General features: G+C 41.6%; 1 protein-coding gene across 1 annotated transcript; it reads left to right on the top strand.

The window, feature by feature from the left end:
• Positions 1-85,883: 85,883 nt before the first annotated feature.
• On the top strand, positions 85,884-87,636 carry Nkx2-2 (NK2 homeobox 2). The gene is made up of 2 exons (XM_026393058.2): positions 85,884-86,142; positions 87,074-87,636. The coding sequence occupies exons 1-2, from the start codon at positions 85,884-85,886 to the stop codon at positions 87,634-87,636; spliced, it is 822 nt and encodes a 273-aa protein (XP_026248843.1).
• Positions 87,637-144,179: the final 56,543 nt, after the last annotated feature.

Genomic DNA, 144,179 nt, shown 5'->3' on the forward strand with positions numbered 1-144,179 from the left:
CATACTAGTCAATAAGATGAGGTGAAGCCGGATGTTCCCATGTGAAAAGTTCCTCAAGGCATCAAGAGAAAGGAAAATAAAAGGGTAAGGAAAGGAAATGGCAGAATCATACAATCAAACCAAGAATCAAAGAAATCCTAAAGCAAGATATTTCTATATGCTTATTTGTGCATGTAAATGCATAAAAATCATACAGACACCAAATTTCTAAAATACACGCTGAAATGCAATAGCATCCCTCTGGAAAGGGCAGGAGGATTTCAAGCAGGGAGAGAAAGAGGATCCAGTGGGATTTTTGCTTTTTTTGTCTGCATACTTCTTTTATTGTCTGATTTCTTCTACAATTATGGTACATTCTTGAATTCCTTAGGAGTTAAACAAATAGCTTATATTTGTGCATAAATACACACAAATAGCTATTTATGTATCTGAGCAAAGTGACTACCTTAAAGTCACAAAATCTTTCAAAGAAATACAATTTGGATAACTTTTTGGTTTTGGTTTTGTCTTCATGGTGCTAAGGATCAAACCCAGGACCTCACCTACACTCCATTCCCTTGATTTGCATAAAAAATAAATGCTGTTGCATTACCTGCCAGAACATAAAAGTCATCCAGTGAAGTTATTAGCCATTTTCCTAAGTGGAGGTCCTGCAGGGAAGGATGAGGCAATAGGGAAATGTGGACCAGAACAGGCCTGGCTTTCAATCACTCTTCTGGCCTCCACGTCTTCCCTGCACAATAGGCAATAGTAAAGACACCACTGCCCGGGAGGGTATGTGACATCCAGTCCTTAGACTCTGGAGAAGGCAGCAGGAGGTGTTTCCTGGAGCATGCTGAGTTGTTTCTGGGCATCTCACCTCAGCTGTGTGATGGATCAATCAAGCTCTCTGCTCTCCTGGATGGATACTCTGCACACTACCTAAGGTACTTTGAGAAATCCATATATCAGAGCTTTTCAACCTCAGTATTGTAGATATTTTGAGCTGGAAAAATTCTTTGCTGTAGGGAACTTTTCCATGGACATAGGATGTTTAACAGAATCCCTGGCCTATACCTACTAGATGCTAATTTCACCCTTCCTAGTTGTGATGACCAAAAATATTTCAAACATTCCTAAGTGTATCTTGGGGAATAAAATCTTGACCCTGGTTGAGAACCACTGCCCTAAATTATGACACTAGTAAAGCTGATATGGGTCCATCTCTGTGAAACCTCCTCATAGAAGATACCAATTCTGTGTAATCCCACAAATAAATATAAAAATGCTCTGGAAATAGTTAAACATATGTGATGAGATTTCATATAGCTACCAACGTTCAGTTCCAGGAAACATAAATGATTACATCTTATAATCAGGAAAGTGCCTATAGTTCAGTTGTGACTGGCTTTTGACATCAAGATTCTGGTGCTGTCCACAAGAATATTATCTTAACACAGCTGACTAGAGTGCTGGCTTCCTGGGACTCTAGAGAGGTGGTCCTTCATTTTCTCAGTTCTACACTTGAATAAAACAAGTTGCTTATTTAGCAAGAGAATGCATGATTCAGCCAGTCATGGAGCTTTGGGAAGAATCTTGAGAGTATAGATCTTTAACCCAACACCTACCAGTGCATGCATCCAATTAACCTGCTCTCACTTGGACATTTCCAAGGTATTTGGTGCAAATGTGTGCACACCTGTTTCCTTCTTTAAATATATAAGTAGTTCCCTGACTCAAAAGTGTCATCAGCAAACTTTGGCTCAGTTTAGATAACTGAAATAATGGCTCTGAGAAACTGCATGGCCATGTTTATAGGGCTGCTGGCCACCTTGTCTACAAAACTTTAATATGTAACACTACAAAGCAAACCTCCAAAATTTCTACCCCCAATCTTCTAATAAGAACTTTACCCCTATAATAATCATAAAGCAAGAGTTAGTTCACATATGTGAAAATCTAGAAAAGGCAAAACAATAGCCACAAGAAGCAGATCAACAGTTACCAGGGCTGAAGATGCAGAGGGTAAGAGATGATTGATTATAAAGCAGCACAGAAAACTTTGGGGGCAATGGACATGTCCCATATCTTGAATATGCCATGACTATGTGCACTGCCCAACTAATCAAATCATACACCAAAAGTCTACAAATTTTGCTGCATGGAAATTGTATGTACAATACATATAGCTAGTTAAAAATACATTTTATAATTTATGAGAAACTGTTCAGTAATGGTCCTAATGTTGATGTAGTAATGTATGTTACTCACAAACTCAATTATTTAGTTAAATTTAATTGTTTAGACTACCGCTGCCTCTGTACATATTGTAAGCTTGGCTTAAAGAATTTTCCATATGTAGTAAATGATAATCTAACCTGACATGATTATAAGTAGATGATAACTGATTATAGCCTACTCTTGCAACAAGTAATGCAGTCTCAGTCAACCACAAGCAGTCAACTGTTCAAACCATGTTCAAAAAGATAGGTTTAAGCTGTAATAAATCAAGGAGAGGGAAAGATCCTTTCAACAATTCTTTTTCTCTGGCTTGAAATATCACCTTCCTGTGTGGTAGGATGGGGTATTCTGAACCCTTTTTGTCCACAATGTTGCCCTATTCTAGTATCACACCCACAATAAAGACTAACATCTACAAAACTAGATATGCTATAGTTTTGTTGTTTGACATCTGTAATTAATCAACTTACTATAAATTAAAAATTAGCCAAGTCTCTTTTTTGTTAAGCATATTCCTTTTTCTCTAGAAATTCTAAAAGCTAACCAACCGAAAGTCTCCAGTCTCTGAAAAAATAAAAGAAGAAGGGAATAAAGATTGCTGGTTTTGGAAGTAAAGAGTTATGGGTTCACATATTGCCTCTGTTCATTTTCCAGCCATCTAACTTTGGAAATTTAATCTTTGGCCCTCTACAACGGCCACACCTAGCTGCAAGGGAGTCTGGGAAGTGTGTCACGTGTATTCTTTGCAAGCATCTATCTGGCTCTAAATTTGGATTCTGCTCTTAATGGAAAACAAGCAAACAAATTTTAGCTAGTGGGGAGTGCATCTAGCCATCTCTACCATAGGTATACTTCCTTTGAAAAGTACCCCTTTGGCCTTTGAGAATAACCCCACAGAGAGAAAAGTTCTGTTTCTTTCTTTTTTTTTAAAAAAATACCATTTCACACACACAAAGCCCCATTGAGTCATGAGCATTGGAAAATAGTCGCCCTGGGTTCATACCAGGAACCTGGGTGATAGCAGCTTTCTCCCAAGCCGCCAGACTGGGAGCTGCATACCGTGTTAGCAGGAACAGTGCTGCAGACCCAGAGGCCACCATTTTGGACAGTCTTCCCCTTTGTCTTATTTTGTTTCTCTCCTCATCAAGACATAACAAAGCCCTCCTGTGCTGGGCTCATAGACAACCATGGTCTACCTTTAGCCTAAACTAAGTCCTTTAGAAATACAGCAAACACCTGCACCACAGCTATTTGTGAAAGCAGAAAATGAGACAAAGGAGAGGGGAAGATCCTTTCAACATGAAACAATGGCAGATGACATTTCTAAATTATCTCTCCACCTAATAGCTTTAATATCAGAATAGCATTTAGGGTGATCCCAGCTCCTTGCCATCTTGTGGGGTTCCCTTGGAAAGATGGAACCAAGGACAGAGAGGGCTAACACAAGAGGCAAATCGTTAAATATGAGGTGCTAGCAATAGCCAAGTTTGCTCACGGCTAGCCAGTCAGGGAAGGAAGATGATTTATTATAAGCTGTTGCAGAATATATTATGCATGGTAGAGGCATGGAAAGGTCTTTGATATGTATCTGAAAGAGCTTCAAACCCATAAAAGAGATAAATTTTGTATGAAGAGTGTCACTGAGAGGCCGGGAAGAATCTCCAACACATCTTCATATCACAGGGAATAATGAAGGGCTGCTCTAGGCACAAAATCCGGGCATTAATTTCACTTAAAGAGGCCGTCATTAGCATATCGATGCACAACTTCCCATTGTAAGCTCTCTGTGCTGTTGGGAAATGCAGCTAGACTCCCCGGTCAAGGCCTTACTCCACAGCCAAGGCTCAGAGTTATGTGTTTTCTTGAGTGTTCAGCTTTGGAATGCTGATCTGATCTCTAATTCCTTCCCTTTAATCATCCAAAACCAAAATTGAGTGCAGTGAATGCAGTTGGCCCTTCCTTAAATTCCTGGTTTCTCTGTAATTCCCAGATTCTACTCAAGCCTCCTGAAATACAAGCTGTCCTGGCCCATGGCTTTGAACTCAGCTCCCTGTGTGTTCAGAGGGGCCCACCAGCATGGCGCTGGATCCCCAAGGTCTGTCTCCTTCAATTCAGTCTTCTTTCTCTGGCCAGGCTTTAGGTAGAGCAGGAAAGAGCCCTCCTGGAGCAACACACAGCTCTCTGGCACACGACCAGTTACTGGGCAGACAACATAATATTTGTCGAGAATGCCTCTTGTTCTTGAATTATGGTTTCCGGCTCCAGGCGGCTGCTATCGTTTGAATTGGACTGCACCTAATTATGGTTTTATTTGCTTTAATAAAGAGATATCCAAGTGTGCAGAGAGTTGCACACAAAACAATAATAACAATGATAATAGTAAAGTGTCTCTCTACACATCTGCAATTAAAGCATCCCTTGCTAATTGCATTAATTAACCTCCCCCATGAGGCAGCTGGTGAGGTTTCCACAACAAGAAGAGAAAGAATTCCCAGAAGTGCCTCCGTTAGCAGCCTGCTGGAGAGCCTATCCCCGGGTTACTGGCTCCCTGCGCTTTCAAATACAGGCATATTTCTGCTGAGTTGCTGGCTACCCAGAGACCAGGGACCAAACCATCTTGCAGGACAAGTGCAGTCTCATAGTCAAAGCTCCTATAAGCCACAGAAGCCTAGTGGAATGACTGGCACTTATTGAGAGCCAGTCCTATGAAGATGCTAATCATAATAACAATAATAAGAGCAACACTGATTCAGCTCAGGGTCCAAGTCTCCAGAACAGGCTGCATCCAACAGAGTGGCCCCTTCTCACTGTGCTTCATGGGGTGATGTCTTGATCTCTGCAAGACAGAACAGGAGACTTTTGTCTGATCCTAAACAAAATTGCCTCTTCCCAGTGGGTCAACACGATTTTAACATTCTTGCAGAAATACATAAATATTATTGCATCATCACAAGTTCTCCAGAGGCATATGATTATCCTACTCAAGAAATGAGGAAAACATCATGACAGGGAAGCATTTTCCCCTTTCTAAAAGCACAGAGGTATGCAGAGTTGGTTCCAGGCTCCAGGGCTCCTGCTCTTGCTTTCTAAGCTGCTAAGTACATGGCCACTACATTAAAAAAAAAAAAAAGATGTGGGAGGCCTGAGTGATTCTTTGTTTACCGCTCCAGGAATTAGATACCCTATCTCTATTTTAAATACCTTTAATTTGAACCAGCAGTTATTATACTAACTCTTCAATTTGGGAAACTTGGCTAGCATTAATGCATTCCATAATCTTTTAAAAAAAGATTAATGAAATCTCATGTATTCAGTCCCAAAATATTTGTTGTGTATCTAATATTTGTCAGACTCTGTACTAGGTTCTGGAAATGAAAGAAAGCCCTCCCCCCACCCCCCCAAAAAGCAGAACATAGTCAAAAGAATGTTAATCAAAGAAGCTCCCTAAGAAGTGTTAAAGTGTGGCACAGTACGGCTGCATGGCTGTGCTAAGTACTGCAGTCCCTTTTATCTATGGTTTCACTTTCTACAATTTCAAATACCCGAGGTAAACCACAGTCTGAAAATATTAATTGGAAAATTCCAGAAATAAAAGAATTGTTGAGTTTTAAACCACATGCTGTGCTGGATAGCATGATAAAACCTTGATCTATCCTGCTTCCTCCCACCTGGGACATGAATCTATCCTTTCTCCAGTGTATCCACACTGTATATACTACCTGCCTATTAATCACTAAGTAGCCATCTTGGTTATCAGATCAGCTTTCCCGGTACTTCAATGCCCCAAAAGCACTTCAAAATTCTTATATACCAGCCTCATGCTATGTCACATGGCCTACATCATTCACTCACTTCATCTCCTCATGTAGGCATCTCACATCATCACAAGAAGAGTGATACAACACAATAAGATATTTTGAGAGATGGGGCTAGGGTTGTGGCTCAGCGGTAGAGAACTGGCCTAGCATGCATGAGGCACTGGGTTCAATCCCTGGCACTGCATAAAAAATAAACAAATAAAATAAAGGTGTTGTGTCCATCTACAACTAAAAAAATTTAAAAAAAAAAAGATATTTTGAGAGAGAGAAGGAGAGAGAAGACAGACAGCATTCACATAATTTTTATTACAATGTATTACCATATGTGTCCTATTTTATTCTTCGTTTTTGCTAATTTCTTACTATATCTGATTTATAAATTAAACTTAATCTTATGTACGTATACATAGGAAAAATATGTTTGGGGTATTATCCTTGGTTTTAGATATTCACTGGGGGTGTTGGAACACATTCCTCGAGCATTAGGAGGACTATTGTAGTGAAGAGAGGTATATGGAGTCATGAGGCACATGGTCATCTAGAAGGGAAGGGTCTAGGCAGGAAGAGAGGGACAGAGTTTATAGCAGAGAGAAGAGCAAAGTCAGTTCTGGGAAGGACCAAGGTGAACCTGCCAGCGAAGTGGGAGAGCAGGGAGTGATAGAGAGAGGGCAAGAGCCAGGATAGAGTGGGAGACAGGGCCCGACCCTGCAGGCCCCTGCTAGGAATCCATGGGTAGCCATTGAGGGATGGAAGTGGAGAGGGGCACCAAGGATAAACACTAACCTTGCCTTTTCTGCTGTGCTGTGGTTAGTTGGACATGACAGGGCATCCAGAGAGGGTGGGAGTTGAGGTAGGTATGAATCCTGCCCTTGGAAGTAAAGAGAACATAGGACAGCGTTAAGCCATGAGGTGGGAGACAAAATCAACAAGATTTGGCAGAAAATGAGATCTCAGAAGGAGAGGCCAGTGCTGGCCCCTGGGAAAATGCGCTCCTTATGTTGGGGGTCCCAGAGGAGGACCAGGATACCCAGGAAAGACTGAGTTTGGCTTTGGTCATGACACCTACAGGTACTTCTGAGTCATCCAGAGGAAATAGTGGGCTGGATAGATAGTCCCAGAGCTCAAGGAGAGATGCCCACCAGGACCTGGATTTTGAAAGTCACATGTGTGGGTAGAAATTGAAACCATAAATGTGGATAAGAGCCAGGCACAGTGGCGCATGCCTGTAATCCCAGCACCCTAGGGAGACTGAGGCAGGAGAATCACAAGTTCAAAGCCAATCTCAGCAATTTAGTAAGGCGCTAAGCAACTCAGTGAGACCCTGTCTCTAAATAAAATACAAAAGGGCTTGGGGTATGCCTCAGTGGTTAAATGCCCCTGGGTTCAATCCACAGTACCAAAAATAATAATAATAATAATAATAATAATAATAATGTGGATGAGATCATGTCAGGAGCAAGTATGCTGTGAGAGGAAAGGAAGGCTCAGGGCTGAGCGTTAAACAACTCCTACAATTAATTCTAGTGAAGATGGTGGAGGAGACTTCAAATGAGAGAAAGAACAGGTGTCTCAAGCTAGGAGGAAAAGCTGAGGGGCATGACCCTCACAAGTCAGCAAGTGAAGGTGTCCAGAAAGAAGTAGACTGAGAGACCATGGAGGGTTTAAGGAAAATGATGGCTGGAAAATGTTGTTCGTATCTGATTTCATTGGCAACCTCACAAGTTTGAGGCAGAGGCTGAGGCTGTAGTTCAGTAATGAAGCTCTTGCCTAGCATGTGGCAGGTCCTCAGTTCCATTCCCAGCACCACCGGGAAAAAAAAAAAAAAGGAGGGGGGGGATTGAGGGGGAGGAGCCAGGAAGGTACAGGAAGAGTAAGGAGGGAAGAAATGGGGACAGAGCTCACTAAAAACCTAGTTGGGAATGAGAAGAAACTGAGCAATAGCTGAAGGGGAGATCATGAGATGGAGGGGCAGGTTTGGTTTGGTTTTTTTAATGGATTTGAAGATGGATAAAAACGAATGTAGAAAACTTATTCAATGTATGCAAGCTGTAAACATTGTGCATTTTGCTATAAGTAAATTTTTTTCTTAACAAAAAAATATTGAAATCTGGATAATGATATGCATGCCTAAGTGAAGGCAGGAAGTGTATAATATCTGCAACTCACTTTCAGACACATTTTTATTTTTATTTATCTATGTATTTGAGGGGGGACACTAGCTAGGAATTGAATACATGGGTGTTCTACCACTGACCTACGTCCCCCATCCTTTTTCAAAATGCTTTCTTTTGAGACAGCGTCTTTTTAAGTTGCTGAGAGTCTCACTAAGTTGGTGAGGCTGATGCTCCTGCCTCAGCCTCCCGAATCGCTGGGATTATAGGCAAGCATCACCACACCTGGTTCTGAAATACATTAAAAAAAATGGATGGATGGGTAGAAGCATGGACAGAAGAACAAATAGGAGATCAATCAAATGCAGGAAGGTCTTTTGCAGCATCCAGGTGATGAGCATAAGAATATTCTCTGTATAATTTTTTCCATTTCTGCAACACTGGATTAAAAACTAATAGGATGAGTCTAGTTGTCAGAAAAGGGTTCTTCAAAAGTAAAGGGAAAATGGATGCATAGATAGATGTAGAGCTTTATAGAAACAAGAGCAAAAGAGAAATGAGAGCAATCACCCTACTCCAGCACTACTAACCGAGTAGTGCATCTGTAATGTCATCGCCCAGCTTCAGTGATGAACAGCTTTTTTCTTACACTGATAATGAATTTGCAACCATTCCCATGATTAAGGCAAATCTACAAGGTGATTAGAGTATGTTTTGAAACAGGTGAAAGCCCTTTGGTTTTGAGAGGGTAGTCTTGGTGGTTTGCTTGATTGTTTTGCAGTTCTGGGGATTAAACACCAGAGCCTCATACATGCCCAGCAAGAGTTCTACCACTGAGCTACCCACCCTCCCAACTCAAAGTGCTAAAGCCCTTTCAGTTTCCCATCCAAGGTTCCATCATCCTGTCTCTTCCTACTGCCAAGACATAAGAACAGGTCAACAGAATGAGTTTATGTCATGTCCAAGCCACTCTGTCCCCACTGTCAGCTCAATCGTCTCTTGAGCCTCAAGGAACATAACCTTTAGGATCAAAAGACTTGGGCTCAAGACCCAGCTGAGCCCTTCACTAGGTCAAAGACCTCAGTCTCCTCCCCTGTAAAATGGAGGCAAAAAATGGCTCCCAACCCCCACCCCCAAATCAATGAAAGCGTTAAATTCAGACCCACACCTGGTCCATGGTAAGTGCAAAACACAGTTTGTTATTTTCCAAAACTGCAAGGTTTAACAAGTATACACTGTTGTCGTTCGGAAGACACTTCATAATGTTTGAGAGAGCCATGGTGCTGATCTTTTGAAATCTCTTTTGCTCTCTACTCACATCTCAAGCTGCATAAAAAGTGTCCTTTCTGGTGTCCCTGATGCCTTAGGTCATGTTGCTTATCCACATAAAAGCCCATTTGAGAATCATTATAAACCCAAGCAGCTTTCAGACCTCGGCTCGTCCCTTCTGAAGGGTCCCAAGGCGGTCACAGAGAAGTGCCCTGAAGCCTTATTTTCTTCCTTGGGTCAAAGATCCACCTGCGGTAATTAACAAGATCCATCCTAGACCCGACTGAGTTGGTGTAGCCACAAGACTAAAGGACGCCCTTCGACATGCCACATGAAAAAAAAAAAAAAAAGTCTCTCTGATTTTTTCACTCCCTGGTCTGAAAAGTCAACTTCTGTGAGCTTCTGTGGAAAACTCCAATTCATTAACGGGTTTCAACAGAAAAAGATGCTCTCAAAAGGCTTGTTGACAACCACTGTCGCTGTGGACTAACCATATCCTCATCCTTCATTACCCGGCTTTTATTAGGAAAAGAAAAAAAAATGGCATTTGTTCTCATGGACGTAACCTCACAGAAAGCTTTCATACCCCAGATGCACAACACACAGTACAATCTATAGCGTTCTTTTTGGAAGAACACTGGATACACTTGAAAGCACTGGTCAAATCCCCACTCTGTGTGTTGAAGTCATATTGTCCTCATTATTGGCATAAACCGGTCTTTACTAGCTGTGGGCTTGATTTATGGAGTCCCAGGTATAAAAATGCTGTTAACTCAATGTATATAATGCCGCTGATGGGGGTAGAGGTTTTTAACCAGGTTTTCAACCCTGCCTCGAGACAGACAAGATTCACCCCCAATATCAGGCCTTTTCTAAAGTGGAAATATGTGGCAGATGATGTTAATGGATACCAACCACAACAAACTGAGTGGGCAGGTAACAGGCAGGTAATTTACCTGAGCCTGCCACCAGCCTCTCACCTGTATCCAAGGTGACAGTGGCACCTAGGAACATAACAGACTTGTTTCCAGATCGCTCCTGTTTTATCCAGCTCACACAATGTTTAGGGTCTTTCATTTTAACTGCCTATATCTTAAAATCCTTGCGTTGTGGTTTAAAAATCTGGATTTTTAGCTTTTTCATCAAAAATCAGGAACTCTGATAAAATAGAGCCCAAGGATGACATCAGGAGCCCTGGAGCTCTTAATCACCATTGACAACCCAAACTTGCTCCCAAATAAACCTAAGATCTCAGTCTGTAGCCCCATCTTCCCTGGCCACAGCAACACCCATGCCCCACTGGGGCCCCTTCTCTAGTAAAAATGATGGGGTCCTACGCCCACAAGGTTGGCCATCCTGGAACAAGAATCAGCCAGAGAGGAAGAGCTGCAGCCTCCTACCAGAGCCACCACCAGACCCTTCCATGGACTGTCTGGTCCCAGGGGACAGTCACTTTTAAGACCTAAGAACCCAGGGAATGGACCACCTGGAAAAGGACAATGTTTTAAAAAGGTTTTAACTTAAAATAGTCAATCTTCATTATCTGCAGATGCCATAACTGGGAATGCAGCTGCTCACTAAAATGGATTTGTAACCCCCAACCCATACACTCAGACTTTCCTGGCGTTCAAATATGAGGACCCATGCAGAGCAGGGAGGAAGTTTTCAGTGGCCTGATGACCTGTTCCCAGCTTAGGATGAACAAAGCCATCTCTGCCTTCTTGCTCCACATCTCAAGCTGCAAATGAGCAATGTTTTCATGGCTTAAATCGTGCCAATTTTTTTTTTCATTTTCTGGGGAGTGGTCATTAAAATGGTCCCCAAGCGTAGCTCTGAAGTGCCACCTCATGCCCCTGAACACAAGAAGGCTAAAATGTGTTTTCCAGAGGAAATCAGTGCATTGGATGCACTTCTTTCAGGCATGAGTTATACCGCTGTGGAGCATGAGTTCAATGTGAATGAATTTTCGATGGAGGTTACATAAGGCATCTTTCAACAGTAAACGCAAATACCATGTCCAACGATGTATTGATTGGTAGATAAAATTATGTCCAGAAGCTGGCAGGAACCTAACTGTACTTCCCCTAGGGGCACCGGTTCAGCATTTGCTAACTCGGTGTTTGCCGGACTCCAGAGAACATAGCATGGGCACTACCTGAATGCTGAGCCTCAGAGCCAGTGCCACCCCAGTGAGTGGCCAGGAGAAAGTTCACAATGGGTATGATTTTTCCTTGGTTTTGAAGGGTTCCCAATAGCAGGGCTGGTTCAAGGAAAGGATCAGCATGGGATGAACTGTCTGCCCTTTCCTTCCCTGGGTGCAGAAAAGAGCAGAGACATCCCCTGGTTCTAGCCTCAGGGTCAATCTTGAGCCTGCCCTGCCCTTCCCATGGGGCCCTCTTTCCCTCATCTGTCTATGCCAGGTTCCATTTTATTTTGTCTGGAGCCCCAAACAAGCATCTTCCCCTCTACCTTGTGTTGCCTTCTTCTCGCTGAGAGGGTCTGAAGGACCAGGTCTTTACCATCACCCACAGAAAGGCCAAGACTTGAACTGTCTGGGAAGGACACAGAGTAGCAAGAAGTGGGAGGTGCAGTGGTGAACAGATTGTTTTTTAATTCTTCAAGCTTTTTCGGCTTTCTCTTTTTAAAGGATAGCAACCTGTTAATAAAGTGCAGTATCTTCCGATATCTTGTACCAAATATTTTTTCCTTGAATGAATCAACGAATTCAGGACTCAAGTATACAGTTGCCCAGGCTGGGCACTGCATGTTCCAGGTAGGGGAGATGCCATTCTCTCAGAGTCCGTGTGCAACCCAGAGCCCCATCAGAGTGGATCTCACTGAGAACCTACGACTTCCTACTGCATAGTGTACTTCATTGGTAACCTGGAGCTGAGCATCCTCTTTCTTCACAGATAATGAGAAGGAAGTGGTTTTTTTTTCCCTTTTCCTCCAGAAAGACTTATCATTGCCAAGTCACTGCTTACTCCAGGGCTTCAGAAACATGCTACTGCTTTTGTTGGTTTCCAAGCAGCAGCTGGAGACATCCCTGGACATCTCAATAGCTGGATGCAAACCTAACCCCGGCAGCTCTCCCTCATGCACACTGCATCTGCCTAAACTAGGGACTTGCAGAATCCTGTTGGTCTCCCTGTACCAATCTATCCATCCACATTTCTGAGCACCAGAGAAGGAAGGAAGGAAGGACGGGCAAGTAGGGAGGGAGAGAGGAGCAAGGCAGGCAGGCAACACTACAAGAAAATTTACAATAGGATTTCATTAGATGGATACTCCTTGAAGTCTTCCTAGAATTCAAAGCTCAAATAATTCAAGGCAAAGTGGTTTGTGTTTCTGATTTTAGTCAAAGCGTAACCACCTAAAACCTGGGCATGACAGCGTCTACTTCACAATTTATTTATGCAATTTACATTTCACCCAAACATACATTTTATTGTAAGTTGGAGCCCCAATAAATAGAGCTGCATAAGAAACTACCCCAAACATAGAGACAGAAGGCAATCATCCTATCAAAGTGGATTCTAAGGATCCAGACTTCAGAGCGGGTAGAAAAGGGATGGCTTAGATCTGACCCATGATGGCTGGAGCCTCATCTAGGGAGATGCGATGGGCTGGGGTCCCAGAACAGCTGGGCACTTGGTCCTGGGTGGTCTCCTCCACTCCACATCTGGAATAGGGGTGGAACACTTCCAGAGCCAGGGCTCAGGGGTGCTGCTTTCCAGAGCACTGACACTGGTCTCTCCAGAGGTCTTGGGCTTCTGCAGCATAGAAGTTGGACCTGAGAGAAAGCCTCCTTGTAAAGGGATGAGAATGAAGGGGTCCAAGAAATTCAGGAGAAATCTATACTCTACACTGTCCTCCAAAGACAGAACAGAACAATCTGCTATGGATGTATAGAAAGGTAAGAGGGAACTTACTTAGGGAAATTGGCTCATGTGATTATGGAAGCTGAGAAGTCTCACCACAGGCCATCTGCAAGCTGGATAACTTGGGATGATACCAGCATGAGTCAGTCCAAGTCCAAGTTGTAAGAACCCAAAAGTTCCTAGTTCAAGTCCTGGAATCCAAAACCAGAGAGCCTGGAGTTCTGGTAACCAAGAAGAAAAGTATCTATCCCAGCTCCAAGAAAGAGACCAGACCCTTTACCTCTGTTTTTGTGGTTTCTAGGCCCCCAGTCTCCCGGATGGCATGTGTCTCACACTGTAGGCAGATCTTTCCCCCTCAACCCACTCAGACTCACATGCCAACCTCCTCTGGAAAAACCCTCAAAAATATCCCCAAAATAATGCTTTGGCAGGTCTCTAGACATTTCTTAATCCACCATCAAAAAGAGTCAGGGCTTCTTTTAGGCTAACACCAGAAGTCATGGAGTATCACTTCTACTTTCCACTGGTGACAAACCAGTCACTATAACTAGCCCAGATGTGTTCATCAGCTTTTCATCACTGTGACAAAATACCTGAGAAAAATAAACCCAAAGGAGGAATGGTGTCAGAGGTTTCACTTTGTGTTGGCTTGGCCCTATGGCTTTGGGCCTGCAGTGAAGCAGAACGTTATGGTGGAGAGTATGGGGTAGAGGAAGACTGCTCACCTCATGGAGGACAGGAAGCAGAGAGAAAGATAGGAAGGGGCTGAAGTCCCATTTCCCCTCAGGGCACAGCCCCAATGACCTAAGTGCCTCCCACTAGGCCCCACCTCCTAAAGGTCCACCACCTCCCAGTAGTGCCACAGGCTGGTACCGAAGCCTTCAGTATATTGGCCTCTATGGGACATTTCAGATCTAAACCATAACACCACATTCAAGGGGAGGAAAATTAGAAACTACCTCTTTTTTAATACTTTTTTAGTTGTTGATGGACTTTTATTTTATTCATTTGTTTGTATGTGGTGCTGAGAATCAAACCCAGTGCCTCACACATGCAAGGCAGGTGCTTTACCACTGAGCCACAACCCCAGCCTAGATACCACCTCTTGATGGGGAGTGGCAAGCTCACATTGAAAAAGAGCAAGCAACATGGGAGACACCAAAGCAGCCATCACTGAAAAATGCAATCCTCCCTAAAGTCCTTCTTGGCAATGCAATGCAAATATGTGACAAAAACTGCCAGAAATGCAGGTGCTATGTGACAGAGAATTAGTGCCCCCCTCCATTGGCAAAGCATATGGTGCCAGGTCAGAATGGGATTCCCAAACCCCACAGCCCAAGGTTAAATTCCAGGCCTCCCAGGGACTTTCATTTTCTCATCATTAAAAGAGTGATCATGCCCACTTCAGAGACAGATTGTGTTCATTAAATGCCATTTTCCAAACTTTATCAAGGGGTCACTAAGGAAAGTTTTCAATCTGTAACAATTGTGCTTTCAACAACCTCACAAGCTAAGAAATTTAGCTTTATCAATTAGATATTTGTCTAGGTGCAAAGAGAAATCCTGAATATATGCCATCCCAGTAACAGAAAGCCTGAGAAAACTAACCATCCTCTGCTCATTCCACCTCTCCTTCTAAGGAAAAAGTTCTGAGACACCTGAATTTTTGACCATCAACCACAGGCTGAAATCAAATAGGTCTTCACTTTTGTTTTTTTCTTAATTTTCCTTCAAATTTTGATAGGTCTTTGACACCAAGATCAATAGAGGAAGTTGGAGTTGGGAGATGATGGTAGTATAGGTTGAATATCTCTTATCCAATGGTGGGGACCCAAAATGTTTCAGATTTCAGATTTTTTTTTCAGATTTTGGAATACATGCAGAGACACAATGAAATATCTTATGGATGGGATCCAAGTCTAAACATCAAGTTCATTTAGGTTTCCTACACATCTACACATTGTTTGAAGGCAATTTTAGACCATATTTTTAGTGCACCTTTATTTTGACAGTGGCCTATCACTGAGGTCAGGTGTGACCTCATCTGAGATCACATGCCTAGCTACTTGTGGCTTCATTCCAGCACACAAAAACTGTTCCAATTTTGGAACATTTTGGATTGTAGATATTCAGATGAGCCATGTTCTACCTCTACAAGGTCAAGATTTGGGGGGAAATAATGTTTGATATGGGAATATAACAGGACTCTGGTTCCTGGATGATCTTCTCCACCATTTAAGATGTGCTGAGACTTAATGATACAATTTTCAGAGAAATGAGAGACTGGGAAATGTTTCCTGGTGTGGCCAATGGTTATAAAGACATGTATATATTGGACATGAGATGCTATGCTGGGTCCTGACATTACGATAACTCAGACAGAGATTCTACCCTCTCCACAGTTATGGGAGGTGAAGAGAGGAAAAAGCCAGGTTACACAGTAGAAGGTGATTGGTGCCACGTGAGAGGTACAGAGCATGTGCAAGGTAAATCCACAGGACTGAGAACTAACGTGCCGTAGCAGGCAGACACTCATGCATGGCTAGACCTGGGGAGGACATTCCAAGAGGGAGACAGCACAGACAAGGATGTGAAGCCAGGCAAGTGAGGGGCACGTATACAGCAGGCAGATCACGTTGGCCGTTTGAGAGTTGCTAATAACAGTGGATGAATAGGCCATGCCCACGGGACACAAGAGGATCGTGGGGCCATAACACTGGAAGACAGAGCATCAGAGCCCATGAAAGGAGTAGCACATCACCCAGGTACCCTACAACGTTTATTCCAACCCAGTGAATCCCTCATGTGATTGGCCTGTGATCAGGAGTAGGAAGACATTACAGAGGACTGAGGCAAGAGAGAAGAGGGAGAAATAGAAGATGATGGCCCCTGGAGGCCACACCCAGAATGAGGAAAGCAGGCTGAGCAGCTGAAAGACAAAAGATCTAAAAAGATCCTTTTTTAAAATCCATGTAACAGGCTAAGGCACACTGCATTAAGTTCAGCAAAGAAGTCACAGATGCTAAGAGCAGCTTACAGGGTTCCTCTGAAGACAGATAAGAACTCCAGGGCCTTGGTCAGTGTTGGAAAAGACGTCTCACCAGACATGTCACTCTTAATAGAGCATGACACCTGGTAACACACTGAGACAGCGTTTTGTACTTACTCATCCGGCATATCCATAACACTCAGTGACTCCAGGCTGGGTGAAGTTGAAACACATCACAAACAAACTGCCAAGGCATCCACAGAGGGCACCTTGCAATTCTTTTTTAAAGATGCATCTTTTCTTTGAACGAGTGATTCCACTACTAGGGAATGTATCTTCTGTGCATCTTCAATCATGTGCATAGTGACAATTGTACAAGGCTGTTCACTGTAGTAATGTATGGAATAACTAGACTGGAACCAATCAAAGTGCCCATCAAGAGAGGATTGATTAAATATGACACATTCACATAATGAATAACCAAAAACGGGGGGGGGCAAAGAAATCTGTTTCACTGTAATGGCATAATCTCCCATTATTTGAAGAAAAATACATATAGACTATCTGTATGATATACAATCATTGATGGGTTTTGTATTTTTTGAAGGAAAGCCATATAACAATTGTGCTTTCAACAACCTCACAAGCTAAGAAACTTAGCTTTATCAATTAGATATTCGTCTCTATATGGAGAGAAAGAGAGAGAGAGAGAGAGAGAGAGAGAGAGAGAGAGAGAGAGAGAGACTCCACTCTTTTTTCTTTTCTTTTTTTTTTTTTTTTTTTTTTGCTTATGCATTAACAATCTCTGGAAGTATCCAGAAAAGACTAATGACTAATGACCTTGGTTAGCTTTGTGAAGAACAAGAGTTATGTGCCTGGAAAATAGAAGGTAGAAGGAAAAAAGACTGTCACATACACAATTTTGTTGTTTTTAATTTTGAACCAGACAGAAGTATTATCTATTTTTCAAATTAAAAACATAAAAATTCTAGAGCAAGAATAAAACTAAAGGTAAAAAAAAAATAAACAAAACCACCAGTTTCTACCCCTCACTCATATCTAGCCTTTTCCTCCCATTCCAAGTTTATAAAATTTCTTGATTTCCAACACTTCTTATTTTTATTAGCTTTGACATTTCAGATTCAAGTTTCTGGCTTGAATGACAAGTTGGAAAAATTCTGCAGAAGTATTTGCAAAACTACTCTATAGAAAAACTCACATATGGGCACAAACATGTACAAAGTGTTCTGGTGATGAGGGATAAACAAAAACAATCAAAATGTCCAGCAGTAGTAAGTAAATCAAATAAGTTAGGTTACATGCACACGGGACAACATTATCAGCATTATCAGATTCCTTTTATATTTTGAAGACATACCTATTTTAAGACTTTATATACTATATAGAAATATATTACCAATATAAATATGTAAACTTTATATGAGTATATCATATACCTTGTTTAATTAAATTTATGTTTTTAATTAAATTTGTATTTTATAATTATATAATTAAATTTATTTTATAAATTAAATGTATATAACATAGGTTTACACAAACTTTTAAAATATTTCTACCTTTGATAAATATAAATATATATACAAAGGTCAAAATATCCACTTTATGGATACATATAAGACATTTTTGACATGTACACATGAACAATATGTCACTACATGTCAACATTTCTAATGTGCACCTATAGAAATGAATACATATAAAATATGTGTGTATAAATAGAAAATCTGTAAATAGAAAAAGCGCGGGAGCATCCTCTGTAGTGCAATAATATTTGCACGAGAAAAGGAAATGCAAGATAGCTTGAGATTTTTACTGTATAAATCTTTTTACAAACAGAACTTTTACTTGCGTGGGTTTTAAACAATAAAAATTTAGACTCTTGGTGCCTGACATGATAAGCAATCACCACTAGAGGGCACTATAGATTGCTGAATATTTCTCAGATTTCTCCTTCTGGAAGGGGGCGCGAACGCAATAGTGCGAAGGAAGCTTTTTCACCTCTCCTTTTAAGGGGCTCTTTAAGTGCCCCATGACTGGGAACCGAACTTACTGGTGTTGGGCGTGGGGAAAACCTACTGTCCTTCTCGCCCCACCACCTCGAACCCGCCTCTGGGGCTACAATGGGCGTGAGAGTCCCTTATCAAGCCTCCAACACCCTTTCGCCCACCAGAGGTGGTCTGCAGGATGCTGCTCAGGGTGGAACACGTTGGCTTAGGAGTAAATTTCCAAGAGTCGGTTCCAAAGGAGCACCCTGAGAAATTTGTGGGGGACACTTGCAGTTACTCGGTGACACTAGTGAGAAATCCTGGCGTCTGAGGGAAGCAGAAGGAAGAAGGACATTTCTGAAATGTCCTCAAATTCAGCCTGAAATGCATGGTGATGAACACTCTGTGATACTTCCCTAACCTAAATCCTGTCGCTGTCTACCATGTAACCAGAGAGCTACGGCCTGGTTTAGTATGAGCTAAATTGTGCAGGAATGCAGGGTAAGTTAAGGTCTTTTGTCGCATCTAGAAATTTACCAACTGTTTTTCCCCAGTGTTGAAAACCAGGGCACTGTGGTGGTCTGGATCATGGTCTGGATTTGGGGACTCTGGTCACATTCCCACAGAACAAACACCTGGGTACTTTCTTGAATATTCTAGAAAATCTACTCAAACATTTACCCATGACGATTGTGTGTGTGTGTGTGTGTGTGAATTTAAAGAAAGTCACTTTTTTAACTTCCCTTTTATTTGTCCTTTAAATTACGGATGGAACTTTTATGACATCTATAAGCAATTTATACTATTCATGAATTTCATTTCAAGATAGGAAAGGAACTATTGTAAAATACTGCCATTTAAGAAATGATTGAGAGCTGATGCCATGGCACCAGCCTATGGGTTCCCACTGCTTTGAAGGCTGAGGCAGGAGGATAGCTCCAGACCCTGGCAGCCTGGGAAATAAAATCCCATCTCAAAAAAATAAATAAAAAGAAGAAGAGACTCCGGTGACCCACTTCAGCTGCAGTTAACCCAAATGCTTTCCTTCTAGAGCAATGGTTCCTTACCTGGGCTACAGTGAACCACCCGGGACCCAGGGCAGGAGATTCTGCTGGAATGTATCTGAGCTGCAGATACTAAACTGGGATATTTTTAGAGCTCCCCAGTTGATTCTAATGCAGCCAAATCTGAGATCCATTCTCTACAAAAAAAAAAAAAAAAAAAAAACTAAAAATTAACACCCCCCCCCCCCTCAGTGCTACTCAAAATATTGTTGTACAGAGCAATCACATCGGCATCACCTGGAAGCTCGCTAGAATTTCAGAATATTAATTTCAGAATCCACCTGAGTCTGAATCTCTGAGGCCCCGGTATCTCTGTTCCATCTCAGTGTTTGATGTTTAATTTAGTTTAAAATAAACTTTTGAAATGGAATCGATCAGAAAGCAAAGGTGTACAAGAAGTGACTTTTTCAATACTTCTCCTGTAAACTTAAGCTTTAGATTCCTTTTCGAGAATAACACAGGCTCTTCACTGTTTACAAGGCTATTTGAGTTGCAAAAATTCTCTCTCTACCCATGTGGCTTTGTAATTCCTATATGCCACCCCCACGCCCCATTCAACGCTGGTGGCCACAGTAGGACAGACAGAAATCTTGAGGACACCTTTTTCATGCATCTGGAGCAGAAATCTTGGCAGCCGACAATAAATGATCCAGATCCATCAAACAGATGCAGATATTTATATTTTTATTGGTGCATAAGAATAGTACATATTTATGAGATACAATGTGATATTTTGATTCATGTATATACTGCGTAAGAATCAAATCAAGGTAATTAACATGTTCAACACCTTAAATTTTTATCATTTCTTTGTGGTGAATGCATTCAAAATCCTCTCTTCTATTTTGAGATATGCTATGCATCATTGTTATCTATATTCACCCTCCTGTGCCTCAGAAAAACAGAGCTTATTTTTAAGGGGCCTCCAAGTAAGACTTTTGCAGGTTGCAGATTTTTTGCACAGCCTAATCCTTACATGAACACGAATTCATCTAAATTGCAGCCTGAATTTTTATTTTAACTTACCAGAGAAGTCTTGCCAATTGAAGAGATTTGTTCTTCAGTCACTGTTTTTCATTCTCATACCAAATAAGTGCATTTTTAAGAACCAGACCTAAAAACTTGCAAGACTCTTGCAACTCTTCACTGGAGAAGCTCATCTCCAAATAAATCCCCAATCAGCAGCACTTCATGCTGCTTTTATATCATTAAAGTTCTGTAAAAGAAAGCTCCTGGGTCTCTCGCCATCAGCTAAATCTTTCTGAACAAGAGCACCAGTCTTGAACTTGGCCAGGACTCTCACAAGATGAAGAAGTTCACCCCTCCTCCAGCCAGTTCTCCTTGTCCATCCTCCCGGGGAGGCTTGGCCCTTTGGCACAAAAGCAGTGGTGGCCATTCATCCTCCAGTGAAGCCAACTTCCTCTGCATTGATTCCACCCATTGGCATCTGACATCCCCACAATGCCATACACTGCAGGGGAGAAGAGATGACTGGAAAAGGAGGCAGGATGCCAGCTCTTCTCCAGGCGTATCCAAGGATGGCCATCTCCCGCTGTCCTGAGGTTTAGATCAACACCAGAGTCCCTGACTAGCAGGTAACTTGTGAATGGATACTTCCACCCTGCCACAAAAAAGATTCCTGTTGATCGATCAAAGCTAATTTTAGAAAAAAATGGTTTTCTAAAACTTCTCTTGCAAAGTCAAACTTGAGATTCCTCTTTTAGATTTTGCAAACAGGACTAACAACTGATTTCACCCACAGAAACATAAATTGCACATAGTAGACACTCAGTTATTTGTGAAATATTGAATTAATGCCTATATGCTGAACATACTCCATGTATGTATACATGCCTTTATATCTCTCTATCCAGAGCTATAGTCCACCCTCTATGTTCATAGATCTTTACATCTGACTACCTATAGATGGACAGACTGGCCCACCCAAGTCAACAACTAGTTAAATAAATAAGTCTATATTCTGTGCTGCCTGCTGTATATCACCACATTCCTAACCTGTCTCTTACACCAAAGCCAAGAGGAAAGTATCATCCCTGAATCCTCACTAAACCATCTAAGAAATAGAACAGAGATACCAGGGCCTCAGAGATTCAGATTCAGTTGGATTCTGAAATTCTAGAATCAAAGCCATACATGACAGGAAATGAGGCATTGGTGCAAAATTTTCTAGGAGGACCAAAGGAGTCACAGGCCATCTGAGAATTATTTGTTGCATAAACTCAGATGCATGAGAGACAGAGATAACCTGGTGTAGGGGAAGATTAGATCTCAGGCCATCTAGATTCAATTTCTGGTTTGTCAACCTTCTGTGCTCCTGTTAACTAGTAACCTTCCAGCAGCTGCAAAGAAGCTGGTGGAGTTTGAAGGAAACTGTAGAAGACGGGGGTAATGGAAAGCCCTTTGTATGACACTTTTGACCCTTGTCAAGAAATGCAACCAGAGCTGGGCACAGTGGTGCACACCTGTCACCCAGCAACATGGGAGGCAGAGGCAGGAGGATCACAAGTTTGAGGGCAACCTGGGCAGTTTAATAAGACCCTGCCTCAGAATAAAAAATAAAAAAGGTCTGGAGATGTAGCTCTGCAACAGAGCACTTACCTAACATGCACAATCCTCAGTGAAAGGAGGGAAGGGAAGGAGAAAGGGAGGGAGGGAAGGAGGGAAGAAAGAAAAGAAAACAGTTAACCTAGTTAGGAAAATCAAGCCATTTTCATTCATTCATTTCCTAAAGAAAATGGCCCTTTTATGTGACTATTGATTTCCAAAGAGCTCAATATTAGGCTCTGATTGCCCCACAGCAGAAATAGTTACTTTTATTTACTCCTGAAAATGGAGTTTTTTTTTTTTAAAAAAGTTGCAAAGGTGACACCATAAACATCAGCTTCAATTTCATTTTGATGGGTGTAGGTCATCAATCATAGGAACAGCCTCTGAATCCTTGCTCCAGGTGCAATAAAGGCCACATTTGATTTTGCTTCTTGTTGTACTCCTAATACCCAACATATTGCCTGGTACACAAATAAGTGCTCAATAAATACTGGAAGCTAGGACACGATGGCACACACAAGTCATCCTAGCAGCTCAGAGGGCTGGGGCCTCTGAGGAGGATCACAAGTTCAAAGCCAGCCTCAGCAATTTAGTAAGGCCCCAAGCAACTTAGTGAGACCCTATATAAAAATTAAAATGACTGGGGATGTGGCTCAGTGGTTAAGTGAGGAAGGAAAGAAGGAAGGAAGGAAGGAAGGAAGGAAGGAAGGAAGGAAGGGAGGGAGGGAGGGAGGGAGGGAGGGAGGGAGGGAGGAAGGAAGGAAGGAAGGAAGACAGACTAGAATGATTAATTGAACTGTTAACATATGATCCTAAATATTATTACCATGTATGGAACACCTATTGCATACTCAGCTCAAGGCTAATTAGTTTCATTATAGTTGTGCATTTATTTTTCATAGCATCTCCAGGAGGTAGAGAGGTCAATAAACAAACTCACATGACTAATAAGGACGTGGAGAATTTAGAGAAGTGAAGAGATTGGCAAAGGATTGCATAGCTCATTAGCAGAGTAATAATTCATAGTGGAGAAAGTCTTACTTCAAAGTCTGTCTTCATTGTGTCATGTAACTGCCATTCATTATGTAACTTTTGTAAAATCATAATCTATGTAATTTTTACCTATTTGCAATTGTAAATATTATAATCATTGTAATGTAATTTAACATTGTTATAATTTTGTAAAATTGAAAATTTATGTAATTATGAAAATTTTAGTGTATTTGGGGAATGGACTTTTTAATGCTATGAGATTGTACATGTGCAAACCTCACAAAATGAATGAAAAAATAATGTCAATATTTTAGGATCTCTTTCAGAAAAATGGAAAAGGGTATATTCTTCCACTCACCTTATAAGACTACATAGATTTGATATCAAAACTCATACTAAAAATAAGGGAAATTAGAGAAAAATATCATGCATGCAAAATACATATCATAAATTCACAGATGAATATCACAAAGTAGATGCAAAAATTCTAAGCAAAAAATAATACTAAGCTATCTAAATCCAGTGACATAAAATTGAAGGGTACCTCCTTATTAAGTTTGGTTCATCTCAAGAATTCAGAGTTGGTTTAGCATTAGAAAAATCAATTAACGTAATTCATCACCTTAAGAGTATAAAGCTCATGGACAAGTAGAATTAATATTGTCAAAATGGCCATACAACAAAAACTAATATACAGATTCAAAGCAACCCCCATCAAAATGCCAATGACATTCTTCAAAGAATTAGAAAAAAAAATTCTTAAATTCATTTATGACTTAAGAATAGGAGATCAAAAATAGTCAAAGCAATACTAAGCAAGAAAATTAAAGCAGGAGGCAACCAATTCCTGATCTGAAATTATACTACAGAGCTATAGTAACAAAAACAGCATGCTATTGGCATCAAAATAGACATGAAGACCTATGGAACTGGATAGAAGACACAGGTAAATCCACATACCTACAGCCATCTGATATTTGACAAAGGTGCCGAAATGTATTTTGGACAAAAGACAACCTTTTTAACAAATGATGCTGGAAAAACTGGATTGCTATATGTAAAAACATGAAACTAGATCCCTCTCTCTCACCCTGCACAAAACTCTAATCAAAATGGATCAAAGATTTAGGAATTAGTCCAGAAATTTTACAACTGCTTGGTGAAAACATAGGGTCAACACTTCATCATATAGGCACTGACTTCCTTAACAAGACCCCCAAAGCACAAGTAATAACACAAAGAATCAATAAGTGAGATGGTATCAAACTAAAAAGCTTTTGCACAGCAAAGGAAACAATTAAAAGTGTGAAGACAGAGCCTATATAACCGGGAAAAACCTGGCCAGCCCCTCCTCCAACAGAAACTACAAAGAACTTTAAAAAAATCAATAATTGGACAAAAGAACCAAACAAAAACTTCTCAAATGAAGAAATACAAATGGGGGCTGGGGATGTGGCTCAAGTGGTAGCGCGCTTGCCTGGCATGCACCGGGCACTGGGTTCGATCCTCAGCACCACATGTGATCCTGCAATATGTACACGTGGAAAAATAAGATTACGTACCCCATTTGAATCAAATGTATGATATGTCAAGATCATTGTAATGTTTTGAGCAACTAATAAAAATTAAAATTAAATAAATAAAATAAAGATGTTGTGTCCACCGAAAACTAAAAAATAAATATTAAAAAATTCTCTCTCTCTCTCTCTCTCTCTCCCCCCCTCTTAAAAAAAAAAGAAATACAAATGGTCAACAAACATGGAAAAATGCTCAACATCTCTAGTAATCAGGCAATGTAAATCAAAACTACACTAAAATTTCATCTCATTGCTGTCAGAATGGCAATGATCAAGAATACCAACAATAATAAATGCTGGTGAGGTTGCAGGGGAAAATGTACACTTGTACATTATTGGTGGGTCTACAGATCAGTATAACCATTCTAGAAAACAGGATGGAGACTCCTCAAGAAACTAGGATGGAACCAGCATATGATCCACCCATCCACTCCTTGGTATTTTTCCAAAAGATCTAAAATTGGCATACTACAGTGACACAGCCATCTCAATGTTGATAGCAGCACAATTCACAATAGCTAAATTATGAAATTAACCCAGATACCCATCAATAGAACGAATGGATTAAGAAATTGTGATAAACATGTATATATACAGATATAGATATATATAAACACAGGCACATTAGAGTTCTATTCAACCATTCGAAAAAAGAATGGAATTATGGCATTTGCTGATAAATGGATGGAAATGGAGAATATCATGCTAAGTGAAATAAGCAAAACCCAGAGGTGGAATGTCTTCTCTCATAAACAGAAGACAGACACATAAAGGAAAAGGGGGTAGGAAGGATAGGAGTAACACAAAGGGAAGATCAATAATATAGACAAAGGAGATTGAGAGGCAGACAGGAGGTATAGGTAAGGAAAGGCAATGCAAAATGAATTCTTACAAAAACCATGTTATGTGCATGTATAATTAAGACAGGGAACTTCAACTTTATGTGTAGGTAGAAAGAACCAATCAAATACAAATTAATATACAAGCAAAAACAAGTGTAGTAGAGGAAAAGAATGGGAAAGAGGAGGGAGGAAGAGGTGTAAAGGGAGAGGAATCATGAACTTAAATCAAACTCCATACATGGATGAGTTTGTTGGGATGAACCCAACTAGTACGTATAACTATAAGGCTCTAATTTAAAAAAAAAATAATATAAAGTGCACAAGTAGTTTATTTATGTGCCAAGCATAAGGCTATGATTTTGATCCCTAGAACCAAAGTAAAAGAAAGAGAGAAGCAAAAATAAAAGTGATTATTTTATAAATGCAAAAAAAAGTAATTGCTAAAATGTAACATGCATTCATGGTTCAAAATAAACACAATCAACAAATTAGAAAAAGAAAGGGACTTATTAATATGATAAAGGTACCTACAATAAACCTTCAGCAAACATCAAAGTTAATAGTGAAATATTAAATGTTTTCCTTTAGAAATCAAGATGGGGACAAAGATGCCCATAATAATCTCTTCCCTTTATAGAGGTTTTAACAAATATATAAGGCAAGAAAAATGAACAGTCGTGTGACCTATAGGGAAATATGTCCTGAGAAAGGACTTATTAGGTAATGTGTGAGCATCACAAAGTGAATTTACACAAACTAAGATGACTATGATGTCATTAGCTAATATAATCTTATGAGCCCACTGTCATAAATGCAGTCTCTTGTTGGCTTGTCAGCCATGTGCTAACATCATTATGTGACACAACGGTATTTAAAACCATAAGAACTTAAAAAGGAAGCAGCAAAACTATTGTTACTTAGCAGATAATGTAATAGTCCACATAGAAAACTAAAAGAATTTATAAAATAGAAGTTATAAGAGTTTCACAAGGTTATTCATTGCAAAATCAATATGCAAAAAATAAATTGCATCTCTATTTTATTAGCAATCATCTCAAACATAAAATTAAAAGAAAAAGATACCTGTTGTATTTGCATCAAGAAGAATACCAAAAGTGATATACAGATTCAATGAGATTCCCATCAAAATACCAATGATATTCTTCACAGAAGTAGAAAAAAAGAGTCTGAAGTTCTTATGGAACAATAAAGGACCCAGATAGTCAAAGCAATACTGAGCAATAAAAGTGAGTCTGGAGACATTACACACCTCACCTCAAATTATACTACAGAGCTAAAGTTGCAAACAGCATGGTATTGGCATTAAAAAGAGACATAAAGACCAATGATACAGAAGACACAAAGACAAGCCCACATATCTACAGTCATCCAATCATTGACAATGGTACCAAAAATATGCATTGGAGGAAAGGCAAACTTTTTAATAAATGGGGCTAGGAAAACCAGATATTCATACATAGAAAAATGAAACTAGATCCCTATCTCTCACTCTACACAAAAATAAACCCAAAGCAGATCATGTGCATGTATGAACTCATCACGATGAATTACAAATTTTATGTATAACTATAATGTACCAATTTTTTAAAAGGAAGAGGAAAAGAATACCAAGTACCTAACAATAAATATAACAAGACTTTTATGCAAGAAAAGTTAATTTTAAAAGAAAAATAAATAAGGAGCAACCTGATATTCATGGATTTAAATGTTCAATGTCATAAAAGTACCAATTCTGCACTAAATTGTTGTGTAGACTAATTAAATTTCCAATTAAGATCTAACAAGTAGGGGCTGGGGCTATGGCTCAGTGGTAGTGCACTTGCCTTGCATGTGTGAGGCACTGGGTTCCATTCTCAGTACCACGTATAAATAAATAAAGATCTATCAACAGCTTATATATATATATATATATATATATATATATATATATATATATATATATATATATATTTTAAACAGATCTAACAAGCAGATGCTAAAATTTTTGTAGAAATGGAAAGGATCAAAACTAGTAAATATACTCCCAAAGAAGGAAGAAGAGAGTGGATTTGCTCTACCCACTGACAAGACTTAAAATAATACTACTTTAATTAAAGTGATTTGTATTGATTTGAGGACAGATAACTAGATTAATAGAAGAGGATACAGTGTTTTTGAAGAGGCTCTGACACATATGGACACTTGGTTTATGACAAAGATAAAACTGAAAGACAAAGGGGAAAGAATCATCTTTACAATATATATGGCTGGAACATATATATGTGAATAGTATCCACATGAAAAATGTGAAATGGGACCCCAACCTCACACCATATGTACAATTGACTCCAGATGGGTTATATGCAAAAATCAAACCAAAAGATGAAAAATAATTTTTTTAGAAGGTATCTTAAAAGACTATGTTCTTAATGCTGAAAAACATAAAAATGTCTTAAATAAGATGTATTTTAAATGCTAAGCATAAAGGAAAAAACTGATAAATTTGACTATTCTTAAAAATAAGCCAGATGTGGTGACACATACCTATAATCCCAGCTACTCAGGAGGCTTAGGCAGGAGGATCACCTGTTTGAGGCCAGCCTGGATAACTTAGAGTGATTCTGTCTCTAAATAAAAAAGGGACTGGAGACGTACAGATCAGTGTTAGAACAGATGCTTAGCAGGTACCAGGCCCTGGGTTCAGTTCCCAGCAGGAGGAAAAGGAGAGTGAGAAGAGGGAGGAGAAAGAAGAGAAAAGAAAGGGAAGGAGGAGAAGGAAGAAAGGTATTATTTTGTTCATCAAAAGACATTAAGAAAAGGCAAGTGATTTAATGGGAGAAAATATGTGGAGCACATAAAACCGACAGACAGCTCTAACTACATAAAGAATGCCTGTAAATCACTAAGTACGGCCAAAACTCTCATAGAAAAATGGGCCCTCCAAAACCGTGAATATGCACTTCACAAAAGGGAATCCAAATAGTCAACAGACATGTGAAAGATTCCCAGCCTATTAGTAATCAAGGAAATACAACTTAATATAATGTTCATGAGCCCAAAACAAGAACAATGCCCATGTCCATGAATGTAGAGTGGATAAATAAATTCAGGTGAAGTCACACAAGGCAATACTACACAAACAGTAAAAATAAGTGGACTATAGCCATAACACAATAATTTGAACGAATTTCAAAATCATCATGTTGAGTGAAAAAAAGAAAAAGAAAGAAAAGAAGAAGAAACTGATGCAAAATAGTATTTACTATCTGGTTTTGAACTTATAGAAAGTTCGAAAACAGGCAAGAGAAAATTATATGATTCATAGTTAGTTAATAAACCCTCAAAATCAAAAATCAAAGCAAAAAAAGATTACAATGAATTGAGACCATCGTCAGCTAGTTGTTGGGGAGTTGGGAGAGATATAGGATCAGTAGATAGAATGAAGGTGTCTTCTAGGGCTGGTGATGATCAATATTTACCTGTGATAATTACACAGTAGTCACACTTTTTTGTAAATGTGTTATAATTTATACTTAAAAACTGTTTTCAATTATAGAATGATGCAGCTATCATTATTTTTTGTGCGTCTCTGCTTACACAATGTGCAAGAATATATTTAGGGCACATCCTGGGAATGGATTTACTGGGCCATAGGATATGCAGTTCATTTTTCCAAGATAGCATGCAATTATTTTCCAAAGTGGTTGCACCAATATGTACTTGCAACAGCAAAATTCAATTACTCTCAGCAAATTACATATTCACCAACACTTTATATCATAATCTTTTATTTTTGTCACTCCAGTGACTGTAAACAGGTGTCTCTTTGTCAACTAAATTGCATTTCACCAATTACAAATGACACAGAGATTTTTTTTAAAAAATCTACTCTATTGAATTTTTTCTCATATGGCTAGCACCATTTTTGTGCTGTGTAACAAAACTTCCCTACCTGAGGTTATACATCCTACCATTTTCGGAAAAAGTATTCACATTTTACTGTGTTCATTTTTTCTAATTTTTCTACAATTAAATTCAAGTAGATTTTGAGATAGAGATCTAACTTTATTTATTTATTTTTTCTGCCTGGATAAACAATCAATTCATCACTGCTTACTGAGTAATCTATACTTTTCCTAGGGATCTGTCCTATGCCAAGTTTTCAAATGTTGGTGGTCTCTTTGTGGACTCTGTTCTGTTCCATTGGTCAATATGCCTGTCTTTGTGCTATCATACTACCGACTATAATTCGGGGACAACTCCCACAGTAGTACTCTTAGGAGTATCTTAACTATTTTCATGTTGTTGTTGTTAATATAAGAATTTTTGTGATTTGTGGGCAGCCCTTGTCAACATATATGTAGATTCTTATAGAAGTGGCTCTGTGTCTTCCAGAAAAATGACTGGCAGCTCACTTCAAGCCTCTGCTCTGTGCTTTGCTTGATTATTCCATTTAATGCTCACGACAGCCCAGTGATTGAGTGATATACCAAGGAGAGGGCCCACTTCTATTAGCAATACCAATACTGATGAAAAGTCATCTGCTTCTTATTATCATCATGTCCAACAATTCTAAAAAAGATCAGATATAAGATACTCTTCACTGGAAAAAAATCTTTCATTTATCAAAGTCCAAAATTACTAAAATTAAAATGTTTTAGTAATTTTATTTTATTTTATTATTTTTTGGTATTGGGGGTTGAACCCAGGGGTATTTTACCACTAAGCCACATCTCCAACACTTGTTTTATTTTGAGACAGGATCTCACTAAGTTGCTGAAGGCTTCACTACTTTGCAGAGGCTGACCTTGAATTTGTGATCTTCCTGCCTCAGCCTCCTGAGTCACTGGGATTACAGGTGTGCATCACTTTGCCAGGCTATCAAGCTAGCATATTTTATTAGATTATCTTTAGTAAACCTTGTATTCTATGTAGCAGTTAATTAATAGAATCCTCAGTTATACTGTCAGTTCTTGACCATGTGGATCCAGGATGTTATGAAAGTGAGTCTCAGTTAGGAATAAAAACATGTGGCATTTCTCTCTCTCTCTCTCTGCCTGTCTTATTTCACTTTACATATTGTCCTCCAGGCCCATGCAAATGATAGGATTTCATCCTTTTATAGCCAAACAGTGTTCCATTATGGATGTGCACCATGTTTTCTCCATCCATTCATCTGTTGATGGCATTTAGGTTGATTCTAGATATTGATTCTTGGCCACTGGGAACAATGAAATCTAAAGAGTTTATCTCAGAGAAAATGCAAGTGGAAGAGTGATTATCTGGAACTGGGAAAGGAAGAGCAAGGGATATAGGGAGAGGTTGGTCAAGGGTCACCCAGGTAATCAGATAGGAAGAATAAGTTCCAGTGATCTATTATGCTGCAGTAATACAGTGAACAACAATGCATCATAAACTTAAAAATTGCTAAAAATGAGGATTTTAAATGTTCTTACCAAAAAGAAATGATAACCATTTAAGATAATAATCAAATTACTTTGATTTGAGCATTACACAATGTATACAGAAATCAAAACCTCACATTGTACCCTATACATGTACAATTATTACATCCATAAAGATAAAAATTAAAGCATGACCAAATTATATTTGTGCACATACAAATATGGCATAATAAATCCCACTATTATATATAATTATAGTGCACCAATAAAAATAATTTTTAAAAAATTAATTAAATTCAACCCCAAAATGAGTTTCTGCAGCTGTTCTGTTTTACTTTACTTCAGGCAAAACCACAAAGTCTCCAACCCCTGGGCCACCACATATTTACACATCAATGGTAGATTTCAAATAAGCAATGATGCCACAGTGCTTATAGAGGCAGAGAAGCAAAACTTGAGTTATTTCAGTTCTTTCATTCTATGTGACCACTTGGGGTTTTTGTTTGTGTTTAAAATTCAAAGCCATGAAATAGAAGGCAAACTGTGAGGTGAATTCTTTTAGTTCAGGAAGTGCAAAATTGAGTGTGAATCTGAAATATTGTACCAAATCTGAATAATGTCTTTAAATCAAAATGTAGTCTTAAGTTTTAACTGTTTGTTTTAGAACTAGAGAAAAAAAGTTAAAATCTGACTACTTATGATGGTCACCTGGTGATCGCCTGTAATTGTGTCCTATGGATTTCACACGATAGAGCAGATCCATTTGAAGGCAGATGGTCCACCAGGGTAAATCCCCTCCCATTTCACCAATGAGGACTGCAGTAGAGAGAGTTTAAGACTTCACGCAGTACAAGCCAGACACATGTCCTTACCCAGGGACCACTCTGCCCCCTTACCCACTCTTAGCACTTCAGGTTCTACAGAAGCCTCTGCACAGGGCAGAGAGCCCCCTACATGGCACTCCTGAATGTCAGTGTCTCCTGCAGGTGCCATCCTAGACCCCATGGGGCAAGGTCTGTGTTTGCTTAAGGGTAGTGTTTTGCTCTGATGAACTCAAGGGGAAGTAACTTATATAAACACTGACCTCGGCTAAAATGCCTCAGTGTGAGAACAGGAGGTCAGAGTCCAACAGATCACATGGTGAAGTGCAGTTGGCTGGAAACCTCGGACAGAGCCTGGAGCTCTGTCTATTTCTGATTCTCAGCCCCTGGAAATATTTCATTAGACCAAAGGCCTTGGAAGATGAAAACCCCATCTTTCTGACACTTGGTCCTGCTCATACATCCTCTGTCCTGAGTCATGAGAGCTGCAGGGTGGGCCAGAAGGGCCAGTGAGCTAAAACCCAAGAAAGTCTTCAACCCACGATGATGGGATTTGGCCATTAAACAATCCAGCTTCCTGCCCCTAGGAAGGAATAACACCAACTTCCACTGACCCCCAGATCTTTCGAGAGAAGATGATTTCTGGTTACTCCAGCGGTGGCCTGTTCCAAAACAGCCTCTGTGACTGTCCCCTTTCCTGTTCAACTCCCCACTCCCTTGCTCATGCTGCCTAGCAGCACCTGCTAACTAAACCACTTGGACTTGAATCCTCATCTCACAACCTTCTTCCGTGTATCCCCAAATAAGGCAGGGGTTTACACATCTTTGTACACTCAGAAACTAGTACCCATACACAGTAATTACTCAATAAATTATTGTGATAAACCCCTCCTTATGGCTATCACCTATCTGTTTGGGATTTAAAGGTGAAAAGTTGGAGCCCTTTCTCATCATACAAATAAGGAAACAGGCTTAGCTTCCATGGCTTCTCCAAGGTAACACAGAACTGGGTTTTCAATCCTGAGTGTCCTGGATCCAAATCCCGTGTTCTTGCCACTACACGAGGGGTACTCAGTGGCACACACAATCATTTTAGCTGGTTTCTAAAAACAGATCTATACTTGCTTTAATATGTATTAGAAAAGCTATAAAGCCACGATCACTTTGACTCAAGTTATCACCCACCAACTCACTTCTTTAACAAATGGCCAGCAGAAACAGTGTCCACACCCTTGTCTGTGTGACTTGACAAGTTTGAAGTCACAGAGGACAAGTTTTAGCTCACTGGCTATTTTAATCCAGAATGCCATCCATTGGAGACAGTTGGGGATACATATTAACATTGACAATGGCCCCTCATCTCCTCCTTTAACCTGATGAAATCAGTTGGGAACGGGGTCCAGGTGGCTTACCAGCTCCCCAGGTAATAAAATTGACCAAGTTTTGTTATGTTCATGTATGAATATGTCACAATGATTTCTGCTATTATGTATAATTATAATATACCAATAAAAATTAGGTGACTCTAATTGAAGTCAAGGTTGCATTCCACTGGTTTACATCAGTAGGGACCCTTTGCAGTAATAAATAGTTTGCAGTGTGGTATTTACTTCACAGTGTGTCTGAATCACCTGCACAGCTGGGCTCTGAATATGCATTTCTAACAAGCTGCTTTGTGATGCTGATGGTGTCAAGATCCTCCTGGAGAACACCCGGAGGTTACCACAGATGTGGATGAACCTGAGGGGACCTCTATGGGTTTTTTCCTTCCCACCATCCATTCATTTCTCCTCAGGTAACATCTCCTAATGCCTTTGGGGAAGCCATCACCTCAACTCTTAGGCCATTAGGTATAAGTAAATCTCACCCAACCAGGAACAGAAAAAAGACCCAAGTCTTCCCCATTAACAGGATCTAAACCCCAGCTCCTCCCGCGATTGGTTTAACAAATGCATATACCACTTGATATAGTCCAGAGAGAGTTAGGGCTGGGACTTTCACTGGAGCCCTTGGGAAGAGGTGAAAATCTAGCAAGATATAAGCCTGGAACTGAGTACCTTACCTTTGCATGGGAAGAACCTGCTAGAAGAGGAAGCAGGCAAAGGAAACAGGAAGCCAGAGTCCAAGTGTAAGGACACCCTTCTATTCCTAGATCCAGCCATGCCTAAATCGAAACCTAAATTTTTCAGTTTCATGAGCCAATAAATTCTCTTTTTAACTTAAACCAGTTTGAGGAGGGCTTTGTTGTGTGCAGCTCAGAGAGCACTGACCAAAAGGAATGTGAGAGAGCCTCCCCACCCAGAGAGAGAGAGAGAGAGAAGAACCCAGCTTTCCTCCCACATGTGGCTTCCATCAGGCCCCCCCCCATCTTCAAAAAGACACCAGAATTGTGCAGCAGAATTTTCATTTAGTCCTGTCCCTTCTGGTTTATATGGGGGAGATGAGGAGGTGGGAGTAACCCAAAGTGGGCAAAGACTTTCCCTGAGTCGTGCACACAGCCAAGCCAACTGGGAGCTCAGCAAATAAATACAGGAATACCAGAGGGTAATGACAGACATCCAGTGGGCTGACCAAGTCTCTGTATCTGCTGCAGGGAGATGGGCTTGCTTCTGCTTGAAAAGGGCATTTTTACCTTTTTCTCAGTTTTTCTAAATGAAATAAAAAGAAAAATTACACCCACTTTTCAAAAAGTCATATCAAAGCCATGATTTCTAGGATACTATTATTCAGGACAGTAGTTATCAAAATGTGACCCTCTCCCTCACCCACCACCACCACCACCACCCCGCCCAATAGCAGCATTGACATGACCTAAGAAATTGAGAGAGATGCAACTAACTTCTCAGCCCCTCTTCAAACCTACTGACCTCAGGGATGGGACCCACCAATCTCTCTTCTAGAAAGACCTCCAGGTGATTCTGATACCCACACAAATTTAAGGACAACTGGTTGAGATTAAATAAATAAAAATTGGGCTTAAAATCAATTTAGTAAAAATGCCAAGTAAATATGAGTGATTTGTAAAGTCGGCAGAAATTTAGAGAGTGGTACAAGAATGAATGAATTCGAAGAAGTGCCATCCTGTAGCACCACACCCTCTAGGAGTTCTGTCCAACCCCAGAGAAATTAGTCCCACCCCCAAACAATTCCAGAGTCCCCCAGTGACTGGGGATACTGACGGGGGATAAATGATAAAACTGTGGGGTGTTTGTTTGTTTGTTTTGCTTAGCGACGGAGTTTGCATGCCTACTCTGACCACTTAGCCCTCATTATTTGGAAATGAAAGGGTCCTCTCTTCCAGGATGGTTCACCCAGATGACTTTGGGACTTTCTCCTTAGAAATAGCTTTTGGCCCCAAGGATTTGAACATTTCTCAGTGAAGGACAGTCATTGCCGCTACACAAACCCAGCTCACTTTGAGCACTGAGACCCTGTGGCTTCCTGGCTGTCACATGACAAGGGTGGGCCTGAAAGGGCCTTCACAATCACAGAGCATCCATAATGACCTTGAACACAGATTCTTAAGAAGGACCAGGGACACACGTGGCTTCCTTAATAATGAGACAGTGGATTTCAGGCGGGGCCCCTCAGAGTGCTTGAACCCCACTCCGCCATGGGCCACAGGCCCTGGTGAATCTGATGCATCTGCTCACAATGACCTTGGCCTACATTGAAAATCATTGTCGCCACCACTGGACCCACCTTCCTATTGAATAGGTGAATGGAGTGCTTTGTTGAGACTCCTTCCTTAGGGGTTCAAATATTTTTCTAACTATGTCTAGGTGGGATTCTCGGATATTCACAAGACAGCAGACTTGCATTTAATAAACAATTACATTTCTCCTGCATATCCCTGGTTCCAAATGCAAAATGTTTCATGGGCATAAAATCTATAAAGTAACTTTAGACACTGGGAAGACAGAATAAAATTCAAAGTGCTGTCTCCAGCCAGGGTTCACATGCCCACAGTAGGGATGGCATACTGATGCTCTTGCATCAAAAAACATTTCCTTTGTGGCATAAAGGAAGTGAAAGCAATGGATATGCAGTGTTCTGTGGCTTTGGGGTCTGTTTCTCTTTGTTGTTGATGTTATTTTGGACTTTTCATAAATGTAGTAAATTTCACTTGGAGCTTAGCCACGCTGCCGTGTTCAGTTAATGGCACTGAGTACACGAACATGGTGCAGCCACTTCCACCACTCAACTCCAGAACTCCTGAACATAGCTGAAATTTTGCATCCATTAAACAACTCCCCATTTCCCTCTCCCCAGCCCCTGACAATCACCACCCTAATTTTTGTGTCCATGGATTCCACCACAGTCTGTTTCCGAGTGTGGATGACATGACTGGATGATTCCAACAACAGTAAAAATGTCTCCTCCAGATCTCTCTGGGATACTCAGGATGACAATAAAGCAGAATTTACACAATGGGGTCACAATGGGGACCTTTTTGTTCCATGCTGTGTTCCATATTTGTTTATTTGAGTGTCTCTGGTGGAGTGGCAAGCATATTAGATATGGATTCGGAAGATTTAGGATTGAAAATCCAGTAATATTGTCCTGGAGAAATCATATAATCTCTCTAAATATCTTAAACTGGTTCCTATTTCAAAAAATCAGAAAATTCCATGTAAAAATTTAAAATTCTGGAGTCTCTTGAAAAATCCAAAATTCAACCCTATAAAGTCCTTGGTTAGCATCTGGGCTGCCATCTTAAGTGACAGCCAGCATTTTCCCACACAAGGATCTTTCTGGAAAAGGCTCACTATTCCCTCATACCAACCCAACACTTTACTGCTTGAATTCTTTCCTGCCCGAGGGCTTATTAGCACTCCCTTATTACCAACCCCACCCTTAACCCTTAAACCCACCCAGGTTAGGACCCACCGGGCTATAATCCCTGAGCTACCCCCATAAAAGTCTCCAACCCCAGGTCTGTATTGCCTCTCTCCATCTATGGAGAGATGTGTCTTTATTATTTATATGTCAGCTCTGACAAATAAACTCTTGTGTGTATCTCTGCCTGGTCTCCGTCTTTCATTTCTCGCTCACCCATCTCCCAGTTCCTCGCTTTCCTTTCAAATACAAACACCAATTTGTAAAAATAGGAAACAGCTTTTAAAAGGCACTTTACTAAAGTACATTACTATGGCTCGGATTAGTGTTCCCCAAAAATTTCATGTGTTGAAGTCTTAGTTGCCAGTTTGTGGTATCATTGGGAGGTGGTAGAACCTTTAAGAGGTGGAGCTTAGTGTAAGGAAGTTAGATCACTGGGGGATGTGCCCTTGAAAGGTATTTGGAGACTTTAGCACCTTCTCTGTTTCACTTCCTGGCCACCATGAGGTGAGCATCTCCCTCCACCACATGGGCCCACATTGATGTTACTACAAGGCCAAAAGCAATGGGCAACTTGACCATAGAATAGTGATGATGATGATGATGATGATGATAAACAATAAAGCTAATAAGTCCTAACAAAGATGCTCCACATCACTAGTGAGAGAAATGCAAATTAAAACCATGACCAGATACCAGTTGGCTACCTTTTGGAATAACTACATCAAAGTTAAAAATGGTGAGTGCTGGCAAGCACACAGATGAATTAGTACTCTCAGACATATGCAACATGGCAGTTCTCTACAAAACTAAACATGAACTTGCTGTAGGTTCTCCTTTCCTTGCTTTGTTCCTTAGAGAAACAAATATTATGCTCACACAAAAACAGACCACACAAACATTTATGGCAGCTTTATTCATAATCACCTGGAAATAACGCAAATATTCTTTAACACATCAATGGAGAAGCCCACTGATCCATGTATACCATGAAAAACTACTATATCCAGGGTTCTTCAGCAAGATAGAACCAACAGGACATACAGACATAAGAGAAAAAAATTCATTAGGGGAATTGGCTCAAGTAATTATGGAGGCTGAGAAGTCTCATAATAACCATCGACAAGACAGAGATGATGGCACATTCACAGCATGGGTCAGGGCAACTGTGAAGGCCTGTGAACCCAGAGAAACTGATAGTGTAACTCTGTCTAAAGCCAAATGCCTTAGGACACCAAAGGACCCTGGTGTAAGCCCTGGAGTCCAAAGGCTGGGGAGTCTGGATTTCATTATTCCAGCTCAGGAGTGTATCTCAGCTCAGCAGATGGTCACACCAGCCTATTCCTCTATTTGATCTCTCTGGCCCTGGGCTGATATGTTGCCTGTCCTCACTGAGGATGGCTCTTCTCCACCTCGTCCACTCAGACCCACAGGCTAATCCTTCTTGGGAACACCCGCACACACAGAAATAATGGACACTCAAAAATAATGCTTTACTAGTTTTCAAGGTTTTTCTTAATCCAGTCAAGCTGACAACTAAAATTAACTGTCCCAATTACTGAGCAGTAAAAAAGACCACTGTCCAGAACAACATGGGTGAACCTCAGATTCCTCAAAACCAAGAAAACAAAGTGTCTGTGACATACTGGAAAAGTCTAAACTGCAGATCAATGCTCACCAAGAGGTTGGGGAGGGAAGGGGTTTACTTGAAATGAAGGTGAGGCAATTTGAGAGTCAGGGGCAGTGACAGAATTGCTCTCTGTATTTTGATTTTGGCGGTGGTTACCTAACCACTGTGTTTGCCAAAAACTCATAGAACTGCACACTAAAAAAAAATGAATTATATTCTACACAAATATGCCTCAATAAATTTGACCTTCTTCTCCCCCGTCCCAGCCCCCACCAAAAAATAACACTGGTCCCCCTGGGAACACTTTTCTACACAGCCACTAATTTAGCTGAGCGGAATAGATCTGAGCCTAGAAGCAAAAGGAGGTCGATAACCTTCCTTAACTTGGGTTCCCCCAAAGCAGCTCCTGAAATCAGGACTTGAAGGCAGGCAGTTTACCTGTTGGCATCCCAAGAAGCCTGAGCAAGAGGATGAGGAGAACGAGTAAGGGGTCTGTTAATAATTCAGTTTATCCAGACCTGGGACTCAGTCCTCAGGCAGGCCCTGAGGAACTCTGTGGAACCAATTTCCCCATTGTCCCTCATAGAACAAGCTGCTTCCCTTACCTGCTCAGGTGACTCTGGTTGAGAGTAGCTCTCCACACCTGGAAGAGCTCCATAGCTACAACCTGCTTCCAAAAGAAAGGCACCGCCACAGTCCAGCAAGGACTGAGTGGAGCAGGACAAGTGTGACTGAAATCAGAAGTGGTCCCTGGGGAACGACACCAGCCAGCACAAAAGCATGCACTCAGCCATTGTCCCATGAGGAGCCCTATTCCTCAGCCCCACTTGTGTCCTCTGGCCAACCCTGGCAGGCATAGAAGTTTTTCACTCCCACTGAATATGATGTGCCAATCATTCAAAAGATTATTTATCAACAACAATCCAAAGGCAGAGGGGAAAGCAAGACTATAAGTTAGGAAACCTGCTTTCTTCTACTTTGGGTTCTTCCAACCACCAGTTCTGAGACCACGAGCAAATCATGACACCAAAATGGGCCTCTGTTTTCTCCTTGGTAAAATGAAGAGAGGGAGAAGTAGGCAAGCTCTCAGCTCCTCCCACCTGCTAGGAAGGCAGCCATTCCATCAACTTTTTCAAGAGTGTCTCTCTGTAAATAGTCACTTTAGTGGCTTAGGACACATGTTTTTGAGAATCTCCGGTGGTGAGGAGCTCCTGAATTTGGAGAATGGATTTGATTCGGGGTTTGGGTATATGGGATTTTGATGTTTGCAATTGTTCTGGAAATAGCTGGGTCTCAAACCAGGTTTAAGTGTTGTTTCCTAAACAAGGGCTGAGGACTCCCTGCATCAGCATCATCTGGGCACTGACACAAAGCAAATGTGCAGACTGACCCAAATTGAGGGCCATTCTACCAACAATTGCCCAGTACTCATCAAAACTGTCAAGGTTGTGAAAGACAAGAAAAGGCTGAGGGACTGACTCAGATGGGAGGGAATACAGAAACAGGACCTCAGTGGAAGGCAGGATCCTGGATTCTATGCCCGAAGAGAAAAATGACTTTAGCAGAAAAGTTGTGAAATCCAAATAAAGCCTGGAGTTTGACAAATAGCACTGCATCCACATGGAGTCTCTGGTTTTGATCATTATACTGTGATTATATAAAATGTTAACATTGGGTAAACTGGATCCAGCATAATCAGAATATCGTGCACTATTCTTGTGACCCCTCTATAAATCTAAAATGACTTCAAGATAAAAGGTTTTTATTTAAAAAATGCTGTAATTTCTGCTAAAATTACTACTAAAAGCTAATGTTCACTGACACCTTACAATCTATCATGGAAAAGAGGAGATGTGAGAGGTCCCACACCCCAATCCTGTTGAATGAAACTGCCCAGACATTTGCTTAGGAACTTCCTTTTTACAATGATCCACATGATTCTAACACAGACTAAAATTTGGGAGTCAAAGCAGTAAAAATTAATAAGAATGGGGTGTGTGTGTGTGTGTGTGTGTGTGTGTGTGTGTGTGTCAGAGAGAGAAAGAAAGAAAGAAAGAAAGAAAGAAAGAAAGAAAGAAAGAAAGAAAGAAAGAAAGAAAGATGGAATTAGAGAAGATAATGCTAAGTTAGCCAATCCCAAAAAACCAAATTTTTTTTTTTTTTTATATAAGAAGGTGATTCATAGTGGGATAGGAGCTGGAGCAGGGAGGAATAGACAAACTCTAGATAGGGCAGAGGGGTTGGAGGGGAAGGGAGGGCCATGGGGTTATTAATGATGGTGGAATGTGATGATGATTATTATCCAAAGTACAGGTATGAAGACACGAATTGATGTGAATATACTATGTATACAACATGAGATATGAAAAACTGTGCTCTATATGTGTAATAAGAATTGTAATACATTCTGCTGTCGTATATAAATAAAAAGAAAGAAAAATAAATAATTAGAGGGAAAATTTTAAAAAGAAAGAGAGATAAATTCCTGAACTTGCTCTGAAAACAATTCATAAAATGCAATTTCCAAAATATTTTTGAGCTGCACAGCCTCCTCTGATGGCTACACGAATAAGCAGAAGTCATGAGATATATATATATATATACTGACACAGCAGGTCTTTTTGCATGGTTGACATCTCCTCTCTCTCTTCCCTACCTCTTACAACTATTCTTTTCTGAACATCTGATCCAATCTGTGACGACTGTCTCAGCATTTTAGTGCCAGCAGAGGAAGGAAGATTTTCCTGGCTTTTGAGTTAAAGTTTGGCCCTCCAGGTCTGGCAATGACAACAGATTGTGGAATGACCCACAAGGATGTGCTATACTACAGACCCTCTGAACAGAGAAATGAGAAGCAGCAGAGACTGAGAAGAGTTTAGACTCCCAGGTGGCCCCCATAAAGGTGCCCTGAGCCCTACCCTGTGAGATGGGAACAACACAACCTCAGAAAGCTTTGGGGATACTGTCACAGAAGAAGGATATGCCCTACTCCCCGGGAGTCCCCAGGAAGCAGTGATACCTCATTGATAAGTAAAGCCAATGAATGCTCTTGAAACAGCCCCAGCAGAGTGTTCCCCACGTCTGTGAGCCATGAGCAGCTGGAAGCAGAGTGAGGTCTGGGATGGCTGCACACAGTAGCTATGACCATGTGCTGAAAGAAGTTGGAAGAATGAGCCTAGCTGTCCTCATAGAGCCTAGAGGGACAGTGGTGAAGCCTTACTCTCTTGGATCAGTGACCCTGCAGGGATTCCAGGCAGGCAGGAGGCAATGCTAACACCAGCATAATACCCCACACCAGCTTCAGTATCCTAGGAGCTTTGATCTTAGGAGTAAATCTTGGAAAAATCTTAGGAGTAAATCTTGGAAAAGCAGGAATTCCTCAAGGCTATAAAATGAAGCTACAGCCAGTGAAATAAGAGACCCAAATACAAACAAATTATTAAAAAAATCTATTTTTACACACTTAGTTTGCAGACTGGGTTCATACCTGCTGTAAGTCTTGTGCACTTGAAAAAACAGTTGACTGTGGATTCCCATTGCATTCCTTCAGTGAGACAATCTGGTGCTTACCAAGAGTGCATCATCCAGAGGCATGATGTAATGCTATCACTCTAGAGTAAAATGGTGACTCAGCTCAACACCTTCAAATGACATGCCCATGATCTTCAGGTCTAAGAGGCACTGGGCACAGATATGAAGATGACATCAAAATGTTTGTGGTATCCTAAGTTCCTAAGAAGAACTTAATACATTGTTGGTTGGCATGTAATTAGTACATCCATTGGGGAAAACAGTACAAATCTCACAAAACTAAAGATAGAACTACCATAGGATCCAGCTTCCCCACTACTGAGTATTTAACAAAAGGAAAGGAAATTAGCATGTTGAAGAGACATCTGCTCTTCCATGTTTATTGCAGTACTATTCACAACAGCCAAGATATGGAATGAACCTAAGGTCCGTCCATAGATGAATGGTTAAAGAAAATGTGGTGAATAAACACACTGAAAACGACTCACCTTTACAAAGAAGGAGATTCTGTCATTTGTAACAAAGATGAGCCTGGAGCATAGTATGTTAAGTTAAAAATGGTAGGCACAGAAAGACAATGCCACCTGTTCTCATTCACATTTGGAAGTTAAAAAAATTGATCTCATAGATGTCAATAGTAGAACAGCACATAGTCTGGGTAGGGTAGGAAGAGGGGGTTCAGAGGGTTGAATATCAAGTACAAAAATAGAAGAAATAAACTAATGTCTTAAAACACTGTAAGGTGTCTATAGTTTCAGTTATTTCAAAACAGCTGGAAGAGAGGATTTTGGATGTTCTCACCAGAAAGAAATGATAAATGATTGATGGACATACTAATTACCCTGATTCACTCACTATTCATTGGGTACATGTTATGTTTTGACAATGGAATGTCCCCCAAGAAAAAACTCATGTGTTAGGCACTGAAGCAACATTCAGAGGTAAACATATTGGTTTATGAGAGCTGTTAACCTAATTGGTGTAGTAATGCATTTGAGGATCAATAATTTGAATTGCAACACTGGTTGGTAACTGGAAGCAAGTGGGCTTGGCTGGAGGAAGTAGGTAGGTTACAGAGGGGTGTGGCCCTGAGGAATTGGTCTTGTCCCAGGTTCCTCCCTCTCTCTCTGCCTCCTGGCTGCCATGACAGGTACGTAGCTTTCCTCCACTACGCTGTTCCATGATAACGCCCCACATCATATCATGGCCCAGAGCAATGGAATAGGCCAACCGTGGACTCAGGTCTCTGAAACAAACAGCCCACAAACTTGTCAGAAAAGTTTATTGGGCTGATTGTTTCAGAGGGGCCTGGGTTAAAGTTGTTAGATATTCTGTTCACAATGACAAAAGCTGACTAATACAACATGTATCCCATTATCATACTGTGTCCTATAAAGATGGACGATCACTATGGATCAATTAAAATTTTTAAAAATAGACCGAGAAGGGGAATAGCTGGGTCAAATGGTGGTTTCAGACACTAGAAAGGCAATATGTCAATCAATGGAAGGGTAACTGATGTGATACAGCAATTTGTATACGGGGTAAAAGCGGGAGTTCATAATCCACTTGAATCAAACCGTGTAATATGATGTATTAAGAACTATGTAATGTTATGAACGACCAATAAAAAAATAAATAAAAAAAAATAGTTGAAATCAAAAAAAAAAAAATTTTTTTAAATAATTTTAAATGATAATAACAACTTTAAAAATGTTGGGGCCATCCTAGAGGGAACATGGAAAGACAAAGGCAGTGCCCAAAAGAGAGAGAGAGAAGGTGGGGGGCAGGGCAGGGGAGGGGGGACCGAAGGAAGACAGGCAGAAAATCCTCATATCTGACTGGGAAAAGGAAGACATGACATTCTGTGGGGCATAAGAAGAGGTGCTGGGAAGGAGGTGGTGACCGACAGGGACTCAGAAGGGTGTAGATGTCACTCAGGTTAAGGCAGCAGGTACCAGGACAAGCCAAGTTCTACAAGAAAGGAAGAACTGGGATGGATTCAACTGGAGGACCTGGGAGGATGGTGAAGGAGAAAACTGAGAAGGGAAACAAGGGCCAGGCCCCTGGGGTCTTGTTGGAATGAGAGACTTACTGTGTTCTGCTTCTCACTGACATTGGGAGAGCCGGGAAGGGCTCTGTGAGGGGAGGAAGAGAAACAAGTAGGGCTTTAGAGAAGCATTTTCCATTTTTTTTTCTGAGTACCTCCTCATGGCCCTGCTTTGACTTCTGTCTTTCCATCATCTCCTACCCCAAATCCAATCTGGTTTTCAAGCCTCTGGGCTTCAATCCTGACTTGCTATATTAGTAAGCTTTCCACCACTGTCACAAAATACTTGAGACAACTAACTTAGAAAGAGAAAAGGTGTATTAAGCTCACAGTTTCAGAGGTTCAAAATCCAAAACAGGCAGGCCTGTTTCTTTTGCCTCTGATGAGCACAGTGGATGGTAGTGTCAGGGAGTACATGTCAGAGTGAGTGGTTCACATCTCAAGCCAGGAAGCAGAGGGAGAAAGTAGGAGTTGCCTAGGGCCCTCTCACAAGGTCCCCCCTCCTGAAGGTCCACAGCCCCTCATAATAATGATACTATGGAGACCAAGCCCTTAACATGTGGAGATTTTGTTATTTGTAACATAGATGAGCCAGGAGCATAGTATGTTAAGTTAAAAATGGTAAGCACAGATGGGGCTGGGGATGTGGCTCAAGCGGTAGCACGCTCACCTGGCATGCGTGCGGCCGGAGTTCAACCTCAGCACCACATACAAACAAAGATGTTGTGTCCACCGAAAAAAAACTAAAAAATAAATATTTTTTTAAAAATGATAAGCACAGAAAGACAATGCTACCTGTTCTCATTCACATTTGGAGGTTAAAAAAAATTGATCTCATAGATGTCGATAGTAAAATAGTGCATAGTCTGGGGAGGGTAGGGGAGACACTACCATATTCCCCTTCCAATCCCCTTACTCCTTTCCTGCACACCCAGGTGTCTGCAATAGTTTCAGAACTGCATCAGCCTCCAGAACTTTCCAGCCTTCAGCGCATCTTGCACACTAAGTGGGAGGCCTGAGAAAAGCGGTGGGGGTCATCTTCACAGGAGGAAAGGAAAGAAGATTAAGGACAATTGGGCATGTTGCCATATTTCACGAATCAAGAGTCAGAAGAATAAGTAAGAAAAGGAAAGGAATATAGCTAAGAAAACAAGGACCGAGAAGTCCAAAAAAACTTCATATTGAACCAAGAAAAAACAGCTTCCTTTTTTGGGTTGAAAACACTATGTTTTTTGGACATCTGTGTATGGGATGAGGTTCTGACTCTTCGAAGCAGATGAATGACCTTTGTGTGGCTTTATGTCCTATGCCTATTGCCAAAAGCCATCTTGATTTGTGCAAACTTTGGGCTCCAAGGGCCAGGGGTGAGTGATCCAGAGACACATATCTACAATCTATAGGATTCTGAATTGTCAGTCATCTCCCAAGAGGGCAAGATAGGAACATGGCCAAGGCTCACAAAAACTCAACTGTTGTCTCCTCTTATTCTATGTCTCCTAAGCCCACTCCTGTAATCCTGGAGAGAGCCAAACATTCCACATTGCCATCCTTTCAGCAAGTTCATTTGCTCCAAAAAAATGTTAGCTCAAGGTCGAAATCACTTCAGAGTCTTGAAGGCCTCATTCCCAAAAGGTTCTTCTTGAAAGAGCAAGAGACCTGGAGGAGACAGAAAAGACCACCCAGCCTCCCCTTGGAGTGCACAATCTGCCTCCTGGACCACCTTCCTCGGTGGCCCAGCATGTCCCCAGGCTCAGGAGAGAGCCTGGACACATGCCTGCCAGAGCTGGACCAACGCCGGAACCGCAGAACAAGTCCTCCTTTGAAAAAAAAAAAAAAAAAAAGGATGCCTAACAGTACATTGAGCACACACACACACCGCTAGGATTCCTGCATCCGCTTCCTGTGCAAATTATTAGGATATTTGCATCAAAATCACAACAGCATTTGACCTGAGAGCCAAGGCAGCAGGAAAAACAAGTGCCATGGGTTCTGGTTTTATTTTACTCTGCATTTCTTGCATTTCAGAAACAGAGTAAGTGGCAAGAGAAAGAGGCAGCTCTTCTACATTCAGCTTAAACTTTCAAGATCATATTATTCAAGAAACAGCCTTATTGGGGCGGAGAAGGAGGGGGGGGAGGAAATCAGGGTAAAACCATGCCAGATGAACTTAATGCGAATGAGACGCTTTTAGAGAATCACCGACATTCTCATTGTTCAGCTTGAATGGCCCATATTTTTGTATTCATCGCAGACAATGAGTTCTTGTGACACCCTGGCATACATTATACTGGGGGAAAAAAAATCCAACCTGCTTTATTTGTTCCGTTTTCTGCTTTTAGACATAATGGAAATGTTAACAAGCTTAACATCCACGGCCTCTCATAGAGCCTCGCTTCACTTTTCGTAGTTATCGTGAGGGGAGACTGTGCATCCAGACAAGAGGCTAGGCGAGCTCCCAGTTGGCCTGTTACCTATCCTTCACCACGCCAACTCCCTCTCTCGTTCTTTTCAAGACTTTCATGGCATATAGTCTCCATTATGATTACAATTATCTCAACTGTCCTTCAGAAAAGAATGTAAGGCTTTTACTATGTGAACCAGTTCAAGGAAAAGCTCCCAGGGGTCCCGGACATGAATGTCACCTTGTTAACCCCTTTTATATGAATTCAATTACACCTGGTTTTAGAGCCTGCTCACTCCCCTTGCTGGATGGGTTTCCTGTACATTAACTGATAACACGATAAGTGTTTAATTTAGAGTTCTCACCTAAGGTGAGAGCCATATAAATAAACTATCTCAGCCTCCCAGGAGAAGGAGGAGGAGGCAAAAATACTTTTATTTCTTTAAACACTGGGCAGGACCAGAATTTGCAACAGAATGGACATTCCATTTGTTACCTACTGTTCCAAACATGCATACGTGATTTTTTTTTTTTAAGGACTCAAACTATTTTTTTTTCCTTTTTCTGTGCTGGGGATGGAACCCAGACTCACATATGTTCTACAACTGAGCTACAACACCAGCTACATATTTTTTCCAAATGGAAACTTTTCACCTGATAATAGATATTTTCCTGTTTGATTACGCTTTTCACCTGTTTTTGCTCTGTCTACATCATTAAAAACCTATCACCCCCCCTCAAAAAAGGGAACACCCATTTTATATAAAAGCCCCGTTATGCAGATACAGGTTTGTCTTCTAATAAAGTTCCAAGGAAGCACGAAAACATTTCTCAGCCTACTGAGCCCTTCAAAGGTCTTCCTGTCTCCCTTGGGGTCACGGGAGGCACAGATGTACAGGACAGGATGACCCACAGAGCCCCATGCTGCTGTAGAAATTGGGCAGCTCAATTCCTTGAATTAGGTTGGTTTCCAAGACAATTTAGGCACCCTGATGAACTTAGAAACCTCATAAAGACCCAAAGGAGACTTTAAAAATGAACGGGAAGCTGGGTACAGTGGCCAGTAAGCCTCTCTGGAGGACAATATGATAACATGCATTAAAAAGCCTATAATCCCACCAACTGGGGAGGTTGAGGCAGAAGGATCACAAGTTCAAGGCTAGGTTCAAATAGAGAGAGAGAGAGAGAGAGAGAGAGAGAGAGAGAGAGAAAGAGAGAGAGAGATACATAGATAGATACATAGGTAGAGAGATGGATAGATAGATAAATGTAGGAACGTAGCTCAGTGGTAAGACATCCCTGGGTTCAATTCTAGGAACGAAGGAAGAAAGGAAGGGAGGGAGGGAGAAAGTAAGAAAAAAAGAAAGAAAGAAAGAAAGAAAGAAAGAAAGAAAGAAAGAAAGAAAGAAAGAAAGAAAGGGAGGGAAGGAGAGATAAAGGAAGGGAGGGAGCAAACCAAAACTTTGGTAGACAATATGATAACGTGCCTTAAAAAGCCTTAAAAATCTTGCTAGTTGCCATCATTCATGCCTGTAATATCAGCTACTCAGGTTGAGGCAGGAAGATGGCAAGTTCAAGGCCAGCCTCAGCAATTTGACAGGATCTGTCTCAAAATTATAAATAAGAAGGACTGGGAGTTTGGCTCCACAGTACAGCATGCCTGGCAGGAAAAAAAAAATCTATAAACACTTTAACCCAATAACTTTATAGGAATTTCTTTTGGGGCAGGGGCAGGGGGTCCTGTGGATTGAACTCAGGGGCACTCAACCACTGAGCCCCATCCCCAGCCCTATTTTGAATTTTATTTAGAGATATGGTCTCACTGAGTTGCCTAGTGCCTTGCTTTTGCTGAGGCTGGCTTTGAATTTATGATCTTCCTCTCAGCCTCCTAAGCCTCTGGAATTACAGGCATGCACCACCATGCCCAGCTACTTTAAGAAATTTATAGTGAGAAAAATGATCAACTTTTTTTTTTTTATCTCTACTACCAGGCACATAGCATCTGGTACATAGTAGATGCTCAATAAATGTTTGCACAATGAATATTATTTACACATAGTATTGTGTGTAAAATCTGAGACTTTCAACAACTAAGTTAGAAGTTTAAAATAGTTGGCAAAGGAGCCACATCTACTATATTACTATTGTAGCAGATATTTTTGATCCAAAGGAAAGCAGATGCATAATTCATTACATCTCCTCCTGTGCCCCTCACAGCAACAAGGTGGATATTACCAGCCCATTTTACATATGGAAAAAGTAAGTCCTCAGAAAGATTAACCTGTGGAAGACATTTTAAATGGCGTGTTCATTCAGACCAAGCTCTGTGTGTTACTCAGCTTTCTAATGCTGTAACAAAATACCTAAAATAATCAATTTATAAAGAGAAAAGGTCTATTTGGGCTCACGATTGCAGAGTTTTCAGCCCATAATCAGTTGGCCCCATTGCTTTGGGGGCTGTGGCAAGGGAGCATATTATGGCAGAAGTGTGTGGTAGAAGGAACCCAGTAACCTCATGACTGGGTGCAAAAGAGAAAGGACCAAGCCAGTGGCCTACAGTCCCCTTCAAGGACACACCCCCAGTGATCTAAGACCTCCCACTAGGTCCCACCTCTTAAAGGTCCCACCTCCTAATAGCGCCATGCTGGAGACCAAGTCTTCACCACATGGATTTTTGAGGGACAGCCAAGATCCAAACTATGCCAGCCCCCCTACTTCCCAACAGGCTGGGCCATGGGATTCCACACCCCTCCCTAAGTCAGTGCCAATAGCAGACACCCGCGTTCCAACATGGTTTCTTCTGACATGCACCTGCTCTTAGTGGAAGTGAGGTAGGGGTTGGGCTCCCTTGAGCACTGTAGCAGTAATGTGCTTCTGTTCCTCCGAATTCCCTTCCTCTCTGCATCACGAATTGCTTGGCCTTACTATCCTCTGTACTTAATTTGAGAATATTTGTTCAATTTGAGTATGTTTTTGACCTGCCAGGTATCTGTGAAACAAAATAACTCCTACTGATAGCTTCTTATCAAGAGTAATTTAAAACATCCATCATCTACTGCAGAATGTCAAAATAAAGGTTGAGAGAAATTCCTGTTTCCCTAAATATGTTTTCTTTTTCACTCTTGTCAGCAACGTTGTCAATCCTGAAATTATAGTGTGCCATGGAAGACCTCAGAAATTGAGGCTTCAGAAATTGTTACAATGAGAACATACAAATCAGCCTGTGGTTCCCAGACGCAAGAAAAAAAAATCACCCCAGCAAAGCAGACTGGGTTCCGCCCATGCTGTGCAGCCCAAGGATTCAAGGGGCTCATTAGGATCCAAGAGCAAAATGAGCATCCTGGAGAGGCAATCGTCCTTCCTTACAATTCTGGTTAGAAGTTTAGCACTAAATTAATCACTCCAGAGCTAGGTGGACATGCCATCGACCCTCCCATCCCCCTGCCAATGAATAAGCAAAATGAGGGAGGAAAGGACAAATGCATGTTAATAACACCTGCTATTTAAACCACTCTGTGATTTTCATCATGGGGAAGTTGAAGGTTGTGGATTTTCTGGTTTTGGAGGTGGGGAGGGTTAGTTCTTTTTGTCACCAAGTCAACTTCCAAGTGTCTCTGGGTGCACCTGCCAAAAGACAGCCAGCAAGAAGTGGAGGCTAAAAGGAGATACACGAGCATAAAATATTCAGCCCAAAAGAGAATTTGTGTGAATGGGATGGCATGTGTTTTCGATATGGAAGAAAAGTCAAGCATTCTTACGCTCCAGCCCCAGAACAGTCTGGAATTATCTTAAGACAAAAGAAAAGTCTGTATTTGTCCACTTTCTCCTCCTATAACAAAATAACAAGGGCTGGGTAACTTTTAAAGAAAGGAGGTTTATTTAACTCACAGTTTTGGAGGTTGAAAGTTTAAGTACCATTGTGCTGATTCTGGTGACGACCGCCTTGGCTGTGTCACATCATGGCAGATGGCATCACAAGAGTGGGAATACATGCAGATGGAGACATCACATGTGTTTTAGTCACCTTTTTTGCTGCTTTGACCAAAATACCTGATAAGAACAATTTTAGAGAAGGAAAAGTTTATCTGGGGCTCATGGTTTCTGAAGTCTCTCCATTGCTCTGGGTCCAAGGTGAGGAAGAATATCATGGTGGAAAAGTGTCGAGGGAGAAAGCAGCCCAGGACATGGTCACCAGCCAGCAGAGAGAGCTCCACTCACAAAGAACAAAATATATACCCCAGCCAGGCACAGTGGCACATGCCTATAATCCCAGGAGCTCGGGAGGTTGAGGCAGAAGGAACACAAGTTCAAAGCCAGCTTCAGCAACTTAGTTGCCATCTGCTATCTCAAAATTAAAAATTAAAGAGAAAGGCCAGGGATGCAGCTCTCTGGTTAAGTGCCCTTGAGTTCACTCCCCGATATATATATATATATATATATATATATATATATATATATATATATATATCTATCTTACCTGCAGTTATCACCCACTTAATCCCTGTTCAGGGATTAATGCAAATAATTTCACCTCTAAACCTTCTTGCATTGCCTGTCACTTGAGTTTTGGGGGGACACCTCATATCTAAACCTCATATCTAAACCATAACAACAGGAAGTCAGAGGGCAAGGAAAGTCCCGTCTTCTTCTTTTATAGCAACTGTCACAAGAGCTTACCAGAGTCCCACAAGAATTCTCAGTTCCATGAGAGGGCAGTACTCCCAATGACATAATCACCTGCGATAGGCTCCACCCACTAAAGGTTCCTCCACCTCCAAACTGCCACAATGGGGACCAAGCTTCCAATACATGAAACTATGAGGAACACTTTCAACCAATCCCACCATAGCAAAATCCAAAGTATTTCTGGAAAATCAACTAATATATAATTAAGCACAAATGAATTGCAAGGTACACTGGGCCTGCAGTTAAACAAAGATATGCAAAATGTCCTACCTTTAAGTGTCTTTTTATCGTAAAGGGAATTGATGGAAGCAGGAAGTGGGTGGGAGGACATAGAATGGCAATTGAGAGCAGCGCCCACAAGTGTTCCTGGCCATGAGGGTGGAAATGGAGCCCTACCCTACCCACTGTCACAGGGAGACAGTGGTGTGTGGAAGGTGAGCTGTGCATTCCTTCCTGTAAGCAGCAGATTTGTTACCTGGCTAAGCCAGTCCATTCTTATTATCCTGCTCTCCTCACAGTCACTTTGCAGCTAGCAGTGGTTGTATGCCAAGGGTCTGCTTTTGACCACTGAGATATCTGCTCAACGGATATCTGCTCAAATAGGAAAGGGCAGGGTGGTTATTGGTTGAAGGAGGTGAGGAAGTGCAACTCCTCGAAAGAACTATAGCTGGTGGTCTGCGGGAGAGTCCACGATATCACCCAGTTCCTCAATGAGCATCCTGGTGGAGAAGAGATTCTGCTAGAACAAGCTGGTACAGATTCATCTGAAAGCTTTGAATATGGAGACAATTTCTCTGATGCCAGAGAAAAGCTAAAGCAATGCTACATCAGTGACATCCATCCGAGTGACCTCAAACCTGAGGAGGTAACAAGGATCCTTCGAAAAATGATACATGCAAAAGGTGCTGGGCATATTGGATTTTCCCCATCATAGGTGCTATTCTCCTAGATTTCCTGTGTGGTTACTACATGGTGGAAAGCAAATCCTCCTGAAGAGACCATGTTGAAGCCTAGGAAACACATCCACTTGGGAGTGATTGGAGACTTGCTTTGAGGGCTACATTGGTGCCTTCTCCTTGAATCCTGCCAGTTGTATTCTGCCCGCTTGGAGCCAAGACATTTGACCAGACATCCAACTCCAATCTGGAACCATGTCCTTCATCTCTGAGAGCCTTACTCCCAAACTACCTCTCACTTTCCAGTGTCTTTGCCAGTGTTTCTTCTCTTCACTCATTTCCACAGGATCCCTACATTTCAAACATTTGTGTTAATGATTGTAATTCATATGTTATAGTGACATTACTTTTGGGAAAAAAAATATTTGCTTTCCAATAATTTGAATGCACATTAGACATTCCTACCAGGGAAGCACTCTACTTTTAAGGTTTTCTTTTTCCATTTTTCTTTCAAGTAAATATTTTTTTTAATTCTGATTTAATTCTATTATCACAAGCAGTTTATTCATGAAGTAAAGGTGCACGTCTATTACAACACACACAAAAAAAATTTATTTCCTGATAAATACACAGATTCATATGGTATATTTCTTTATCATTTGTTCTGTCTCCACTTTTTCCCTATCTGGAAAACAAATGTGGGGCCTGGGAGGCAGCAGCCATTTAGCAACCATGAAGCAATAGAGATGAGCTCATATTCCAAAGCCCTAGGCATGGTGGAATTGAAGCATAGACATACTCTATATACAAAGACATGAAAAATTGTGCCCTATATGTGTAATAAAAAATGTAATGTTTTCCACTGCTGTTGTGTAGTTAAATAAATAAATAAATAAATAAATAAATAGGACAAAATGAAAAATAAATAATAAAAAATTTTAAAAAAGGATGATTTTGCAATTTCACCTCTTTTTAGCTTGCGCTATATTCTCTGTAGCAAAAAATTGTAGACAACAAAAGTGTTCTGTAGATTCTCTCTGATTGCACCAAAGAATGAATAAATGGCTTAACTATTCAATCAAAAAAAGAAAGAAAGAAAGAAAGATCTCAATCCAACTTCCACTACTTACAAGAGACTTCTTGTCATATGAAAGAAAAAAAAAATCCCCATGAGTATCTTCCCCAGTAACCACGTTCTGTTATTTGCAGCTGAATTCATTCCTAAATAGATAGACTAGCGCCCTTAAGTTATGTAAACAATAAACATAAAAGAAGGAAGCCATTGAAAGATAATTCCATTGTCTTAATTTTGAGGTGAACTTGAAAAGGATATTACCTGTCTCTCCAGCTACAGAAACTTCTGACAAAAAGAAGAGGGTTTGCAACTTCCTGGGGGTGGAGAAACAGATGACGTGACCAGCAATGGTGAGATTCTGACTTCATGAATAGCAGGCGGCATTTAGGACCCTGAGCTCAGTTGGTGTCCATAATCACAAGGTGGTTGAAACAAACAGTGTAGAGCAAGTCCTCTGGCCAACATGGAGTGGCTCAGTAATTGAATTGCTCTAACCAGTGTAGACAGGCTGTATTTGGGCTTTCCTAAGATGATCAAATACCTTCTCAAGATATACAAAATTACATAGAAGAGATTGTGAGGGGAAAGGGGGAAAAAAACAAGGGAGAGAATTGAATAACAGCAGATGGGGTAGAGAGGGAAGATGGGAGGGGAGGGGAGGGGGGATAGTAGGGGATAGGAAAGGCAGCAGAATACAACAGTCACTAATATGGCATTATGTAAAAACGTGGATGTGTAACCGATGTGATTCTGCAATTTATATTTGGGGTAAAAATGGGAGTTCATAACCCACTGGTCAAATGTATGAAAGATGATATGTCATGAGCTTTGTAATGTTTTGAACAACCAATAAAAAAATAAAAAATAAATTAAAAAAAAGATATTGTTCTCTCCTCTTTCAAAGGGTCTCTGGATTCCATTCTTAATAAGGAGCAAGTTTCTTCAGGTTAAAGGCACAGAAGTAACCCAGGGATGTGAACTGTACTCTGCAACAAGCACTCTGAATAAGAACACTAAATTTCTTAAGATCTTTTGTTTATTTAATTGTGGCTAAAAAAATCCACAACATAAAATTTACAATCTTACCCATTTTCAGTGTACAATTCACAGCGTTAAGTAGAACTACATTGTTTTGAAATAGATCTCCAAATTGCATTTTAAAGAGCTGTGTACTCATTGAAAAACAACTCCCCAATGAGGCCTAGTGGTACATGCCTGGAATCTCAGTGACTCAGGAGGCTGAGGCAGGAGGATCACAAGTTTGAGGCTAGCCTCAGCAACTTAGAGAGGCCCTGTCTCAAAAAATTGAAAGGACTGGGGATGTAGCTCACTGGGTAAAGCACCCCTGGGTTCAATCCCCAGTACAAAAAAAAAAAAAAAAGAAGAAGAAAGAAGGAAGAAGGAAGGAAGGAAAGAAAGAAAAGAAGAAAGGAAGGGAGCAAAGGAGAGAGGGAGGGAGAAAACAATTCCCCATTTCCTCCTCCCCTCACTGCAACTACCATGCTACCTTGTGGTTTTATGAACTTGACTCCCCTAAGAACCTCATTTAAGTGGGATCACATATATTTTCTCATGACTGGCTTATTTCACTTAGTATAATTTCCTTAAGGTTCATCCATGTTGTAGCATGTGGGAGAATAATAATCCATTGTACATAGACACCCATTTCTTTATCCATAGTCCAGTAATGAACATTTGGGTTGCTTCTTTAACCACGTTTTTATTTCTCTTATATTTCAACCCTCAACCCCTCCTGAAAATATCATTTAGTGTTCCTTCACTTGGATAAAAACTACTGGCTTCTACCTATTATTTCCACTTGAGCATAAGCAATCAAAAGTAAAACACTTGGACATTTGAGTGTGTTGAGTATCATATCTTAGCCATCGCGGGTCAAAAACATGGTATATGCAGCAGCAAGAATACCATGATGGGCAGCTGTGAGCACTCGAAATAAATCATCCCCAGACCACAAGGAAATTAATCCAACATTTCAAGATATTGTTTGAGATTATTAATCCCTAAATGCATGTTTGCTAAAAATGACAGGTTCAAGAACATGCCTGTAATATACACAGCCTGGGGCTCAAGAGGACATATAACTTCCACCCCCGCCCATTGTTGGAACTACTATGAAAGGAATTGCAAGGAACCTCCCAGAGGGTGAGGACCACATGGAGGAGGACACCCCAGCCAAGAGGAAACACCAAATGCAGCCATATGGATGAGGCCACCTGGACCTTCCAGTCAGGCCAAGCAAACCACAACAGGAATCGCCCAGCCAATTCACCGTCATGAGAACTGACAAGTTATTATGGTTTTAAGTCACTGGGTTTTGAGGGTGATTGGTTACACAGGAAGAGTTGTAGGCCCTAAGATATCTCAGTGCCCGTAGTACATTTTAAAGTAAAGTTTATTTTGTTCAGTACAATAATACTTATTATACCAAGAATGAGGAACCAACGTGAACAGTTTGTCATTAATATTTCTTTCTTCTCTACATGATTTATTTTTAGTTTGGTGGAGATATGTAAGCCACACAGGAAAATTGTTTTTCAGAAACTAACATGAATATTTGGTCATTAATATTCCTTTATTCTGTATGTAATCTATTTTTACTTTGGTTGAGATATACAAACCACACAAGAAAATTATTTGTTTTTCGGAAACTATCACGTTTGCTTGGTTCAATTTGTTCAATCAACCAGCATTTATTGGGCATCCGCTAGTTTCAAGAGTGAAGTGTGAAGACTTAGTGTACAGCTCTTGCTTAGCTTGCATGATACCCTGGGGTTGATTCCCAGTCGCACAAAAAATAAAATCAAGTGTGCCGCTTACCAGCTTTGGAAACAGACATGTCTGGATCCATCCATCCATTGCACTTACTAGAGCGTGAGCAACTTGACCTTGAAAGTCTCAGTTTCCTCACTCTGTAAAAAGGGAACGTTATTACGTGATTTTCAGAATAATTAAAATGATAAATCTGATAGTATAGGAAAAGCATGAAACTGGGTACCTGGAACAGAATAAGTACTGAATAACGAGCACCTTCCACAACATGGAGAATCCTTCAGGGGAAAGATCCTAAGCAATTTCTCAAGAGAATCTCAACCAAATGACCTACCAGCCCTGACCTGAATTCCTCCAGCAACCAGGGACTTTCCATCTGCAAGAAGTCTCTGGACAGCTATTTCTGTTCAGTTTTTTTTTTTCCTAATACAAAGCTAAAATCTATCCTACTCAAATTTTCCACCCTTTCTCTTCATTGTTTCAACCCTCTAATCTAAATGAAGCAAAGACATAGTGGAATGTCTTCCACATGGGAGTCTTTCCAGAACATTCCACCAGACCTTCCTGTGCTGATAGAAACATTCCTGTAGCACCTGATATAACAGCCACAAGGCGCATGTGTTCAATATGTGCTATCGAAATGAAGGAGTTGAATACATCATTTTCTTTCATTTTAATTTAAATAGCCCCATGTAGCTAGTGGACTTCATATTGGTCAACAGAGTTTTGACATTATGTAGCAATAACAAGTGTCTCCACTCTTTTCTTCACTGGGTCCAACATCCTCTGTTCTTTTAAATATCATCCATTTGTGATCATCTGAGTCCTTCACACCCCAGTTCTATCCTCTGGGATTCCCTATAATTTTCCAAATTTCCATGAAAGCATAGCAATGGGAACTGAGCTCCTCTGCAGTTACCAAAGCAGAAATACCACATTCTGAGTAATAGAGAAATTGCAGCCTCCCTAGGGCTGGCAGTATGTCATCATTTTCTATTCCTGCTGTCCAACCCAGGAGATGTTCCATTAATAACTGATGAGTGAATGAATACATTTTCTCAGCATGGCAGAATACAGTGGGAATCTCACTTCCTCTGTTCTACATATGAATTTCCATGAACAGAATTTAAGAACATATTCTCTTTTATGCGGGTGTGGGGGCTTCTTAACTTCTATTGACCTTCCTGTCAACTAAAGCCCCTCTTTTCTGCATACGATCTCTATCATCAAAGGATGTGCTGTTGAGTTGTGACTGTCCAGATGCAAGGCTTTACATTGAAACCTGAATAACTGCTTTGGTGTCCCAATTATGAAAACCTTTGGGGATTCCAATTCATACCAGTACTATGTGTCTCCAGGGCCTCTCCACCAATTGGAGTTGGATCCTTCTCTTTGTGGGGTGAGGGGGGCAGGAGGAGATGGCCAGAGTCTCAATGGGGCATCCTTCTGCCCAGAGGAATCCAAGCCACCCTAAATAGCCACCCTAAATCTTAATATCTCAAATAATTAACAAATAATAAAACACAAACACTCAGAAATGTATTTACAAAAGCAAAGCCCCTGAAAGATCTAGACCACATGGGTGCTTGAACTAGACAAAGACAAAATGGCTCCCATGGTTTATTTAAGGAGATCCATCAAAGGCAGGGGTAAGGTTTCAAGGGTGGATGTCTTGCAGTCAGCCGGTTGATTGACATCTTGGCAGAAGACACCCATCTCAGGTGCTGTGTGGGTTCTTAGGTAGAGCTTGAGGGGGAAGTTCACCTTCATCAGGGGGTCAACCCCTGTAAGGAGTACCCCAGGGAGTTCCCAGTGCCAGATTTATCCCCTCAGAAGCCTACAATGCACCACATAGCTCACAGACAGCTCATGACACTTCTCTGTCTGGGCAGCTCATGACTTTTCAGTGGACAGAGATCTGGGAGGATGATTTGGGAAAAACCATACATTGTGGGAGAAAGTTGCCCAACAGGGCTGCCAAGTGAATCCCACATTCGTGAAACAAAAGAGTCCTACTCTGAATGAATGCTGGGGCCTCAGAGAGTTCATCATGGTAATGAGATCAGGAGGTAGATCCCAGCTCCCTATCCAGTGTCTGGTTATTCCAATTCATCTGATATTCCACCCAGTATGACAACCATATCTTCTAAGACAGCACTTTGCAACTATCATGAGGGGAAGACCAGGGTCTTTCAATCAATCTCAGATCAATACTTCCACAATTTTTATTTTTTATCTTCCTGTCATCCCTCCAAGATCCCAGATTAATCAGACAGAAAATGACCTTTTAATGCATAAAATTCAAACAAACATAGTAGGAAAAATAAAATAGTTATAAAAAAAAGAACATACCCTTTTGAAAGTATTTATGGTGATCATATGAAATTGCTATTATCCTCAGAATGTATTTGCAGTCAACAGGGCGGACAGTTAATTTGGGTCACACTCTGTTTGGCACCCCACTCCCTTGTAATTGCACAGGCTTGTGACCACATTGACCAATGCAATGTAGTCAGCTTTCAGGTTTCAAATCTCTAGAGACTAGAATATTCTACTTCCTGTGTCTACAAATATTCTACTTCCTTAGAAACCTAAGCCCCATATACAAACTCCAATTACCTTTTTGGAGCGACTATGAAGAGAGACCCTGAGTCCATCTGGGTGGAGCACCATCTTCCTGTCATCCTTCCAAGATCCCAGGCATGAGTGAAGATTTCTTGAATCAGAGCAGCCTCCAGATGAATAGCACCTAATGATCCATCAATGAAGACAAAGCACCAGCTAAGCCATTCCTGAATTTCAAACACAAAATAATACGAAATATGGTAAAATTGTTATATTGAAGATACCATTTTAGGGGTAGTTTATTCTACAATAACAATATCCAAAATAAACACTAATAAAATATTTACAGTTTTTAATACAACAAAGGTGCATTCTCCTTACTTATTAACATGTGACCCAATTTGGATGAACATTTTTATTCACAGGGCATGATATGTAGTTTGACTGTTTCCAGTCTGAGTGGAATGACACAGTAGAACAACCACTCCGCAAAGGCATACTTTTGGGAATGGAAAAAATAATTTTAAAACAATGAAATACATTCATAATACTTATTTAAATATTAAATTCCTGTTCCAAACGAAACAAGTAAGTCTTCATTTTCAAAATTCATTTTGACCACTCAACAAAAGCCAGTTACAAAACTTTAACCTAAGGAGTTATAAGTTATAGCAAAGAAAATGGGAAGTTACTTTTATGATTAGATTATAAATGATGTGACTTTTGTCTTTGCTAACAAATTCTTTTTCTAGCTTGTTTTGCTGAAGCAATTTGCCATGCTGAAAAGACCTACATGGTAAGGAAGTGGACACAGAAAACCACTTGAAGATTCCCAAGGCTTTGGAGGCACACATCACTCTCTCCTGTAGTTCCCTTGGCTCAGGCAAATTCTGTACTAAGTGTCCCCTTGAATCTATTCCCTCAGCCCCTAGAGAGTCAAAGGTAGATTTAGATGTGTGCTAATCAGCTTTTTGTCACTGTGGTCAAAATACCTAACAAGAATAACTTAGAGGAGGAAAGATTTATTTTGGCTCACAGTTTCAGAGGGTCAGTCCATGACTGGCAGGCTCCAAAGCAGAAACATCTTGGCAGAAGGGTGTGGCAGAGGAAAGTTGCTTAGCACATGGCAGCTGGGGAGCAAAGAAAGGTAGAGGAAGGGACCTGGGAGAAGATAAACCCTTCAGAGTTCTCCCAAATACCTACTTTCTTCAACTAGATTCCATCTCCCAATAGTCCAACCAACTATCAGTAAATTAACCCACTGATGAGGCCGAGCTCTCATGATCTATAATCACTTTCCAAAAGCTTCACCTCTGAGCTCATGAAACATTAAGGAACGTTTCAGAACTAAACCATAACAGATGGATTTTGTGTGCAGTTAATGAAGATTAAACCTTGAGGCCCCTTACTTACACAGAATATTAAATATTATTAAGTACCTTTTGACAACTCAAGATTCTGGTGCAATTTTTCTTCATTGCTTTATTAACAGTATAAACTCCATGAATAGACTTTTGCATCATTCTTCCTAAAACTGGATTTTCCTATAACTCTGAATTTTTAAATTTAAGAAGTAAAATTAATCTACATCACTGTTCATTTTAGTGAACCAATACCTTCATTTATTTTTTTTACCTTCATTTATTTTTTTAATATTTTTTAGTTGTAGATGGACACAATACCTTTATTTGTTTTTTTTTAAACTTACCCATTTTATTGATGCATTGCAATTGCTCTACATTTTATCATTTTATGTTGAAAATACAAGCTACTTTGTAAAATCAAAGACAAACATTGAATCCAAAGATAAACTATGTTTTACACAATAGATCCTTTTCCCATAGTTAGTATTAAATTTTAAATATCTATGTCTTTTGTTAAAATGGTTATTTTACATACTCCCTAAGCACATCTACATCACAAACAGCTATCTGTTTCCAGAGGCTTGTTGTAAAAGGAAGTGCACAACCAGAAAAGGGAGAAATCAAAAAAAGTTTAAATCACACACTAAAACTGGCACATCAAATACATTTAATAAAGTAGGAATTTCATTGTAATATTAAGGATTCAAAGCAGAAATACAAATACTAACATTACATATAATGTACATATAATGTATTGCTACATGTAGGGAGATTATTTTTCAAGCTGAATTGAAACCATAAATTATATAAAGTTTAGCAACAAACAACCATATAGACATGCTGCACTATCCATCAATTTAAAAGAAAAATCAAAATAGGAAGCAGGCTCGGGCCATTCCTTTCACTGAGAGGCACCTTCATTTCCTATCCTAAAACAAACCATCTCAACTAGTACAATACCTTTATTTTATTTGTTCATTTTTATATGGTGCCGAGAATCAAACCCGGTGCCTCATTGCATGCTAGGCAAGTGCTCTACCACTAAGCCACAACCCCGGCCCCCATTTATTTATTTATTTATGTATTAGTTGTAGATGGACACAAAAATACCTTTTGATTTTATTTATGTGGTGCTGAGGATCGAACCCAGGGCCTCACACATTGGAGACAAGTGCTCTACCACTGAGCCACAGCCACAGCCCCCCCCATTTATTTTTAATGTTTTATTTCTGATTTTTTGTTCTCCTTTAATTGTACTTTTATGTTTTATTTAAGAAAAGTTTTATTGACTTGGTTTTTTTAAACTTCTTGAATAAAATTCTAAATTTATTTTTTCATCCTTTCTTGTTTAATGAATAAAGTGTTTGCTTTCTGTGTGTTGGAATCCATTCATGGAGGTTTTCTTTGTGTCTTAAAATGAGGTGGATTTTTTTGTGATACATAGGTGTCTGAATAATAAATAAATATCACAAAGATAAATAAATAATAAATAGCACAGAGGTTTTAAAATAGAAGTCTATGTGGCCTATTATATTCAAAATAGATCTATCTTACTATCGGTAGTTTTATTTTTTAAAAAATCAAAACTGCTGGAAAATCATGAGAATACCGTCAATAAATTCTCATATGCTCTTTACCAGATACTCAAACTTTGCCATTTTGCTTGTGTATGTCTGCATGTGTGTATTGTATGTGTGTCTGTGTGGATGTGTGTGAATATGTGTTTATGTGTGTGCCTGTGTGAACCATTTGAGAGCAAATCACACAGACAATAACCCTTCACCCCCTGATTCTTCATCACAAACCTTCTAAGAACAAGAACCATCTCTGTAAACTACAGAGTAAATGTTTAATTCAGGAATTTGCATATTGATACAATACTGTTATATAATGTTAAGTATATTTAATATTATTAATCATCATATGTCATCATCCCAATACTCTTCTTTAAGTCAATATTTTTCCAATGCAGAATCCAATTCAGGATGTTTATTTTTGTATTCCTTCATCTGTAGGATTGACAGTGATTCGAAAGAGCCGTTCTTTATGGATCTGTTTTGTGCACCTCCCTTTGCCCTGTGTGCACGCCTTGCCCTCTGTACTTGGATGCTACATCAACATGCATGCACTGGAGCACTGTCCTGCAATCACAACTAACCATCAGAGGGCATGTGCCTCTGCCCTAAGGGTTGAGGCCAGTTCCATAGTTGACTTCTCTCAGGGGGCACTTTAGGGTTAGGGTTAGCTGGGGGATCACCACACTACCCTAGAGGATCCATTTGTTGTCAAGGAAATCCCAGGATGTGGAACTCAGTTTCTGTAGCAAAGAGGACTTCTGCAGATAAACTCTTAAGATATTTCCTGCTCTATAAGGATCGAAAGATCATTTTAAAAGGTTTTAAAAGTAAATTAAAACAAGATTAAACTAAACAGAAGCAAATGAACTTAATTGTATTTCAAATGAATAAACCTAACCACACTGGAGAGAAAACTTTTTAAATTAAAATTTTAAAAAACCAAAAACACTAACCCTCAGGAGACTGAGACCGGGGGATGACAAGTTCAAGGCCAGCCTCAGGAACTTAGCATGGCCCTAAGCAATTTAGTGAGATTTTGTCTCAAAATGAAAAATAAAAAGAGCTAGGATATAGCTCATGGTTAGTAAAGGGCCCCTGGGTTCAATGCCACTTAAAAATAAAACTAGGGCTGGGGTTGTGGCTCAGCGATAGAGCGCTCGCCTGGCATGCACAAGGCCCTGGGTTCGATCCTCAGCACCACATAAAAAAAAATAAACAAAATAAAGGTATTGTGTATGACCAAAAAATAAATATTTAAAATAAAAAAATAAAACTAACCGAAGTAACTGAATGCCATATTCTACTCTTAGTCGAAAGCCAAAAAGGGGGGTGTGGGGGTTTGCTCAGTGTAGAGCATGTGCTTAGCATGTTTGATATCCCTAGATCAATTCCTAGCACCAATTTTAAATAAATAAATGAATAAACTCAAAAAGAACTAGATAAATTTTTTTTTCAGAGAGAGAGAATTTTAATATTTATTTTTTAGTTTTCGGTGGACATAACATCTTTATTTGTATGTGGTGCTGAGGATCGAACCCAGGCCACACGCATGCCAGGCAAGTGCACTACCGCTTGAGCCACATCCCCAGCCCCTAGATAAATATTAAGCTCTAATTAGTTTATCTCAGTGGTATGGTTTTGCAACATTGAAGTTTTTCCTACATTATTGAGGTTTGAGGAAATATACAAATAAAGGGAGGCAGGTTTCCCACAGCCAGAGAAGGGAGTTGGAAATTGTGAACTCTGTGATGTCAACCTGATCTAGGAGGTTTCAGGGTGAACTCATGGCTTTTGACATAGGTAGCTGAATGTATAGCAAACTGAAAGGAAGAAGGAAAGAAAGGGAGAAATGGAGGGAAAGAGGGAAGACGTATTACAGCTTGAAAAGGCCTCAAACCCACAAGCCCAGGTTTTGGTGTCTATATACAATCTCTAACTGAGGTTAAAAAAAAATTAAAAACAGAATCTCATATAAAATAGTTATTTCCAGGGGCAATAACAAGATGAGTCTGAATACCTTGTTGGGCCAGAAAACATAAAAGAAGATCTCAAAATATAATGGGAAAGGGAGGCAGAAGAACTCTGGAGCCAGCTGGAAGAGACATCCCCAGAAAAATCTAGTGTCAAAGTGATAACAAAGCAGGATGCACCAGAGCACATCTATAATCCAGCAACTTGGGAGGATGAGGCAGGAGGACAACAAGTTTGGAGTTAGCCTGGGCAATTTAGTTTAGCAAGATCCTGTCTCAAAATAAAAATAAAAAGATAAAAGGGCTGGAGATGTAGCACAGTGGTAGAGAACGCTTGGTTTCAATCCCAGGTACCACAGGAAAATTTTTAAAAAGTGATAATATGGTAGCAGTTTATAATTCTACAAATAAAATAAGAATCGGTGATCTCATATAGATATTAATTAACTACTTATATCTTGGGGAGGTAAAGTCAGTTAACTTAAAATCCCTAGGGTGACAAGAAAGTCTCTAAGAAAAGCCCTTTAGGTAGCAGATCTAAGTCCTAAGAACTGACACACAAATGCTGGATTTTTCTCCTTCCTAAAGGACAGGAATATAGAGCAATGTGCTCAGTTTATGGTCTCCAGGAAGAAGGCCAGGGACACAGGGGCTCAGGCTGGCCTGTCACATCTCTGCAGGGGATAGGAGGGGTTCATTCCCTCAGATACAAAAGTGAAAAGCAAAATCCAGAGCATTCTAGGTATCCTGCCTCTATTCACCATGATACTAGTTTTCCATTGCTGTGTCATCAATTACCACTAAGTTAGCAACTTAAACAAGACAATCTGGATGCAGGTCAGCAGGGTCCTCTGCTTAGGTCTCCTCAGATGAAATCAAAGTGTCAGTCAGTTAGGGTTTTTATCTCCCCTGAGACTCAGGGTCCTCTTCTCGTTTCACTAGTATTGGTAGAATTCATTTCTTTGTGGTTATAGGACCAAGATCTCCAGCCAGTGACCCCTCTGCACTCCTAGAAGATGCTCTCTGTTCCTGGCCATGTGGCCCCCAGGCTGTTCCCCATATAGCTGTATGCTTTTTTTCCTGAGCAGTACCAGAGCCTCTCTTAGAAGATTCACCCTCTGTGATTCCCTTGATCAGACAGACCCACCCAGATAGTCCCCCTGAGATGAACTCAGAGCTGACAACTCAAAGCAACCCAGTCGCAGGAATAGCATTCTATCATGTGCATAGTTCTATCCACAAACACACAGGAGGGATTATATGGACATGTACAGTGGAGGCTGGAACCTTCAGAGGCCACCCTAGAATTCTGCCTACCACTGCAGCTGGTGACAGGAGAAACTCAGTCTCACTGTAAAAAATCTATCATGTAAATCATCAGAGTGGCATATATTATAAAATCTAGGACTTTTGGTTAAAATCTGTGGAAAAAAAATTCAGTGGAAGCATTTGTGGCCATTTATCCCTAAGAATGTGATTGAAAAATATATACTAATATATTTACAAAATAATTGTAATATTTACAAAATAATACTAATGTATGTACAAAATAATCCCTACAACATCAATTACAAAAGTGGAAAACTCAAAATGAACCAAATGCTTGTCAGTAGGAAAGTAATGAAATAAATTAGGGTGAAACTTTTTTAATGCCAGAACTATATTTACTGACATGGGAAAAGACATTGGCTAGAGATTGACATTGGCTAGAGATCTAGCCAAACGGAGAAACAGCTTATGGCACAACAGATATAGAATAACCATGTTTATTTTGTTTATACATATTTACTTAAATCTAAGGCATTTTAAAAATGGAGGGACATATGGGTCAACTGTTAATAGATGAAATTTCTATGGGGTGAGATTATGGAGGTACATCACCTTATACTTTACACTTCATCATTATTTAAATTACTTTCAACAAGCATTTAATTTTCTCCTAATTAGAAGAAAATGCATTAAGCTACTTCTGCTTTGAAAAAAAGAGTAAGGGATCTGGAGGTGTAGCTCAGTGATAGAGCATTTGCCTCTGAGTTCCATCCCTAGCCCTGGGGGGAGTAGGGAATCCTAGGAGTAGATACTACTTTCTCTTTGAGTCACTAAAATTATAACTCAATCCTTTTTTTATCCACCTTCAACTTATCACACGATCTTGAAAGGAAAAAAAATTAAAGAAAACAACTTTTCACTCCACCTTTGAAATCAATACAAAAATTGTCCTTTGGGAAAGGAAAATTTGAGTTTCTTGCTAATGACTGACAAGTCTTAAAACATATAAAATGTGTACAACTACAGGACACATGGAATAATTCAAACACAGAGTTAAAGGTCATAATATGTATTTCTAGAACAATATGGTGATAATCACAAGCTAAACTAAAATCATTTATATACTACAAATGTCTTACTTGCTTATCAGTTTCTGATTCATTTACTTTTAAAATTTGCTTATTCCTTCTGTTAAAACATTGCTAAAACCATCAACCAGTTCATCTTTAAGAAAATGCACACTGGCTCTCGTGTCATATTGATTTCTCAATGTGTCATTACGGTTAAGTTATTCTACACCAAACAATGGTAATACTCTGAAATAATAATAGATTTCAGCCTTGCTAGAGTATTAGCTTCCAACATGTGGCTGTCTTTGCATGTTAAGAATTAATACAACCTGCCAGGAGCCCCTCGTTAGCTTGCCTCCCAAGTTCTCACACGCAGGCTTATGGTCTTGTCAATCACACATATTTCATCCAAATAATTTTACAGTGTAGTCGTATTTTGGAAATGTCAAATAAAAAAGTATGTGGTCTTCATATGTGTAGATGGCAGCTCTCACTTCTGTAAGCAACAGAGTGTCAAAAATCTAGACGAGCAGTAGCTATCCTCCAGAAATCTCCTAACAGGAAGCTCAAACAGCTTCAGATGATGCCCTGGAAATCATTCATTAAGGGTCATGGCGTAAATTGCTTTTTCTGGAAAAATCTCTGCTGTTCTCACTTCCTCTATGAAGAGGAACTACACTTAGCTTCATCAAGTGGATCAAGATGGTGAAGCCCTCGGTTTTGCTGTGGTTGTTTGGTTTTTGGATTGGGGGTTTTATTTTGGTTTTGTGTTTTTTGTTTTGTTTTGTTTTGTTTTGTTTCAGGGGGGATGCCGTCCCCCACTTAACTGAAATGTTCTACACACTGTCCTTGACTATTCCATCTGCCATTCAGCCAGACTGTAAAATAACAATAGCACTGGGCACCATCTGTGCTGCCCAGGTGTGTGTGTTCTGTGACTCCTCAGCTCACTGAATTAGATGGGGGAGGGGAGGGTAGTGTCTCCCAGCTTCTATTTGGTTTCCATCTAAAGTGGCTCATGAGTAGCTGGAGAGTATGGTTTTGTGCCTGGTACTCTTGCATCATTACGATCCATTTTGGAATAAGGCAAGTCACTCCACGTTTGTATCTGAAACAAACATAGCATTTTCACTTGAAACAACGTAGTCCAGGTGAGTTCAGACCTGGCAAGTGCTGCATGTGCTCCTGGAGAAAGGGCCTCCAATGCTCAAGAAGTCAGAAGTCCGTCATGGTACATCTGTCCTTCGGGTTTGGTACTCTTTGCAGATAGCCACCTCTTAGCAGGAATGAGAGTGAATACCTGGCCAACTTTAGAAAGCATTTGAGCTGGGTGCAGGGGCATGTGCCTGAAATCCAAGTGACTCTGGAAGCTGAGGCAAGAGGATCCCAGGTTCCACATAAGCCCCAGCAACTTAGTGAGACCCTGTCTCAAAAATTTAAAAAAAAAAACAAAAAAACTGTGGATATAGCTCTGTGGTAAAGCCCCATTGGATTTAATCCCTGGCACCTCAAAAAAAGGAAAGAAGGGGAAGGGAAGAGAAAAGAAAAGAAGCCACTTGAAAGCCAGCAGGTCCCCAGCTCTGATCCAGCACTTATTAACCATGGTGGACAGGATATATTTGCAGGAAAAGGAAGACAGTTGCTTCCACATTCTATACCTCTTGGCACTGGCCCGGTTACAGATAATCCTACCATACTTTTACACTAAGCTTTTATTGGCCTTACAAAGTTAATTCTTTTGAATTTTCCAAAAAATACAGGATCTTGGATGGGGTGTTAGTGGTGGGCAGATATATCTCCAGGCTTAAGTTCAGGTCAGGAAAGAATTCTCTAGTGGTAGGGACCCTCTGACAGTGGGATATGGAAGAGGGACGGGGAAATGGAGCAAGAGTGGGGTTGGAGCTCATACAGGAGGAGCCTGAAAAGGAAGCACTTGGCTTCATATGATTCAGGAAACAGTAACAAACCCAAACAAGAGTGTGTTTATTTGAAAGCAGGGAGCCTGAAAAATGATATTGAAGAAGTAGCTGGGCACAGTGGTGCATGCCTGTAATCCCAGTCACTTGGGAGGCTGAGACAGGAGGATCCCAAGTTGAAAACTAGCCTCAGCAATGGTGAGGCGCTAAGCAACTCCGTGAGACCCTCTCTAAATAAAATATAAAATAGGGCTGGGGATTTGGCTCAGTGGTCCAGTGACCCTGAGTTCAATCCCTAGTACCCCCCCCCCAAAAAAAAAGAAATTGAAGAAATAAGCAGGCTGGATAGGAGGCACCAGAAGACAATGCCAAGAGGCAAAGAAGGTGACAATATCAAGGGACAGGATGATGGCAATCCCATAATTAGGTGTGATCTAAGATCAATACAGTCTGGTTATGGGAAGGAGAAGGGAGGGTTCTTTTCAAATGCCGTGAAGAGATGTCTATAACACTGCAATATTTAATTATTCATCCCATTGAGGATCCAATTTCTTCAAGAACTACATATGGACCAACATATTCATGCACAGGGAAATGCCCTAGATTAGCAGTCTATATAAAAGTGCTAGAGAAAGCCATTTAACCCAGAAATTCTTCTTCTAGAAAATTATTCTAAATGAATATTCTCCTACGGATTCAAATACAAAACATTCAAGGATTTTTATTGGTGATGGTGGTGGCAGTGGCTATGATAGTGGTACAGTATTTATCAGGGTGAAAATTTGGAAACAACTTAATGTCGGTATTAGGAGTTAAGGAAATTGTGATATGTTGAGCTTCTGAATATCATGCAGCCATTAAGAAGAACAAAGATAAGATGGGCAAAGATTTCCAAGACATATTGGCAAGTGAAAAAAGACAGAAGCTGGGGATATAGGTCAGTAGTACAGCACTTGTTCAGCATGCATGCATGCAGCTCCGGGTTCGATCCCCAGCATGCGCGCGCGCACACACACACAAAGCAATGCATGATGTATGATTTTATTATCTACATATAATACAATTCACATATGTTATATATATAATGTGTATGAACACATGTACATTATATATGTATCAATGTATACTCAGTCCTATCTATATGGGGTTTAATGCAAATTTAAAAAGGCATCCTCCTTCAAATTGCTTTATTTTCATTTGTTGGGGAGAAAAATGTCACAAATAAACAAATCTTTTTAAAAAATCTAAACAAAAAAGTGCATTTTCCTCCTACAACCCATTTCTTCTCCTACTAATCTCAAAAGCTGAGATCAGGAGCCACATTCACTTCCTGCTGATGCTCTTTTATACAGTACTTGAAAACTGTTAGTAAATTCCCCTTCCTTCCCCCAGGAAAGAACTGCCTTCTAGAGAAAAGGGAAGGTAAATACATTTTAAGTTTTCTGGGCATCTTCCAAAGTGCCCTTCATTTGGAAAGGGATATTCTAAGTTATCCTTTTGGCTCCAACAGAACTCTAACTGACTGGCAGAGAACTAATCAGAACCCCCTGTTCCACCTGTTGGAGGTGATGAAGGGCCTTCAACAGGCTAGACTTGCCTCCATCAGGGACAGAACCTCTGCCTCCCGGCTCTCTGAACAAAAACTCCATGTTCCACCCTAGCACTGGAATTGCCACACTCCTACTTCCAAAGCTGTGAAATAATTCCAGAAATTGCAAGATCCCAGACTGCTTCGTCTTTAAAATGCTCAATTATCTCTAGTGTGCTATAATCACTTGGTAAGAATGTGGACAGATACATTCTAGAACTACTTCCAACAACACAGTGAAACAAAATAATTACATTAACTCTAAATTAAATTTTAAGCATTATCACATAAAAAACTCATTCCTCAAGCGTTTATTATAATTTAAGGTTTTGACTTTTAAAATGGTGTTGACTAGAATGATCCCAAATCCCACTAATGACTTATAGTTTCAATTGGAAAAAAAAAACAAAAACATTTTTTAGCAGTGCTGAATGTTTCCAAATGTAGTTGGTGTTGATGAACTTCACGAGGCTTCCCTTAGGAAGAACAGCAAGTGGGTTTTAAAGATTCATCGTTCACACACCATCAGGCAGGGTGCAGTTCTACCCCTCGATATCCTACATTTACGACAGCTGTGAAGCTTCAGACATTTTTTTCCAACTCAGGGGACACTTTTGAACATTTATCATCCTTCACTGTTGGAACACCTTGTTGCTCCATGCCCTTCAAGCTATCCCCAAATGAGTTTCCTCTCCTACGAATCTCAAAAGCTGAGATCAGGAGCCACATTCACTTCCTGCTGATGCTCTTTTATACAATACTTGAAAACTGTTAGTAAGTTCCACTTCCTTCCCCCAGAAAGAACTGCCTTCTAGAGAAAATGGAAGGTGAATACATTTTAAATTTTCTGGGCATCTTCCAAAGTGCAAGATGGAAAGAGCAATCTGCCATCAGCCTTCATAACGCAAGTAAAAACAACTGTCATATCTGGCTTGAATGCATAGGATGTTTGCCTGGACAAATGGTCCCTGCAAATCCCAAGAGATAGTCTGCATATGTATCCTTTGGAGTCTATCAATATGGATGCCGTGTTTATGAAGTAAGTCACCCTCCACCAAAGTCCTTCTTTTCTCCCCTCCAGTCTGCCATATGTAAACACTTCAGTGATTCTAAGTGTGAGGTTTCCAGAAAGCAACACTGTGTATCTAATTGTCTCCTCATATATAGAAATCATCTGTGCCTGCTACAAGGGCCTGTGGGAAGTCAAAGACAGTCATGGTCATTTTTCCATGTGAAAAGATTGGCCTTGCACCTAAATGACCTTCCAGTTCTGCAGACTTGAGCCAAGAGAAAAGGTGTGTTCAACATCTGGCTACAAACAACCCTGTGGCTCTAACAATGAAGTGGTATTTCCCCCAGGATGGAAACACGTGCTCAGGAGAATAAACAAACCTCTGAATGCTATCTGTTACAGCTCCATCTGCTGGTTCCCAGATAATGTTACAGATCTGACAGGTGGCCATCGATCATATTGATCCAATAATAAACAGTGCATTATAATGGAAGTTTTGTCATTTTTCTTCTCAATTCATCCAGAACTCCTCCTACCTCAGACATCAGCCAGCATACACAAACATCAACTGGGGATGCTAAAATAAAGAATAAGGATTGCTTTGGGAGACAATCTAGCTAAATAGAGAACTCCCCAAAATAAAGGATATGATAAAGGGACAGTGTGGCCCCTTCTGTTCCTCTTTGTGGCATTAGACAATAAACCTTCCTATTCTGTTCCTTAGGTTTTTCCTTCCCCAAGGTGGAAATAGTGATACTTTTAACTCAGGCCCAAGTGATGTTAAGAGGATTATAGTAATGAAACCATGCTTGGTATGCTGTGATCTCCCAAAAGTCATGAGTCCTATAAAGACAGAAGCATTATAATTACATCTTAATATTCACTGGAAGTTATTAGTAAGCCTTAAAATCTCCCATTAATGCAGTGAGAATTAGATGTCTATCAGAGACATACAGTTAGATGTTACTATATTAAAAAAAAGTGGGTTTGATGAAAAAAAAGATGTTGAAATAGCAGTAGTAGGCAGAGCTTAAATAGCAAAGTTTATAGTTGCTTCAACAGCAGGAAAAACAGTTCTAGGTAACTCTCTTGTCTTGCCCAATTTAGTTAAATATACTTATGTTCATTCTCCTGATGGGATTTGTAATAGTTAGCTTTCTGTCACTGTAACAAATAACTGAGATAATCAACTTAAAAAGAAAAAAAAGTTTATTTTGGCTCATGATTTTAGGAGTCTCCAGCCCATGGTGAAGCTTTTAGGCCCCTGGTGGGGATGAAGGATAGCAATAGCAGGGAGCACAGAGAGGAGCAAAACCACCTCATGGCTAAAAAGTGAAAGAGAAAGGAGTACATCTCCAGTGACCTGAAGACCTCTTTTTAGGCCCCAACTAAGGTTCCCACCACTATCCAATAGCACCACTTCTTCAATCTATGGGACTTTGAGGGTCGTTTAGATCCAAACTATAGCCAGATTACTATTACAAATTCTTTTCCTTAAATGCATACAGCTATCACATAGTACATCCAAACCCCAGGCCTTTACACTCAGAGGCAGGCACTAAAATTGGACTAAATCTGACGTCTTCAGGGCATGGTTCAGGGGCTTTGGACTTTCTGTGATCTTCAGTGCCCCCATCTTAAGCACATCTGAATTGTGGTAGGTTGAACTGTGTACCTCAGAAAGAGATTTGTTGGTTAGAGGCCTAACCCCTAGTACCTCAAAATGTGATCTTTTGGGCTGGGGTTGTGGCTCAGTGGAAGAGCACTTGCCTAGCATGTGTAAGGTACTGGGTTTGATCCTCAGCACCACATAAAAAAAAAAATAAAGGTATTTTTAAAAAATGTGATCTTATTTGGAGGTCTTCACAGAGCTATTCAAATTAAAAAATCATTAGGTTTGTACCTAATCTAGTGTGACTAGTATTTTTATTCAAAGAAGGGGAAGGGCTGAGGGTATAGCTCAGTGATAAAGCATTTGCCTAGCATGAGTAATGCACTGGGTTCAATCCCCAGCACCACACACACACACAAAAAAAAAAAAAAAAAGAAAAAAAATTAAAGTTCATTTGCAAGCAACTTTAAATCTTAAACCCAACAACACTTACAAATTCTCTGATGATCTCTAAATTGACAAGAGGGGTGGGGGTAAGGAAGCCTTTTCTTCATTGCCAAGTTCTTTATCAAATTCAACTTCCATGATGCTTCCCATTGAAATTGAAAACTGTCAAAGAATCGCTGAGATTTATGATGAGGTTTCTTTCCCCAACAGCAACATCAGCGCCAGTTAAAATTTGACAACCATAATCTAGATGACAATTTTGTGATTGGGTCCAAATGTAATTTTTTTTCTTCCTGTGCTACTGTAATTGCCAGACCTTATCATTTACTTTATTGTGATATCAGCCATGATACCTTTTCCCCAAAAGATCCCTCAGAGAGCTAAACCCACCAGTGTCAGATAAACATTAACTTCTCGAAGAAACCCCTAGAGGACTCAAATACTAACTTGCAATTCAGCCAATGGATTACCCTTCACCTGTGGAAAACTCTCAGAATGGTGAAAGTATAATCAGGTCTAATTTCCTATATTCAATCTCCTATTCCTACCTTATTGAGAGAGTCAGTGACTATGAATCCATAATAATTAGAGAAAATGGCAATCTACTTACTCTCCAACTAAGTGTTTCACTTCCAATAGGGCAAGTGTGGCCAGATGCTAAGAAACCTAGACTAGTTGTTTCTTTCTCTGTTTTACAAGTGCCCAAACAATATGCCTCCTCAGTGGATGTGATAAGACATAACAAAGGTTGAAGCCCAAGTGGAAGGTATGCAAGAATTTAGTTAACTGTTCTTTCAACTTTGTGCTTTAAAATTCTCAGAATAGGGGCTGGGCTTATAGCTTAGTTGGTGAAGTGCTTGCCTTGAAAATGTTTGGATGCCCAGCACCACCAAAAACAAAAACAAAAAAAAAAAAAGAAAAGTTTTCAGAATAAAGACTAGAAAGATGGAGAACTACTGTCAAGATAACTTGGCTTTCTTCCTCTCCTCCATCTTTCTTTTTCTTTCTTTCTTTCTATTTTTTTTCTTTTTTTTTTTTTTTTTTTTACTTAAAAGTGAATTCAGGGATACTTAAACACTGAGGCACATCCCCAGTCCTTTTTTTTTTTTTTTTTAGAGATAGGGTCTCACTGAGTTATTTAGGGCCTTGCTAAGTTACTGAGTCTGGCTTTGGACTCATGATCCTCCTGCCTCAGCCTCCCCTCTGGAGCCACTGGGATTATAGGCATGCCCCACCATTCCTTTTTGTGTTTGTTTTTGTTTTGTTTTTCTGAGACAGGGTCTCACTAAGTTGTTAAGGCTGACCTTAACTTGCCATGCTCCTGCCTCATCCGCCCAAGTCACTGGAATTACAGGTATGTGCCACAGTGTTCAAATAGCCTTTTAAGCATTTTTATTGATGTACAATTCATGTATCATACAACTCACCCATTTAATATGTACAGAACAATGGATTGTAGTGTATTTAAGAGTTATGCAACCATCACCAAAATACATTTTAGGGCTTTTTTTTTTTTTTTTTTGTACTGGGCTTGAACCCAGGGGTGCCTTACTATTAAGCTACCTCTTCAGACATGATCTCAGTAAGTTTCATAGGTTCTTGCTAAATTGCTGAGGTTTATTGTGATCCCTGAATTGTGATCCTCCTGCCTTAGCCTCCCCAGTTGCTGGGATTACAGGTAAGCACTCTCATGCCCCACCCCTCACTAATTTTGGACATTTTCATTTTCACTACCCCAAAAGAAACTTCCTAACTCCTACCCTCCGATCCTTAGCCTCCCATCCCCCCTATTCTAGGCCACCATTAATCTAGTTTCTGTCTCTCGGTGTATTTGAATTTTACTTCTTGAAGATGTGATACATATTGCCAAATTGTGCAGCTGTTGTCAACTCTTGAACAAAACAATGTGTGTCCCGCTGTGTTTTCTCACTCTGATTCTCTGTAGGAGATAAGAAGGAGCTGCTATCATTTTTGGCCTCTGGAACCCAGGAACTTCGTAAGACAATGACTTTTGCCTTCTGCTTTCTAGTTGTGCTAAGGGATACACTGAAGGAAAGAAGCAAGTGTGCTTTCAAATAAAGCAGATGAGGAGTCTATGTCAGATGAGTACAACCTACCCTTTCACGTAAGGATTCAGGAAGGGCCATCGTCATCTTCAGCACCTCTTGGTGTATCCCATGATATTTACAGAGCTCCTTTGACAGCCTCCTCTTTTTCCTCCTCCTCCTCCTCATTATCATCACCATCATCATCATCATGGGTGGAAAGTACCAACTTTTCTCAGAGTTCATCTCAGGTGTCACCCAAATTGGAGCCTCTCTGGAGCCCAAATATATTGCCCAGGTAGGACTAAGTAAAACATGTTGCTTCCTCAATTGAATGGACTGTGCAGCAGTTTAAATAACTATAAGAAGCAAACACTTCTATGAGAGAACCACTGTATATTTGTTTTCAAGCCAATTCAATTATATTCTAGCTCAGTTCAAGACATCTTAGAATACTCATTTCAATTGATGGTTTACTTGTAAGTTCTGAAAACTGCTTATTCCCACAGAGGTTGTTATAAGCCCCTGTAGTTGATACTTATGGGGAACCTGGTGGGAGGTTTAACCAGTGTGAAAAGTCCATAAATTTTGAGTCCATGGGTAGGATAGGAATGTTTCTGAAATAATAGTAGTATAAAACATAGTAGTATAAAAAGTATAAAAGTAGTATAAATTATGGGATTGATCCTTGGGCTCATACTTGCCATGCAAGTGTTCTGCCACTGAGCTACATCCCCAGACCCTCCATATACTGACTTTCTAAGTTCCTTGTATGTATCTCAATCTATTGCCTACCAGGTATTAGTGATACAGGCAGGGAAAAAACACAAGCTTATTTTCACAGACCACTTGTTAGACAAAGATACCCATTCCCACAAGGACAACAAATGGTGTCTAACTTTGGGAATGCAGCAATATTTTCACCCAAAGAAGCAATTCATCAGTGATCCCAGAGTTTACACTAGGAGATGATGTAAACCCCAAATAGACTCGATATTTGTTTTGTTTTGGTTTGGTTTTTAGCCATAAATAATGACTTTGAAGTCCAAGAAAATGGGTAGGGTAGGTATAGCTCAGTGGTAGAGCATTTGCCAGCTAGCAAAATGTCCTGGGTTCAATCTGCAGCACTGCAGAGAAAGAGAAAGAAATGTAGTAGTAATTTTCCAAGATCAACCAATCCTGCAGGCCTTACAGTAGCCCCAGATTTTCCTACATCAACAAGATGTCTGGGAGCTCACCTTGGAGCTCATGCTGAGGTCCAGGAGTGCAAACTCCGAGAGATACTGTTTGTACTTAGCACTTAAAGGTTAAGAGGTTGGTTTTATACCTCTTTTTTTGCACTTGTTGAATAGGTCCCTCCTCCCCATCCCAGCCCACACTTATTCTCCCCTTCTTTCCCACCCACTTTCAATAGCATCATTTTCCCACCCTTAACAGCCACCTAAGGACAGTTATCCAGTGAACACAGACCTGGGGTAACTTGTAATAGTAAAGTCAAATGCTTATGTTTTTCCCTGCAGTAGGGTAACATTTTTTCATCTCTTATTTTTCTTGGCCAGAAGGAAGATGCCATTCAGGGAACCCCAGGTGTTTTGAAGATGAAAAGGAAGGTAGGGGGCCTGGCTCAGTGCTTATTAACTACAGAGAGAATTGGGTTCACTTCAAGAAAGAGTAAAATAATGGCAAGGAGAGACAATGATTCTTAATGAATTCACATGAGGAAAGTGTGAGGTGACCAGTTTGGGGACATGCAGTCCTCCAGACCGCCTTCTAAGGAGAAAAACAAAACAATTGTTTCCTATTATGACATAATATTTACTTGCCTTCCCTGAAGCACACAGAGCTGGCTGGATGTCATATCCAATGCCAGCATCATCTCTCTCTGAGTACCTTGGATGCCATTTAACTTAAATCAGATGACACGTGACATATGCGTCCACAGGTCAGGTTTGAGGCAGGGATATTCTCAGGGGCTCCCTCAGCCAGGGGAGCTACTCCACTTCTTACCCTGCCCCCTCTCAAAAAAAAAAAAAAATCTTCCTTTCGGGTCAAGAATTCCCGGCCCTCAAACTCTACCCATCCGGCAGGGTCCAGCAAATCCAGCGTTTTAAATACCATCTTTCCTACGTCAGACCTAAGCCTCATGGAACAACTAGAAAATAAAACAGACTTCCAGACCCGGGGTGGGGGTGGGGAAGAAGAGCAAAGAAACAAGAAAGCTAGAGGGAGGACCGGGGACAGAGGCTGCCTCTAATTCTGAACAGGTGGCACCTTGGCACCAGTGCACTGAACCCACTTCCTTCCTAGGCTGCAGAGAGCAGAATCCCTTTCCCAGGAAGACTGACACCCCTCAATCTGGACCTGGGACTGCACTAGAGGGAGGAGCCTGGAGGCGAGGGCCAGAGGTCTGTGACCTCCCGCGAAGCCGTGCTATCTGCCTTGGACCCGCGTATCTAGTGTAAACGCGGTTTCACACATAAATAACGTGCCACATCTGGCCCTTTGGTTTTATGGCGTCTTAGCGACCAAGCAATTTATAGATGGCGACCTTGTTAACCAGCAGCCTGGGCTTGTCTCAGCTACCGGGTCTGAGACACTGGTGAAGACGGAGGGACGTGGGAGAGAAGAACCCTAGAGTCCCCGATTTTCAGCTCAGAGGGGCGCTCAGGGGCGAACTTACCCCGCGTTTGGGGAGAAGGGGCCTAGGCGGGCTAGGACCCCCCTTCCTCCCAAGCCGGCCATGTGGCAGCTGAAAGAGCCATCGAAGCCCAAGTGTGTTTGCGCTCATACCCAATTTATTGCCGCTGAACATATGGCCAATATTTTGACTCACGTCAGTCCAGCAAGGAAAACAAACAGAGCGCGCGCGGCGCAGGGAGCGGCCCCCTCCGCTGGGGCTGCGCTGCGACCGCTGTGCCCGAGGCAGGAGGGTGGGGCCACTGGGCCGGGAGCCTTGAGCCAGGAGCCCAGAGCCAGGAGGGGAGGGCTCTCGGGCCGCACAGCCGGAGCGCCCGCCGTTCGGCAGCCGCCGGCGGCTGGAGATAAAGAGCGGCCGAAAACCTGCGCGCTGGCCGAGGCGGGGCTCCCGCGGCGCAGCCGCGCTCCAGGTGAGCCCCCGGCTCGCGCGCGTTTCCGTTGTGTGTGTTCCCCGGGCGCCTGGAACCTCGGTGAAGCCGTGTGGAGGAGATGGGGGAAACCCGGCGCCACCTCTCGCTGCCAGGCACCGACTGTCTGATCCCCCCTGCCCCAGCCCCGGCACGGGTATCGACAGCCGCCGGGGACAGGAATGCTCTCCGCGCACGGTCCACGAGGCGGACCATCGGAGAGGAACCTCGTGGCACCGCCATCCCCGCCAGCTCTGTCAGGCTTCGGGGTCCTCTGTGCGCCCCGCTGGCCTGACCGTTTATCTGGCAGCTCCTGACTCGGCTCGGTCCCCAAGCTACGGAGTCGGGAAGCAGCAGGTGGGCAGATTCGAGACGTCTCAGTCCTCCCTCGACTTCGCCGGTCACTGGGGGAGGGGCCTCTCCTAGAGAGAAATTCGCCCCCACCCCAGTCACACCTGCAGTCGAGAAAAGTTTTACTTGTCACCGAGACCAGGCTTTCCTGCTGCAGAGCACCTAGCAGCCCGGCTGGGGAAAGCCAGACTGCCCCGGGGGGTTGGGCAGGTGCGGAGATCACGGAGGCCGAGGAGGAGGGAAGCGAGCGGCGCCCATAGCCACCCCGCCCTCCCGGAGCCCAGCGGACCCTCAAGCCCCGCCCGAGGGGGCACGCAGTGGGGGGAAGGGCGCAGTAGGAGGGGGGTCCGGGTAGGTGGAGGACTAGATAAAGACGCGCCTTGAAATGCGGCGGGGCTGTAGCTGCATCGCCGGGGAGTGGGAGGCAGAGTGGACTCATTGCGCGCCTCAGCAGTCTCCTCCCCACTGCCCGGTGCCGGCTGCTCTTCGGCTGCCAGGGCTGCTGTAAAGAAGGACCAGCCTTCCACTTCTACCTGGTAAGTCCCCCTGTGCGCCGTGTAAGGCTTGGGATTGGGGGTTAAAGCAGAGGCAAAGTCCTAGGATAATTTGGAGATGGCGCCTAGTGGAAAAAGGGGGTTCTCCTTAGGGGAAACTGAGACAGGAGCCAGGGTTGGGGGCTGTGAGGAGCTGGAAGACAAGTGGTGGGAGTCGCAGGCCAGAAGGACCAGTGAGGGCTGAGGGCTGGAGCTGTAGGCGACGGTTGGTGCAAAGGAGACCTAAGCCTGGAGTTTGAGGAGTGTCGCCCCGGCCGCGCCCGGTCCTGGACAGTTCTTGTTTGCGACAGTAGAGATCGCCAGAGGATCAAAAATGAACCTCTGTGGGGTCTGCTGAAGTCTGGTCTCGGAGGGGCGCCCTCTTGGTTCCAGAACATCCTCCCCGGACGCGGACACACACACACACACACACACACACACACACACACACACTCTACAAGGAGGCCCTTCCATGCGCCTCTCCTCCACTTCGGTGGCACTCAGGGTTGGAAAGGGGTGTGTTTAGAGACCGGTTATAGACGTTTGGTACGAAGATTGAAGAAATCAGATACAGATTCCCCAGGCACCTCTCCGTGTCCTAAGGACCTCGTGGTGCGTTCCTAGTCCTTGCCAACCCCAGCCCTTATCCCAGGCAGAGAGCGTGGCTTCCCTGCGCCTCCCTTGAATACATAGCATATCAGCCCGTCTGGCCCAGCTTTAAGTGCGGAATGCTAAGCGGTTAGGAGAGGCCGCTTGTTTTCCAAAGTCTTGTGGTAATGATTTTGTCACGTGTTAAGAAGTAAATTCAGATAAGAAAGTGCTTTCAGCGCTGTGTTTCCCAGAGAAACCCAAATCTCCTGCATTGAAATCGCCTTTATCAGGGGGAAGGTCGGGCTTGGCTGGAAGAACGTTCCTGAAGGCAACACTGACGATTCGTAATCTCATTGTAACATATTTAATCATTAGAGCCGCGCGAACGAATAAAGCAAAGGGGTTAGCCCCAGGGGACATGACGTTTGGTTCCCCAATAAACTAGTGATAATGGATTGCCTGGAACAGGCTCCTTTGGCCCGAGGGGGGCTTAAAGCTACGTTTTTAAAGAAAATATTGTAGGGAGGCTGGTTCCATTTTGTAGAACCCCTAGAGCCGCATTTCGTGTTCAATTTAACATCCATGAAAGTTAAACGGCTTTTCTTGCCACTTATTTTATTGGATGAATTTTCAAAGATCTCATTAAAGTGCATTTATCAAAGTCCTAACATATGCCCACAGGGTCTTATGCCCACACAATGAGGCTGGTGAATAGAATGAGAAATACTAATTTCTATTACAATTTCCGTCCTCAGGAGATATTTTCCTTTGGGGGTGGGGTGGAGGCAGATAATTGGGAAAGTGTTAGATATTTCACTTTGAAAAAGAATATGGAGGAGGCACCTACTTAGATGTCTTCCTCCTGCACCCACAAGTAAATTGCTTCAGGACTCCAGGCTGTAGAGTCCCAAGATCATTTCTTCTCTCCATGGCTTCAGGGGATGCCTGCCACTGTGGAATAAGTGGAGGCATGAGCTTTTCCTGACACACATAATCAGAACCCAATCTCTGAGCTTGAAAAACTTATTTAACCAACACCTTCTTGGTGACTTGGGATACTCTGTCTAAGAGGCATTCATTCTTCCCCTCCTGGTATTTAAAAGTTAATACCACAATGTGGACCAAAGATGGAGCAGGGACTTATTCTGGGCTTGAATTCAGAGTAAACTGAGATTTTCTTTCCCTTCAGACTAACTTCCTAGCCCATCTGACCTATGGCTAATGAAGAAATGGGGTATTCTCCTGCCAAAGATCTGGTCTGGCCTCTCCAAAGTTGCCATCCACACAGCTTTAGGCCTCCCCAACCCAGTCACCCCACAGGAGGCAGGGTTTCCAGTGACCTCAGTATCCTTCTACCATAGACAGAAGGAAAGACAAAAATTGGAGTTGGGCTGGCCAGGGACAAGACTGATTTTCAGTTTTCTGAGTCAGGAAATATCTCTGTGTGGGGTGTTTATTCCTAGGTCACATGCTTTGATTTCTTTCACTCAGTATGCCAGAGCTGACACAGCCCCACATGAAACCAAAGCCACTTCTTACCATTTTGTCAATTGGCATCTTTAAGGTGATCATCTTTATCATGATGCTCAGGGACCAGAATGGGAGACATTTTCCTCCCCTGTTGATATCAAGTGCATGTCACATTCCCAGCGAGCAACCAACGGTAAAATAAATCTTCCCCCTCCAACAAAACCTTTGTGTCCTCACAGTTAATCCTCACTGAAGTAGGAAGGTGCAACAAGCTTTGTTTCAGGAGTGAATGAAGACTCCACCTTGGCACTAACCAGAAAATAAACTAATCCACTTGAAGATTGTTGTATGAGATGGGATGTGCAGGGGGCCGAGAGCTCATCTACATACTATACTAGGAAAGTAGTTTCTTTTCAGTCCTTTAAATTGAAAAGAAAAAGAACTGAAATGAAGTCAAACAAATTAGTGCTTCCACATAAAAGAAAAAGACCTACTAGTGTTTTTAATGACTGGAAGTGCTTTGCGGGTGGGAAGAGTGAGGGGTGCCACCTTGGGCTGCTAAAGCTTTGAACTCCTCAAGGTCAACTCCTCTGGGTCCCCAAGATCATCCCCCTCCCCCAGTACTTCTTCTGCTCTTAATTCCCCTGGAGGATGCACCTACCCAGCAAGTTTTCATCAGCCTGAAAGAAGAAGATGTGAGCCCAGTGTCCCAAGAGGCCCTTAAAGCCCAAAACAGAGACTGGGAGAGAGGGTCAGAAACCATCCAGAGGATGCCCATTTCAACCACAGGAACACTAAGAGCATCTCCAATTCCTGTGCAGAGGCCTCTTCCCAGTTCCTAAAGTGTCTTTCTTGCCTTGTTTGTTCCTGTTTAGGGTTTAACTCCCCACCCCCACCCCACCAAACAGGGGGCATTATTATAGCCAGGGGTGTGGGGAAGTGAAAAGCCCACCAGTATCAGTACTGGCCCCATGTTCGGAGCCCAGAAAAGGCAGTCGTGTTTGAGCTACCTGGGAAAGTAAACAGGTAAACACTGGGCGACTTAGAGGGCCACTTGTCATGAAGTGGGGCCACTTAGCCTGTGTACATTCACCTCCCTTCCTGGGCCCCCTGCAATTGTTCAGCTCTTCTTTGCCTGCTCCAGCCTCCTGAGCTGAGGCTTTAGTCTTCCCCAAACCCAGAGCAGCAGAAGTGGACCAAGGGCTCCAAGGAGCCTCCAAAGAAGATTCTCTCTAGCTTCCAGGGAAGAGTTTCTCTTTCTCCTCACCAGTCTGTGTCTCACATTGCACCCATCATAAACTTAGCAAAAGTGAACGGAGAGATTTGTGCTGAATCTGGGGCCCCCATGCAAAAAATTAAGACCAGGGATGGGTAGGGCTACAGCAGTTGGAGTCACCCCAGCAGAAGAGCATGTAGTTCTGGACACTAAGGAGATGCCAAGAGGATCTCTCTGAAGCTCAGGGTATGCTGGGTTCAGAACATGTGATATCTACCTCAACCTGCTGGAGTCTATGGCAGAGAAAGCCCACTGCAGAGCTCAGGAGCTTCCCCGGAAAATTACGGCTGACCCCTAACCCAAACCTGATTGAACCCAGGAAATTGTTTTCTCCTGGGTTCCAGATAGAACCTGGAAAGAGTTTACTAAAGAATTCCGAAAGGGGGGACTAGTTCACATCCTCTTATAATTGAAACTGGTACCAGCGGACGCTAATATATTCAGGTGGAGCGTTAATAAAGAATTTTCTCCCTAGGAGGGGCGCGGGACTATCGCCTCTCAAACTGCTGGGTATGAGGGATCCTGTGAAAAAAGGAGATCCTGGGCTCCAAAAGGCCCGGATATGGTGGTGCTTCGGAGGGACGCCTCTTGGGGAGTCTTCAGGACGCAATCACCTGTTTAATTTGGGCAGAAGAGATGCGTTTAGCACCTGACCCCTCTGCTCTTCTGGCTGCACCTCGGCCTACCAAATGCAGGAGACCTTGGAGTAAACTCTGGGCTTGGGACTTGCCCCCGGCCGCCAGCTGGGCCCGAGCTGGCGTCCCAGGCTGCTCCTGGGGGACTTGAATTTTATGATCTTCTTCTAACAAGCCCAGTTTCTCCCCTTCAATTATGGGCCTCCCAGTGGTCTCCCTGGGCCTTTTCAATTGCAAATGTTAACGCTTTGGAAACGGACGCGGGAACCACACCAGAGGGATGGGGAAATGGACTCTGCAATGTCCCTGGAGAGATACCCTGAGCCTGGTCAGGGAGCTTCTCCTGCTCTCTCGCCTCCCGGATGCCCTAAGATCAGGAGAAGGAAAAATGGGTGTACCAGTTGGGGTGAGGGTGGAGGGGAGATACCAGGTGATTGCCTGCGCCTGAAGGGAAAGTTTAGACTCGCAGGTGCTCCGGAATGGGGACCTTGGGAGCTAAGATGCTGAAGGGTTTTGGCTAGTTCCAAAGGGCAGGCCCTGTTGCAAACCAGACCTTTGTGAACTGTCCTGGGGACTTCCGTCTCACTACTCTCCGATGATTAATTCCCAGAAGCCTGGATTCCCGTAGGAAAACAGTTGTTTCTCAGGTGCTCTGTGCACCTTGCAAGCTCCCAGGGGCGAGGGGAGGGGACCTGATCAACAGCTACACTGGTTATATCCAAAAGAAAGGCCCACCATGCTGGGAGAAGAGAGGAAGAAGTTGGAAACTACAGGGAACTAAGTAGTTCCAAGTCCAGGAAACGATCAGGCTCTGGAAGGCATCTCAGGAGCAACCCCACCACCACCATCACCAACATGGTTCTGGGCTCTAGAGATTGTGTTTGTGTGTGTGTGTGTGTGAGAGAGAGAGAGAGAGAGAGAGAGAAAGAGAGAGAGAGAGAGAGAGAGAGAATTTTGTTTTAAAGACCACTTCTTACCAAAGGACTGCCTTCCTACTCAACCCAAGAATTGGTCTGGCCCTACTAGGCTTCATTCTGCCCCCAGACCCCAATCCTGGAGGCTAACCTAGTGCCCAAGAGGGCTCTCCTTTCTTAGGACAGAGGAATAAGAGGAGGGACAAAAGGAGGGTCTTTTCTGCAGTGCCTGGGTTGAGGAACTTTTTCTTGCCAGTTATTTATTTTAGCAGCCACATAACAATGGCCCCAGGCAGGCCCACCCCCTCCCCTATGTCCAAACTCGGTGGTGCTTCCCCGACTCCAGGAAAACCGACTTCCCTCCTCCAGCCGGACAGAGCAGTGAGCTCCCACGTGAAAGGGGGAAGGGAGAGGCAACAGGCAGGGAGGCTGAGAAAGACAGAGAGTGGAAAGGGGGGGCCCAAAAAGTAACGGGTTTGAGGAACACGATTCAAACCAGTTTTTAATTCTTGCGGGAGGAAAAAGGGGGAGAAAGGAGAAAAGAAAAAGTAAGAGGAGAAAGAGAGGAATCGAGGAGCGTCGACATGAAGGGGTTTCCTTAATATTGTGGACGGATTCAGAAATGAATGAAGAGATAGTCCATTGAAAAGGGTTGAATACCATGACAACTAGGAACAACCTTAGATTTATTCCAAACAGTTAGGACACATTGAAAGAGAGCGTCAATCATGTATTATTTCGCCACTGAAATAAATGCAAAAACCGAGCCGGGACAAAGGCTTCCAACGGGAGCGGGACATTTGTCTACATTTCGCTCATTGTCCGCAGCTTAGCAATCGGTTTGTATTTGTGTTTGCCCGGGTCCGACCACCCAGGACGCGCCGACGAGGGGCTCGCTCCAACCTGGGCCATTGTCACCCACGTCACATACTGGGGGCGAGGCAGCGAGGGCTGCAGAAAGCTGCGGAACGGCTCGGAGAGAGGCGCCCTCACCCGGCGCTGGCAACCCCGGGGGTGGCGGGGGGCGCCGCGGCGGCCGAAGCAGCTGCGCGGAAAAAGGACCTGGCGTCCGCACACTCTGCTTCGCCCGCTAGCTGAGGCTGCCCAGGCTCCCAGCAGTGGGGAAGAAGAGACCGGACAGCCTCACCCCTCCTCGCCCCTAGGCCCAGTTCGTTCCAGACGTTCCTGCGGGGCGGACAAGCTTGTTGTGGCAAACCTCCTCCTCTCGCCCCTCCCCAAATTTAAACTGGACCCGGGGCTAGTAAGAGCGGAGTGACCTTTTCCACCCCGGCGCGCAGGAGTAGGACTGTCCTGGGAAAGTTTAGTCTTCAGGTTGGAAAGTTAACAAACACTAACCTAATGCAAACTGGGAACCCAGAGCGCGTCCTCAGAATGCACCCCCCGGGATGTCCAGAAGAAGAAATTAAAGGACTTCCGTGGGAATAGAAAACTCCGAAGAAAACGCAGCATCATCCGCTCACCCTGGGACCCCTCCCCTGTGACTTTCTGAGTCCTCACACAGGTTGAAGCACAAGCTTCTCCGGCCCCCGCCACGGTCTCGCCCGCACCCCTCCTGCAGCTTCACCTTTAGCTTAAGGCTGGAGAGGGAGGGGTTCCGAGAGACCAGGATAATAGAGAGCTGGAAAGGAGCGGGGTCGTCTGCCCTTCCCTCTCCACTCAGAATAAGCTGCCTGCGGGTGCCCAAAGCGGTAGGGCCTGAGTCCGAATCCGGCCGGAGTCAAAGCTCCTTGCTCCCACCCCGCCCTTCTCTAGACCGCCCGCAAAGCAGAAAGTGAACTGCGTGTCCTCCGCTGCCGCAAAGAAATGGGGGGGGGGGTGGCGGAGTGAAGGAAATAAATGAGTCTTTAGCAAATAAAGGGCGACTGGGAGGGGGGTGCTTGGTGGTGGCTTTGGCCGGCCCGGAGCCTAGCCCTCTGCTGGGTTTCGAGCTCTTTCGCGTTTAACTAGAATCAATTACTTGCCTTGTCATTTCTAGTACTCATCCTTAAGCCTCAACCAAAATATTGACCTAGGAGGCTTACAGAAGTTGGGTTCTTGCCATTTGAACCGGATCTTGTTTAGGGAACCACCAGCAAGGGGAAAGAGAGATTTCCGCGACTCTGTCTACGCCCCCTCCCCCTTTTCCAAAGGCGCCACAACTCGCCAATTTTCTGGCTGGGGGTGTTGCGGGGGGCGGGGAGGTAGGAACTGGGAAATGCTAAAGAGGCTTTTTCCCTCCCCTTCCTGGCTTCTGTTTTGGTCCTCCCCCCCACCCACACACACACCTTTTTTTTAAGAAGCAATTTGTTAAAACGGCCTTTCAAGTGTGTGGACTCGCTAGCGACGCGGTGGTCCTTTGTATGTAAATACTGAAGGGGAAAAAAAAAAGGCTCTCCCGATCTTTGCAATTAATTGACGCGTTACACCTCTCATCTTGCTCTAGAGGGCCGTTGGCTGGGAGCGCGGAGCTCCCCAAAACCCACAATTTCACATCTGCAAATACTGTCTTCATCCACTTGACTCCCAAGACCCGCCCACACGTGGCCAACCTTTGCGTTTTTAATGTCTCTTCCCCTTTTTCCACCCTTCTCTTGCTCCCTCTCTTACTCCCCCTCCCTCTCTCTCTCTTTTTCCCTCCCTCCCTCCCTCTTTCTCCCCCTCCCCCCCTCCCCAGGTTCGTGAGTGGAGCCCAGCCTTATATGGACTGATCGCTCGGGCAATGGCCCATTTTTTCCTCGCCACCAGCCGCCACCGCGCGCCGAGCGGCCGCCGGAGCCCAAGCTGACGCCGCCTTGGCACCTCTCCTGGAGTTACAAACTAAGGCCGGGCCGGCGCTAGGCGCTCAGGCAGCCCAGCTCCCTGCGTCCATTTCCGCGTGCTTCCAGAGAAGACAGAGGCTCAGAGTTGGGCTTTATTCCGCCCCCCACTTTCCCCACTGGTTCTTTCTCTTATTTAAAAAAATAATAATTACTTCAATAATTAAAGCCCATCCCCCCTTCCCTCCCCCAACCCCTCCCCCCAACCCCCTCCCCCGCCCTCCAGGGCTGGGGAGCGCTACGAATTGACCAAGTGAAGCTACAACTTTGCGGCATAAATTGCGGGGTCCTGAACCATGTCGCTGACCAACACAAAGACGGGGTTTTCGGTCAAGGACATCTTGGACCTGCCGGATACCAACGATGAGGAGGGCTCGGTGGCCGAGGGGCCGGAGGAGGAGAGCGAGGGGTCTGAGCCGGCCAAGAGGGCCGGGCCCCTGGGGCAGGGCGCCCTGGACGCGGTGCAGAGCCTGCCCCTGAAGAGCCCTTTCTACGACAGCAGCGACAACCCGTATACACGCTGGCTGGCCAGCACGGAGGGCCTCCAATACTCCCGTAAGTAGTGAAACTTGGCTGCTGCAGCCCTGACAGCCTCCATTCCTGCGGCTGTAGCCCGGACTGGACGCTGGGAGTTAAGGGGGAAAGAAGCCAAAGTCCAGATACTTCACCCTGGGTTCCTAGATTTTTTTTTTTTAACATTTGTTTGGGATGCAATCTTTTCTCATGGTCAAGCCCCCTTAGTCTCTGCAAAAGACTTGGTCTCAGCTTTTTTTTTTTTTTCAACATGAGAAATTAAGGAGGCAGAGAAGAAAGGAAATGCCTCCTAAGGGCTGGTTGCAGATGTCAACCGACACTGATAGCTTGGGCCCTAGACCCCAGACTCCAACCGCCGGGAGGGACTGGCCTGACACACTGGAACTAGCCAGCGAGCCTGGTCCAGGCTGCGGGTAGAGGGTGAGGGAGGCTTGGGGTGGCCTGGGTATAAGTAGCTCACCCTGCCCCCTGTGTGATCATAGAGGACGCTTTGTGCAGTGCAGGGGATGTTGAGAAAGACCGAAAGAAAAAAGGAAAAAAAAAAAAGAAAGCCCCCAAAACCTGCCTTAAATGGCCGAGACGATCAATGCCGGGATTGTGGGGAATTTCTCTTAAAAATCTGCCCACGTCTCTACAGAGAGGAATCAGCTTAAGGGGGCCGGAGCCCTTAACCCGCAATGATCTCCCAAGCACCCCCATCAATTCGCACCCACACTGTGCGAATCCCTAGAACCGTGAGTCCTAAGCCCCCACTCCTACTGATTTTCCCCTTTACCCTGGAAGACCCCGACGGCTTTCTCAGGCGTGGCGCAGGGTAGGGATCATCGCAGAGGCAGCCGCGCTGGGCTGCAGAGAGCTGAGGGCCAGAGGCCCACGGAAGAACGAGGTGCTCTAGCTCTGGCCCAGGCGGCGCGCGGCCTCCAGGCGCCTGACGCGCTTCTTTCCCCTCCAGTGCACGGGCTGGCGGCGGGCGCTCCCCCCCAAGACTCAAGCTCCAAGTCCCCCGAGCCCTCGGCTGACGAGTCACCGGACAATGACAAGGAGACCCCAGGCGGCGGGGGGGACGCAGGCAAGAAGCGGAAGCGGCGGGTGCTCTTCTCCAAGGCACAAACCTACGAGTTGGAGCGACGCTTCCGGCAGCAGCGGTACCTGTCGGCGCCAGAGCGCGAGCACCTGGCCAGTCTCATCCGCCTCACGCCTACGCAGGTAAAGATCTGGTTCCAGAACCACCGCTACAAGATGAAGCGCGCCCGGGCGGAGAAAGGTATGGAGGTGACACCCCTGCCCTCACCGCGTCGGGTGGCCGTGCCTGTCTTGGTCAGAGATGGCAAACCGTGCCACGCGCTCAAAGCCCAGGACCTGGCAGCTGCCACCTTCCAGGCAGGCATCCCCTTTTCGGCTTACAGTGCTCAGTCACTGCAACACATGCAGTACAACGCCCAGTACAGCTCGGCCAGCACCCCCCAGTACCCGACAGCACACCCCCTGGTCCAGGCCCAGCAGTGGACTTGGTGAGCACCGCCCCTCCGAGACTCGCGGCCCCAGGCCCAGGCCCCACCCCGGCGACTGCGGCGGCGGCGGCGGCAGCGAGGAGGACTCGGTCCATACGGTGGTTATTATTATTATTATAATTATTATTATAGAGTCGAGTTGACTCTGGGCTCCGTTGGGGAGGCGCCGGGAGGTTGCCTACGCCTCCTTGAAGTGGCAGATTCCATCCACCCGACTCTGTCCCCATCTCTCTCTCCTTTGAACCTTGGAGAGGGTTGAACTATAAGCCGTGTTTACAGAATGTTTGCGCAGCTTCGCTCCTTTGCCTCTCCCTGGGGGGTACCAGACCATCCCAGCGTAAAAGTCGTCACTTGAAAATGAGAAAAAGAGCGAACCCCCACCCCGCTTTCGTGAATTTTGTAAAATATGTTTGTGTGAGTAGCGATATTGTCAGCCGTCTTCTAAAGCAAGTGGAGAACACTTTAAAAAATATAGAGAATTTTTCTTTTTTTATAAGAAAATGCTACATATTTATGGCCATGTAAACGTCCTGACAACTGGTGGCAGATTTCGCTTTTCGTTGTAAATATCGGTGGTGATTGTTGCCAAAATGACCTTCAGGATGGGCCTGTGAACCCTGCAGGCCCAACTCCTTTCTTGGTGGTTTGTTTTGGTTTGGTTATGTTTGGGTTACCCCTGTTTTCTTTTTTGCTTTTAAAAAACATTTTGTTCAGTGCAAACATTTTTCAAATATGAAAAAGAAAAAAAATGTGTAGGCGACAAGCCGCCTGCCCCATTTTCCGGGTCCTGAGCCCCGGAACTTGGAGCTCAGCGGTTCCGGGCGGTTCCCCAAGAGCGCCGGGCGCTGAAAACTTTCGATTTTTTAAGTAATTTTAATAAAAATCCTGTGTTAAAAAACAAACAAACAAGCCCAGACTTCCCGTTTGTCTGACTCTGTAGCCCTGCACCGGGCCAGAGGCCTTGGGCAAGTAACCAGGTCCGGCCGCACCCAGCGCTCGTTTGCACCCGCTTTCCGTCTCCCCAGGGTAGGAGGCCGGGGTACCGGGGCGCTGATGGAGCTCCCAGGACAGGCCTCATCCGGACTGCCGGACAGGGCTCTTAGGACCCGGGGCCGGAGTGGGAGCGCTCAGCCTCCAGCCTGCAAACGGTTGGCCCAAAGTCCGGGGTGGCCCTGCCTCTCTCGGGCCTCTTTCCTAGCTCTGTGCCTGTGTGAACTCCTGCATCCCGGCCTCCGGAGGAAAAGTGACTTTGAGAAACGCAAAGGCAAGGAGAGCATGCCCCCCTCGCTTGCCCAAATCTACGAGTGGCTCCTTCAGCCTGAGGAGCTGTTGAAGCCACTACACTCGATGACTTTCACTTTGTTGCGTTTGATTTACTTCGCGCTAAGAAGGGAGGGGGCTCTGAGGTTGAGACTGGTCGGCTTTCTTTCTACTCCCCACCCCCTTTTCGAAATCTGCGGACGAGTGGAGGCGTCGGAGCCGGCTCTAAGGCCTGGACGCAGAAAGAGTTTTGTGGGGGGTTTTGTTTGTTTTTGTTTTCCCGGGGGTGGGGTGTCGATTCCAAGCGCTCAAGGCTTTGACTATTAGTAGGGACACTCTGGGTTCTGGGAGCAGGAGAGGGAGGGGTGGTTGCATCCTCCTCAAAGCTTTATGCCCCCGCCCCAGCCTGGGAGGGCGAGTCACTGGCGATTCCAGCAAACTGAGCTTTCTTCCTTCTTGCCGCCCCCGTCCTTTTTGGATTCCCAGCCTCTTTCTCCAAGACTGGATCCCTGGCTGGTCCCCTCCCAGCCCTGGGCAGTCCGCACGGTCTCCCCAGGCTAGTCCATAGGCATGGAGTTGGGTGAATTGTTCGAAAGTAGAGACTGGAGGTGGGTGGGGCACTCTGGCCGCCAGGGCTAGAGTAGGGGCAGAGGAAAGTGGGCAAACAGCCCCCTGCTAGCCCCCGGGAGTTTGCAATCCGTCCTTCCCCAGCAGAGAACTGACTCCATCCCACCCTCGTTTCTGGACCCGATCTCCTTGGCGGATGCTGGCGCACACTTGGCCACGCGGGGGAGCGTCTCAGGGGGGCTAGGCGGACGCGGGAGTGGGAGGCGCGGTGCACCTTTCTCCTCTATCTCCCGGATTTCCGAAATTACCCGCAGCTCTGTGGCTCAGAGCCCAGCGGGCGCTCTGAGATGCCTGGAGATTGAAAGTCAGCTTATTTGGAAATAGTATCTCTTGTTTTCTCCGGAGCTCCCACCGTAAAGACTGGGGAGGGGGAGGTGAGAAGGCCAGGCAAAGGGAGCGGTCCCAGCTGACTTTCTCCCTCCCTTCAGTTGATGATCAGATTTAATTCAATATCTAAAGCAAACATGATTATCCGTGTGACCAAATCTGCGCGTCAATAGCACTCAGCGCAACACGCCCAGGGACGTGATTACACTTTATTCTCGTGTTGCGTACCGGCCCCTGGATAATTGAGGGCGCGGGAGTCTTTCTAATATCCCTGGAAAGGTTCTATCGCATCTCCAGGTTCATCCGCGGGGAAAGGAGCAGTTTCCCTAAATAGTGAAAAGTCTCCCTTTGTTCTCCTCACAAGCTTGGAAATGTTTGGGGTTTTGTCTTGCTATTAGAAAAGGCCAGAAATTTCCCTTCAAATTGTTTGTTGTGCAATGTTCAACCTGCCCTGGTAACAACCACTCAACAATCTTCTAGCAACTTCCCCTAACCCGGGATCCTTGGGGGAGGGAAGGAAGTGGGTGTTCAGGGTCGGCTGAAGAGGGGTTGTCAAAAGGCCTCGGGCGCAGCCTGGAAGACTCAAGTTGGTTTGTTTGTACCAGATCCTAGGCCTACCAAGGGCCAAGAATAATCACCAGAACCTTCCAGGCCTGCAGGGAAGAAGGGAGAAGCAAAGAAGGTCCAAACTTTTGCAGATTTTCACCGAGTATGGGTTGAAGACACATTTGGGTTGGTGGACAGGCCCCCAGACCTGCAGTCCGGGTGTGTTGCTGATTCTGCCAAGAGCCTGGAGGTGGGCCCGGCGCCCGCCTCTCTGTCCTCGGGTCCCCGTGGAGTCAATAAAAGCTCCCGCGGAGCCCTGTGTGGCCCTAACCCCAGCGCCCTGGGAGCGCACCCGGCGCGGGGTCCGCTTTGGCAGTCTATCTTCGCCCAATCTACAGCGGGCCCTACAAAACGGCACAATGGGAAAGCTGGGAGCCGGAGATGTTAGAGGCGTGCATATTAAAAAGGGACAGAGAAAGGATCGCAGGGGACAGAGAGAGGGGAAGAGGGAGAAGGGGCTCACCCTCCCCCCCCCCCGCCCCACCCCGCACCATTCAGCGCGCTTATCGCGGGCAGTGAATCCCGGAGTCAGGCAGAAGTCTCCTTGGGGTTTTGTTGGGCCTGTCACTGGGTCCCTTTGTCATCCTCGGACTCCATGCTGGATTCCATATGGCCAGCTGGGCCGAGGGAGCGCGAGGAGGGACCCGCACAAAACCCAAATTGTGTCCGGCTTTCAAACCCTGTATTGTTGTCTGTGAAAGGAAGACGCATTAAAAATTCGTGCTATATCTATTGGGGAGGAGGATGGAGGAGGGGAAAAAAGCCACCCCTGTCTTTGATGGCTTCAGAGGGCGCTTGCCCGGCCTAGGCCCCGTGACACACTGAGAAGAAAATCTCTCTCTCTCTCTCTCTCTCTCTCTCTCTCTCTCTCTCTCTCTCTCTCTCTCTCTCTCTCCTTCCCTCCCTGTCTCTCTCTCTCCCTCCTTCCCTCCCTATCCTTGTCTCTCTCCCTCTCTTCGCCCCCACTCCGCCCCACTACCCAACTTAGGACCTAACGCTCTGGTCGTGGTCTGTGAGCCATGTGCCTTTGCGACGCTCCTGTGTGTTGGCGCTGACAGCCAGGCTTCTCCCGCTTGGGCGCCCATCGTCGAAGCCATCGGATGGTTCCGGGGCTCCAGAGGCAATCGTCAAGGCCTGGTTGATGCTCCGGTCCCGTTTGGGTTTCACGGCTGTAGGGACTTTTCAGTTCCTTCAAAAAAGGTTCTGAGAGGCTGAGGGCCCGACCGCGTGCCCTGCCCGGCTCAGTTTCGGCCATAGGGATCCCAAGAGCACTTGATATTAGCGGAGCCGCTCCATGACCAAACCAGCTAAGGGAGCGCCTTCGTTTGAATTTCGCGTGGTGATCTTCCTTACATCTTCGTGCCACTGGGAAACCAGTTCAGAAACTTCTTCCAACAGCTTTCCCTTCTCCCAGATTGGAGGTGGGAGAGCCTTTCTCTTTAATTTTGTGTCTCCTGCCTTTTTTTGGTTTGCAAAATTCAGTAACAGGAGGACACAGCCGGGTTTCCAAGGAATTTGCCCATTTTTGCCTCCCCCGAAGCCAGCTGAGTTAACGCAGGGTAATGGGAGATAATTTGGGCCGTGCTGTCTCCACCTTAAGAGCCAGGTCAAAACTCCCAGCTCCCCACATAAACAATATGTGCTAAACAGAAGAGTTCAACGCTGAGGGCTGTGAAAATAACAATTAGAACTCAAATAAGCACTACTGAGTTGGTGGAAATTTCAGCCAATCCAGAACTTGGGTATCCTCCTCCCCCCCCCCTTTTAGTGCCATCGTAGAATCGGATAAATTGACACGAATGGGAAACCCCCTTCTCGACACTCCCCACGCCAGCCAGGGAAATAACTTATTTTCCTTACCTATTGACTGTTGGGCTTAGTGGAGACCTGGTGTGGATTTCTCGAGCCTTTTCAAGAGCCTGGTCATTGAAAAGCTAATCCAATATTTACCGAGCATAAGGACAGTTCTCAGACGTATTTATTAAGACCCATCGCTAAGTGATTACTTGGGCGGAAGACAAAGGCCAGGGAGGGAGCGTGGAGGCGCACCAGCCCCTGCTCTTGCACCCAGAAGTTGGAAGCCAGTCGCCAACTGGTGAGGCGCTGAGGTTCCCCTCCCGGTACTTAAGTGGCGCATGGATTAGATATTGTGTTGGGTGGTATTTCAGGAAATATGTACTTGTGGCTTCCTGAGAGGCCAGGCGCAGTGACACTCTAAACCGTGTCGATATATCATCTTTTATCCAGGATCTGCAAATAAACCCCTGATCCCCTCGGCGCATTATAGCCGCCGCTATCTCGCCAAGGAAGCGATCTGAGTTTTATTGCTTTCGCCAACGCCCCAACACACACACACACACACACACACACACACACACACACACACACACACTCCCCTCTCCCACCCAATCTGGTTTTTAAAGGCTCTATATTTTTCCCCTTCTGGGGCACCGTTATTAATAAAGCGAATAGGCCTCAGCGCCGCCACCCGAGCAAGTGGAGAAACGCGGGCCTCCAGCGCGCGGATCCCGAGTCTCCTCCTTGCGTTTGCCTCCGGGGAGAGAAACTAGCACGTTCCGCGCGGCGGCGCCACGAGGAGGCGCCGGAGCTCCGCTCTCCGCTGCGCGCGGGGCCTAATCCCGGGAGAGCGTCTGGAAGGCCGTTCCCCGGGTTCCTGGCTGTTCTCCTCCAATGCTCGGCCTCGGGTCGGAGCCCGGTGGGAGGACGGAGGAGGAGTCGGTGGCTCCAAACCAGAGTTAGATCTGAGAGTCAGACCACCCAGCCCGTTCCACCCACAGCTTGCTGGGGCACTTGCGGACCTTCCTTTCCCACTATTGTAATCCCCTCCCTGTCTTTCCACCCACGTGCTACCTGCGGTCCCCACCTCAACTTCCATCACATTTCGGCCTAAACCTCAGCAAACTGTTCCTATGGGCCACTAGGTATGGGGTGGGGTGTTCCTTGGAGCACGAGGCAGCGCTCTCCGTGATCCTGAGCGGCATCGGCCCATGTAGGTGAACGCGAGGTGGGCAGCTCCATGTGATGTGTCCAGGCTGTTAGCGAAATGCTGAAGTTAATGCAGGTCTTTTGCTGAGGGTGGAGACACCCTCGATGCTCCCGTGAACTCCTGTTCTATTTGGCAAATGTACCACTAACAACCGAGAAAAGCCTTTATAGAGAAGCCCTCCTGCACCTCATTCCTTCTCAGGGCCAGGGAGAGCGGAGCAGTGGCGCTGACTGGCCACCAGGGGGAGACACCGCGCCGACGCCGGACTTTGAGGTCTAGGGGAGGAAGGCAATAAAGCCCCTCACTCCAGCTGAGCTCACCCCAGGTAACCCCGATTCTGTTAAAGCCTCTACTGGGGTGCAGAGGATTCAGGGATTCAAAGAACACAAGAATGGGGATGCTTTCTACCTCCTCCATCCATGCCTGAGTGCCTTTCTGCTAGGTGTGGGGCTTCGCCCGTGAGGGTTACATTCCTCAACGTCTGCTCCCCTTCCCCCCAAAAACCAGGGCCTGCAATCACAGCTTGTTTCACTGATTGTTCGTTGATTGCCTCCCATCAAAGCCTTTCGTGGTTTCCCGCCTCAAAAACAGTCGACGGACTCCAGGTTAGGGAGTCTGCAGTGCCAGTGCTGTCCGCCGGGTGGCGCGATTGGATAAGAAAAGACTTCCCGGCCAGGCACTGCCCCTGAGCCACCGAAAGCAATTCCCACGCCTGCAGGCTTGAGAGGTCTCCATAGGGTCCCTTTACACCGCGGCCGCAATCCCCTAAGAATTAAAATTTTATGCATTTGTACTTGACGCCTGGAGTGTGATGAAGAGGTTAAATTATCTAAACCAGGCCAACCTCTTTCTTCCATCCCTCCTTAGGCTGCTGCTGTGGGATACCCTGCATTACAGCCACGACATCAGCCACCACCCCGGCATGTCCTCTTCCCCCACGATAATATGTTTTATTCTAATAAACTAATAGCTTAATATCGATTGAAAAACGTAGATGAAAATCTCATCTCTTTCCTCGTTGCTTGTTGACCATCATAAAGTGGAAAAAAAGCAAGAGGCAGGTCTCTAATGCCAGCCTGAACACAATGACAACCACCGTCATTTATTATTTTCTCAGGCACTTGCTGGACACTTATCCCACATCATCTTTTATTATTACACCCTGGTCTGACCTCCAGATAAGACTGAGTTTCAGAGAAGTTAATTTCCCTGCTCAGGTGAACAAGGCAGGGTCCTTACAAACAAAAAGTCCAGGGGAGGGGAGGGTTGGAGGATGCATCTACCAGGGTGTCTGTCCTATTTCAGGTGAAGGTAGGCAGGAATGGAAGATGACCAATACTCCCTTTACTCTGGAGAAGGCAGCTGGGTGGTGTCTTCCAGTTCAGTGTTAGCCCACACTCAGGTCCCAGCCCAAAGGTCAGGGCTGTGTCAGCTCAGGACATCACCTAAGAATCTGCATACTGGTCTCTATGCGGCCATCCTGGGCCAGCAAGTGTCCTATGATGATGGAAGGGGAGGTGGGATAGGGGAATATTAGTTCAGTGGTGGAGCACTTTCCTAGCATGTGAAAGCCCTGAGTTCAAGTGTTGGCATCTCAAAAACAGAAAGAAAGAGAGGGAGAAAAAAAAAAACAGAGGAGGAGGGGGCCGAGGGGTCCACCTGAGCCCACACCCCGGCCCCCTGTTCTTCTTTGCTTTTGAATGACATAAGCAGCTCCTTTACCCCACCTCAGAATGATAAAGCATACAAGAAAAAAGTAGTTTTTCAATGACAGGTAGATTCTCTCTCTTTAATTAAGTGATTGACTTTTATCTAATGGGAGAAAGAAAATAACGTGTTCTTTTGGGTATAGGGCTATCCTATCTAATCTGAGAAATTTACAAGAATATTAAAAGGAATTTTACCTCGGTATTTCCTTCCAGACCTCTCCACTTTTCTGTAACTCTGCTCATTCTAAAGTAAAAGAATTGCCTCATCTATGTTCTATAGGAAAAACTGAACATTGTAGAGTGGATATAAAAAGGATGGAAGTTAGATTTATAATGTAGATTGTTTTGTGTGTCTGTGGTGGAGAAAGAGCCTGACAACCTAAGGCACCTTTCAGAAATTGCCGATCCTTCTCAACCAGTGAATGCATCACCTCTTCTAAGCATGAAGAGAGGTGGCCTAAATTCCTGTTGCTGTGGCCTTCTGTGTAGGAGCAAGTGCTCACCACCAGCTGCAGCCCTCTGCCTACAGCCTCTTCCACCTGTCCTAATGGCTTCCTGTTCCCAGCACCTACAGGTGTCTGCCTGAAGGAGGAGCAGAGGAGGCTAAATCCTGGGACAGGTGTCAAGTACTTGGAAGTTCATGATCTTCAGCCGATTCCATATGGAGGGTGCTGGGTAAATAGCCCAGCTTCCTTACACCAGGTGTAACAACTGTAGAGCATGTTCTGCCCCATGTCTCAGAGGTTCCTAGTGGGACTGAGCCCTCAGAGTCCATCTGCTCAGACCCTATGTGTACTGGCTTTTCCCCTTTCCCTTTCTCACTTCCCTACTCTGGTGCTTTCTGGAATCTTCTCTTTGATTGACTTACTTACATGTGAATCCTTGTCTCAGTGTCTGTACCTAGGAGAGTCCAGATGGAGACCCAGATGCCTGAAGTCTCCCTTTTGCCTTCATTCTGGATCTGGCATTAGTTTCTCAGAGGTCACCCATGACTTGACTGGCCCAGCTCTACAAGTGTTCCTTGGGAATATCCAAATTATTGATCCATCTTTTTTGTAGTGATTAACTTGGGATGGCAAGGAGGCAGGAAGCCCAGGAAAGCCTGGCAAGGGACATGGAGAGTAACCAGTAGCTGGGTAGTTACTCTTGCTCCTCATGCTCATACCTGGGACATCCAGTTACCCTCATATAGATCTGGGAGCATGGCTCCTGTCCACTCAGGACCCATCCTCAAGGCCAGTGACTTGTCTTTTCCCATCATAAAGCAGCTCTCAGCTTCTCTGAGAGCAGCTCACATTCCTACCTCCCAAGAAGGAGTGGATTGGGTCAGGGAAACATCCTCTAATTTGCAGAACCTCTGTGATTCGGGTTCTAGATCCAAAATACCTGGTGACCAGATGGCTTCTCTAAAGTCCAGCTTACATGGTTATTTTTGACTTATACAAAAATAACACAGGAACACATGGCACAAGGTGACAACCATATACAGAAAGAGCTACTCCCATTGCTCAGAGAAGAAACTACGGAGATGAAGTGTCATGAGCTGCTTTCTGTGTTCCAAAGCTTTAATCCTTATCTTAGAATTTGACTATACTTGGAGATAGGGCCTTTTAGGAGGTGATTAGTTAAAATGAGGTCATTAGACTGGTCCTCATCCAATACCACAGACATGTGGAGGGGAAGACCTTTCAAGGACACAGGAAGAAGACAGCCATCTGCAAGCCTAGGAGAGAGGCCCCTGGAGAAACCAACCCTTCCAACACCACCATCTTGGACTTTCTGCCTCCAGAACCTGGAGAAATAAATTTCTGTTGTTAAAACCATTCAGTCTATGGTACTTTATTCTGGAAGCCCTAGCTGACTAATGCATGATGGCACTTAAAGATCTACCTTGAACCTTTCTCTGCCTTAGTTGTTTTTTTTTTTTTTTTTTTTTTTTGTCTCTCTTAGTCTATGGCATTTATTGAAAACAGCAGGGAAGGTAGAGCACAGACCCCTAGGGACAACATGGGCCAAGACAAGCAGGGCAAGCCTGCTTCCTGCACACCATATTCTGTCATGCCCTGAGGCCATCTTGTCTCTGATGGGCATCTTGAAGAAGAAGTCAGGCTGTAGACAGACAGCTCTTTTCTCCAAAGCACCAACAAACATAGCATGTGAATGTTGGGAGTTGCCCCAGCTCCAAAGACTAACTTCCCCATCCTCCAAGAAGAGCCGTCCAATGGTGAGCCCTGCTGGCTCCCATGATCCTTACCCACCAATCAGACTAGCCCTGCTGGCTCACATGATCCTTACCCACCGATCAGAAAGCACCCCATGCCAACTGTCAAACCCTTCAACCATTAAACTGTCATAACTGTCAAACCACCCCCGGCTCTATAAATATGCAGAGCTGTTCCTCAATAAACAGGCATTTTCTCTGACAGCAAGCCTTGATCATTCTTTCAGTGAACCCTACAGATCTGGGAACTCATCCAGGTTCGTGAGCTGACATGCAGTTCTGAGCTCAGACATCACAGGTGAGAAATTCCACAAGGTGAGATTTTCCTTTAAAGATCATGAGAACTTCCCCAGGACTAAATAGGATCATCTCAGTTACCCACACAGCTGTTCCAAGCCTGTTTTTCATGGTCAATTATCAGGAGGAAATCCTTATTCAGTTCTCCATAATGTCCACTGGAATCTGTTCTTTATTGGTCTCACCACCAATGAAGTAGTGTTCTGGTGAGCAAAGTGGCAATGAATGGCATTGTTCTGGGGTGATTTTGTTCTGTCTATCCAAGAGGTAAGGCGGATTGGGAAGATCCAGTTCCAGGTTGAAGCTCATTTCCTGCCACTGTGGTCAGTTCCCCTCATAGACTCAGAAAACGCCAGGAGCAGGCAGCCAGCATGCATTGCCCATAAACAGCCTAGTTATCCAGAACTGTAATCCACTCAGAAAATGTGATGCTTCTGAGTTCAAGCAGTTATTTCCCAAGTTCCAATCTGAAGTCCTGATCTTTCTTCCCTTGTGTTAAGAGACAGTATGTTTCTCCATGCCTCCTCTGGACTCTGGGGGTGTTGAGCTGGCTCTCCCTTGAGCCATTCAGGGTCTCAGGGCCATGTTGCTTAGGTGTATCCCATAGTACTACTATTCTAATCCCTTCTTTTAAAAGTACTGCAGGACCACAAGGTGTGCATAAAAAGGCCGTTCTGGGTCAGAAAACTTCTGAGTATTAGGGAAATGGAAGAGTTTGTATGAGCAGATGATGAGTCCCTAAATAAGTGGACTCCAGAGCCAAATGTGCTCTCCACAAATTCTCTCACATTTTTGAGACAGAAAAAAAGAGAGAATAGGATTCTGACATGGAGGGAGCTCAGATTCCAACTGGAAATTCCTTGGGGGAGAGACTGTATCCCAGGGGGGCTTGGAGGGTTTGGAGTAATGGACAACTTATCTGCATCTGCTACATTACCCTCCAGCCATTTATACACAGGTGAGTTGCTTTTGTTCTTGTTTCCCCAGGGCTTAGATCATAGTTTCCCAAGTGTTGGGGTACAGTTGAATCACCTGGGATTTTATTAAATGCAGATTCTGATTCAGTAGCCCTGAAGTTCTGCATTTCTAACCAGTTTCTCAGGGATGCAGATATTGTTGCTGGGGTGAGACCAGGGCCTAGGTGCAACTCCAAGTGCCTTATTAGAAGTGACCTAATATCAAATTATCGGTAGGAAGCCTACTGGAATGATTAATTCACCCCCCCAAACACGGGTGGGGAACCTTTAAAATGATCATTTGGGAAATTAATAAAAAGTAATCCAGAAAAATGTATCAACTGTTAGAACTGGAAAAAAGAAATCATAGCATCATTTTGTAATGACTCCATCACCCCAATTTTCCAGATGAGGAAACTGAGACTTGAAAGGGAAATAGTCTGTCCCAGGCCACACAACCAAGTGGCCTGTGGCAGAAAAGGGACACTAGCAGCTAGTGCTCCCAGCTCTCACCTCAGTGTACTTCTCATAATGACACGCTGTTAGTGAGATATAGCAAATGTTAGACTTATTTTTAAAATTAAGAGTAGAGGAGGAGACCATCCCAAATAGTTTTAAGGCACAAACAATTAGAAAAAGCCCATACAGGGGCTGGGGGTTGGGGCTCAGTGGCAGAGTGCTTGCCTCACGCGTGTGAGGCCCTGAATTCCATCCTCAGCACCACATAAAAATAAACAAAATAAAGACTTTTAAAAAGAAAAAGAAAAAGCCCATACAAGAAATCCAAAAAATGGCTGGTGTCCATGTGCAACCTTGGACAAGTTAGTTGCTTATACTTTCTGAGCCTGTTACCCCACTGGTTAAAACTAGAACAACAACAACAAAAAAAAAAAAAAAAAAAAAAAAACATCCAAACCAGAAGAAGATAACACCTGCCCTTCCTAATTAAAAGGGCATCACAAGGAGGTAATGAGTTGAACTGCAAATGGTGGAGTTGAATCCAGTGGGAATACCATCACACACACCTTTCCACAGCAGGGACATGGGGTGGGGTGCAGGAGGTGGGGAGTCACACACCTGACATGAATAAGGGTGGGAGAGGAAGGAGAGGGCAGGGGAAGGAGGAAGCCAGAGGGACATGCCCAGACTGAATTCTGAAGAGAATGGTAAACAAGATAAACACCGTGGATATTTCCATGCTGATGGCAATGTTTTCTACCTGCACTGTCCAGTATGATAGCCATTTCTAGGGCACTGGAAATGTGGCTACTGTGGTTGAGGAACTGATTTTTAAATATTTAATTTAATTATTATTCATTTAAATTTAAATAACCACAAGTAGTCAGGGGCTTCCATACCAGATGTCAAAGGTCTAGATAATACCCAACATTTGGAGCTACAAAAAGAATAAATATGTCACTCCTTCTCGCCTCCCTAATAAGTAAAATGCTAATTAGTGGAACTTGGGAGGCTTACAAGTTTGAGACTAGTTTCAGCAATTTAGCAAGACCCTGTCTCAAATTTTTTTTAAAAAAAGTTAAATAAAAAGGGCTGGAGATGCAACTAAGCAGTAGAACACCCCTGGGTTCAATCCCCAGTACCTCCAAAAAATAAAAATAAAAAAAAAGTCAATTAACATCACAGCAATTAACCACCATTATCAACTCTTCTGAAATCTTTGGCTCACTCTGAAATAAAAAGCCACAGTGGCAAAGGTTGGGGAATGGGATGGGAATGGCCATGTTTGTTTATTCCTTCATACACTGTTTATGCCTTCAATCACAAATGTCTCAGGCTGGGCAAATTAATAAAGAAATGTTTTAAAAAAACATACTATGAGACTTGGTTGATTTCTTACTGTTTGTCTGGCTGGGGTTGGGCTGGGGAGGGGAGCAATCAGAAATACTGATTACAACTCAGCTGGTGGGAGGACTGGAGCCACCTCCCAAAGACTCTTAACCTCTCTTATATCAGGGACCACTTTGTCAGGCAAAGAATTCTATAGAAGCCTTCACAGAAGAAAGACTTTAGGATGTAAAGAAAATTAGGCTGAAATATAAGGTGCTGCTGATTAAGAACCCCCTTTACTACAATGACAGGTTCCATTTCTGAGGCTTTCCTGCCCCTCCCCCACAAGCTGCTCCCCTCCCAGAAGAATTTGGGGAAGCTACAGGACTTTCCTTCTTCCCGGATGGTGTGCCATTGGAGTAGATAGAATATGTAGAGGTCACCATGGATTGTGACATGGTAAAACAGTAGGACAATATTGCCCCAAAACAGAATCATGACCTTAGTGGACATATAGTTCAAGCTAGGGGCTAAAAAGAGGGGCTGCAGCATTTGCTCTTAAGTTAACTCTTCCCCATTCCTGTTCCACTTCCTTCTGTGGGCATGATGACATTTTGTAAAATTAGGCATGATATCAGCAACAGGAGAAAATAATTTAACAAGGCAAATTGAAATACAGCTCTTGATGCAAACATGCTTTTAAAGTTTACCACCCTGATCCTATGCAATTAGACAAAGCAATTAGAAACACCATCATCAAGCGCCCTCCCCAGCCCCTCTGGTGCAATGAAAGGCTCTAATGGAGACTTGGTCCCTCAGGCTGGAGAGGCTGCATGTGCAGGGGGATGCTGCAACAATTATCACAGCTGGGTTAATTAATCAAATGAGGAAACAGGATAAAAATCCATCTTGCCCAGAGAGTTTAAATGCAGAGGGTGTAAAATAAACAAGCCAATCCATACTTGTCTGAATTCTCACTTTCAATGACTATCACTCGGACCATGCTCTGAGTGAGTTCAACTAGGTGATTGAAAAGTGAGAGAAGACAGTGCTAACGAATGCTTTAATAATGATCCCAGAAAAATAAACCAGCAATGTTACACCCAAGGGGAGTTCATTTCAGACTCCCCCTCCCCCACATTTTGTTCCAACATTTATCATACATACATTTATGCCACAATACAATCTTTGTGGGTTTTGAGAAAACTGATCTTAAAGCAAATTTATCTCCTTAAACAAACACCATATAAATTCCAGATTTTACAGGACATGGAAATCATTCCAATAGAATTGACATGAATAATTTAGTGTATTGTAGTAATAGAATGAAGATGTTCATAGTTGTGTCATGTACTAAAAATATACTTTTACATCGAATGTTGATATTTTAGAGTCTCTGCTTAAAATGTCAATAGTCTGTTTCGAAAAGTATGACAGCCCATTTCTTCCTACTAGAATTAACACAAAATTAACATTTTGTACACAATTCAAACTTTAAATGTTAAAAATATGTGTCCTTCCTGAAGTAAATAATTTATATGGAATGTGAACAACCATCAGAATTAAAACAGGCTCCTGGGGAGCAGGACTAGGTGATTTTAACTGTTCCTGTTGTGGTTTCTACACTAAATGTATATTTCCACATGTGTAATGACTTCAGCAATAACAACAGGAATAGATAAAGGTCCTCCCCCCAAAATATATAGTTAAGCAAAAATAAATAAGTAAAGGCAGTAAAATTCTCAAACCATTCCAGATGATTTTAGTATGTGAAAGAAAATTCCCTTTTTATATCAGACTTCAGAAAATTAAAAACATTGCTACCTGAAACCTACGGCTCTTTTAAAAATTGGACTCTTTATTCTTAATAATTCGACCTCTCTAAAGACCAACTTATTAATTGATTATACCCTTGAAAAAATTATAGTTAATACCATTTAGTTAAAATTTAAGAGATTCATCTTTTTTCTTCTTTTAATAAGTACCGTTTTTTTCTTGTCCACTCCTGTATCGGCTTTTTGTCGCTGTGACCTAGACACCTGACAAGACGACTTAAAAAGTTTAGTTGGGGCTCACAGTTTCAGAGGTTGGCCAGTTCCATTGCTCTGGGCCTGAGTGAGGCAGAGCATCATGGGAAAAAGGATGTGACAGAGGAAAGCTGCTTAGTTAATGGAAGCAGAAAGCCAGGAACGGTCCAGAGACAAGATATAGTCCCTAATCATACCCCTAGTGACCTACTGCCTCCAACCACACCCTACCTGCCTACACTTACCACCTGGTAATCCATTTAGCTATCAATGGATTAATCCAGGATATGGATTAATCCACTAATGAGGTCAGAGCCCTAATCACTGCCTAAAAGCCCTGAACCTTGCTGCATTGGGAGCATGCTTTTAACACATGTGAGTTTTGGGGGGCATTCCAGATCCAAACCATACAATCCCAAGGTCAGGGAGTGGTCCTCAGCTTATTTAAAGCAAATCAATGTCCCTCCTCCCTCCCCACCAGCTGCACCCTGGGTCTTCCCTGACAATTAGCAACACAGCCTTCTCTTCAGGCTCACCAGCTGCTCCTTTCTTCCCAAGGACTTCCACATTTAGAGCACTGACTCCCTTCTTCCCACCCCACTCCCGCCACAGGTCCTGGAACTTACCATCAGAATCTGTATTCTTGTAGATAAGAAGTCCCATCTGACAACCCCACTCCCAGAACCAAATATAGACAAAGTACCTAGACTCCTACCTATGTCATGAATATTTAATATGAGGCCATCTCCCTCTACACTATTCCTACTAATACTATTAAAATTATTTGAATTTGGAATAGTGGCTAAACATCCTGCTCTCCAATCAACTAACCCAAGTGGGTCAAATTTACCCTGTGATGATTACTGCAAATCTTTAAATCTTCCTGCCTGTAAAGGGGGAGAATAGTAACCTAATGCCTGGAAATACCAGGTGGTTTGAATTTGATTATCATGAAAAGTCTTTAGCACAGGCTCTGGATAGGTATGTTCTCAATGAATTTCAGTTCATTTCATTAGCAAGAGATACCAGTAGGTCTTTCTCCCCATCCTGGCTGATTCTGCATATTCTTTCAAATAAAACTTCCTAAATTCAATTCTGTAATCTTGCTTTAAAAACTGTGAACAGCTCCCCCAGCTAGATCCCTACCCACTTCCCACCCATTCCTCTCCTTGCTGACCTCAGCCTTAGCCCAAAGTCTCTTCATCTACTCTAAAATTCAACACCTCTTTCCCACCAATTTCTGGGTTTCCATTTGGTTGCCCGTGGAGTTTAGTCCTTTGCATTCATCCCACCCTCCAGCTAGCCTAGCAGGGACTCAGGGCAGGATCTCAAGGTTCCTATCCTGGTAGGCACTTAATCAATTCCCTGATGCTGCTGAAATAAAACAGGAAAATACTATAAAATCCATAAAGCAAGGTAGAAATTGAAGGTGATAATTAAAATGTCACTTTTCGTGATTATTAATCATCAGCACGAGATGAAAAGAACTCTGAAGTGCACAGCAATGATGAGTCCAGGATCCCTCCAGGTGATCCGTCTTTCTTCTTGGAGTTTGTCACCTAATGAATCTTATGTGTTTAGCCCTTAAGCGCTCAAGTTCAATATGGATCCAAGGAATAGTCTATCTCAGCTTACTAAAAAGTATTACTAGAGGAGGGGAAAGTGCTCTTGTTAGAAGGCTCTAGACCAATTTTGTAAAAGCAAAGGAATTTCTCAAATAATAAAAATGCACATATTTTTTAGTCCCATCAATGTCCGATCTGTGAATCTTCAAACCTCTTCAGCAGGTCATACGAATTTTTGTTTATTTATTTTTTTCTTGGGATTTAAAACAGCTTGAACCATATCTCTTGGCTTCCTATAATGCTTTGAAAAGTCAGAATTTGGGGTGTTCTGTGGCCAGATGTCAGTTGGACAAATATAGAGTTTCATATTTCTACACAATTATAATTACATTTTGCAATATACCAGTGTATGTTTACTTTCACTGAATCAATGATATATTTTGCATTTAGGGTGTTTTCCTTTTGGTATTTCAGCAGTCCCTTAAGTGGGAAGAATCTACTTCAAATATTCAAATAGTTTTATACTACAATTATCAATTTATTATTTTATTATTATTATCAGTAGTAGTAATATGAGGGATTGAACCCAGGGCACTTAACCACTGAGCCACATTCCCAGCCCTTTTTATATTGAGACAGGGTCTCACTAAGTTGCTTAGGTCCTTGCTAAATGGCCAAGGCTGGCTTTTGAATTCGCCAATCTCTTGCCTCAGCCTCCCAAGCTGCTGGGCTTACAGGTGTGTGCCACCGTGCCCAGATCAATTATTTATTTTTTAAAGCAATTTTCTGCCTTTACATCTGCCAGCCAGTGAAACCTGCCAAAGCAACTCTCTTTCTTTATACACTTTCTATTGAAAAGGATACTTCAAATTCCTTTCTTCTTTAACTTTGTATTTTGAAATTATTTTAGACTTAAGTTACAGAAGTATTTCAGAGAGTTTCCTTCTACCCCTTCACGCAGAGCCCCTGTTGTGGTTTGGATCTAAAATGCCCCCAAGTCGTGCGTTGAAGGCTGGGTCTGGCCCCCCATTGATTGTGCTCTTAGGTGGTGATGAAAATTATAGGAGGAGACACCTCATTTGAGGAAGTAGCTCACTTAGGGCATGTCCTTGAAGGGTATATCCTTTCCCTAGATTCTTCTTTCTTTCTCTCTTTCTTTCTTTCTTTCTTTCTTTCTTTCTTTCTTTCCTTCCTTCCTTCCTTCCTTCCTTCCTTCCTTCCTTCCTTCCTTCCTTCCTTCCTTCCTTCCTTCCTTCTTTCTTTCTTTCTTTCTTTCTTTCTTTCTTTCTTTCTTTCTTCCTCCCCTCCCTTCTCCCTTTCCTGGCTGCCATGAGCTGAAAAGTTTTGTTCAGCTACACTCTTCCACCAGGATATTCTACTTCACCTCCCCTGAAAAAAAAAATGAGCCAAGCAACCATGGACTGAAATTCTGAGCCAAAATAAATCTTTTCTCATGCAAGTTGATTTTCTCAGGTATTTTGGCAATGAAAACCTGACTAACACAGTCCGCTTTATATTAAAGGGGACTGTGTTATTCAGGTTTTCATTATTTCATACATATAATCATAGTTCGATAATCAAAAGCAGGAAATTAGCATTGGCTACAATACTCCTATATAGACTTCATATTTTGCCAGTATGCCCACTTATGTCCTTTTTCTGATCCAGGAATTTCTCTGGGATCCCACTTCCACTTTCTATTTAGTTTTGTCTTCTTAGTCTTTCTTTCAATCTGAGACACTTTTCCAGTCTTTTCTGACTAGCTACCTTGTAAATGGTTTGGATTTGTTCAGTGTTTTCTTATAACCAAGAGTGGATTGCGCATGTTTGGCAAAAATACCACAGAACTGATATTGGGTTCTCTGTATATGATATCAGGGTTACCTAATGTTGTGTGGTATCACTGATGATGCTAACCTTGGTGTCTCATATAAGGTATTATCTGCTTGGTTTCTCCACTTTCTCTTCTTCGTAATGTAAAGGTAAAATTTCTAAGCTGATTCTAAGCTGCAAAAGTCTGAGTTAAAGTGTAAAAGACTGGGCATTGTAAAGCTTCTAAATTACAAGGCCTGGGCTAAAAAATAAAAGACAAGGTATTGTTACAATTCCTCTGCTATCCCCGGAACCTGTAATCTCTGTAGTGGTTAGGACAATGCGGGAACTGCCCAGTAAATATCTCCATTGATTCCCTGGTTGTTTAATAGCTAAGGGCTCCAAGTAGCTTGGCACGTAAGCATCTAGGCTCCAAAACCAATCAGTTTAAATGTGTACCCCGCTTAGGAGTGACCAATCACCCCCGCCCGCCCTGTTCCCGCCAATGAATGTACCAATCCTGTCTCAGAGTTGTTGTTCAATTTTCCCGCGCCTCATGATGATTTGTTCTGATGTATGCAAAGCCCACCGCCTTCTCCAGAAAGTGTACTTAAGCTCTGCTTGACCTCTGCTCTGGGCTCTGGGCTGCTCTCCCTTCTTGAGTGAGCACGGAGCCCCAGCGCGCTGGAATGGATCCCCAATAAATCCCCTTTTGCCGATTGCATGGAGCCAGTCTCTTGGGTGGTCTCTTTCTCCGACGATCCGCCAGACCCTTACAGTAATTAACAAATATCTTGACAAGGGTACTTAGACTTTGCAGATTTCCTGTTTCGTTTCAAACTTTTATCCTCCATTGATGGATCTTTTGAACTGATCTGCTGGTATTTCAAAACAGAGTTCATGCCCTCAAAGAGTTCTTCCTAATAAAAACTCTCAAAGATCTTAAAAACTATCTCCAGTGTAACCTCTGAGGATCTATTTCCCCTTTTTTACCCCTCTAAGTTTGTTCTAATCAAATGAGTACCATGTACATGCTGTATAGATACATAATGGTGGGATTTTCCATCCCAGAGAGACATCAGCTCTGTGCAAGGACCCAGACCTAGGCTGGAGCTTATTCCCCTGGCTGTTACTGTTTTTTGAGGAAAGCTCCTTTCCTTCATTTACTGAATTAACTCACATTTCATCACACTGTCTCTCATGCACATAAGGACACCAGTAATTTGTGAGTGTGGAGTTGAAGGGGTGGTAATAGGCCAACATTGAGTGCCAGTACAATGACATTTTTATTATAGGTGACCAATTTCTAATTCATTTGTTCTGGTACACAGCTGTGTAACAAATCACCCCAGAACATAGTAGCATAAAATACCATTTGACCTGTGGACAAGGAATCTGGTCAGGGCTCAGGAGAGACGGCTCATAATTGCTCCTCAATGTCTGGGGCCTCAGGTGGTCTAAGTTGGAGTCCAAAGTTACTAGTGCTGAAGCTAGGATCCCCTTCCAAGAGGCGTATTCACTCTCATGTGTGGTGATGGGTTGGTGGCATGGTGGTGTCAGAGCTTGTATTCCCCAAGACAAAGCCTGGAACTCTATGACTTTTTATGACTTGGCTTCAGAGGTTACATGGCATCATTTCTGCCAAGCTCTGTTGGTCAAGATAGTCAGAGTTCACCCAAACTCAAAAAATAGCTCCCACCGTGCTATGGTCTGAATATGTCCTCCAAAGTTCATATGTTGGAACCTAACACCGAATTTGACAGTATTGAGAGGTGGAGCCTTAAAGAGTTGATTGAGTCATGAAGGCTGTATGCTCATGGGATAGGGTTAGACACTTATATAAGGGCTTCCTGGAGTGGATTAATTCTCTTCTATTCTTCTGCTTTTCACCTCATGAGGACTTGGCATTTGTACCCTCCAGAGGATACAGCAGTAAGGTGCCATTTTGTAAGCAATGCCAAGGCCCTTGCCGAACACCAAACCTGCCAATGCCTTCCTCTTCTTCACAGCTTCCAGAACTGTGAAAAACAAATTTCCGTTCATTACAAATACCCATTTTTATAATTTTGTTGTAGCAGCACAAGCAGACTAAAGACACATCTTTTATGGAAAGAGAAGTAAAGGATTTGTTTTTGTATCTTAAAGCTGCTGTGATGGGGTGCTTGTTGAAACCAAAGACTGCTTTTGTCATACATTTATTACTCATGGAAATTTTCTAGGTAGCCTTGTAGACTGTTGCTCTGAGCATGTTCAAGCAGTTCTTAAACAGTAGGGTGTCTAAGAATCACAGGCCCAAGCTTTTCCCCGGAATTTCTCTCACAGGCCAATGCAAATTAAATAAAAAACAGAGTAAAAATTCTTTTTTATTATCAGTTCATTTTTCTTTTTGTATTATTCTTGCTTTTTAACTTATTTAGAAGTACAACTTATTTCCATTCTTTTAGTGGAAACCTTGAAATTTTATACTGCACATATACTTTTATGAAGTCTAATGCTAATATATAACATTTAAATCTGATCACCCACATCTTGACTGAAACCCTACTGTTGTTTAATATTTAATATTAATAATTAATTTTATAATTAATATTAGTGCTGTATAATTTGATTCCAGTCTTGCCTGCCACAGACACTGTTGAGTGCCTTACTATATCTCCCCCATCAGACAGAGTCACCTGCAGCTTCCGGGAGCAGATCTTCCTTCCACTCATTGATGGCTTCCTGTCTCTTCCTGGCACTGCACATTTCTTCTAAGGATTTTCATTGGTTGCAGGAACATTCTCTACCTGCAACGGACCAGAAGAGTCGACACTGACGAGTAGTCCTCAGCCAGTGAGAAATGCAATGCTGGGGCTGGGGATGTGGCTCAAGCGGTAGCAAGCTCTCCTGGCATATGCTGGGGTGCTGGGTTCGATCCTCAGCACCACATTTTAAAAAAATAAAATAAAGATGTTGTGTCCACCGAAACTAAAAAATAAATATTAAAAAATTCAAAAATTCTCTCTCTCTCTTAAAAAAATTTATTATGGAATGCCCCCAATTCATCATGTCTTGTAAGAAAATTCTGAGGTGTTCTACACTCAACTTTCAGAGGGCCCTACCAGGATCGAGCCTCTGTATCAACAGCAGTTATCTGTTCATATATGCACCTTTCTTTTACTTTTTTAATATATTTTTTTTCAGTTGTAGATGGACATAATACCTTTATCTTATTTGTTTTATTTTTATTTGGTACTGGAGATTCAAACCCAGTGCCTCACACATGCTAAGCAAGTGCTGTACCACTGAGCCACAGCCCCAGTCTGCTCACATATGCACCTTTCTTTGGTTTCCTTCCTGTTGTGAACTGAATGTTGGTGTTTCTCCAAAATTCGTATGTTAAAATCCTAACTTCCAATGTGATGGTGTTAGGAAGTGGGGCCATTGGGAGGTGATTACAATGACTAGTAGTAGTGTCTGGTTTATATATATTTTTAAAAAGCACAATAGCAACTTTCTCTCCCTCTTTCTTCTCTCTGCCATATGAGAATACAAGCAGAAGTGGAACCTCACTGGAACTCAGCCATGCTGGTACTCTCATCTCAGACTTCCAGCTTCCAGAAATGTGAGAAATAAAATCCCTGTTGTTTATAAACTACCCAATCTATGATTCTTTGTTATAAAATCCCCAAAACTAGGACTTCCGTTCCCTGTCTCACTTCTTCACTCACCTAGAAATACTTCCTGTCATCACCTCCTAAATCAGTGACTTATACCCAAATATCTGTCTGATGGTCTGCTTAGGAGGAAACCTAAACTAAGAAAGATCCCCCAGATTAGGAATTTTGTTAATTTTTGCAGAACAAACTTCTGATATATCATTCTCACTAGTATTTCTTCTACCTCTGAGCCTTCTTCTGAGACCATTTTCTTTTTTAATTTTTTATTTGTTCTTTTTAGTTACACATTACAGTAGAATGTATTCTGACATTAAACATACATGGAGTATAACTTCTGATTCTTGTGGTTGTACATGATGAACAGTCACACTGGTCGTGTATTCATATATGACCATAGTTAAGTTAATGTCTGAATCATTCTCCTGTCTTTCCTATTCCCTCCCTGCTCCCTTCCCTTCATTTCCGTTTGTAAAATCCAATGAATTTCTCTTCTCCCTATTCTCCCCACCCTTATTGTGTGTTAGCATACACATATCAGAGAGAACTTTCAGCTTTTGGTTTTTTGAGGATTGGCTTATTTCACTTATTTCACAATATTCTCCAGTTCCATCCATTTACTGGTAAATACCATAATTTCATTCTTCTTTATGGCTGAGTAATATTCCATTGTGTATATATACCACACTTTCTTTATCCATTTATCTGTTGAAAGGCACCTAAGTTGGTTCCATAGTTTAGCTATTGAGTTGCTATAAACATTGATATGGTTGCATCCCCAGCCCTGAGCCAAAGCAGCTCCGGGAGCCAAAGCCCGGCTGCTCCAAGCTCTCCGAGCTCGGTGACACTCTGCTGGGAGCAGGCTCAAAGACGCAGTCCCCACGGGTTCCCCAGCCCTGGGCCAAAACTGTTCTGGGAGTCAGAACCCAGCCGCTTCGAGCTCCGTGCATGCTCCACTAGGAGCTGGCTTCAATACGCAGTCTCCACGGGTTCCCCAGCCCTGGGCCAAAGCAGCTCCGGGAGCCAGAACCCGGCCTCTCAGAGCTCGGTGCACGCTTTGCTAGGAACAAGCCCCAAGGAGTATTCTCCACAGGTTCTCTAGCCCTGAGCCTGAGCGATCTGTCTGCGAGACGCAGGCAAATACCAGCCTGAAATCACCTGTTCCGTAGCTGAATGAGCTGAGATCAGTAGAAAACAGGGATGATTACATCAGCTCTCCAAGATGGCGGCCACTGTCCTCCTCCGTGCTCCGACTGGTGTCAAGAACCCAACTGGACTGCTTCCCTCCTCCGTCTCAAAGCCAGAACTCAGCACTAAGCACGGCCATTGCACCGCTGGCAGGAGCCCCCAGAATCCGCATCACTGTACCCCCGCTCCGGCACCTCGCCGCTTCCCAGCGCGTGCCACAGACTCTGATTGCTTCTTTTTAAAAATTTTTTTTTATTTATTGATGGACCTTTAATTAATTAATTTGTTTATTTATTTGTTTATTTTTATGTGATACTGGGAATCGAACCCCGTGCCTAACACAAGCCAGGCAAGTGCTCCACCACTGAGCGACAACCCCAGCCCTTTCTTTCTAAACTTTTTTAAAAAAAGCTTAATATCTATATCAAGAGGACATAAATAATAAGTATGTGGCTTGATGGACTTTTGCACCTACATGTAGATTAACAAAGAGAATATTCCCAACACCTTCAGAAGCCCTCCTTTCTTATTCCCTCTCTCAGTTACTACCCACCCAATGTTAAGCATTATCCTGACTTCCATCCCCACAGCTTAGTGTTTGGGGGTTTTGTACTTTATATAAGTAGAGCTATACAATATGAATTTCTTGTGTCTACCTTCTTTTATGCAAAATTTACAACTGTAAGATTCACCTGTATTGTTCTTATTGTTATCTCCATAATATGAATATAGCACAATTTACTTTTTACTTATCCATTGTACTATATAGATGGACATTTGGATAGACTCCCGTTTGGAACTTCCAGCTTGTTTTTACTCACAACACTTCCAACATCAAATGCACATGTATACTCTTTCTGTACCACCAACCAACTCTTCAGCACTCTCTGGGTGTCCTACAATTCAATTCTGATAGTAACTGCCCCGGGTCATAGTGTCAGACCGCACAGGTTTATAGGTTCAGTCCTGCAGGGCTGTCATTACTTTAGGTGACAGTCACAAGTATCATGTGCTCAGGGTATCCACACTCCTGTTTTACTTGGCTATGAAGTTGGCGGTGCCCACACTTTTTATTCCCTTTAGGTTCAATAATTTGCTAGAATAACTTGCAGGAATGAGAAAATAATTTTACCTACTACAACCAGTTTAGTATAAAGGATGCAACAAAGGGAGAGTCAAATGGAAGCGAGGTATAAGAGAAGAGAGTGCAGGAAGATTGCATGCCCTTTCCAGACACATCACCCTCCCAGCACTTCAGTTTTTCACCAACCTGAAAGCTCCCTAAATCCACTGTCTACAGGGGTTTATAGGGAGGGTTTATTATGTGATTGAGTAAGTCTTTGGCCCTTGGTGATTGAACTCAATCTCCAGCCCAACTCCCCTCCCTAGAAGTCTGGAGGTGAGGCTTAAAGTTTCAATCCTCTGATCACATAATTGGTTCCTCTGACAACAGGCTCCATCCTGATGCTATCTAGGGACCCACCAGAAGTCACTTTATTAACAAAATCTCAGGTGTGGTTGAAAGAGTTTTATTATGAATAACAAAAGATGTTCTTAGCACCTTTGTCACTTAGGAAATTTTAAGGTTTTTAGAAGTGCTATGTCACAAACCAGGGAGAAACACCCACTTTATATTTCTTATTGTATCACAGGTCTACTATGAACAGAGGGTTTTCTGTTTTGTTTTGTTTTGTTTGTGTGGTACTGGGGATTGAACCTGGGAGCGCTTAACCGCTGAGCCACATCGGCAGACCTTTTTTATATTTTATTTACAGACAGGGTCTCACTGAGTTGCTTAGGATCTCACTAAGTCACTGAGGCTGAGTTTGAACTCACAATTCTCCTGCCTCAGGCTCCCGAGCCACTGGAATTAGAGCTCCGGGCATGAACAGTGTTTTTAATGAACATTTTAGTTTTTGTATTTTGTCTGACAGATGTATACATTTCAGTTTGATTTATACCCAGAGGTAGAACTGCTAAAATTTTAAAAATATTTTTATACCTATTCCCAAAGGAATCTGTGATGATTAAATAACACAGACATACAATAAAATTCAAAATATTTGAAAAATGAAAGGTCTTAAAGAAGCATATGTATTTTTAGACATGCCAATGAAAAATTAACTCTTACCCCAGATAGGTTTCACCATTTTTATCAAAGAACTAAAATTCTATCTCTACATGATAGATTAAAATTTATTTCCAGATTGCCAGTCTACTTTATGTACAATTTTTATTTCTAATTACTTCAGGAGCTTGGGAGAAATCTAGTAGAGGGTATGTTTTATGGCCCAAAATATGATCTATCTTAAAAAATGTTCCCTGTGAGTCTGAGAGGAATGTTGAATTAAGTGCTCTGTAGGAATCTTGGATTAAGTCCTCATTGTGTCTAGTTGACTTGATGGTGTTTTGAGTTCAACTCTGCCCTTATTGATTCTCTGTTCATTGGATTGTCTAATAAGTAAGTATTGAAGTCTCTACCAGTGAATTTCTCTGTATATCCTTGAATTCTATCAGTTTTTGTTTCACGTATTTTGACACTTGTTAGGGTTTGGATCTGAAATGTACCCCAAAAGATTCATGTGCTGAAGGCTGGGTCCCCAACACAGTTGTGTTCAGAGGTTTGGCCTTCAGAAGCTAATTGGATCATGTGGGTGCTAACCTCATCTGTGGATGCATCCATTGGTGAATAAGTTAATGGGCCATTGGAAGGTGGTAGAATCTTAGGAGGTGGGGCTGGTTGTAAGAAGTAGGTTCTTGAAGGCTGGGTCTTGTCCCCAGCTCCTTTCTCTTTCTCTTTTCCCCTCCCTCTCCCCTTCTGCCCGCACCTCTCTCTCCTTCCCCAGTGCCATGAGGTGAGCAGTTGTGCTCTGCCACGTGCTCTTCACCATGATGTTCTGCCTTACCACAGGCCAGGAAACAGTATAGCTTAGTGATCCTGGACTGAAACCTCTGGAAATATGAGCCAAAATATATTTTTCTTCCTTTAAATTGATTTCTTTTGGGTATTTTGACAAACTGACACAAAGCTGAATAACACAACACTCTGCAATTAGGCACATCTGTAAGGTTTGTCTTATTGGGGAATTGACTCCTTTATTCCATAATGGTCCTCTTTATAGCTGATAACATTTCCTTTTCTGAAGTCTCACTGACTGAAATTAGTATAGATACTCTACCACTTTCTTTTGATTATTGTTAGCATAGTATATCTTTCTTCCTTCAATTACCTTTAATCTATATGTCTTTATATTTAAGATAGATTTCTTGTAGGTAACACATAGTTGGGTCTTTTTTTAAATCCACTCTGACAATCTCTTTGGAATTGGTGCATTTGAACCATTGACATTCAGAGTTTATTGGTATAATTGGATTAATATCTACTGTATTTGTTACTGTTTTGTGTGCTGTCTGTGTAAAATTCACTGGGTTAAGGGATATCCAGATAGCTGGTAAGGCATTATTTCTAGATGTGTCTGTTAAGATATTTCCAGAAAAGATTGACACTTCACTCAGTAGACTAAGCAGAGTCTACCCCCAGTAATGTAGGTGGGTACCTTCTAATCTGCTGAGGGCTCAGATCAAACAAAAAGCAGAAGAAAGGTGAATTTGCTCTCTTATGGAACCAGAACACCCATCTTATTCTGCCGTTGGACATCAAAACCCTGAGTTCCCTGGCTTTCAGACTCCAGGACTACATCAGTAGTCTCTATGTTTTCAGGCTTTTGGTGGTCTCAAGTCTTGAGGCTCAGACTACACTATACTACCAGCTCCCCTAGTTCTTGCAGATGGAATATTATAGACTTTCTCTACTTCTATAATCATGAAGCCAATTACCATAATAAATTTTGTCTTTCTGATTACCTGCCTATCTATCTTGTATTGTTTCTGTTTCTCTGGAGAACCCTGACTAATACCTTATTCTTGTACTCTGTTCCTATTCTTGTCTTTCCATCTTTTTATACTTTTTGGTTTTTAATTGAGCATTTTATATGATTTGATTTCTCCTGTTTTATCATAACAGTTGTACTTTATTCTTTACTTTTGTTCGTGGTTGGTCTAGAGTTTGTAACATACATTTACAACTAATTCAAGTCCACTTTCAAATAACACTAGACTGCTTCACAGGTAATGTGAATACCTTATAAAAACAAAAAGATCCTAATTCTTCCTTCCTGTCCCTTTTATCACTGATGTTATTGATTTCACGTACACACAAGAATACATAAGTGCATACATACATGAATAGTCAGACATAATTGGATACACTATTACTACTATTATTATGAACGAACTTACCTGTTTATCACAATAAGAAAAATAAGTCGTTATTTTACCTTCACTTCCTCATCTCTGATGCTCTTTCTTTCAGTTGACCTGCTTTTCTGATTCATATCATTTTCTTTCTCTCTAAAGAACTTTTTTTTTAATATTTCTTGCAACGCATGACTAACTGGCAACAAATCCCCTCAATATTTGTCTGTCTGATCTTTATTTTTCTTTTACTTTTGAAGAATAATTTAACAGGGTACAGAATTTCAGTTTGGTGTGTTTTTTCCCCTCAATACTTTAAATATGACACTCTATTCTCTTCTTGCTTGCATGGAGAAGTTCTATGTAATTGCACCTTTGTTCCTCTGTAGATAAGGTGTTTTATACCTCTGGCCTCTGCCAGGGTTTTTTTTTATTTTTTATTGTCTGCAATTTGAAAATACCTATAGTTTTTCCAGGATTTATTGGGCTTGGTGATCTCTGAGCTTCCTGAATCTGTGATTTGGTGTCTGACATTAATTTGAGGGAAATTCTCAGTATTTGATGTTTATAAAATATTTCTTCTCTCTCTTTCCTGTCTCTCTTTTCCTTCTGGTATCTCCATCATATGTATGTTATACCTTTTGGAGTTTCCCACCATTCTTGGATATTCAGTTCTGGATTTTCCTCATCATTTTTTCCCTCTTTGCTTTTAGTTTTGGAGGTTTCTATTTAGATATCTGCAGACTCAGACTTTCTTTCCTCAACCATTTTCAGTTTACTAATTGACCTATCAAAATCTTTTTTATTTTTATTTAAAAAAAATTTCTCAGTGCTGAGGGTTGGAACCCCAGGGTGCTCTTCCACTGAGCTACATGCCCAACCCTTTTTAGTTTTTGAGACAGAGTCTTGCTTATTTCCCCAGGTTATCCTCAAAACTTGCAATCCTCTTGCCTCAGCCTCCCGAGATGCGGGGATTACAGGCTTATACCAACATGCTTGGCCTCTCAAAGGCATTCTTGATTTCTGTTATGGTGGAGGATTTTTGTTACTTTTTAAAATATCTAGCATTTATTTTGTTTTGTTTTTTCTTAGAATTTCCATCTGTGTATGTGTATGTGTATGTGTGTGCACATGTGCATGCGAGTGTTTAGAAATGGTTTCTCTATGTTACCTGGGCTGTGCTTGAACTCATGGTCCTCCAGCTTTGTCCTCCCAAGCAGCTGGGATTGCAGGTGTTTGCCACCACACCAGATTTGTGCTTTCATTCTATCTATTTTATCCATTAGAACCCTTAGCATATTAATCTTAGTTGTTTTAAACTCCTCGTCTGATAATTCCAAAATCCTTACCATATCTGAGTCTGTTTTTGATGTTTCCTCTGTCTCTTCAGACTGTGTTTTGCTTTTTAGATTGCCTTGAAATTTTTCTTAACAGCTGGACATGTACTAGATGAAAGCAACTGCTATAAGCAAACCTTTAGTCATGTGGTGATAAGGTGAGGAGGTATGCAGTCTGTAATCCTATGAGTAGGTCTCAGTCTTTGAGTTTGTACCTCTGGACTGTGAACTTCACCTGTGCATCTCAGGTTTAAATATATCTTTTCTTTTCCTCTTGTCTTCTCTCTACACACTTAGGTAGGATAGATTAGCTAGAGAGGGGGTGGAGTTGGGCATTTCCCTTCCCCAATATCATTTAGGCTCTGAAAAAATCCAACAGGTTAGGCTGTACTTAAAGTTTCTCCAGAGGGCAGACCTTGTTAAGAACAATATTCTGGCAAATTCCAAAATGTCTTTTTTTCCTTCCTCTGCTGAAAGCACAAGGGAGCTTTTCTTTGATATTCACTGGGAATCTGATAAGTTCCAGGAGGTAGAACTCATAAAAGGGTCCCTCCCACGCCCCCTGAGTAGTTGCACCCGGAGTTTTGGACTTAGACGGTTTCACACTGAGGATCCAGCAATTTGTGGGTTATAGCTCAGGTGTTCTCCATCCTGGCACTGATTCCCATGGAGATGACTCTCATAAGTTTCTGCTCTGACAAGTTGTAATTCTTGCTACTCACCTGTCAGTCCCTCCAATTTGGGGGGCAGCAGTGTGCCTCTGACCCAACTTCTCTTACAAATCTAAGAATTTTTTCAATGGTCCAGACTCTTGCTTGTTCTTGCAATAGAATGGGAACTGTCACACTTTTTACATGTAGGCCAAAAAGAGAAGTCTAGGAATGGTCCTCTTTATTCTATAGTGACTATATGGTGGTTTGTATTTATGCCAAATAAATGACCACACAGTAAACAATCAACTTCAATCATATTTTATTATCAAGTAATACAGTAACAATATTACTTAATTACAATCTTTAATAGTATTGTCCCAAGGCCAATTTCCTGGTTTCAACAGTGTGCTGAGATGATATAAGATGTGATCATTAGGGGAAGCGTGGTAAAGCCTACTCTTTGCATAATTTTTGCAACTTCTTTTGAGTCTTAGATTATTTAAAAATAAACAGTATAAATTAAAATGTGATAATAAATTTTAAAATTACCCATAACTCTTTACCCTAATAAAACTTCTTTCTGCCTTTGTTCCTATGAAGGAAGTGAGATTTTGTAATCTACTCTTTCCATCACCTAAGTGCTTGAAAATATTCACCCCACGTTTTCACTAGTCTTTTCTAATGGCCACATCAACCTGACCTCTGGATGTTTAAGTTGCCTCCAACTTTCAGACCAACATAAACTAGAGCAATACTTCAGTGACACAGGCATCACTAAAGGGAAGACGCAAGACAAGATGAGTCTGAGGTCTCCTGTGCATCTCTGCAAGATTCACCTCATCTTTATTAGCTTCACTCTGAGAGAAGGAGCATTGGCTGAAATACCTGTCCTTTAAAATAACTCTCAGGTTCATGCCAGTCAAGTCCATTACACATCTTAATGCAACTTTTTTTTAAAAAAAAAAAAACTTGTGTTTTGAAAACTATTATGTGTGCAATAAGCTCCCTTGTCTACTAAAGACAGAGAACCTAATATTTCACATTGGTAATACCTATTAAATCGCTAAAGTCTATGTCCTCTGACCCAGTAAGTCCCTAAATTTTAGATATTCATCTGGCAAATATTGCCACTCTTCCTCCCCTTCCAACATGGGGTCCTACTATGTCACCCAGGCTGGTCTTGAACTCCTGGATTCAAGTGATCCTCTCTCAGCCTCCCAAGTAGCTGGGTCTATAGGTGTGTGCCACTATGCCTGGCTTGATCAATCCTCTTCTAAACGTGACACAAGTGTGAGGTTATTCTGAGCAGCAGTGTTGGTAAGAGCAGCCAGAGTGCTCATCAAGGTATTAATTAGCTGAATGATGACAAGTTTCTTAAAATGAAATATTGTACTGCTTTTGAGAGTAACTACAGAGAAAAACAGGTGAATAGTCAATAATAAAAAAAATAAAATTGGGAAAAATATTTTAGAATACTTCAAAGTTGTAAAAATGGTACAATTATGTACACTTTACCCCCAAGGTCTCCTCCTGGCAACATCTGACATTGTTATGATATGCTTCTCATAACTAACAAGCCAATATTCATATGTTATTATTAACTACAGGATATACGTTATTCATATTTCTCTCTGTTTTTCCTAATTTCTCTTTCTTTTTAGTTCCAGAATCTCATGAAGTCTACCATGTCTGTTTAGTTTTCTGTAGACTGTGACAGTTTCCCAGACTACCCTGGGTTTGACGACCTGACAGTTTTGAGAAATATTAGTTAAATCTTTTGAAGACTGCCTTTCTATTTGAGTTTGTGTGATGATTGTCTCAGGGTTCTACAGAATTTATGAACTGGGGGGAGGAAGATAACAGAAGAAAAGTACCATTTTCCTCAGATGTCCAAAGGGACATGGTATCAGCAAGTTTCTATATAGCACTTCTTGGAAAGAAATCATTTGTGAAGTCCTCACTTAAGGGGTGGAGAGTTATATTTTACTTTTTAAAAAACTGCATAAATTATTTTGAACTCTTCTCCATCTTTAAAAAAAAAAGTAAAAAATAAAGAACAAGAAGATTCCATTTGAACCAACGTGGGAAAATCTCCAAGATACGTGATGAAGTATAAACATGCAAGTTGAATCCTCCAGCATGACATCATATAAAGTGTATACAATTATATTTGTTTGCATTTACATAAACATCCACATAAAACACTAATAATAGGCATTGCATGTGGGGAGGAGAATGTGGAAGGGGTAGATGGGGAAAGTGGTCACTGAATATCTCCTTTGGTAAATTATTTCCTTTGATTTATGGGGTAGGTGATATTTTCTGTTAAAAAAAAATAAAGTTCCAAAATTTTCAGTGAGGTTACACTTTACACCAATCACTACTGCTACTTGTGTAACTCTTGTGCAATTTCTACATGTGTATTTGCCATATTCACAACATGGAGTAATGGGAGAGAAGAGGAGTGACATTGTCACCCCCTCACCAAAACATGTTAGAAGAGAAAGTTACAAACATATTTGCAAGTGCACATGAACACACAAATCTTTCCCTATCCCCACCACTTTGAGAAATTTAAAATGTTATTAATTACCAGGACCCTTCACTCTGGATTTATAGAAATGGTGGCATCCTGGTCACCACATATTCACCAGTACATTCATAAAATCATTGACAAATGAAAAAAATTCTTGGACCAAATATATTTGTCATCAAACATTTAAAAAACATGAGGGAAAGGAGGATGAAAACATCTATAGTGCAAGCTTGGATCCACAGAGATCTGGGATGCTGGTTGTTTAGATAGACACAGTGATGAAATGAATGGTATATTCTTTGCTGCTATAACAGAGTACCTGAGACTAAGTACCATAATTTAGGAACAACATAAATTTATTTTCTCACAGCTCCGGAAGGTGGAAATTCCAAGATCAAGGTGCCAGAATTTGGTGTCTGATGAGCACCTTCTTGATGAATCTTTACATGGCAGAATGCAGGAAGGTAAGAGAGCAAGCTATCGGATGCAGAACAATGTCACATTTATAACAGACTTAATCCCATTAATAGGGAAAGAAACTTCAAGATATAAAAACCTCCTGAAGGCCCCACCTCTTCATACTATCACATTGGAAGCACCTGAATTTTGGAGGAGACAAATTTGAACCATAGCAGTATAGCTCCTCAAGGATTGTTCGAATAGGAAGGAAAAAAGGGAAGCTATTGGGAAAGGTCATTTTGAGGTTACAAGAAATAGGTGACTCATCTACACTTTTCAATCCCATGCATACACACACTGGAGGCCACAGGTACAGGGCCAACACCAATAAAGCAATAATGACTACAATGCAACTACAGGTTCAGGGTGAGGATGAAGTACTTTCCTTCCTCAAGTATTCAACACTTTCCTTACACATCAATCCATTGTGATGGTGGAACTGGCCAGGATTCAATCCAGTGCCTCTGGATAAGAACATTCAGAGAAGGCCTAAACATAACTCTTTATAATTGTGCAGATGTGAGGGTTGTTTTAGGACTGACATAAAAACAGGAATCCTCCAGTAGAATGTCTGGTTGTCAACTTCCATTTGTAATTCTATCAGTTTTAGCTTTCTGTATTTCAAAGCCATGTTATTAGGAAATATGATTTCTGATTTTTATATTTTTAGTGTAGATTGTTACTTTTATCATCATTACCATTAGTTTTTCACCTAAAATTATTTTTTTAAAATTTTTCATTATAGGTGTACATAATACCTTTATTTATTTTTATGTGGTGCTGAGAATCAAACCCAGTGCCTCACACATGCTAGGCAAGTACTCTGCCACTGAACCATGACTCCAGCCCTTAAACTTACTTTTTACATTATTGCTACATCAGCTTTTTTCTGATCAGTGTTTGCATGAGAGGTCTTTTTCCTTTTTCTTTCTATAGTATGACTACTAAAATACTTGGATGGTCATCCCACTTTATATTTTATTGCTATATCCTTTTTCTTTGCTTCCTTTGTTATCTTCTATCTTGTGTTGATAACATTCTATACCTCTATTGACCTGCTGCTTCATTTGGAAAACTTATTCTTTTAATGTTGGCCCTTCAAATATAACCATGCCCAATTATCTGTACATTTGTCTCAATGGTTATTCAATATGTCACTTCCTATAAACCACAATTACCTTAGCTTACTATTTTATAGTATCCAACACTTTCCTTACACATCAAAAAAGGATTTCTTCTTTTAGTTTTATAATCACTGAATGATTAATTTTACTAATGTGTTTTATCAATTGACTGTAAATCCTCTTGTTTTTAGTAGCCCATGATCTCTGGTGGTATCAATTTAATTTTTTTTTACTTAGTCAAGTATATCTTTTAAAATGTTATTTTATAAGAGAATCTGAAAATAAAATTTTATGATTAAACATATTTTTTGCTGTCTTCATTATCGAAAGGTACATAAGTAGTTGCTTTCCTCTCAGCACCTTGAAGATTTTGTTTGCTTATCTTTGACCTCTACAGTAGCTATGAGGATTCCACTGTCAGTCTAGCTGCAGTTCTGAATGGTAACAGAGAATTCTTTCAACCTTGCCCTCAGTACCTTTTTAAAAACAAGATAAAGTATACAGTGAAATACAAAGATCTTAAATATACAATTGATTAAATTTTGATAACTTTATATTTGTGTAACCTCTCCCTAATGAAGATCTAAAACATCTTTATCATCCTGGCATCCAGAACCACTGTACATTTTTAAAATAGTAGAGTCATCCTTGTTTTTCTTTCCTTCCTCAAGGATGAGACTTCCTTCCTCATAGTGAGATTTCTTTTCCCATTCTCACTATGGTAGATCTAGATGTTGATTTATTTTTATTTTTCCTCTTTGGACCTGAAACTTCCCTTTTGACTTGAGTGCATGTGGCTTTTCTCAATATTAGAATATTTTAAGCTATTGTCCCTCCAAATGCTGTTTCTCTGCCCTGACCCTATTCTTCTATGTTTCCTATTAGGTGACTGTTGGAGTCATTCAATCCATTACACACACACACACACATATATATATATATATATATATATATATATATATATATATATATATTTTTTTTTTTGTATCATGGATTAAACCCATTGAGCCACATCTCCAGTCCTTTTATATTTTATTTACAGACAGGGTCTCACTTAGTTGTTTAGGGTCTCACTAAGTTGATGAGACTAGCTCTGAACTCATGATCTTCCGGCCTCAGCCTCCCCAGTTGCTGGGATTACAGGCGTGCACCACAGGGCCCAGCCATCATCTATATTTTAGAGAACTTTTCATATATATGTATTTCTCACAAATGGAATCATGTTAAAGTCTTTCTACCTCTGTTTTACATCTAGGTGAATTTCTTGTTTTTAGCTTCCAGTTAGCCAATTTTTCCTTCCCTTTATTGAATTTTTATTAGGATTATATTTTTTTTCAAGATTCCCAATTAATTCTGTATCATATTCACCAACTGTTGCTTTATGTATGATGCTTCATTATTGCTTATGTTTTAAGGATGTGACTCTTTCATCTTTTATTACTGAGAATTTTCACACTCATAGATAGTTGAATAATAGGATGAGTATTCATGATCTACTTCTTAGACCCAACAACTGTTAACTTTAGCCATAACTGATTTCTCTCTTTCACTTTGTATATGTATTTTTGCTGAAAAATTTGGGTCTGGCTGTGTTGTCTTGTATTTCTCGGTAGGCAGGGGTGCTGGAGCAGGATGCTGGAGATGGAACCCAGCATCTTGCCTAGGCTGGACATACACCCTATCATTAAGCTATGCCCCCAACCCTTGGCTATGTCATTCTGTGGTTTCCACTTGTAATAGTTAACTGTTGCTGATATATGTTTAGAATGGGAGATCAGAACATGAATGAACTTCACATATCAACTATGACTCTCCAACCTGTTCTGTAGAGAGAGAGGACTCTAGGCTAAAATGGTGAGTATTAGTTGAATCTGGGAAGAAAAGAACAATGTTGGGCTGGGGTTGTGGCTTGGTAGTAGAGCACTTGCCTAGCATGTTTAAGGCACTGAATTAATATTCAGTGCCACATAAAAATAAATAAATAAAATTAAGAGATTTTATCCACCTACAACTAAAAAATGTACATGAACAATGTGGTGTTGTTAAACTACTAGAAGTGTCTCAGCTGGTAACTACCAAAAATACTTGTTATATATTTTGTGTAACCACTTGAAATTAAAATGTATGAAATTTCTCTGCATTCTATACCATACTAATGTCTATGTGGTCTTTATGTGTCTTACATGTGTATATATTTTTGTGTATAAACCAGTGCTCAGGGAGAGAGATGGAAAGGCCAAGAACTGGACTGTATTTCAAAACAAGAGTCCAGGATGGGAGGATGTAGAACACCTAGACTTTCATATCCAGCTAGCAGGAGTATTGAATTGGTAAACCCACTTTGGAAAACTGTTTACCAGTGTTCATTAAAGCTATTACACCATCTGCTTTCTTAAGTCTCCAGTTTACAAGCAGCAAATTGTGGAACTTCTTAGCCTCCATAACCAAGTAAGCCAATTCCTATAATGCCTGTCTGTCTGTCTCTCTCTCTTTCTATACATATATATATGTATAAATATGCCCATATATATATTACATATAATATATACACACATATACACATATGTGTGTGTGTTTTATCAGAGAGAGAGAGAGAGAGAGCGAGCAAATGTGTATGTGTGCACATGTGCACATGATCATGCTATTGGTTCTGTTTTTTTCTGGAGAACTCTAATACATTTACATAAGACAGAAGTTTGTTTTATGACTTACAAAATAAATCTGGATGTGGAGAGTCCAGGACTGGCAGTGCCACTCTGGAAAGTATCCAGGAACCTGGCTCTATGAAGTTCTCTTTCCAGCCTTAGCACAACTTTTGTCCTCATGATCCAAGCCATCACATTCACAACCAAGACTACCTGGAGAAATAGGGAACAGAGAAAGATATGCCTCTGCTCTGAATGAAATATCATATCATATTTCTACTTTCAATCTATTAGCCAAAAACTAGTCACACATCCACATCTGGCTAGGAAGTTGGGAAATGTCCCTTTCTAGTGGATCATATTTTTGTCCTAAGTAAAATCAAGTTTCTATTATAAAGGAGGAAATAAAGAAGCTATTGTGATAGCAGTCTTCTGCAGAAGTCAACATACAGGAAAAATTTACAATCATTTTCTCCACAGTACATGTTTTTGTCTATTAATAGAGAGTTGGATTATATTTTTAAATATTGTTTTTAGTTGTAGATGGACACAATATCTTTATTTATTTATTTTTATGTGGTGCTAAGGATCGAACACAGTGCTTCATACATGCAAGGCAAGCACACTACTACAGAGCTACAGCCCCAGCCAGAGTTGGATATTTTTTAAAAATTCTTTTGTACCTGTCTATATTTGAAAAGGATGCTCATTACTTTTTGCACTTAATCTGAGTCTGTAGAATTGAAGCTAGGTAAACAATTGAGGCAATTATTTTGTTAACAAGTATGAGAACATAATTTCTGGTTCTTTATTTTGTTAACATTCATGAATCTTAAAAACCAACTAATGCAGAGAATTATTCAATTTTTCAATGAATTTTGGAACATTTATATCACAAAAGACAAGATTGCTCACTTGCCTCAGGTGAATGGAGGGATTAAGGATAAAGGGCATATAAGAAAGATTTAATTTTCATTATTTTCCTATCATGTGAAAGCAATTTCACCATCAACTTATATCACCTCTAAAAAAACATTTTTAAAGAAAAATAAGTGAGCTAATTAAGAATGAAGGCTACCTCATTTTTATTCATCAGAGGAAGAAGAAGGATTGGGGAGATTTAGTGACAGTGAACCTTAAAATCAGCAAAATAATTGTATCCCCCATCTTTTAAAGGTTCATCCAGGGTAAATGTAAATTTGAGATGATGGTAATACTGTTTTGACTATGATGATGATGATGATGATGATGATGATGATGATGATGATGATTTTGTGGCGCTGGGGATTGAACATGCCTATCATTTTAAGTAGAACCCATTTGTTCTCCTCATGACTCATATTATACTTCAATAAATGCCTAAATAAGGAGACTCTTCTCTTCCCTCTTTCCTCAAGTAAACAGAATTTGATTAGCAAAAAGCTAGATTTGGTTGTAGTTTGCATTTTAGTAGTGGTTATTTATGATTATTCTGTTATGCCTATTCTAAACCCTACTATTGTTTAAGCAAATTTACTTTCAATTCTCCACTGAGTTCACCAAAGACAAGTAATCCTCCTGCAACTGGCAGGGCTGAAGACTAAGCTGCCCTGGGCAATTAAGTGCACCCCTAAGGTTCAGCTGTTCTACTGTAGTTTACATTCATTACAGCCATTTAGCAAGGTTCCACAGCTTACTCCCCTGCTCTGAATGAGGATTTGTGCCCTTCATTAGCTTTCCTGTATCCAGCTAGGATGATGTGGCATATACCACCGTCAGGCTGAGTCACAGCATTATGTGATTAGGCCTGCAAATTTCACCCTTCTGCCACCAGTGGAACCCTTTAGGACTTGGGCTCTGGGAGCAGCTGTGACAGTCTTTGAAGGAAAAAACTGGAGTGGGTACCAGTAAGGAAGTGTAAACAATCAGGTTGATTAACATGGTTATAAAATTTGAAATTAGGGATTCAGCTCTGAATCCCTACAAATTAACATAACTTTCAGGACCTCAAATTTGGTCTCAGCAAGTATGGCAGCAATATGGTGTATCAGTTGACTACTGCTGCATAAATATCCTCAAAAAAATCTCACCAGCATACAACAATAAGTACTTCTTTAGCTCACATATCTTTGGATAAGCTGGGCAGTACTCTGGTATGATTTCAGAGGGTGCACTTAACGTGTCTGGGCTTCAACCAATCCAGCCTGGCATACCTTGGGTGATTCAGCTCTGCTCCACATGACTCTCATTCCTCTTCCTGGGACTGACTGGTTAGCCTAGGCATGTTCTTCTCATGGTGATGATAGAAGTGAAATAGCAAGATTTTACATGTGGTATCCAAGCTTCTGCTTATTTCTTATCTGCTGATATCCCATTCCCCAAAACAAATCAAGGTGTGAGGAAGTACCCACCACACTGTGAAGTTACACAGCAAATGACATAAATACAGAAAGGAATGAAGAGAGGACAATCTCTACCAGATGAGACAAAGAGACTTGAAAATACATCCCTGATAAATGATGGAGAAAGGAATGAGCTAACAAATAATTCTTTCATTTAAAAATTACTATTAGAAGACTGTCACCTTTATTTAGGATTTAGAAGATATTGGAATATTACAACTGGAACTGAATTTAGGGACATCTATACTGGTGGTTCTCAGTCTTCCTGAGGTCTGGATTCTTCTTAAACATATGCATAAACATACATTTTACAGGCATTCTATGGACTTCCTGACAGCCATCTATATGCCCCCTGGAAATCCATAAACCCAGGTTAAGATTGTATTCCAAGAAGCTGGGCATGATGGTGCACACCTGTAATCCCATCGGATCAGGAGTCAGAGGCTGGAGAATCGTGGGTTCAAAGTCAGCCTCAGCATCTTATCTAGGCCCTAAGCAACTCAGTGAGATCCTTTCTCTAAATAAAATACAAAAAGGGCCGGGGATGTGGCTCAGTGGTTAAACATCCCTGGGTTAAATCCCTGGTGCCAAAAAAAAGAGATTGTATTCCAGGGAAATCTTCTCATTGTTACAGGTGGAGAAACTGAGTTGCATTATGATTTCTTTAGGCTCAAAGAAATCTTTCAGCTGTTGTAAAAATTATGTTATTGTGTTAATTCAATATTGAATTGAGGTTAATATAAATTATAAGTATAATATAACTGTAAATAGTAATATAAACCACTGCTTAAGAACTTCAGCAGCATTCCTTTACACAAAGCAAAATCCCTGTTACTATGGTCTTCAAGGCCACTCAAGATTTGATCTCTGGCCACCTGCACAAACCCACTTTCATCTCCCTTCTTACATCAGCATCCAGCCAGGCAGGATTCTGTGTTCTTTCTTGCATTTGTCAACTTTGGAGCCTGTAGAGTTTCTGTTCCCTTTGCCTGGGTTGCTCTTTTCTTGTACATTCACATCAATATCTACTTTGTTTCATTTAGGATTCTGTACAAATTGAGTGCTTGCCTGAAAACCACCTTTAAAATATCATGCCTCAATCATTCTTGATTCATTTATAATGTCAGTCATTCGTTTTCTCTCTCCCCCTTACAGTGGATAAAACTGACTGAGCGCAGGGCCTTTTGTTTCCCATTGTATTCCCAGTACCTAGTAACAAGCCTGAAACATAGCAGGCACTAAAGTAGGTATTAAGTGTGTAAATCAATATGTTACACTAAGATTTAAGACATATATCTGAAGAAAAAAATATATCAGACCAGGTGCATGCCTGTAATTCTAGAAGCTCAGGAGGCTGAGGCTAGATCACAAGTTCAAAGCCAGACTCTGCAACTTAGCAAGACCCTGTCTTAAAATAAAAAGGGCTGCAGGATGTAACTCAGTGGTTCAGTGCCCCTGGGTTAAATCCCTGCTAGCAAATATATATATATATGTATATTTCCTGATATATATATATATATATATATAATATATATATATTATATATATATATATATATAATATATATATATTATATATATATATATATATAAGATTACATTCCACAACCAAACTGTAAAAAAGAGACTTTACACAGCTCAGACTTGCAGAAGAAAATGGAGCTCTTCTATTAGTTTTCTGGATCAATTCCACTTAAAAACTTTAATGTTTAGGGCTAAGGTTATGGCTCAGTGGTACAGCACTGGCCTAGCACATGTGAGGCACTGGGTTCAATCCTCAGTACCAAATAAATAAATAAATAAATAAAGCTTGAAAATAATTTTAATGTTTATATTAAAGTAGATAATGATAGTTCAAATCAAACTATTGGCCATAACCAATAGATCCTACTAGATATTTTGTAGGATTTTTCTATTTAGTAACAAATTTGTTGGTACCTTTCATATAAATGTCTCAAATAAAACATTGTAATGAAAACTTGTCACTGATGGATCAAAGGGGATGTTGGTCCCTATATAGATGGGCACCATATTGCTCAGTTTCTCAGTGTGTGGCTTTCTTCTGTATCACCAATCTAAGATTTGGAGCATCTTATAAAACACTGAGTGGAGATGGCAAGTTGACTGTGAGGAGGATATAAGCTGTCCTTAGCTGTGATTGATGAAGACTCTGATTTTAGAGGTTAACAAAGATTTGCTTTGGGTTTACGTGCCGTTTTCTAAAGTCATTCTGAACTGACAGATAAATGTGCAGCCCTTTCTGCTGGCGCCTTTTATGGGTAGGTACAGCTGGATGAAAATCAGCCACAAAGGAGATCCCGGTGTTATTATTAATGGCGACTTCGTGTAACAGATGTTGTCTACATATTAGGGGAGGCTGCTTAATTTGTCTTTTCCAAACATGAAGCCTCTTAAAACTATTATGTACTAAATATTGTCTAGAAAATTCCATTCTTTTGTAATACAGTCCTCCTTCAGGAAGAGCATCAGTTCAGAATTAATAGAATAAAAGAGAGATTCAAATGAAGAAATGCTATGTCCATTATGTTTGTGTTCATCATGATTACGATGAAGAGAGGGATATCCCCCCCCCAAAAAAAAAAGGCATTATGGTATTGCCAAGGGAAAATGCATGCATTAAAAACAAAAGTCTCAATGAATAGGTACTGAGCAAGTGATGAGAAATTAGGGTGGAGACGGGGTTTTGCCTCCTGTCATTTGCACACTAGCATCCCCATTGACTTACTGCCTACAAAGAACAGAGTGGATGACAAAGAGTTAGAAATCTTGCACATAATGGTAGTAAAGTGATTTTATCCCACTCACCATCTGGTCAGCTCAGCCTGCTTTAGGTAAAAGATTAGTTGTTTGTTAGGTACATTAAGCCCCAGTTCTCCACACAGCCCAACACACACACACACACACACACACACACACACACACACACACAGAGATAGTCCTCACCATATTTCTCTACCTTTTCTTCTCTCTAAAAATATGTATAATTACATTTTTATTTTGGAGCATCTCTGGAGAACTTATCAAGCATATCATCAAATTCATGACTTTCATACTTCAGTAAATAAAAGATGTTAATAAGACTATGAAAAGAAGTTTGTGTATGATAGAATTGTACATTGGTATAACCATTTTGGAAAGAAAATTTAGCAATTTTAATAAGAACTAAAAGGCTTCAAACATTGTGCCTGGGAATCTTCACCCCTGGGAATCTAAAATCAATCCCCCCAAAACAAATGCCGAATGTTTTCTCTGATATAAGAAGGCTGATTCATAGTAGGGTAGGGAGAGGAGAGCATGAGAGAATTAGATGAATTCTAGATAGGACAAAAGGGTGGGAGGGGAAGGAAGGGATATGGGGGTAAAAAAAATGGTTGAATGAGATGAACATCATTACTAAGTACATCTATGAAGAAATGAATGGTGTGAATATACTTGGTGTACAACCAGAGATACGAAAAATTGTGCCCTACATGTGTAATATGAATTGTAATGCATTCTGCTGTCATATATAACAAATTAGAATAAAAATTTTTTTTAAGGAATCATTCAGAATAATAAAAAGTACCTTATAAAAAGGCATTTTTAAAATAGCAAAAATGGAAGCCAACCCATGTTCTTATATTAGATTATATTTAAATAAATTATTTAAAGTTACCTAACAAATTATTCTTCATCCATTAAAATTATGAATATGAAGACTATGTAATAACATGAAGACATTTATGCTACTTGTTCAATGAAAAAATGTGAAATTGTATATATGTGATGATCTACATCCTTGTAAAATATGAACATGAAAAAAACTACAGGGACATATACCATAAAGATAAATATTTTTGTATAAAGAGATGTACCAGAATGGAAGCCTTGTATATCTGAAGAGTATTTTCCTCAACAAGCACCAGCTAATATATTTAGAAGCAGTTTCCTACAGATCAAATTACTTCATTTCATGCTTATCGTTCTTGGTAATCTTCCTCCGTCAGCAATATTTTCAAATTACTCATTAGATTATCAGTGCAAATGAAAGGGTATGTTGGCATCAGTACTCATTTCAACACTGAAAAGAATGTTTGTTTCTCCTCTGGATTTAGGGGGCCAAGATGCAGAAGTCCTCCATCCTATTTCCAAGTAGCCTTTATATTCTCAGAACAGGAGTGATATGGAGCATGAGGCAACAGGTTGTCCTGCGATGTTTCATGTAAATTAATTCTGCAACAAGATAGTTTCAGGGTGTGTTACTGAAGCAAATGTTTATTAAAGACCTTTCACCTTGCAATCCTCCCTAATCCTCATTCTAAATGGAGAAAGTTTGCTTGACTTAAGAAATTATAATAAAGACCTCCAGAACTGCTCCAGTTTTGAGGGTCAGTATATAAACAAGGTCCACAGCTCCCAGGTGTCATCATTGGCTGCTAAGGGGCACCTAGGACATGGGCCAGGGAATATCTGTATGTGGATTTAGAATGTCCCACCTCAGAGTCAAATGTAAACGTCCAAAATGATTTTTCAAAGTTCACTTTTTTGTTGTTGCTGCCACTGACATATTGTTCTGTACCATAAAATACCATACAATAATGTAATATAAAATAATTGAGAAGACATTTATTTTATTACAGCCTCCTCCCGTCTCCCCAGAGATGAGAAATTACTAGTTTAAAACAACAACAAGACATCTGTGCCACCAGAAGACTAAGGAGAATATAAAGGTTGTCAGGCAGCTGTGTGTGCATGTGTGTGTGCATGTGTGTGTGTATCTCCTCACTCAGCACAGCCCTTGCTCTGTGCCCAGTTTGGGTCTGGTCTCTGGGTACTTTCAAAACTTCAAGCTCATTCCCCAACCTCAAGGCCCTTAGAACCTGGTGGGGTGAACAATGGTAACCATATATTTCTGGGTCTCTACTGAGTAGGCCCTAGAGAGCAATTGTTGTCTTTTCTGCAGTATCTGCTCCAACTGGGCTGCATCAAATCCTGTTTGTCCCTGACATCTTAGGTCCATCACAGAACTTCCTAGGCTGTTGTTGGTTATTCAATCTGGTCCATAGAATCACACTGAAATCTCATTTCCTCTTAGTCACAGGGTGGACCTCAGCAGGAATCTTGACTTCATAGAGTTTGGGGGTGTGAGGTGGGAGGAGGGTACTGGGATGAGGAGAGGAGAGAGGATGGTGGCTCTCTCCTTGGCTAGAAGCAACTGGCATTCTCTCTCCCCTGTGGTCCTTGATCTTCTGAAAGTGCCTGGCCATAAGGCCCTCCACAAGTCAAGTCATATACCAGCTCTCCTCCAGGGTACTTGAATACCTTGGGGTGGAGGAGGGAGTCCAGCACCAGCAACATCTCCCAGAGTTCCCTGATATGGAAGAACCAGCTGCTACAAATCACTCGTCACTCCCCCTTCTGTGGGCCCTAATTACAGAGCTCTATGGAAGTCTCCCTTACCCCTGTGTTCAGCCTGGGGATAACCTGATGACATTAACCTTTCTTTTCCCCAAGCCCATTCTTACTTCCCAGAATCCTGCAGAGGCAAAAGAGATGAGGAAAAAGGTAGTCAGCTTGTAGGAGTGTTGACCTATTTCTGCTACCTCTTGAGTGGAGCAGGTGGAAGTTTCTGGCTAGTTGTTAACTGTTTTCTTTAAAATTGAAATAGTGGTCCCCAACCTTGGTGGTTCAATAGAATCACTTTGGGGAGACTTTGAAAACGAGCAATACCTCGGCCTGCCAACCACACACCAGTGATATCAGAATCTCTGTGGCTGGACCTAATAGGTTGAGTAATTTTTCAGAGGTGGTCTGAATATGCAGAAGAATCCAGAAGAGCCACAGTATGAATATTGAGAATAGAGATTCTCAACCTTGGCTGCACATTGGATTAACTAGAGGGCTTTAAAAAATACAAATGTTGGGTCCCCACCACAGATGGTGTCATTGACTCTGCTCTGGGATTTTCTGAAAGCACCTGAACTGCTTATGGGAGCTTCTGTCCCCTGAGCTGGCCTCACAGGATCCCTCAGAGGAAGCTCTGGAGAAGTGGATGTTTCAGACCACATGGGTACACAGACAAGTTGCTCCTTAGTCACTCTGTCCAATGTCCAGCTTGGTCTCTCTCCTAACACGAACTTCTCCAGTAATTGTCCCTTTCCTCCAACCCACTGCTCACCCCACTGCATCAAGCATACACTGGCCTGAAAAATAAATCTTCAAACTACATGGTTAGGCTTTTGGCTCATCGTAATAAAGAAGATTGAAAATATAGACTGTACTAATGGCAGACATGTTGTATCCTTGATCTACCTTCTGCATGGTAGGAGCACAGGAAGCCTGTCTCAGAGGATTATGGCTGTGGACACTCCACAAACAGTAATAGATGGTATGAACTATAGTCTGAGTTTTCCAATATTATATTCCCCTTTTCACCTAACTCTAAAATGAACCCATTGAATAACATTTCTGGAGGTTTCTGGTTACAAATTATTTTTTAAAAAAGCTATTTTCTTTATAATAGAAAGAAATAGGAGCTGAATGGAAATCAAGCTTGTGAATGCCTTCCATCTTTCCTTTTCTACTTTTATATACATTCTGTTCAATTTCCAAGCTTTGCCTTCATCCAAAACCTGCTTCTTCTTGAGGTCACTGCTAACATTTCCTGTTAGGAATTCCTGTTGCTAATAGACTCAGAACCACAAAAAGTTTATATGCATATTTTGTATGCATATGTACATGTTTTTATACATACATAAAACAGAATGTTGAATAGGAACTTTGTTGGTGCCCTAAAATTAGTGGCCAGGGAAAACAGATTCTACCTCTCAGGCTAGGCTGCCATCAGAAGCGCAGACAAAAGTTGGAGACCTCAGCAAGACTTCTACTGGAAAATCTGTAGATGGGAAGTCTGACAGTGGTGAAGTGACTTTCTCTGTAGACTCATCTGGTCTGGACCTAAAGTCATCCCATCTCAGGGAATGTGAGAAAGTGGTCTGGGAGAGTGGCAATCCCAGAACTTCTCCAAGACAGGCAGGGGCGGGGGGAGTGAAATTCAATAGGTGTGGAATCTTTTTGGTTAAAAACACTGCTAGAATCTTCCCAGAGAAAAACTCCTTTTGACCCAGAGAATCATGAAGAACAGAATTAAAAGTTACTCAAACTCTAAATGGGTGAGAAAAACAAGAGTTGCTGGGTGCAGTGGTACACGCCTGTAATTCCAGTGGCTTGGGAGGCTGAGGCAGGAGGATCACAAGTTCAAAATCAGCCTCAGCAAGTTATAGAGGCCCTAAGCAACTTAGTGAGGCCCTCTCTCAAAATAAAACATAAAAAATGGTCTGGGATTGTAGCCTAGTGGTTAAGTGCCTCTAGGTTCAATCCCTGGTACCCAAACAAAACAAAACAAAACAAAAACAAAACCCAAACAGGAGTAACTTAAACTTCCCAGAAAGTGTCAGGAAAACAGAATTCCCAGGAAAACAGAATTCTCATCCATATAGTACACAAGTGCAACCAAAGGATATCAGGGGCGGGGGTGGGGAGCACAGACCACATTCCAGAGAAGGTACTAGGGATTGTCACAAAGGCCATCTCACTTATTCCTCACATCAATTCTTTTAGGATAAATATTGTTATTCCTGTTTCTACAGTTGAAAAAGATGAGGCTCAGAAAAAAGTAATTTCTAAAGATAGATTTGGAATGTGCATAAGGATAGACTCTATCCATCTACAGCCTTTTTCAATTCCCAATTTTCCTTCAGGGGTCTCAAAATGACTCCTTTCTTTTAATCTTAAAGTTCCGGGTAATGTCCTTATTCACAGGAGTTCCCATCACTGTCCAGGTTAACAGGGGAGACTGGTAGAAGATATGCCCTAAATTTCCTAGCAGTGGTCATTGTGATGGAGAGGGGCACATTGTCTACATTGAGGTCTTGGAGAGGAACTGTGGTGGGCCAGAAATAAAGGATGCAGGTGAAGGAGAAGATGTGGGAGGTGGACAAATACATCCATTTCATTATGTATGCTGCCATGCTGCTGCCATTTAAAAGCAAAGTTTGTTATAAAAATTGTCAAGAATTCAAAAGAGTATACAACAACCCCCGTATGCCCATCACTCAGTTCTCACAGTTACCTAGATGTTGCCACATTTGCTTCACCTAACCCCTTTTTTTGTTTGTTTAGTTATACATGGCAGTAGAATGCTTTTTGGCAAATTATACAAATGTAGAGTATAAGTTATTCTATTTAGGATCCCCTTTTTGTGGTTGTACATGATACCCTGGTGGTGTATTCAAATACAAGGCTAGTAAAGTTATGTCCAATTAAGTCTACAGTCCTTCGTATTCCCCTTCCCACCTTCCCTTCATCCCCCTTTGTTTAATCCAATGGATTTCTGTTCTTCCCCTCCCCACCTTCCCTTGTTTTGGGTTAGTATCCACATATTGGAGAGAACATTTGGCCTTTGGTTTTTTGGATTGACTTATTTCATTTACCATGATATTCTCCAGTTCCATCCATTTACTGGCAAATGACATTATTTCATTTTTCTTTATGGCTGAGTAATATTCAATTGTGTCATGTTCAACATCTCTAGCAATTAGAGAACTGCAAATTAAAACTACACTGAGATTCCATCTCACTCCAATCAGAATGGCAATTATAAAGAATACAAGTGACAATAAATGTTGGCGAGGATGTGGGGAGAAAGGTGCACTCATATATTGTTGGTGGGACTGCAAATTGGTGCAAACACTATGGAAAGTGGTAAGGAGATTTCTTAGAAAACTTAGAATGGAACCACCATTTGACCCAGTTATCCCACTCCTCAGAACGTACCCAAAGGACTTAAACAAATGCATACTACAAGTGATGCAGCCACATCAATGTTTATAGCAGCTCAACACACAATAGCCAAGCTATAGAATCAACCTAGGTCTCCCTCAACTGACGAATGGATAAAGAAAATGTGATGTATATACCTATCCGTTTTTATAACCATTTTTGTGTTGAAGTATTTTAAAGCAAATCCTAGGCATGTGGTTTCACTCCTCTATGTTATAATAAGTATACATCTCTAAAAACACACAGATGTTTTATTACATAGTTATAATACCATCATCACATCTGCAAGAAAATCACTGTTTACCATAACTGAGACTCAAGTGAGGAAATGGAGGCATTGAGGGTATAAAATGGAAGGAAACATTGTTCTCTAGTCCATGCTGGTACAGCATCAGCACCTGAGAATGAGCACCTCCTAAAGGTTTGCCCCCTAAAGCACCTTGCCTGCCTCACTGCAAGACCAGCTGTTATTTAATACTCAGTCCAGAACCATATTTCCCCTATTGTTTTCAAGTTCTATTTTTACAAATGGTTTGTTTAAACTGAGATTGGAACAGTCATGCTTTCCTTTGTTACCATATAATTGTGACTTTTGTTTAGGAAACATTTCACTCCTTTCTCTTCCCAGCTCTTGCTTTGTTGCAGATACTGGGTCACACTCTGCATTTGTCTATTTATTTCTCTATAAAGAGTGAGGTATGTGGCAAATAGGAAGACATTCAACTTCCCATCTATTTTACAGATAATATTTATTTCACCTACTTTTTAAATTTATGGATATAAAATTGCCCACAATGTTGTCTTGGAACTCATGTTCTCTGAATCTGTAATTATAACCCTTTTCTCTTCTGTAACAGACATTTTCTTTGTTTCTTGATCATGATTTGGTTTTATTAATATTTTGAAGAATTTCAAAATGAAATTCAATGGAGTTTTTGCTTTTTTTTAAATTATTTTCATCATTTCTTTCCCTTTGCTCTTCTACTCAGGAATCCACAATATGTGCAGGGTTTGATAGGGACAGGTCATCTCTGTTCCATGTGGTATCAGCTGGTAAGGTACAATTGAGTGCAGGGGGATGACTCTTAGATGACATATTTCACATGATTGGTAGCTTGGTCCTGGTTATTAACTAGGAGTGCACAGGAGCTGTGGGTCAGCTCTCCATAGGCTGCTTGGGCCTCCTCACAATATGGTCCCATGAGCAACCTCTTTGAGATTACAAAGCAGAAGTGTGTGTTATTTTTATTTCTATGATATCCCTTAAACTACTCTCTCTCTCTCTCTCTCTCTCTCTCTCTCTCTCTCTCTCCTACTTGATAGGAAGAATGTCAAGATCACACTGTAGCAAAAGTACACAAGAAGAGAGATCCTGGGGCCACGTATAGAAAATAAAATGAGTTGCTGATTGCTTCTGATCTTTTTCTGCTTTCCAGTACTACTGTGACTTTATAGTAAAAAAGGGTTTGTTATTTCTGGGGATGGGAACATGTATTCTTCAATAGTAGTTCAGTGTTATTTGCTCTTATAAGAATTATTCAAGGAACATATAATCATTATGAAGGTAAATTAACAAGCTGTTAGGTGATAGTTTGGGGGCTTGGCTCTTCAGACCTTGCTTCCTTAAAGCACTGTGGATTGGCATTCTCAATGATTAATGGAGACTCTTCTGTGGTAGACATATGGGTTTTCTTTCCAATGACTATCACCACCTGGTTTCTTTTTGGAGTTTTATTCTCCTTTCTAGTTTAAGAGAGGAAAATGAGAGGGAGAACTGGAATTTAGAGATCCCTGATTGTCTTTCTGCCATGAGTAACCAGAAACAGTTTGAGCATGTGCAGCATATGCAGCTACGCAGAAAGAAATGGTAACTGTGTTTGTCCATAGGAAATAGGGGGTCATTGACCTTCATTCTCATGACCATAAGTTATTTTTTGTGTCCCTCCCCCAGGCCTATTTTCCACCCTGCTCTACTCTGCTCTGCTCTGTGCCCTGGGAGTCTAACCCCTCTGTGTTACATATTCTGAGCTCCTGTGCCCACTGGCCTCTAATAGGAAGTGAGAAAACAATAAGAGAAAGAGGCTGGGGTGTTTATTTCCCTCTTATAACATCTCCCATCTCAAAAATTGGAAATCCACATGCAACAAAATGAAATTAAACTCCTGTCTCTCACCATGCACAAAACTCAACTCAAAGTGGATCAACGATCTAGGAATTAAACAAGAGACTCTGCATCTAATAGAAGAAAAAGTAGGCCCTAATCTTCATCATGTGGGATTAGGCCCCAACTTCCTTAATAAGACTCCTATAGCACAAGAATTAAAACCAATAATCAATAAATGGGATGAACTCAAACTAAAAAGTTTCTTCTTGGCAAAAGAAACAATCTGTGAGGTGAACAGAGAGCCTACTTCCTGGGAGCCAATTTTTACCTCTCACACATCAGATACAGCACTAATCTCTAGGGTATATAAAGAACTAAAAAAGCTAAGCACCAAAAAAAAAAAAAAAAAAAAAAAAAAAAACCCCAAATAAACCAATCAACAAACGTGCCAAGGACCCAAACAGACACTTCTCAGAAGAGGATATACAATCAATCAATCAACAAATATATGAAAAAATGCTCATCATCTCCAGCAATTAGAGAAATGCAAATCAAAACTACTCTAAGATATCATCTCACTCAAGTCAGAATGGCAGCTATTATGAAGACAAACAACAATAAGTGTTGGCGAGGATGTGGGGGAAAAGGTACAAACATTGTTGGTGGCACTGCAAATTGGTGCAGCCATTATGGAAAGCAGTATGGAGATTCCTTGGAAATCTGGTAATGGAACCACCATTTGACCCAACTATCCCACTCCTCAGTCTATACCCAAAGGACTTAAAACCAGCATACTACAGGGTCACAGCCACATCAATGTTTATAGCAGCACAATTCACAATAGCTAATCTGTGGAGCCAACCTAGATGCCCTTCAGTAGATGATTGGATAAATAAAAATGTGGCATGTATATACAATGGAATTTTACTCAGCAATAAAAGAGAATAAAATCATGGCATTTGCAGGTAAATGGATGGCATTGGGGAAGATTATGCTAAGTGAAGTTAGCCAATCCCAAAAATACAAATGCTGAAAGTTATCTCTGATATAAGGAGGCTGATTCATAGTGGGGTAGGGAGGGGGAGCATGGGAGGAATAGAGGAACTCTAGATAGGGCAGAGGGGTGGGAGGGTAAAGTAGGGGGCAGGAGGTTAGCAAGGATGGTGGAATGTGATAGACATTATTATCCAAAGTACATGTATGAAGACACGAATTGGTGTCAACATACTTTATATACAACCAGAGATTTGAAAAATTGTGCTGTATATGTGCAATAAGAATTGCAAAAGTAATGCAAAAAAAAAAAATCCCCCATCTCTAGTTAAAGAGAAAATCCCACAAAGAAAAAATAGGATATTTAACACTTTTTAGAAATTAACACAACAAAATCCTATATATCCTTAAATTTCCTCAAATATTTTTAAAATCTGCAGTTTAATAAAGTTTGTACCTTTATTAAATAAAGACTTTATCTTGGACTAGAATTCTTTTAAGCCTGAACTTATACATATCTTATGCTCTTAACTTTTTTAACTGAATTTTTTAAATATGAAGTGAGACACATGGAAATTTACTTTTTAATCTTAACTGACACTAGGCGAAAGGTTGCAAAAACTGCAAACTATTGCAGTGTCAATTTTTTAATAATTCATATTTGGCAAAACACAAAATAATGTATCTCCAGTGAACTATATATTGGCATTTGCTGATATGAAAACAATAATGATAATATTTCTGTAAACAACTGCTTCTCTAACTGTATTTCTGAATATTTCTTAATATACATACCTAGAAGAGGAACTGCTGGGTCAAAGGATATAATGTTTTCCTGCTGTTAGCGCACACCACCAAATCCTTTTCCAGGATGTACCAATTTATACTCCCACCAGCTATAAGGAAAGTTCCATTCTCAACAACAACTTCTATAGCATCACAAAATTTCAATCTTTACTAATTTTATCAGCAAAATGGTATCTTATTGCTGTTTTAACTAAAATTTCATTAGAAATTTCAAGATGAGAGTAAACTTTTTACACAAATTTGTCATTTATTTTTATTTTGCTAAGTTACCTATTCTTTTTCTTTATGTGTCTGTAGGGATCCTAGTGCACAAATTCTCTATAATTTAAAGTCATCATATTTGCAGCCAGAAATGTTCACTTCTTTCATTTACTTTTTAGTAATTTTAATATTTTAAGCACAGATGATTATTTTCATTTTACACTTACAAAGTTTTTCCTCTCCTAGAAATCAGTTAGTTCTCAAAATTTTTCCAAATATTTTACATATTATCCTAAATTCACCAGAAATGTAAAAGAGATTCTATGCTTTTTTGCTCAAATACCTTGCCAACTTTCTCAAAGCATTTAATAAACTGTTCACCTTTTACCTATTGACTTATGATGCTTCCCTTTTCCAGTGTTGCTTTCATGTATAATTTACAGTCTCTTTGGAGGTTTTCTATTCTGCCACATTATTTTTTTTTTGTTTTGCTTTTGCTTTTCTTTTTGTTTTCTTTGGGGGGTTACTGGGGATTGAACACGGGGGTGCATCACTACTGAACTACATTCCCATCCTTTGTGTTTTTGTTTTTGTTTGTTTGTTTGTTAATTTTGAGACAGGTTTTCACTAAATTGCTCAGGCTGAGCTGGAAATTCCAATCCTCTTGCCTCAGCCTCCTGAGTCACTGAGGTTACAGGCTTGTGCTTTTGCATTTTAAATACTATTGCTAGAGGCATGCTTATACATTCTATTTTATATTGTCATTAACTTGACAATACCTGCAAGCCTTTTTATCTTTTTCAGATGAAATTCAGAATCATTTTTCTCAAAGTCCTCAAAAACAAAACATAAACTCTCTTAAATAAATTTATCTAATTTCAGGGGAATTGGATCCCATTACCCAGTTGTGCCATCCTTGCCAGAAGTTACTCAAGATTTGTTTTTTATTGTATTTATTATTAAGATTATATTTATTTTTAAATCTAAGTGTGCTAATCCTGTTGCCTGCAATATTTTCAAATTAGGTGTTATATGAATAGTCTTCAAGATCTCAAAAGGACCAGATGATTTATTTTCCTGGATGGCATACATATGCTTCCATATTAATTTCAACTATACCACCTCTAATTGCCTTTTTAAGTTTTTATCTCTATAGGCAAGATGTAATGAAGAAATAAATTCAACACCAGAAGAAAAACTACATGGATATTTCAGATGAAAGAAAAAGAAAGGATAATGCTGCCTGTTTGAACTGGATTATTGATAGGAGACTTAACTTTTCCTAAGTAATATATCTATTTATAACAAACTACTTAGAGGGGAAGGGGAAATACATTATTATATTGGTTACATGTATAAATATGTAACAACAAATCCTACCATTCTGTATAATTATATGCATCAATAAAAATGTGGAAAAATTACAATAAAACAAAGTACTTAACTTTGTTATTCTAATTCAATGTGAATATATCTACACAGAATACAAAAAGTTAAATATTCAAAATGTTTATTGAACATAGCTTGTCACCTGTGTGTCTTGGGTTCCTGGTAATAATTTCTATGTCAAAGAGTTTCCAATGCATTTGGGTTTTGTCTTATTTGGGCTAGAAAATTTAAGTCCATCTGTCTCTCAGATTAAAAGTCACTGAAGAATATATTTTTTCCATGAAGAAAGGATCCACATGAAACTATAACATTGTATGTATATGGTTGCTATTATTATATTGCATTAATAATCCCAAAACTGAATTTGTTTCAGGATAACTAATTTTCTCTCAGATTTGGACTTCTTATTAGTGATTTCTTCATCTCATTCTTAGAAAACTGCAGACATATGACTTGTTAATACTGAACATATAAATGTCATCATTGCTTTATTTGTAGAATAGGTGCATTCTAAAATTTGAAAAACTAGTCTTCTCAAACATCTTTTAACTCTGGAAAATATGATAATGATGGTTCTTTATATCAGAAAGGTTTTGTTATCCTTACCTAGGAAAAAAATGTTTTCCAAATAAAGAACACTTTGCTAAAAATTAAGTGAAAATTTAAAAAATAATAATTCAATAGATGTGATATATAAGAAAAGTGTTTTATAGATATTCGTTTTCAATCCCAAATATTTATTTGTTTGCATAATTTGATAAATATTGGGCTTACTGAATACAAATCTGCGCTTGATTTTTTTTTACCTGGAGTCTCAGCAAATTGAACCATTATCCCAATTAAGTACTTGATTATGGCTAGCAGTTTTTGAAGTTTTTCGACGTCTTGCTTAAGTTCCACTTCAGACACATTGTGATCAACCTCTGAGTCAACTCACCCACACCCCTGCAACAAATGCTTTTTGAAGGATGCTCACAGGGCTTTGATCATATCTCTGCTTCAGAGAGCACTGAGCATCAAGCCAACTGACCTAAGTTCTGGAGAGCTGGACATCTCATTGCTGGATAGGTAGAAGTTCAATGATGTATTTCTTATCATAGACTAAGTAATTCTTATGAAAAATCTTAAAGAGGCTCAGCCACATGGGGCTTCTTCGGAAAGCTTGCCAGGCAGCTCTCCAATAAGACTGAAATTCCAAATCATCTTTCAGCATTTGTCTTATTGATTAATACCATTTTGAGAATTCACCTTGACAAAATTCTACCCATGAACAGTAATTTTTCTTTCACTGCACCTTCAACCTACAACCCTGGAATAATCTTTTTTTTTTTTAAAGATAGAGTGAGAGAGGGGAAAGAGAGAGAGAGAGAGAGAGAGAGAGAGAGAATTTTTTAATATTTATTTTTTAGTTATCGGCGGACACAACATCTTTGTTTATATGTGGTGCTGAGGATCGAACCCGGGCAGCACGCATGCCAGGCGAGCGCGCTACCGCTTGAGCCACATCCCCAGCCCAATCTTTTTTGTTTTTTAGAGTAACCCCCTCTAGTAACCTTCTCTTTTTCCAGTTGATAGCAATTTTTTGATGGTTGGCCAGTTTTTAAAAGTACATTTCATAGATAAAAGGGAAAAGTATACATGCTATCTTAAGGTCAATAAACACATCATCTTTCTATTATCATAATCTTCAAGAATATGATATGGCAGATCTCTGTTTTACTCTGCATAAATTTTTTAGAAGAAACCAGAAATACCAAATATCCAAAGAGATAAAAATGAGAAAGTTTCCTATAATTACAGGAACCTTGAAGATAAAAAGGAATACAGAACTAGAGTCCTCTTCAAGGACTACAAATACCCTGACCTTATAACTACAAGTTAACAAAAACATATCTCCTCGGACTTTGGCCCCCTAGGTCCACTGTGATTGTCAAAACTCGTAAATATTTGTGCTATTTCTATGTGTCAGGCATGTATGTAATATTCTATTATTATGTAATATAATAATACGTAATATAATATGCATAATGTTATATGCTATAGTTACGTCCATCTGTAGATAAGGTAAAGCTATTAGCTGTAAGAAGAGATGGCTGGAATATGAACCCAGGTTGGATTCTGAACCTTCTATCTTCATTACTGATTATAGCTGTCTCACTTTCTGTCCTTGAGTTTCAGACAAGAATTAATCTGAATCTCCTTTTTCTCTACCCTCGTTCCTCAATTACTCATCAAGTCCATTGATTCTAACCTTGCTCTCAAAATTGCCCAGGTTTTATTCTCAAATCTCCATCCTCTCCATGGCTGAGCTCATACTGGCTCACATCTTCTGTCTCCTGCATAACACCAGCTGCTTCCCTGCCCCAGTCTCCCACTCCACCCTATTTAACCCTCGGCATTGGCTCCAAGCAAGAACATTGTCAGTTCAGGTGCCACTTTCCAAAATCAGCTATGTGACCACACTGCTCCCCACTATTAGCAGGTAAAGTTTCAAACCTTGAGAATGCTAAAAAAGTTCTTGGTGTTTAGGTTTCATCTCACCTTCCCAGATCAGTCTCCTTCCTGATATTCCTTCCCACAAGCCCTATGGCCCAGTAATCTGGAATTACCAATAATTACCCATACAATCCAAGGACTTTCCTGCCTCTATGCCTTTGCTCAAATCTTCCCTCTATTTGAACGTCCTTCCCCTCTACCCTACCTCTGAACCCCATTTACTGCTAAAACCAACACTTTCTCCAAGACTTATTCTTAAGTGTCATCTCTTTTGCAAGGCATTTTTTTTTTTTTTACTCCTAGAGATGAAAGTATTTTCTCTCATAGGACTATTTCTATACATCTATTTATAGTTCATTCAGATAGATCTTTTATTCACAGTTCAGAATTATAAACTGCTCTGAAGCCAAAACATTTTTGTAATTTTAATGCAGAGCTTTTTAGTGACCTAATCTAATTTGAACACACAGGAGACTATTCGTAATTAGTGGGGATATTCATGCTTCAATTTATAAATCAAAATTGGGTTTGATTACCACACGCAGCCCTAGATCTCACTAGGGCGTTATGTCAAATGGTATATGTAGCAAATTGCCTTCAATTCTGAATTCCATGGCACATTTGGCCTCAAGGCTTCCAGATGAGGGATTGAGATCCTATACCTAGCACTCAACACAAAATTTAGTATTAAAATTGTCATCATCCATCTCACCAATAATCCAAAGGCAGAAATTGTGACATTTTCATCCAGTGCCCAGTATTTGTTGGTACATGCTAGAAGACTTTACCCCAGGGATCTCCCCTGGGTTCCACTCATGTTTGATTTTCTCCTGGTCACTTAAGCACAGTCTATGTCATGCAGCCTGTGTTTACTGGGCCTGTATTCCAGGCCAAATTCAGGTTTGCCAAGAATGGGCTTTCTCTATTGCTGGCCCCTGTGCCAAAGCTGCAATATGGTTCTTTCCTTTGTCCTCCACAAGCCACCTGGAGAGACGGAGGCTTCTTTCTCCACATATGGTATCATACAGTGAGTCCTTCAGGTTTGTTGGGTAATGTCCTTGGTCTCTAAATGCTCAATACCCAGACATTTCTCCAGACTCCCAAATATACCAGTAATTTTAATTCTCTTCTCCACCTACTGTGCTCATGAAGGGGAACCCTCTGGCTGGAGCTTCTCTGCCACTGGGGATCTTCTCCTTATTATATCCAACCTCCTGTGTCCCTGATCTGCTTTGAACATCCAGTCTTAAGTTCCAGTTAAGCCCCTCCCCACCCTTTTTTT

Source organism: Urocitellus parryii, chromosome 6, assembly GCF_045843805.1.
Source record: "Urocitellus parryii isolate mUroPar1 chromosome 6, mUroPar1.hap1, whole genome shotgun sequence".
NCBI classification, from domain to species: Eukaryota; Metazoa; Chordata; class Mammalia; order Rodentia; family Sciuridae; genus Urocitellus; species Urocitellus parryii.

Coding starts and splice junctions, on each gene's coding strand:
- Nkx2-2 (XM_026393058.2), top strand. CDS start 85,884: ATGTCGCTGACCAACACAAAGACGGGGTTTTCGGTCAAGGACATCTTG. Junction 86,143..87,073: donor GGAGGGCCTCCAATACTCCC/GTAAGTAGTGAA, acceptor TTTCCCCTCCAG/TGCACGGGCTGGCGGCGGGC.